The sequence below is a fragment of the Geotrypetes seraphini genome, chromosome 3, assembly GCF_902459505.1.
Source record: "Geotrypetes seraphini chromosome 3, aGeoSer1.1, whole genome shotgun sequence".
NCBI lineage: Eukaryota > Metazoa > Chordata > Amphibia > Gymnophiona > Dermophiidae > Geotrypetes > Geotrypetes seraphini.
The window spans coordinates 403,541,304-403,665,482 of record NC_047086.1 but is presented as its reverse complement, the minus strand read 5'-3'; the positions used below and the strand labels follow the sequence as shown (position 1 = coordinate 403,665,482).

The 124,179-nt window shown below is 45.3% G+C and overlaps 1 protein-coding gene across 1 annotated transcript; it reads left to right on the top strand.

The window, feature by feature from the left end:
* The first annotated feature begins 18,625 nt into the window (after positions 1–18,625).
* On the top strand, positions 18,626–112,901 carry LOC117357306. The gene is made up of 30 exons (XM_033937677.1): positions 18,626–19,063; positions 20,144–20,242; positions 25,640–25,813; positions 27,790–27,873; positions 29,307–29,425; positions 30,967–31,081; positions 31,544–31,630; positions 33,349–33,464; positions 35,573–35,735; positions 43,681–43,799; positions 47,437–47,524; positions 50,212–50,361; positions 51,847–51,984; positions 52,693–52,949; positions 54,243–54,366; positions 54,703–54,882; positions 58,135–58,290; positions 59,427–59,647; positions 62,278–62,455; positions 65,837–65,977; positions 69,237–69,659; positions 80,515–82,410; positions 83,305–83,382; positions 83,935–84,021; positions 86,864–86,955; positions 97,827–97,912; positions 104,494–104,563; positions 108,158–108,279; positions 111,786–111,926; positions 112,522–112,901. Exons 1-30 carry the CDS (start codon positions 18,626–18,628, stop codon positions 112,899–112,901), a joined length of 6,522 nt encoding a protein of 2,173 aa, XP_033793568.1.
* The last annotated feature ends 11,278 nt before the right edge of the window (positions 112,902–124,179 follow it).

Here is a 124,179-nt window from a genome sequence, read left to right as displayed (position 1 = left end):
CACAGTCCTCTGAAAATTGTTCAGGCCTCAATGCAAAACTGCATTTTTTAATTGACGGGCTCAGCCCACAAAGAAGAACCTAAGAGTCCCACGGTAAAAGCAAAAAGCCAAGAAAAACAGTGGAGATGTTCTCAAACCAGTTCTTTATTGAGTCAATTATGCGTTGCAGAAATACATCCACAGGGTGAGTTCCACATATGTATGGGATGGTGCGGATCCAACACGGTCCGTGTTTCGACTAAAACCACCTCCTTCAGGGGTCCTAAAGAAGGGAGCAAGTATGGGAGAAACTGAAACATGAAAGTTGAGATATGAGAAAAGATAAAGTTTGGTTTGGAGTGTGGTGTGAAAAATGTAACTGAGAAATTTAAAATGTAGCATAAACGAGAGGAAAGTGGTTTGTTCAAAAATTGGAGGTGATTATAATTGTGTAGCTGCTATAGTGCAGGGGTGTCAAACTCAGGCCTGCGGGCCAAATTTGGCCCCCTGTTCCTTCGCTCCCTCCATCCCGGCTTCCCAGTCTCACATTAAAGCAGCCTGCAGAGGATTGCTGGTCGGCTGTAGCGATCTTAGCAGGCTGTGGTCCCGTACGTTGGTGGAGGGGCGGGAACGTGCTGCGGAGACCAACGTCAGCTTGTCAGGATTGCTGTAGGCTGCTTTAATGTGAGACTGGGAAGCCGGGATGGAGGGAGGGAAGGAACAAAGGGGGAAAAGGAAAGATGCCAGACCTCCGGGGGAGGGAAGGGAAGGACAGAGATGGACGATGGATGGTTAGCATGGAGAAAGAAGGAAACGACAAATGGGCAGGAGACCCTGGCAAGGGAGTTATCAGAAGACAACCAGAGCCTGGGACCAACTTGATTTGAACAATGACCAGACAACAAAAGGTAGAAAAAAATTGTATTTTCTGTTTTGTGATTACAATATGTCAGATTTGAAATGTGAATCCTGCCAGAGCTGGTGTTAGACAGCAAGAGTGAACTAGGACCTAAAAGAGAGGAAAAGTCTTTTTCTTAAATTTACAGCACTCCCCCAATAGTCGTGGGGGTTCCGTTCCAGGATCCCCCCCACGAATCTCAAAAACCGCGAATACGGTTTTTCATGGGAGAGCCTGAAGAGGGCAGCGGGAGCGCTGCGAGTGCAGGAAATCACACGCGATATGCTCCGACTGCCTCTTCCTGCATTAAGTTGGGCCTTATCCAATCAAGAGCTGCGTGTTAAATCAGCTCCTGATTGGATAAGGCCCAACATAGTGCAGGAAGAGGCGGTCAGAGCGTACCGCGAGTGATTTCCTGCGCTCCGGCTGGTCTCTCCAGTCTCTCCCGCTGCCCTCTTCTTGTCGGCAGTTCGTGGTTGGAAAATACTGCAAATGACCGCGAACCGCCGACTGCGAACAACCGGGAGAACACTGTATTTTGTGGGGTTGGAGAGGCTGTAACCCTAGACTTCTACTAAGACTAAGGGGTCCTTTTCTTAAGGTGTGCATTTAACGTACTTTAATAAAAGGACCCCTAAGTACCTTAATAAAAAGTTTGGCCTGTGACAGCCTATGTTTTAGATTTCTGCCCCTTATGTGACTGAGTTTAACACCCCTGCTCTAGTGAAATAAGCAGGAGGTGCTATCGGCCAGGGTGAACTTTTTAGACTTGACACCCGTGATGCAGCTTTACACTTGTTTTGACTCTGGCAGGGAAGGGGGTAGGGGCGGTCCACCCCAGACATTGTCTTGCTAGGGGTACCTCCTCTCCACCCCACCCCCCTCGCTGTGCGCACACACATTGTCTTCCCCTATGCCTCTTTTTACTTCTCCAGTGCGAGCAACCTTGTTGCCCGCCTCGGCATCAGCGCTCTCTCTGACATAACGTCCGTGTCCCGCGCCTAGGAAGTGACGTGAAAGGGCGAGCCGACACGGGCTCTTCTGAGCAGGGACTTAGATTGTAAGCTCTTCTGAGCAGGGACTGTCTACTGTATGTTAAGGCGTACAGCGCTGCGTGCGCCTTTCAGCGCTAGAGAAATAATAGTAGCAGCATGCTGCTTGCATCGGAGAAGTTACGAGAAGAGGCGCGTGGAAGAGGGCGGGGGAGGGTCGCCTCTCACCCTTGCTATGCCACTGGACTCTGGTGCTCTGATACTGCTGTTAGCAGGAAGGCTGCTGGAGACTAACACTGGCCTTAGTGATGGAAGAAATTCCCCATTTGCAACATTGTTCCAATGGGACAACTGGGTTCCAGTTACAATGTTTCAACTTAAGACATGGACTTCAGGATCCAATAGTGTCTTAAGTCTGGAAGCTTTGTATATTGTTATTACAATTCCTGCAGAGCATATGGGCAGCGTAAACCTCAGAAAAGTAAAGATAGCCACCAGCGAGGAGGATGCACAGAACAACAGCCGGAGGAAAAGCTGATGTTGTCACTGTTTTATTCATATGCCGATAAAGTGAGGCCCAGGGGAACAAGACGATGTACCCCACGCTCCCAGCTGGGATTAGAACTGAGCTGCAAGGAGATTGGGTGTGTCACTTTAAGTCTCACAGAGAGCCAGGGACAGAGCTGGGTTTAGAACTGAGACAAGTCGTTCAGCCCAAGGTCACGCAGAGTGTCAGAGCCAAGGCAGAGCAGGGAGTGGAACTGGGCCCCAGCAAGATGAAAGAGACCTTCCCCCAAGTCACCTAGAGTTAATGACACGAGCGAGATTAAGACTGAGGTACAAGGATTCACTTCAAGGTCAGGCGGAATCAGTGACAGAGCTGGGATTAGAACTCAGGCACTGGGAAATAGTCCATCTAGGATTTCACACACTGTGAGTGGCAGAGGCACAGATTTGCGTCTTCTGTATTTTATTGAGCAGAAATGGAAACAAACAGATTATACATGAGAACTCCTGGACCAACATCTCTGGGACATCTACTCCCCTCCCCCCCCCCCTTCCCAGTGCAGTCTAGTGAGAGACCCGCGTGCCAGCCCTGCTATATCTCAGATCAGGCGGGCAGCTGTGCAGAGACTTCAGGGGCACAATACCCATATTGTAGAGCCAGACCACAGGAATCAGAGCAGCTGATGTGAGCTTAAGTCAGAGCACAGGAATCCCCCTCCCCATGAGGAGCAGAAAGCACAGGAGATTGGGGGGGGGGGGAGGAATAGAGTGTTAGGCAGAAGCTCACCATCCACGTCTTTCCTGTTCACCCCAACAAGCTCAGAACAGGTCAAAGGTTAGCATAGCCAACATGGGTTCCGTACGAGCCTTTACTATTTCATTCCCATTGGCTCCCAGTGAAATAGAGAATACGCTCTACACTGTTCCTGTGGCTGCCCCCCAGTAGCTAAAGTTGCTCACTCCTTTCTCCTCTGCATAAACTGTACATTAAATAAACATTTAGAAACTGGTACTCCCTGGACCAGCTTTAGCAAAATAGGAATCTTTCTTCCTCATGGAATAGCCTCTACATTCAGACTCATTATCATTTTCCATGACCTTGCTAAATAGGGTTTAAAAAAAAAAAAAAATCAGTAAGCCTCTGAGTAGGGTTACTAGATGTCTGGATCTACCCGGACGTCCTTTTTTTTAGAGAACTTTCCAGGCATCCGGATGGGTTTTCAAACCCATTGAGCTTCTGGTCGCATTTGGAATGCATGGACGCAACATGAGGTCATCACATGCATGCACCCATGCGCATTGTGTCATCACACAGCATGCGCCGATGCCTCCCAAATGCGGCCCCGAAGAGACTGGGTTGCATGGGGCTGGGGCTGGGGCCGTGTGTCCTCTTTTATTGAGGACAAAATCTGGCAACCCGGCCTGTGAGGGAGAGCGCAGTTAAAATGCAAGAGTTCTACACCCTGGCAAATTGGGTTTCATGCCCACTCCAGCCCCTGCGACTCTGGCCGAGCCACTTAACCCTTCATTACCCAGTAGAAAATACATAAGCCACTGATTGTAACCACAGGAAGACGGCGTACCAAACCCCGTCCTTTTCACGTTGAGGCTATGACTGAACCCTGAATGACAGAGTGAACGGATATCTCGGTTGTAAAGAGCCCCTGTGGTAAATGTAAAAATTTGTCTGGCTTTCCTATGAAAAACTGGCGTTCCTTTTCCAAATTGATTTTCATCTATACACTGCTTTAACCTTCAGCTAAGGCGGAACAGAAAGTTTTCATAAACTGTTTCCTATCCCCGGGCTCCTCATTCACCTCCTCTGCCTCGGGTTGCCAGCAAACCTCAGTGGATTGACCAAACAGAAAATAAAGTGGAGAGAGAGAGAGGATGTATCAGTGGTGTAACTATGGACGGGCCCAGGCCCACCCAAGACAATTCAGCAGTGGCTGCTTTTCTCCCCTCTCTTCCATACCTGGATATGGCATTTCCCCCCACTCGCTGGCCCTTAGCCCAGCAACTACCCCCTCTCTGTCAACGTCTCCCTTCCCAGGCAGAAGCAGTGATAGGCATTTGCTTTTTGTGCTGATCCCACAGACTTCCCTGTCTGATGTCACTTCCTGTTTTTTTCTCTGGCAGGAAGGGCAGAGGGGAAGCCTGTAGGGTCAGTGGTAGTAGTGTCTGTCTTAGAAACACAATGGCGGATAAAGGCCAAATGGCCCACCTAGTCTGCCCATCCGCAGTAACCATTATCTCTTTCTCTGAGCGATCCCAGGCCTTCTTGAATTCAGACACCGTCTTCTGCTGCTACAAATGTCTGATCCACCACTACGGTTCCCATATGGCTCCAGAAAAAGGAAGATAGATTGAGACATCCGGGTTTTGCTTTCAATGGAAGTAAAACCCAGACGGCTCTATCCATCCTATTTTTTCTGGAGCCATATGGGAACCCTACACCTGACATAGTTCTACGTTCCACAATAATGCTGCATCAGGGGAATATTCTGTAAAAATAAAACTTCCTTGAAACTCTTCTTTGTAAATACAACCTCTCTTTAAAGATAGACTCACAATAACATTAACAGTAAACTTACTTCTTCCGCAAACTCTAGATCAGCGGTTTCAAACTTGCGGCCCGCCAGGTACTATTTTGAGGTCCTCGGCATGTTTATCATAATCCCAAAAGTAAAATAAAACCGTTTCTTGATCATAAATACAATATTATTATTAAGACTTAGCCAAAAGGAAAGAATTTTACCTCATGCAAAATTGTCATTTCTTTAACAAGACATTAGCTATTTTTTCTGAGGCCCTCCAAGTACCTAGAAATCCTGCAAAGGGTTTGCGTTGGAGACCACTGCCTTAACTGTATCCATGACATCCTGTTTGTCTTTGGGAAGCAGAGCTGAGATTGTGATGTCATAATGCCTCATTCCACCAATAAGAGCCAGCCTCATCAGTGATGTCACAATGGCTGGATTGTCTTGTTCTCCCCTCCAACCCAGTCAACAGATTAACTGTTCCCCTTAACTCGGTGGTCTCAAACTTGCGGCCCGCCAGGTACTATTTGAGGCCCTCGGTCTGTTTATCATAATCACAAAAGTAAAATAAAACAGTTTCTTGATCATAAATACAATATTATTATTAAGACTTAGCCAAAAGGAAAGATTTAGAAACTATAAAGAGTTTTTACCTCATGCAAAATTGTCATTTCTTTAACAAGACATTAACTATTTTTTTCTGAGGCCCTCCAAGGACCTACAAATCCACAATGTGGCCCTGCAATGGGTTGGAGTTGGAGACCACTGCTCTAGAGGCACTCATTCAGCTTGCTTGCAGTTCTTCCAAAATGGCCATGACATTTTATTTTTCTTTTATACATAACTAGTATCACAGGAGGGACTGGAGGAGTGGCCCAGTGGTTAGAGCTATAGCCTCAGCACCCTCAGGTTGTGGGTTCAAACCTAGACTGCTCCTTGTGATCCTGGGCGAGTCACTAACTCCTCCATTGCCCTAGGGACATTGGATAGATTGTGAGCCCCCCAGGACCGACAGGGAACGATGCTTAACTATTGAATGTGGTTCCCAGTGGTTCCCAACCCTGTCCTGGAGGACCACCAGCCAGTTGGGTTTTCAGGAGAGCCCCAATGAATATGCATGGGGCAGATCTGCATGCCTGTCAACTCCATTATATGCACATCGCTTCCAGCCATATTCGCGCAGTTTGTCAATGACGAGTGGAGAGCTCCATCTTCCCCAAGACCAAACAATTTCGATGAGCTCAATCAAAAGACAAGCAAATGATGATTTTTGCTTATGATCATGAAGGCATCATCATCACAGACAAAGTTCCAGGTGGAAGAAGTGTCACAGCAGTGTATTATTGTGATTTTTTTGCAAAAAATGTGCAGAAAAATGCACACAAAACCTGACGTCAGTTGCTCTTGGCTGGGTCACTCATTCTTCACGACAACGCTCATAGGGAATGTCTTTGAAAAACTACACGAATACGGCTGGGAGGTGTTACCTCATGCGCCCTACAATCCAGACATGAGTCCACCAGACTTCGACCTTTTTCCAAAGTTGGAACAACCTATGCGTGGACATCGATTTGCATCTTTGGAAGAGCTTTTTTCCGCCAGTTCCCGAGCCGTTCAGCAACTGATCAAAAACAGTGTCTAGGATGGAATAATGAAGTTTCCCGGACGTTGGGACTCAGTCATTGCAAAGCAGGGAGACTATATTTATGAAGTGACCCTGTATGTTTGACATGTAACCCGTTGTGAACTCTTTGGGGACAACAAGATTACATTACATTAGGGACTTCTATTCTGCCTATACCTTGCAGTTCAAGGCGGATTACAAAAAAGCTAACTGGACATTTCCAGTGAAGTTACAACAGTTTTGGGGTTTTTTTTGGTTACAAGGGAGGAGAGGTACCTGGATTAATTCCGGAAGAACTTGCAAATTGGATATTAAATTGACTGTACGTTACTGTGTGATATAACAAATAGATTACAGTTAGAGTACAAATAAGATTACGTTACATTTCAGGGATCTGAATACTTGGTTGGTGTTTTGGGGAGGAAGAGATTATTTAAGTGGAGGTTTTGGGGGAGAATTTATTTAGGAGGAGGGGGAAGGTAAGAAAGAATTTAATTAAAATAATGGCAAGTGGTAGACAGGGAAGGAGATGGAGGGAAACCTGTAAAACTCAGAAGAGAAGGGGAAGGAGGGAGGTAAAGGAGAGAGTGGGAAGGGAACAATGATGCCCTGTCTTCACTCTTCCTAGATCTGCCCATCTGTGCTATGGATGACAGTCACTCAGATGTTGCTTTCTGTGTATGGCCATCCTGTTCCTAAGTAGGGAATTTCTTTTTTTTTTAAATGTCCTGTAGAAAGCATGTGTCATTTCTGAGGCCCAGCTGCCCCTGGTGCTGAGAAGGGCAGTGGGCAGCTGCCCGGACCTTTTCCTACCCAGCTGCTGTCTCTCGGTATGCAGCATTGGCCCCTTGTGCTGTAAGAGGACCCTGCTTGGCTGTCGCCCTTGCGTTATTTTCTAGCAGATGTCCTGCCTCTGCCCCTCAGCTGAGGATGAGCTTAGCTAGTGTGGCCAGAGAGGAAGGTAATGTTCCTGCTTGGGGGGTGGGGGTTGGAAGGGTGGGACCAGTGCAGTGAACGACACCAAATGCTTGTTCTTTGCTGATTACAGAAAAGGATGTCCCAGGGCTGCTGCTCAGCCATTGCCTAGGATCTGCAGGGGAAGCGGAAAGATCTGTGTCTGGGTTTACCAGGGAAGAAAAGCAGTGTCTGAGGAGAAGGAGACATACGGTAAGAGTCAGCCTGAGCTGTCTGTCTGTCCTATTGAGTGTTTCAGCAGTTCCTTATCACCCTTACCAGGAAGATACATAGGATAGGCCAGGGGTCGGCAAAGAGCCAGTTTATCCAAAATGTTTGATCTAAGATTTACAAAGAGCCACAAGGTGTAGCTTCTCTCCCCTCCAACCCCTCGCAGGACTCTGCATCTCTCATCCCTCCCTCCCCTCAACCCACAGTCAATATTCTCTCCACTCTCCAGGACCCGACTCTTTAATCTCCCTCCAAGCCACATGATTCCTACCCCCCTGGGCCTATCGAGGTACCTGGTGGTCCAGTGGGAGTCTCTGTGGCAAGAGTGCGGCCCTCATGTTCCTGCCTCCTCGCGGCTGCCTTCTAAAATGGCTGGCGTGACCTCTTGCAGCAGGTCACAGTACTACAGGAAAAGTGAGCAGCTGCGAAAGGTTGCGGTAGCTATTTTAGAAGGCAGCCATGAGGAGGTAAACTAAACTAAACTAAATCTTAAGTTTATATACCGCGTCATCTCCACAGGAGTGGAGCTCAACACGGTTTACAGGAATTAAAACAAGAAGGGAACTACAATGGAAGGAGGAAGAGAATTGGTAAACAGAAAGGAAATGGGGGACTTAGAATAATGGAGAGGGAGGGAGTTACATTTTGGAGAAAAGCCAAGTTTTCAGATGTTTTCTGAAGTGTTGTAGGGAGGACGAACTCCGAAGATGGGCAGTAAAGCTATTCCACAGCTCGGTGATCCTGAAGAGGAGGGATGTTCCAAGTTTTCCTGTTTGGGATATGCTTTTTAAGGAGGGGAAGGATAGTTTGAAATTTTGAGAGGATCTGGAGGAGTCAGGACTCGAGGAGAGCCAAGATAGTGGAAAGAGGGGAGGAAGGATGCCGTGGAGAGATTTGAAGGCTAGATAGGCGCATTTGTAGTGAACCCTGAGGATGACTGGGAGCCAATGAAGCTTAAACAGAAGCAGGGAGACATGATCGAATTTGCTTTTTGTGAAGATTAGTTTAGCTGCGGTGTTCTGAATCCGCTGAAGTCTGAGGAAACTTTTCTTTGTTAGGCTTAAGTAGATGGAGTTGCAGTAATCTAGTCTGGATAGAATAACGGATTGAACAAGGACAGCGAAATGTTGTTGGTGAAAGCAGGATCTGACTTTTCTTAGCATGTGAAGATTGAAAAAGCATTTTTTTACTAGGGAGTTGATGTGGTCGTTGAAGGACAATGAGGAATCGATGATGATTCCCAGAACTTTGCTAGAGTGCTTAAGCTGCAGATTGGTGCCAGAGGATAGAGGGATGAGGGTGGGTAACTGATCTAGTTTTGGGCCGAGCCAAAGTAGTTTTGTTTTGGTCTCCTTTAGTTTCATTTGAACGGTGTGAGCCCAGGATTGGAGATTTGTTATACAAGATGAGATGTTATCAGCGAGGTTGGTGAGGTTAGAGTCGGTCTCAAGAAGGACAATGATGTCGTCGGCATAGGTGTAAAGTGTCTCCGAGGAGGATAGTTGGAGGAGTTTCAGGGAGGACATATAAACATTGAAAAGAATCGGGGATAGGGGTGAGCCCTGGGGGACTCCGCAGATTGGTTTCCAAGGGGAGGATGAGGTTCCATTCATGTTAACGAAGTAAGAGCGGGAACGTAAGAATTTTGAGAACCAATCTAAGACTGTGGAGTTGATGCCAATTTCAGAAAGGGCCGTCCTCCTGCCACAAAGATCCCTCACTGGATCCCCGGTACTCGGGAAGCCCGGGGGGAGGGGGATGGATCATAGGGTTGCGAGGGAGATTAAAGGGTCGGGACCTGGAGAGCCACAGCCACATGCAAGAAGAGCCACATGTGAGCATTGGAGCTGTTACCACCATGTCTGGCGCTAAAAACCACACCACGGTTTTGTAAAAGGGAGGGTAAAGGAGGTACATGGCTAGCGTCCTCGTGCTTCAATATCTTTCCCAAGTGGCTAACTGTGGAGGGCCTTGCGGATGACATTGTAATTTGCACAGAGTGGACACACTGAGAGAGCAGACTCATATGGGAAATGAGCTAAGGCTGCTTGGGAGAAATGGGATGCCTGGAAGCTAAGATTCATAGTAGTCAAAAGGCAGAGTTATATATGGGGCTCCAGAAATTCCAGGGGAGCAATACAGTTTTGACGGTGAAAAGACTGTGGGATGATTGTATCCAAGGTAGGAGCTGGGGAGATGCTGGGATTCATAGGGAGATGCAGAGCTACTTACAAAGGAAGATGATCACATTAATGAAGCCTTATCTAGAACATTATTCCCCACGGATATTGGCAGATTCAAAGTTAACTTAGCAGGGTTTAAAAAAAGGTTTGGCTAGTTTCCTAAAGTAGAAGTCCATAGGCCATTATCGAGATGGCATGGGGAAATCCACTTCTTATTCCTAAGATAAACAGCATAAAATCCGTTTTACTACTTGGGACCTAGGCTGGCCACTGTTGGAAACGGGATCCGGAAGGTTCGCCCCCCACATTTCGCCCCCAGCAATTCGCCCCTCACATTTCGCCCCCGCACATTTCGCCCCCCGGATGTTTCGCCCCCACACATTTCGCCCCCGCACATTTCGCCCCCCGGATGTTTCGCCCCCCACACATTTCGCCCCCGCACATTTCGCCCCCGCACATTTCGCCCCTGAGCGTTGGATTATGTGTACTGCACATTTCGCCCCTGAGCGTTCCTCCGTTCTCTCTCTCTCCGTACCCCACCCCCAATCTCACTTACCCGAAGCAGTAGTGGCAGCCTGTGAGCAGAGGCAGTGCCGTAAACAGGCTGCTTTCGGCCAGCCCTGGCAGGGCCTTTCCTCTGCCGTGTTAGTCCTGACAACACCCACTCCCGCAGCTAAAAACGGATCGGCTGGCAAAAAATCTGACTCCTCCCGGGATGACGACTGCAAAGAGACGAAAAGCACTGATCCCGATAGCACTGGAGGCCCCGGACCCACCCCCAATCCAGTGCCCAGCTGTGGCGGCCCAAGCCCTGTGGGCAGCGGCTGGAGGCCCCGGACCCACCCCCAATCCAGTGCCCAGCTGTGGCGGCCCAAGCCCTGTGGGCAGCGGCTGGAGGCCCCGGACCCACCCCCAATCCAGTGCCCAGCTGTGGCGGCCCAAGCCCTGTGGGCATACAGGGGGCCAACGGAGGCTCAGTCGAGCAGGTCAAGGTAGCTCCGGGACCAGGCGGCTTGACGGCAGCGGCTGTGGCAGCAGTAGGAGCTGGCGGCGGTGGCAGCCAGGGTTGGGCCGGGGGCCCCGGGGCCAGCATCACATCCATCCCGGACTCGCTGGGAGGCCCCTTTGCCAGCGTGCTGTCCTCGCTGCAGAGACCCGGCATCCCCAAGACGGCACTCGTCAAGAGCAGCATGTTTTGAGGGCCGGCAGCAGGGCTTCGGTGTTGGACTATGAGGGCGCGGGGCGCCGATCAGGAGCTGTCCACGGTGCCGACCGCTGCCTCGGAGCTTGGGCGCCCACCACAGACTGTCTCGGCTCCTTCCACCTCTCTCTCCTCCTCCCCCCCCCTCCACCATGGGGCTTTTTTTTAATGCATTTGTTCTTTCATGACAAATATTAGTTGAATGCAGGGGCGAAATGTGCGGGGGCGAAATGTGCGGGGGCGAAATGTGTGGGGGCAAAACATCCGGGGGGCGAAATGTGTGGGGGCGAAATGTGTGGGGGCGAAATGTGTCTGGGGCGAAATGTGGGGGGCGAAATGTGAGGGGCGAATTGCTGGGGGCGAAATGTGGGGGGCGAAACTTCCGTGAACCGTTGGAAACAGGATACCAGTATGGCAAGTCTTATGTTCTTAAATCTTTTCTGGATAAAGAAAAATGATAAAACTAGAGGGGAAAACACAGCATCAAAGATGATGACAGGCGTATCTTGCTATGAGCTCGTATCTCCAGTACTGAAGCAAAAGGTTAGTTGCGATTAGGTTCCGATTTTAAACCTTTCCAAAAATGGCTGAAAACCCATCTATTGGTTAAAGCTTTCTATAAATAAGGAGATGTCGGTGGTTCTTTCACAAAGACCAACTTTTGAATTCAAGCCGTGATGTCTAGTTTTATTTTATTTTTTTTAGATTGTGCACAGATGTAGCATTTGTACATTTTATGTGTGTGAATTTGTAATCTTCCTAGTTGATAGGCGGAATTGAACTTTTTTACTTCTCACCTTTGTCAGTTGTAGCTACAAAAAAAAAAAAAAAATGACCGAATGACCTAACCAGTCTGCCCATTATCTCTTCTCACTGCTCACTGTACTGCTTGCCCTTTAATGAGTGAGGGAGATCAGATCTGTACTCCTGGTAGAAAACCCATTAGAATGACATGTGCGATGGCGGCAGGGAGAGACGTGCTGTAAGAGGCTCCCCTTCTCTCGGCGTCTTTTTACGATTTCTTGGAGATTTTTCACCTGACTCTACAGCGGAGAAAATGCCGAAACGCAGGGGGGGAAACAGAGGAGTGATCTCCCGGCTTCCTCTGCCTCTTCGGTCACTCGCCAGACAGCAATAACAGCTTTTGCTGTACCTTTTGGATTGGGCGAATCTGCTCTCCGAGGGGGGGGGGGGGGGCAGATCTCGGAGTTAGACAGTGACTTCTCACTGAGCCCGCTTGGCCCTGTGATCCCCACCCCGTCCCGGGATAATGTCAGGGAGTCCAGCGAGTCAACGTGAGACGTCGGGGAAAGAGTCTCCGTCGGAGCTGACGGTTCTGTCTTTGACCCCGGAAGTGGTTCGAGCTATGCCGGGTTACCAGCTAACGGCAGAGGGAGGAGGAGGCGTTCAGGGAGCGACGAGTGTGGGAAATGGAGTATTTTCTCCAATTCAGCCTCTGAATCCCCTGATTAAGCCAGAAGTGGTGGATATGGAGGCCATGGAGAGTCTTCATCAGGTATGCTCCCAATTTATTTCCTCAACTCAACAAACTGCAGTTCAAATTAAAAATTGTGTGAAGGAAAAATTCAACAACAATCAAATAGATTGGATTATATAGAGAAAACCGTCTGTGAATTAAAAGTTGCATCGAACTCTCAAATGAAAGATAAAAATTTACTAATCAGGAAACTTGAAAATTTAGAAAATGTTAATTGAAATTTGAACTTGAGACTTCTTAATTTTCCTGTATCCAGAATACTATCTCCTAGAGAACTTTTTCATTCCTTGCTGACTTCAGTTCTAAAATTTCCGGAGACTAATATGCCTCCTTTGCAAAAGTTATACTATCTTAATAAAGTGGAAGAGGAAAAGGACAAGTCAACTATACAACCCAGAGAACTGGATCTTACCAGGATGTTGGAATCCTCACGGATTGAAATTTCAGCGAGGGCTACTTTGTTAGTGACTTTTGTTTTCTTGCAAGATAAAGAAGCTCTTCTTTGTCTTTTCTATAGAACTGAAAGTGTTGAATTTTACAATCACAAAATTGCAATTTTTCCTGATGTTTCAAAGTAGACATTTCGTCAGTCAGTTTTGGCTTTGGGAGCGACCTATCAACTTAGATTTCCTTGTAAATGCTGTATTACTTACCAGGTGAATAAATATATTTTTTATGAACCAGAACAATTGCAATTTTTTGGGGAAGGAAAGGCTGCCATTAAGGCTCCAGACCCCTCTATAATTCCAACCACTCAGGCCTAAATGTAATTAACCAAAAGAACCCTGTATTTTTGAAGGACATATGTTAATATGACCATGTATGATTTCCGTTATTCAACTCCCCTTGATTGTGTATGGCTTTACTCTTTCCTAATGTGGACTATGATCATTGTATTAGGATCAAGAGTATCTTTTTATTCCTTAATTTGTGTTTTTGATGATAATTTCTTTGAGTATATTTAATTTCCTTTATCAAAGTATGTTTGATCTTTGATGTGAAAATCAATAAAGAATAAATGATTAAAAAAAAAAAAAAGAATGACATGTGCGGGTACGTGTGAAACTGTCGGGGTAGTCTATGCGATACTCTGCCCGTGTGACCTGTGCCACATAGGGCAGACAGCACGAAGTTTTAAAACTAGATTATTTGAGCATCGCTCAAATATTACCCAGAGAAGACAAGTGGATATTTTCACACGGCACTGTGCAGGAAGAAATCACTCCTTTGAGGAGTTTAAGTACTTTGTACTAGATCATATTCCACTTACGGAGCGACGGGGTGAGAGAAAGATGTTGCTATATAAAAGTGAACAAAGATCCATCTTTATGTGCTGAATTGTTTGAATGAACTTGACCGGAAATGACGTCGTGAGTTCGGAAGCTACATTCTCGGGCAACAAATTCCAGAATTTAATTACCTGTTGAGTGAAGAAATATGCCCCCTAGTCCAAGTATTTTTGGAAGAATAAACAAGCGATTCATATCTACCCTTTCAACTCCACTCAGTATTTTATTGGCCTCTGTCGTATCCCCTGAGCCGTCTCTTCTCCAAGCGGAAGAGCCCTAGTCGCTTTAGCCTTTCCTCGTAGGGAAGTTGTCCCATCTCATCATTTTTGCCACCTTTCTCTGTACCTTTTCTAATTCTGCTATATCTTTTTTGAGATGGGACAGGAATTGCACACAGTATTTCAGGTGCGGCTGCATCATGGAGAGATACAAGGGCCTTAGAACATTTTCCTCTTTGTTTTCCATTCTTATAATTCTTAGCAGCCGCTGCACACTAGAGAGTTGCACGGGGACAGAAATCCCACCCAACCCCGCTAGGATCCTCTCCATCCCCACCCGTCCCCGTCAGGATCCTCTCCGTCCCCACCCATCCCTGTCAGGATCCTCTCCGTCCCTACCCGTCCCCGTCAGGATCCTCTCCGTCCCCACCCGTCCCCATCAGGATCCTCTCTGTCCCCACCCGTCCCCGTCAGGATCCTCTCTGTCCCCACCCATCCCCATCAAGATCCTTTCCATCCCCACCCGTCCCCGTCAGGATCCTCTCCGTCCCCACCCATCCCCGCAAGGAATTACCTCCATCCCCGCCCTTCCCCATAAAAAGCAGCAATTACTTCTGACAGGATCATCAATTCCACAGTTTCTTTTGTGTTTGTGCTGCTGTTTTTCTTGTGGAATCTCTTTAGTGGAACCCTTTTTTTGTTTTCTGTTCAGGTAATTAACTTATAAACCCCTCTTTTACTAAGGCTGACGTGTCCATTATATTATATGGACGAACCCTGCTTCCAAAGCCTTCCATCCCCGTGGGAGTCCCGTTGGCCAGAGGGGGGTCCCTGTGGGTGTCCCGTGGGCCAGAGGGGGGTCCCCATGGGAGTCCCGTGGGTTAGGGGGAGATTCAACGTATCCTCAATGTTGATACCTAGACCCTTTACCTGGGTGGTGACTCCTAACGTGGAACCCTGCATCACGTAGCTACAGTTCGGGTTCCTCTTTCCCAAATGCATCACTTTCCACTTGATCACATTAAATGCTATCTCTCAGTTTCACAAGATCCTCTCACAAATGTTCACACACCTCTTGTGTGTCATCAGCAAATTCAATTATTTCACTAGTTATTCCCGTCTCTAGATGAAAATCTCAGGTGGAGGGGTGTTCCGAAGCAAAAGTTGGCTCAGGGCACCCCAGTCCCTTGAGCTGGCTCTGTCCACCGCACACATCCACTTCTCACAAGACTTCAGCAAATCCAAACTCAGCCTGCCACATATGAACAATTCTGCTATATGTTTGGGGAAAACATAGATTGGTGGTCTCTCGATTGGTGCTCGCTCTCCTACCCGCTTCCTGGTTTTCTAATTTTTAAATCTTCCGGCCCTGGAGCACTTCATTCTATTTCCGGGGGCAGGACTGCTCGCTGACGCTGCGAAGCGGCTGCCTGAAGATTTAAAAGTACAGCGCCGGGAGGAGGTAGGTGAGGAGTCGGAAGCTAGGGAGAGTCCACACCATAGGATTCCGTGGAGCTAGGATGGAGCTCCTGGGTCCCCCCCCCCCAAACCAAGCAGGGTTCCGCTGCCTATGGGGGAAAAGACGACATATTTGTTTGGCATGGATATCTGCTGACTTGGAGGCAACCAGGGTGTGCTGTAGCCTGCTTGTGCACTGCAACAGTGTCCTGGCTCTCTTGTCTGTATATAAGGAACTTGCGTAGGCTACAGCCCTGAATAAGGCTCCGAGCAAAGGCACAATAAGGGATAAGCCAGTGGTCTCCAACTCAAACCCTTTGCAGGGCCACATTGTGGATCTGTAGGTACTTGGAGGGCCTCAGAAAAAATAGTTAATGTCTTCTTAAAGAAACGACAATTTTGCATGAGGTAAAACTTTCTTTATAGTTTATAAATTTTTCCTTTTGGCTAAGTCTTAATAATAATATTGTCATTTATAGCTAAAGAGACTGTTTTATTTTACTTTTGCGATTATGATAAACATGCCGAGGGTCTCAAAATAGGACCTGGCGGGCCGCGAGTTTGAGACCACTGGGATAAACGGATGACTTCAGCCTCCAGCGTGGTCAACCTGGGAGATTTCACTGGAAATGAACCAAAACAGCACAAAAAAGAGGGATTTTAGTTTCGATCCATCCAAATGAAAGCAAACGGCCTGTCGGAATGGAAGTCTCTTGGTCAGCATGGGAACTAGACACATTTCTGGCTCTGAGGTCATTTTTGAGCACATCCTTTTGGAATTTGATTGCATCAAATGTTTTCCGAGGGCTGCCAGACACTATAGTTAAAGAGGAAGCAAACTGAGTACAATATCAGGCCAGGGGAAGAGTGGATGGAAGTAGTAGAGAGACAGGATGGATCTGGTCCCTCTGAGTAGGAGTCCTCCGTCTATAGTTCTGTCACTAGGGGGCGCTGATTCACTATTACATTTTCAAAAGCGAGGGACAGACAAGCTCTGTATGACTAGGGTTACCAGATTTTTATCTGGAGAAACCCAGACATTTTGCTCCGCCCTGTTCTGCCTCCAGTCCTACCCCATTCCACCTCTAGCCCCACCCCTGCAAAGCCTCATCTTTGTTTTCTGACCTCCAGGCCACATCTGGAGGGTGGCCGAGTATGTGCGGATACGTGTCACATCATCCGTGCATGCTCAGACACAGCTGGGAAGTCGGGGCTTTCCAAAACCCGGACAAACTACTGGGTTTTGGAAAGTCCATCTGAGCACCCAGACAGTCCTCTAAAAAGAGGACATGTCTGGGTTTTCCCGGACGTCTAGTAACCCTGTGTATGACTCGAGAGAACCTGCCTGTCTCTAGTGATTGAAAACACAACATTGAAGTACTGCTCCCTACTGGCAGTAATGCAGTTGGAGGACTCCTGCTCAGGCCTTTGCAGGGCCACATTTTGGATTTGTAAGTACTTGGAGGGCGTCAGAAAAAAATAGTTAATGTCTTATTAAAGAAATGGCAATTTTGCATGAGGTAAAACTCTCTTTATAGTTTATAAATCTTTCCTTTTGGCTAAGTCTTAATAATAATATTGTAATTTATAGCTAAAGAGACATATGTTCAAGAAACTGTTTTATTTTACTTTTGTGATTATGATAAACATACCGAGGGCCTCAAAATAGTACCTGGCAGGCCGTGTGTGGCCCCTGGGCCGTGAGTTTGAGACCACTGACTTAGAGGAACAGAGGGGAGAGAAGAACTGGCAGTGGGGGATTAGCAGGGTTGGGGTCACCGAGAGCATTAGGGGAACGAGGTGAGGGGAAATGGAAGGGTAGGACAGAAGGAGAGGTGGGGAAATGTGTTGGAATCTGAGGCTATGAATGACCTCCGTGACCCGTTTCTGGTGTGGATGGTATTCAGGGAGATACTGAGACAGATGTCACAGATATCAAAGGAGAAATTCCTGTGCAATGTGAATCCCTTTGAACATACATGCACAAACTGACACACATGTACACACGAACATATATATGCACAATGTGCATTCACACACACACATGCAAACTCCTCTGACACACACACACAAAGTTCCCCACACTAGAGGGGCTGGTGGGAAGAGGGAGGGCGTGAGATCTCCTTGCACTCTCAGCTCTGGGATGCGATCCAGCCTGTAACGGCTCTTTCATTCCTTCCTCTGTCTTTCCTCTCCGCAGAGCTGAGCGAGGGGGGTCTCTGGACAGACTGTGGAAGCAGCATGCCTGCATTCCTGCTTCTCCTCCGCACCCTCCTGATCCGGCTGCTGGGCAGCAGACTTGCTGCGTCTGGGCTACAGCTCATCTCTCGGGGGCTACGCTGGGCAGGAGCCCGATTCGCCGTCCTCCTCCAGCACGTCTGGAGACGGATCACTTCCGAAGAGTCTCGCCAAGCAGTGCTCACCTGCCTTCTCTGCATCCTGAACCTGCGCAAGAGGGTGGACTGAGCAAAGGGTGAACCCCCAAACCTGCCACACCCGCCCTTCTGACAACCGAATGACCGACATCCTTAAAGTCTTACCCAAACCATGCAGCAGCCCCCCCCCCCACCTTTATAGCAACAAGCGACACCCTGAATCCTGACCAATCAAGGAAAAAAATCCCAGAACCGACAATACCTCCACCCTGACCCCAGGAACCCCCTCCCCTTCCCCAGCATTCAACGCCTGCGCTTGAGGGTGGACAGCTTGTCAACAAACATTCCCTTCCCCCCTCTCTCTCCAGCTTACCTGCCACATCCCTCTCCCCCTTCCCCAGTACCTCCCCAATACTGGCTGCTGAAGGAAGCTCCAGGATAAGGGTGATGTGGCTCCACCCTTCAAAGCCCCTGTAACTCCTCTTCTTCTCTTTGCTGGAGGACTTTGACAAGACCCGCATCCCTCTTGGCCTCTGATTTTGTTCATTTTTTTTCTTTTCCTGCTCTTCTCGGTCTGCTGATGACCTGGGCGCAAGGAGTTCAGCATGGTTCACTCTTGGTCAGTGCAGATGGGCGTGGACCCTGTGATCTCCTGTGGATGCTGCTGACCTTACAGTAATGTCAGGAAACAAGGTCAACAAAGTGCAGCCCTTTTGCATCAGCACTAAACTCTCCCCACCGAGGAGCGGGGCTGCTGAGGAGGCCTGCACCCTGCACCAGAACCTAAGGGATCGTGTGTCTCCTTACCTAGCCCGGGCCCAGGTGGCCCCTTTCCCCCAGCGCCCCTTTCTTGTGGCCAGTCTCGGGTGCCACAGAAACCACACCGTGGAAGAAAACAGACTCAACCAGGTTTCACCAGTGCGCACCATTACAAAGATCACACTCTCCAACAGTCACTGGGAGCCCAGGGCCCAGGCGGAATTGGAGGAGCTGGAACGCAGGCCTCAGGTTCCTCATAAGAACCTGAATAACAACAACAGCTGCAGAAGTAGAGGGATGGAGCCTGCGTCCTTCACTGGCGTCACCTGTGAGACCAGACCGAAGACTCGGATCAAGGTAAGAGAGGTTAGGGCCTTACTTACGCCACTGCTTAGAGAGTCCCATAGAGAATGGATAGAAGCAAAATGGGAAACTCAGAAGAGCAGGCAGAACGGGATGTAACGCTCAGGGCTCCGAGGCATTAGGGACACACCCAGCCAGTCAGGCTTTCAGGATATCCACAATGACTATGCATGAGATACATTTGCATAGCAACGGAAGCATTTGTCTCATGTTTAGTCATTGTGGGTATCTTGAGAACTAGACTGGGTGGGGATGTCCTGAGGAATGGGTAGCGAATCCTTGCCCTACAAACAAAACACCCGCCTCTGCCTCAGCGGATTCTGATTGGATGCGGTATAAAGAGGAATTTTCTGACAGGTCACCTGGGTAGGAAGTCTGGGAGGCACCTGTGTTTGCATTATTCTGTCAAGACAACATTGAGGTTTAAGAGTCCTGGCCCCTCATTTCTTCCCCGTTCCTCATCCCCTCTCTTTGAAACCCCTTTCCCCGGTCTACTTTGAAAACAGCCGCTCCAGAGGGCCATGTCTTCCCCTTCTCTCCATCCCTGTTCAAAGTCTCCCTCATCTTCCTACTCCACTTATAAAATGTATTTTGCTGTGCAGGGTTCGCCAGTGACAGCGATTCTGATACCCCGTCTGCGGCCTTCTCGGCGTTCTCTTTCTGTTGCCGTCTGCCTTCCTCTGATGCAACTTTCTGTCATCGCCTGGACGGACCACAGCAGAGGGACAGTGCCAGGAATGCCACAGACCCACTGTACAGCAAAATATATTTTAAAATTGGAGCGGACAGGTGAGGAAGACCTCAGGGGTGGAGAGAAAGGGAAGGCATGGCAGGCCACGGGGCCCCTGGCAGTGTGAGGCTCTCTCGCCCCTACCTAAGGTTAGGCCTTATCCTTTCAGGTAGGGAGAACGAGAGGGCACTCTGTAAAGTTAAAAGGGGATAAATTCCGTACAAACGTAAAGGAGTTCTTCTTCACCCAGAGAGTGGTAGAAAACTGGAACGCTCTTCCGGAGTCTGTCATAGGGGAAAACATATGCATATGAATGCCTGCTGACCTTTTCCACCTGGCTGTAGGTGCTGGTCGGGAAGGACAGAGAAGAGGACGACAAAGAGAGAGAGACAAAGCAACCACCAGCTGCTCAAATGAATTTGGACCACTTCCCATTTCAGCGAGTGAGTTCCACAATTCTAGCTCTTCCTGCCCTATAGTGACTGGTTTGCTGAAAGACAGAGATGATTCTACCCTACTGCTAATGAGCCATGAACTCAGTATCTTATGTGTCTCTGGTATAATATAGCATACAAGAAAAAGCTGCAAGAAAATGTACAGAGTGTAGGAATTTATTAAAAGGACCAAAAATAAAAGTTTAAAAACAAAATGCATAAAATGTGTCAATGATGTATATCCAAGAAAACTGGTCCCAATGTTTCTGTGGACCGGACCCAACAAGGTCCGTGTTTCGAAGAAACACTCCATCCTCAGGGTACACAGAGTATCAGAGAGCCAGATTAGATATCGTAAAGAAAATCAGGGGAGAAGAAGAATTCAACTCTGTGTACCACCAATAGGGACCCCTGAGAAAGGAGTGTTTCTTCGATACACAGACCGCGTTGGGTCCGGTCCACAGAAACATTGCGACCAGTTGTCTTGGATACACATCATTTACGCATTGTATGCAATTTGTTTTTAAACTTTTATTTTTTGGTCCTTTTAATAAATTCCTGCCCCCTGTACATTTTCTTGCGGTTTGCTTTGCTGTTGTTTCACTGCAAGTCTCGTTGGTTTTTGTTTGTTTTGCTTCTGGTACAATATAGTCGCAGTTATCTTTTCTCGGTTAGATCTCTCATGTTGAGGAGAGAACATAACGTAACATAGTAAATGATAGCAGATAAAGACCTGAACGGTCCATCCAGTCTGCCCAATAGACACACTCATTTATACCTTCATGGTTAAATTGACTTTTCTTTAATATTTCTTGGCAATAGACCATAGAAGTTGGCCTAGAGGTTCCCACTGCCGGAGTTGCCATTGAAGCCCACTCCAGCCTATCCTAACCATCCTGTCACCGGAGCTTCTATCAAAGCCCTCCCCAGCTCATCCTAAACCAAACCACCATATATGGGACACAGACCGTGCAGAATTGCCCATTTACTGGCCATTCTATTTCTAATTAGAGATCCTCTTTGTTCATCCCACGCTTTTTTGAATTCTGTCGCCGTTTTCATCTCCATCAGCTCCTTCGGGAGGGCGTTCCAGGCATCTACCACCCTCTCAGTGGAAAAGAATTTCCTAACATTACTCCTATGTCTGCCACCACACAACCTCAATTCTTGCCCTCTAGTTTTACCATTTTCCTTTCTCTAGAAAAGATTTAAGAACATAAGAATTGCCATCAAGCCCAGCATCCTGTTTCCAACAGTGGCCAACCCAGGTCCCAAGTACCTAGCTAGATCCCAAGCAGCAAAACAGATTCTATGCTGCTTATCCTAGGAATAAGTGGTGGATGATTCAGATGTTCAAATACTTAAAAGGTATTACCGTAGAACAAAATCTTTTCCAGAGAAAGGAAAATGGTAAAACCAGAGGATAATTTGAGGTTGAGGGTGGTAGACTCAAGAGCAATGTAAGGAAATTCTTCTTTATGGAGAGGGTGGTGGATGCCTGGAATGCGCTCCAGAAGGAGGTGGTGGAAAGGAAAATGGTGACAGAGTTCAAAAAAGCGTGGGACGAACACAGAGGATCTAGAATCAGAAAATAATAATAAATATTGAAGAACTAAGGCCAGTACTGCATGGTCTGTGTCTGTATATGGCCATTTGGTTGAGGATGGGCTGGGGAGGGCTTTGGTGGCTGGGATGGTTTAGATGGGCTGGAGTGAGCTTTGACAAAGACTTCAGTAGATGAAAACTAAGCACAGTACTGGGCAGAGCTTTGGGTTCTGGCCCAGAAATAGCTAAGAAAAAGAAAAAGGAAATTTAAATGGAATCAGTAATTTAAAGAGTGGGTAAGGTTGGGCAGACTGGATGGACCATTTGGGTCTTTATCTGCTATCATCTGTTATGTTACTATGGATTTCCCCAAACCATCTCAATTATGGCCTGAGAACTTCTCTTCTAGGAAACTATCCAAGCCTTTTTTTAAACCCGCTAAGCTAACTGATTTCACCACATTCTCCGGCAATGAATTCCAGCGTTTAATTTCACATTGTGCAATGAAATATTTTCTCTAGCTTGTTTTAAATCTACCACTTAGTAGCTTCATCGCATGCCCCCTAGTCCTAGTATTTTTGGGAAGTGTAAACAAGTGATTCACAATTACCTTTTCCACTCCACTCAGTATTTGATAAACCTCTATCATATCACCCCTGAGCCGTCTCTTCTCCAAGCTGAAGAGCCCTAGCCGCTTTCACCCTTTTCTAATTCTGCCTTATCTTTTTTGAGATATGGTGACCAGAACTGCACACAGTATTCAAGGTGCGGCCGTACCGTGGAGTGATCCAAGGGCATTATAACATTTTCATCTTTCTTTTCCTGATCATTCCTAACTTTCTATTTGTTTGCCGTCGCACATTGAACTGAGGGTTACACCATATCCTCAACTATGACACTGAGATCCTTTTCCTGAGACAGAACCCAGCATCACGTAGCTTCAGTTCGGATTCCTCTTTCTCACATGCATCGCTTTGCACCAGCTCACACATTCAACGCCATCTGCCATTTTGACGCCCAGTCTCCCAAGGTCCTCTTGCAATTTTTCACAATCCTCTTGCGTTTTAACAAATTTAATTATCTCGCTAGTTATTCCCATCTCTAGATCATTGATAGTGAGGGAGTGAGGGCCTCCCCAGCACAGACCCTTGGGGAACCCCACTATTTACCCTCTCCATTCAGAATATTGACCATTTAAACCCACTCTTAATCCATAATTGGACATGACCTCCTATCCCAATTTCCTCAGAAGTCTTTCATGAGGTACTTTGTCAAGTGCCTTTCCAAAATCCAAAGACACAATATCAACCAGTTCACCTTTATCCACACGTTCATTCACCCCTTCAAAGAAATGCAGTAGGTTGGTGAGGCAAGATTTCCCTTGACTGAGTCCATGTTGGCTTTTTCTCCTTCATCCATGCTTATGTACGTATATTATCTGTCATTTTGTTCTTTATCTCTACCGGGGTTTTTTTTCTATATGAATACCTTTCAAGTAATTAAACATCTGTGTCATATCTCCCCTGTCCCTCCTCTCCTCGAGAGTAAGAATAGCCTTACTGGGTCAGACCAATGGTCCATCCAGCCCAGTTTCTTGTTTCCATGGGGGCCAATCCAGGTCAGCAGTATATAGCACAACCCCAAAGAGTAGCAACATTTCATGCTATTGATCCAGGAAAAGCAGTGGCTTCCCCTACAGCAGACTATGGACTTTTCCTCCAGGAACTTGTCCAAATCTTTTTTAAAACTAGCTTCCAGTCTCTTCTTGTACGTCTTTTGAGCATATTAGAACTGCTACCTTTTCTGTAAAAGGTCCACAACTTTGGAACTCTGACGATACCCTTGGTTCACCGATTATTGAGTACAACGGATAAGTTTAAAGTCGAGTTACAAACATGTCTCTTTTCCGATGCTTAGTTCTGCTTTTAACCTCATTTGTAAGTGATTTAATCTTTCTTTTTAGTTTGGTTTTTACCCTTGGCGCGGGATAGTAAGACATGATTAAACTTGGAAGCCCTCTAACCAATCTACCCGCCTTGTAATATTAAAGCGCTTAAGAACTAAAGTTCAACCCAGAAGAGCAGGATTTCTTTGGTCCATTCGCTTTATCCTCATCGCTCTCCTTCGAACTGTTCACAGCATCTTTCACTCTTGCAATTTCACGCCTAGCTTTTCTCCTGTCCCCAGCAGTCTTGGCCTGGCAATTGGATTCATCAAGCTATGTCATCTTATAGTTCTTTTTGGAAAATAATCAAGACAGCGCTGTTCGATAAATTTATTTCTTAACACGACTCCTTATTACTGACATTGTATTTTTAAAGTTCACAACTTGTATTTTTATTAAATGTTTGAATTTTTATGTTATTTCTGTATTTCGCTGATTGTCCAGCTCTTCTTAACTTTTGGTTATGCCAGTATAAAAGAATAAAGTTATTATTATTATTATTTAGTGGTGTGGTAAGGGGAGGGGGGCGGTCTGCCCTGGGTGCTGTCTTGCTCAGGATGCAGGCCCCCCTACTCCTATCCGTCCCCCCTTCCCACTCCTCCCCCTGCTGTGTTCCCCTTCCCCCATACATTTTTAACTTCGGTGCAAGCAGCCACCAACATGCTGCCTGCATTGGCTTTGGCATTCTCTCCGACGTCACTTCCAAGGACGGGGCGGGAATGGTGATAAATTTTTCCCCATGTCATTCTCTACTCAGCATGTCTGAGATCCAGCACCCTGAATTTTGTGCGTCTGCCCTCCACTTTTGCTCTTATATCAAACCATATAGAGTGATGATCATTTTTGCCTAGGTGAGCACCTCAGGGAGTAGTTTTGGGACTTGGGGCAGTTTAGGGGGAGTGGGCATAAATTGCAGGTTATTTTGGGGGGATGGGGCAGTTGCAGGGAGTGGTTTGCGGGGTTGGGGCAGTTTGCGGGGTGCTGGGTGCTGGGGGAAATTGTAGGGAGTAGATTTGGGGGTCGGGGAAGTTGCAGGAAGTAGTTTTTGGGGGTACAACAGTTTGAGAGGAGGTGGGGCAGTTGGGAAGGGAGGTGGTTTATAGGGGTGCAGTTTGGAAGGAGGAACTCCCTAACTGCTGCTTTTCACTATATTTAAGGTTTTAAGCTGAAAAAACTGGAAGATATTCTCCCAAAGAAATGCATTGGGACTTTCTAATTTTTTTTTGGGGGGGGGATTAATTTTTCTGGAACCCCTGGTTTGATTTGATCCATTTTGTAACTTGATATGTCTTTTAATTGGGTTTTCTTCTATGTCTAGTTTCATGTCATTCTGCTAAATTTTCAGAGAGTTATTTCAGACAGATATAAATAGACATCAACGACCCTTTTTTGTAAAATTCTTTCCCATTGAATTGAAAAGAATAACGAGGAGTGTGCCCAAGGAGTATTTAAATCAGAAGCGTGACCTATGTGCATTAGAATGGCATCTTCAAACCTGTTTATACAAGCTGAATGGAAAATAATAATCTCTTCATAAAGGCCACCCAAGGATAAAGCACACCATGATAAGGAGAAGATAGAAGATAAATCGTATTAGTGAAATGAGAAAATGGAGACAAGACCTCAGTGTCATTTGGGATATAGACTAGCTATGTGTCTTGGTTCAACATTGAATAGTTTGGGCTGTGGGATATTAGCTAATCTATATCCGTAATGACATTGAGGTCTTTTCTCCATTTTCTCGTTTGACTAGTACGACTTGACTTATCTTCTATCTTATCCTTATCGCAGTGTGCCTCATCCTTGGGTGGCCTTTATGAAGAGATCTTCAAATCTGTGACATTTGGAAGGGTGAGAGAAATGCAATGTCTTTGGTGGAATCACTGATCACATCTCCTTCTGCTTCTTGGCCATAGGTGGAGGAGCATCTGATGAGCAAACAAAACTCAGGCCCAGACTCTGTGAAGAAGGACCAAGGGCAGCTCTTGAAGCAAGGAGCCAACAGTCAAGGCAGAGCACTGGAGGGTGCCTGGAATTTGCAGGAGTTTCACAAGATGGCAGATCAGCTAGAAGCCTGGATAAGAGGGAAGGTGAGACTGGCAAATAGGGGAGCGGGTGACAGTGGTAACCCTCTGGGGCAGGGCTGCCCAAGTCCGGTGCTCAAGATCTACTGGCAGGCCAGGTTTTCAGGATATCCACAATGAATATGCATGAGAGATATTTGCCTGTACTACCTTCTTGGTATGCAAATCTCTCTCATGCATGTTCATTGTGGATATCCTGAAAACCTGGCCTGCCAGTAGATTTCAAGGACCGGACTTGGGCAGCCCTGCTCTGGGGTATTCCCTTTGCTGGAGTGAAGTTTAGTACTCCATTCCTCATACCTCCGGGGTAGTGCTTCCCATTTCTAGCCCAGTCCTGGAGGACCACCAGCCAGTCAGATTTTCAGGCTAGCCCAGGGGTAGGCAATTCATGTCCTCGAGAGCCACAGCCAGGACAGGTTTTCAGGATATCCACAATAAATATGTATGAGATAGATTTGCATCTCAAGGATGCAGTGCATGCAAATCCATCTCAAACATACCTCTCCCGTGGAAAGTGCCATTAGAATATCATAGGAACATGAGTTGCCCTATTGGGACAGACTGAAGGTCCATCAAGCCCAGTATCCTGTTTCCAAGAATGGCCAGTCCGGGTCACAAGTACCTAGCAAGATCCCAAAAGATCTCTGCCCTCTGACAAGCACCACTGGCAGAGACAACTAGATTCTGAATCCAGCATGTTTCGTAATGTGACTTTAGGCCAGGGATTCAGGTGAGACAGAGGTCTAGGGCAGTGGTTCCCAACCCTGTCCTGGACAACCACTAGGCCAGTCGGGTTTTCAGGATAGCCATAATGAATATGCATGGAGCAGATTTGCATGCCTGGCACCTCCCTTATATGCAGATCTCTCTCATGCATATTCAATAGGGCTATTCTGAAAACCCGACTAGCCTGGGGGTCCTCCAGGACAGGGTTGGGAACTACTGGTCTAGGGGGAGTAGGTGAAGGTATGTCAGAGGTGCTAATCTAGGAATTCGGGACATAGTGATAAGAGATGGTGAAGTAGGAATATGGAAGACAGTTATATGGGAGAATATGAGACACTGTGATAGGAGATAAGGTTGATGCTGAACCTGGGATATGTGATATGGGATATAAGACATGGAGAGACTGGAATAAAGGGTATAGGGAAAAATGGGATGAGGAGATGGACGATGCTGATCCCTAGATACAGGGCATGGTGATATGGGATAAGGGAGAGGCTTGATCCTGGGATTCTGCAATCTATAGGGGTCAAGCAGACTCAATAATGTCTCTATTTTATTTATCTTCTCCTCTAATCTTGTTATTACTCATTTCTTGGCATTTATTAGAAAATATTTCTCCTGTTGTATTTTATTGTAAATCCCTTTGGGTTGAATTTATTCAAGGAAAACAATCAATAAAAATAATCTAACATCTCTGCCTCCTTCACCTTCCTTTTCTGTTGTCTCTTATGCATTTCCTTTTCTTCCATCCTCAATCTCTCCTCTGCTCCCGTCTCTATTCCTTATGTGCATTCTTCTTCATCCACCTCATGTATTGTTCTCCCTCCCTTCCACTGAATTTCCTTTTTCCTTCTCTCCTCTTGCTTTTTTACTTCTTTCCCCTCTTTTTCTTGCTTTTCTTTCTCTCCTCCTTTTTCTTCTCACCTGTTTTTTGTCCATCATTCCTCATCTTCATCCTGTTTCTTTCTCTCTTCCCTCTTTTCATCATCCTTCTTTTTCTTCTTGCTCACGTCTCTGCTTTCTCTCATTTTTTTTATTCTTCACTTTAATTCTTTATTGCCTCCCCTATTCTTCATCTTTCCTTCTTTGTGCCCCTCCTTTTTCCCTTCCTTCCCCTTTGTCTTTCCGCTCTTTTCATATGTCTCCCTTCTTCCCTCCTCTTTCCTCTGTTTTGCTATCTCTTCTCTTACTCTGCTTTTCCTTTCCTTGATCTGTCTCTTCTTTCCATGTCTCCTCTTCTTCACTCTCCTTGTTAGGAAGAGAAACCCTCGCTGGCTGGTCTCTTGGCAGACAGTGGTGATAAGATGTACTTAACCCGGCGTATCCTGGATCTAAAGCAGGTAGGTGGTTACCTTTTCTAGGCAAGAGCCTGTAGGGTTGCAGTTATTAAACAAGAAAGACAGGAGATGAACTCTCACCAGCTCTGTGGGCATTCCTCATTGAATATTCCTAAGCCATAAAGTATCAAGACCCTCAGGTAGTTTACTTCCTTCAAAATTTGAACAAACTTTCAAACAGAAATCACTCAGGTGAATTTGCAGTGTACAATTTCTCAGGTTCAGCCGTTACTGAAGTGTCATGTTACTTTGGTTTCTTCTGTGGTGAGGATTATGAGGAGAAAGTGCATGCATTTCTTTAGAACTTCAGTTCTGCATGTGAAATGTGCTCCCTTGGTTCAAACACCTATGAATGCCTGCTTTAAAAGTGGTTAAATTTGTGAAACCTGCTGGGCTCTCCACACATTAACAGACCGTAGATATTCTCCATGTGCCGTTCACCCAGTGGCCGTGATGCTCCATGACTGTGGGAAGTCCCAGCGATCCTCAGCCCTATTAAGCGATCTTTGGCTCTCCACTGGTACCAAATGAAGCAACATCTCTTACGTGCTTAGTCCTCTCTCAGATCCAGCACTTCTCCGTTACTAGAAGCAATGAGGGCCATCAAGGGGCACAATGCCAGCCAGGTCCATTGGAAGGACAGAAGCACAGAAATCCAACCCAGGTTTTTCCACTTCAGGTTTTGCACTCAATGCACATGCATCCCTTCAGGATTTATTCAGTAGTTTTAGGGTCTGTACCCAAATTATCTATCTATCTATCGTGTTTCCCCGAAAATAAGACAGTGTCATATTAATTTTGGGACAAAAAAACACATTAGGGCTTATTTTCGGTGGATGTCTTATTTTTTTCATGTACAACCATCATCTTTCCCTTCCTCTCCTCCACCCCAGATCTTCCTCTTTTCTTTCACTCTCCCCCCCATGCAGCATCTTTCCTCCCCTGTCACCCATCCCCTTGTGCAGCATCTTTCTATCCCTCCCTCCCATCCCCTTGTTCAGCAGAACCCCACTGACTCTCCCACCGTGAGACTGATATACCTGCGCTCCAAGGCCTCCAAAAATAGCAGTGATGGCAGCTGATTTTGGAGGACTCAGAGTGGAGGTATGTCAGGTCTCACCGGGGTGGGGATTGCTGAATTGACGAGTCCGATTTTTCTCAGCGAATTGGGCAGCACTAGTGTCGGGGATGGAATCGGGGAGTGTTGGGGACATTCGGAGGGGAGGGGGCTTCGAGGTCGATCTTAACTAGGTCTTATTTTAGGGGGTAGGGCTTATATTAGGAGCATCTTTAAGAATCATGCTAGGGCTTATTTTCGGGATAGGTCTTATTTTTGGAGAAACATGGTACCTATTTATCTATCTATCTCGCAATAAGAAAATGCACTTGAAGGTTATTATGGAGTGGAATTCTTAAGTCCTACTTGTATCCTGCAGGAACAGCAACAGTTCAAGCACCTCCATGATGACATGAACAACCTTGCCCAGAAACTGGAGAAGCATGGAAAAAGCGATAGCAAGGGCACCTCTGCCCGCAGGAAACACATCAATAAAATGTGAGAAGGAAGGAGAGAAAATGGGACTGCAAGGAGACCTTCACCCACAAGAAGCACATTGATAAAATGTAAAGGAGGCAGGAGAGGGAACAGAGAAAGGGGGAATGCAAGAGGAGAGGATGTGAGAGGAGAGGAGAGAGGGAGTGGGACTACAAGGGCATGTTTTCCCACAGGAAGCACATCAAGAAATTGTGAGAAGGAACAGAAAGAGTAGAATTACAAGGGCATCTCTTTCTGCAGGAAGCACATTGAGGAATGTGAGAGGGGAGTGTGGTGCCCCCTTGTAGACATCCCTGGGTCTGAGGCTGACCTGACAGGAGTCCCCCTCCAGCAAACTCTATTGGTCACTACATGTGTGGCATTCTTCCTCTCCTCCGGTCCTCATTCCCTCCCCCAACCAACATCTCTCCCTTTCCCTCAATGAGTCTAAATATTTACTCTCTGCCTTCTCCCCCTTCCATTGAGTGTGACATTTCTCCTCCTCTCCTTTCTTCCCTCCCCATCCAACATATATTCCTCTCACTCCATGAGTCAAACACTTTTTGCCTTCAGCACACTTTCTCTCTCCTCACCCCCTTCTTTCAAGGGTGACATTTCTCCTGCCTTCTCCCCCCTCCCCCAGTCCACCTCTCCCTTTCTGTCTCCTTGTGTACTCTTTCTGCCCTGGCTCTTCTTTACCTTGCCCCACAATCTACCTTCATTTGTGGCCCAAAGGACGCCACAGCAGCCAATTACATATGCTACCCTGCCGCCAGCACTGGCATCTCTTCTCTGCTGCAGGCCTGACTCTGTTGAAACGGAAGTTACGTCAGAGAGAGCAGGCTGCAGTAGTGAGAAGATGCTGGTGTCGGCAGCAGGGCAGCGTTTGCAAGTTGCTGCCGCTAGCAATGTCCTTTGGGCTGCAAATGAAGGTAGGACTGCCCCTGCTCTGGACGATGATCAAATCAATTGTGGGGGGGGGGGGTTCCATGGCCCCCTGTTCCGATGCCTATGTCTCTTGTTGTGTCTATGGGAACAGAATAACTGCACTGGCCTCAGAAAGGCCTATAACCTTTGATTATTCCCCATCATATATGCAAGTATAAATATGTATGGGGGTTCCATGGAACACATACATTTACCCCCAGGGATTTGGAGATGTTTCTAGGGTTGAGATAGGTTGGGCAAGGAATAATTAAAAATTCAAACATACCTTCACCTCGTGCAAATCTGTGGTGATAATTCAAGTCAAACTACCAGAAAATCTTGTAAGGAAATACCACCCATGAGGCTGCCTTTCCCGTGAGTATTGTGATTGTGACTACTGAGTATTTCATTCTTTGTAACATCAAATAAATCCTCAAAGTGGATCACAATGGCTTTGGCAACATGTGTCACACTGAGGAAGTTTTGTGAATCGAAAGGGCAGGAGAAACAGAAATAAAATGATATAGGGGAGGGTGAAAGTGACCACTGCTCACAGAAGCAGCACATGGAGGGCGGAAGGACCTATAAGGAGGAAGCTGATGAGGGGCTTCCCTTCCCATTCTGTCTCCCTGCAGGTGGCTGAGGGTGCAGGGGACACTGAAGGAGCACCAGGAGATCTTGCAGCTGGCCCTGGAGGCCTCTTCCTTTTACCAGCAGGCAGACACCCTCCTGCAAGCCATGGACTCTCAGGTAAGAGGCATTGTGTATCCCCGTACTCACTCACTTGTGCTTATGCAGCTCTGTTTATCCTGAAAGCACTCTCGAACTTTCCAGAGTTAGTTTGTGACTATCGGAGGGGTTTACTTTGCTTATCCAAAAATTAATAGGTGTAGATATAAGACCTTCTTAGATAGGACCCGAGCGTTTCAAGCTGGTAGGCAAATGTATTCAGCATGCTTTGTTATCCTATTGCAGTTTTCGGAAATTAATTAAGACCACTTTGTTCGATAAGTTTATTAATTAGTGAGTTTTATTATTAAAATTCTATTTTACAAATATTTGTATTTTTTTACTGTATTATTGTCCAGCTCTTTTTAGTGTAAACCGCCTAGGACTTTTGGTTATGGCGGTATAAAAGAATAAAGTTATTATTATTATTCTACCCAAATTCTTCTTGAACTACTGTATCAAAGCTGCTTCTCTTTTTTATAGAGGAAAATAATCTGTAGGCTGAGAATCCAGGGAGATCCAGAGAGCTGTGGAGACCAAGACTTGAGGGACATTGCGGGTCAGGTCATGGTAAGAACAGGAGAAGAAGATGTGGGGTCAGGAATGACCAGGTCACGGCACTAGGAGGGGAGTGAGATATGCAGTCTGAATTGTCCAAAAAGACGTCAGAGAAGGGGCGGGACTGCGGCAGAGAGAAGACACTCCGAAGCCGTACAGCAGCTTGCAAAGATCGCTAGCGCCAGCGATCTTATTGCAGGCTGCTGAAGTTAGGAAGATTGATTCAGGAGGCCAGGGGGAACAGCAGCCCTTACGGAGGGGGGGTGTAGTCCTTTGGGGGGGGGTGCAGTCTTAAGGGGGAGGGGGGGACAGGCCTTCAGAGGAGATAGGCAGGCCTTCAAAGAGGGGGGGGGGACAGGCAGGAAGGCCTTCGAGGGGAGTGCAGGCCTTCAAAGGGGAGACAGGTCTTCAGGGGGGGACAGGCAGGCAGGCCTTCAGGGGGATGCACCGATGCAGGCCTTCAAAGGGGGGGGGACAGGCAGGCCTTCGAGGGGGATGCAGGCCTTCAAAGGGGGGACAGGCAGGCAGGCCTTCGGGGGGATGCAGGCCTTCAAAGGGGGGGACAGACCTTCAGGGGGGACAGGCAGTCAGGCCTTTGGAGGGGATGCAGGCCTTCAAAGGGGGGGACAGGCCTTCAGGGGGAGGTTTATGCCTTCACGGGGGACAGACTTTCAAGGGGGGGGACAGGCATGCAGGCCTTCGGGAGTATGCACTGATGCAAGCCTTCAAAGGGGGGGGGACAGGCCTTCAGGGGGGACAGGCAGGCAGGCAAGCAGGTCTTTGGGGTGATGTAGGCCTTCATGGGGGGGACAGACCAGGGGACGGGTGTCCTGGTGTAGAAGTACATGGAGGGAAGGAGGGAGGGAGGGAAGGGGGGGTTCAAAGAGACATGCATATGCCGGACTTTGGGGGGGAAGAAATAATGGGTCTGAAAATAGAGGAGAGGAAGAGAGATGATGGGCAATGGGATTTAGGGAGGGAAGGAACAGAAAGGGAGAGAAGTTGGACACAAGGGATGGTGTGGAGGGGGGGATAGAGATACTGGATAGGAGGGTAGTTGGGAAAAGAAAGGGAGAGATGGTGGACCCTGGGGTAGTGGGGAAGGAGAGAGAGATGCTGGATGAAAGGGTAGTTAAGAAAAGATGGATCTGTGGATGGAGATGAAAAAAAAGAAAGATTCCAGACCTCTGGGGGAGGGAAGGGAAACGGAAGGGGAGGACAGAGATGGCAGATGGATGGTTAGAATGGAGAAAGAAGAAAGAAGGAGACCCTGGCAAGCAAGTTATCAGAAGACAACAAGATTTGAATAATGACCAGACAACAAAAGGTAGAAAAACTAATTCTATTTTCCATTTTCTGATTACAATATGTCAGATTTGAAATGTGTATCCTGCCAGAGCTGGTGTTAGACCGCAAACTTGAGCTAGGATTTAAGAGAGAGAGGAAAAGTCTTTTTGGTTTGTTTACTTTGTTTACACCACAGCGCCAATGTGGTTAGGAGAAGGCAAAGGGGTGAAGAGGTTATAAAATAAACCCACCAGGATGTTTGAAAAAAAACACCCAATTGGGCAGGAAAATCGAATCAAAAATCCAATTCAGTAGGCTGAATCGAATCAAAATTTTTTCCCCTGTATCGGGCAGCACTAGTATTGAGTGTTCCAGACTTGGCCAGGACCAGCTCAGCTAACTTTCCTCCTCCCTCCCTCTCTCTTTCTTTCTCTCTGCTTTAGATGCTGGATGTAATGGTGTCCCAGCTCAGCAGTGTCCACCCCAGCCTAGCAACAAGAGTCATCCTCAGACACCAGCAGGTTCGGGAGAGCTGGGCCCAACTGCAGGAGGCTGCCAGGTGAACTGCAAGTACCTCCCTGTCCCATCCTTGCGCAAGACACGGAGGGACTTTTTCGATATGACATCTAAATCCGAGTTTAGTCGTTTTGCAGAAGATGCACAGAAATCCAGTACCAAACATGCCCATTTTCAAAACTGCAAAACCCCTATCTTGTTTTTCCACAAATGGATGTGTTCATGCTCTGTGCGTCTGTCTTTTGAACCCATTTTGAAAAATATACATCCAATTGAAAAATGCACAAAAGAAGCCGTTGGGATGTAGGCGGGACCAGCATTTTCGATTAGGCTGTCCACACAGACATCCCAGCAGAGCAGTGGGACACCTTAGGGGGCGCTGCAGTCAACTTCACATTAAGGGTCCCAGGTACCCATCTCGCCATAGCCCCCTTATGGTGTATGGTGAGCCCTCCAAAACCAACCCAAAACCTACTGGACCCAAGTGTTCACCACCCTAACAGCCCTTATGCCTGCAAGCTTCCAGTGCAGGTGATCGAGGCAGACAGCGTGCCAGACTTTAAGAATAAATGGGATACCCATGTGGGATCCCTACGAGGGTCAAGATAAGGAAATTGGGTCATTAGGGCATAGATGGGGGTGGGTAAGCAGAGTGGGCAGACTTGATGGGCTGTAGCCCTTTTCTGCCATCATCTTCTTCATCTTCATCTTCTATGTTTCTATGTGATACCTCACATGTGGGATTTGGGTGGAGTTTGGAAGGCTCCTAGTGGTTAGAGTGGGATATAGGTCTGAGTCCCCTCTCTATGGTTGACTACACCGCCAACTAGGCTACTGCAGGAACCTGCTTGCTGCTCTACTAGAATTGGCCATAATATCTGAAACGGTCATACAGGCAGGTGCGTACTATTTCATTTACATTTGGGAGGGGGTCAGTGACTACTGGAAGAGTGTGGAAGGGTCATTTCTTTATCCCTACAGTGGTCATCTTTATGGCACTTATTCGTTATTAAAACAGGTCTAGCCCCAGATGTCTAACTTGGGCCCTGGGCGTATTCGTAAATGTTGGATTACGGCAGAAAAACATCCAGGTTATAATCCCGCCCTAGTCCCGTCCGCACCGCGCCTCTAACAAACCCCCTTGAGATTTAAACACAGTGCTGATCAAAAGCAAAGATATCTGTCTAGAAAATAGCGAACTGGAAGGGTCTGGCAAGAAAAACGTCCTTCCGGCCCTTTGTGCCACTTTTGGGACGATTTTCTCTTTTGAAAATGAGCCCCATACACCAGTCCCAGTGCTTGTGGCAAAGATTTTCGGATGAGTGAGCCCCACACCCAAAGCCAAGTTCTTTGCACACAAGGATGCACAAAAGAGAAGCAATTTTGTATCGATGGGAGTACAAAGGAGACTCCTGCACTGCGTCAGCCTAACCTCCACCAGGGACAGTGCCAGAGCAGCTTCAGTGTAGGCCTTGAAGAAATGCAGATATGTTACTTTAATTGCTTTCTTTTTGATACGCTTTACTGCTGTTGGCTTTTTTGGCAAACTTGATACACACAGGCATCCCGTCGAGATTCTTCAATTATTTTTTTTTTGTGGCATTTTTTAGCCCCCCTATTTTACCATGGACCCCTGACGAAGGTTTGTCCGAAACACGGACCGTGTCGGGTCCCTTTATTGGTAAAAGGGTTTTATATATTGTGTTCTTTGTCATATTAAAATTTGCCTGCATCTTGTACACAGTCTGCAGTTTTGTTTTGGTTGCTCCTGGCTGATTTTTTCTGCAGATCTTTTTTGGATCCCCTTTTTTTGTTGTGTTTCTCAGCCTAACCTCCATCAGGGACAGTGCCAGAGCAGCTTCAGTGTAGGCCTTGAAGAAACGCAGATATGTTACTTTAATTGCTCTTCATGCCACAGCGCAGTGCAAGGAAGCATCAGCCCAGAGACCCATATGCAAAATCCTTGTCTCCCCATCTTACCTCTCAACAGTAAACCTTTATAATGAGCAGTGAGCGGGAAACATAGGCAGAGTTAATTTGGAGGTGGAAGTAGCGGCTATTCTGTGTTCGTTTTTCTCTCCCATCACAATTTTGACACCCATTCCCCACTCCTCTGTCTTGCACCCTGCTCCATCTCCCGGCCTTTCCTAGGAGTAAGACATTGGCGCTTACGGCACGTCGAGGTGATTTTGATGGGAGTGTAATCCACTCGCTGACCAGTGAAAGGGCAGAAGACAGTGATACAGGAATGCAGCTGCAAGGGACCGTGGAACCAGACCTGCAGAGGGCGCCAAGTCTCAGCCCAGCAAACTTGGTATGTATTGCGATCTGAGGAGATGAAGCAAATGATTAGTCTTAAAGGAAGATGGGGTCCGCTATGTTAGATCAAAAATGGCTTTTTTTTTTTTCTATCGCTGGAAAAAAAACTTTGGAACACTCTTCCTGGAGGGTTGAGAGAGTATGAAAGGAACATATGTCGTTCAAGAAACTTTTAAAAATATAACTATTCGGAGATGCTTTTTTTGTAAATTCTGTAGGATTTAATTGTCCAGTTTTGGGTGGTCTTCAATTTTAAGGGAAAAATAAGGTTAAGGAGGAATGATTTGAATCTACAGTGTGCCCACAAAAAACTTTCCTTGATTTTAAATGGTAACAAAACCAAAATTTATTGGAATATTCTTTCACCTTTGAGGCTACACTTTCATCAACTCATAAAGTTTCATATGATTACGTGCACTCAATGTACGCCCCACCTGTTACTCGGCAAACATCGATGCGATCATTGAGCTCGGATCAGACTCTCCAAAGCATATCCGATGCGATCGCGTTTATAGCTTCAGTGATGCATTCCTGCAGATCATCCATAGTTGCGGGTAGTGGAGGTACGTACCCCCAAAGGAAAAAGTCACAAACAGTAACATCCAGTGATCTTGGGGGGCGGGGGCACTTGAGGAATCCCTGGTCATTTTGTCGCGTTGCGTTGCCTGAAGGTTGTAACTTCTGCACAATTGCAGCTTATAAGGGAGAAAGTGCAAGTGATTGTGTAAATGTGCTTTTTGGGACTTGTATTTGCTGTCATCGTATTTATAAACATATTCCAATAAGTTTTGATTTTGTAACCATTTAAAATCAAGGAGTGTTTTTGTGGGGACTCTATTCTAGCATCTTAAAATGACTAATTTTTTTTTTCTATTTTTCTATTTGTTATTATATTGTTTGTTTTTACAATTGTGTATATGTGATACGCGCACAGCTTAGACTGAAGCGGTTTATAAATTTTAAAAAAGAAATAAATATTGTACCATGAGCATCTGAAACAGGGAGGAGGGGGAAGATGGGTTTTAATTCTACAGTGATTTCTTATAACTTTAGTGGCAAAGTCCATACATCATTATTATTATTGTTGCTCAATGGTAACACTCACAGTTACCCAAGACTCGTTTTTCGTTCAGCAGGAAGCCAAAATTGCAAGGACAGTAACACAGTAGCAAATCAGATGACAGCAGACAAAACGACCTGCATTGTCCACCCAGTCTGCCCAAGATAAACTCATATTGTGTGGTATGACCTTGATCTGTCCTTGCCATTTTCAGGGCACAGACTGTAGCAGTCTGCCTAGCTCTGGAGCTACTGTCCAAGCCCACTCCAGCCCATCCAGATCTGTCTACCCATAATCAGGGCACAGATGGTAGAAGACTGCCCAAGTGCTGTCTAACTACTGCTCCATATTGAATATGCATCGTGTATCCCTGTACTCACTCACTCGTGCTTATGCAGCTCTGTTTATCATGAAAGCACTCTCGAACTTTCCAGGGTTAGTTTGTGACTTTTCTGACCAACTTCTGATGGTACTCGGTGACTGTCGTTTCACTGGATTAGGTGTGTTCGTTCTGAGTTGCTCCGAACTCAAAATTTACTGTAAACTCCAAGTTGGAGGTGGTTTATTTACTCATTCATTCAATTATCTATACCGTTCTCCCAGGGGAGTGCAGATCGGTTTACATGAATTCGTTCAGGGATTCAAGAATGATTCCCTGTCTGTTGACCATTTCCTTTACCTAAACTTCCAGGGTGCCTATGTGTCTTTATAAATTAGCAGCTCAGAACCAGATTCGGTCAATTTCTAGATTCTTGGAACCAAAATCTATTACCATATTGGTTTATTCATTAATCATTGCAAAATTAGATGATTGTAACAGTCTATTTACAAGAATCACCCAGAAGGAATTGAGACGCCTTCAAATAATTCAAAATGCTGCAGTCAAATTAATAACAAAATCTAGGAAATATGACCATGTAACCCCCCTTCTTCGGAAGGCCCATTGGCTGCCAATCAATCAAAGAATCTCTTACAAAATCTCTTTAATAACGTTTAAAATGATTCATTCTAAATTTCCCCAATTTATTGATAAATATCTTATCCCATATGAGCCATCCTGCATCCTTAGATCGTCTGATCGTAAATTGCTGACGGTCCCTTCCCTTCGTATAATAGGAACCAAAAGGCATGACATTTTCTCAGTTGTGGCCCCACCACTTTGGAATACCCTACCAGCTCCCGTAAGGGAGGAGACTAACATTGAGCGTTTCAAAGACCTACTCAAGAGTCATCTTTTCAAAGAAGCTTTCAACATTTGATTTAATTGTTTATAGTATCTTTCTAATTCCCTCAAGGAACCAAGTAGCAATGTTCCCTTTCCTTCTGTTTTTCCCTTATTTGGCTTTCGTTCCTATCCAATTTGGAGCTCTAACCCAATTTCCTTTTGTCTCTCATTTGTCTGTCACATTTGTCCCCTTTTAATATGCCATGCACTAGTTGATGTTTCTTTTAAATTGTACTTCCTCTGTTTATGTTAATGGCATTGGTTTTATTTATTTTTTTTATTCTGTTTTTCTTTTTATATTTTACATTATAAACTCACTTAGAAATTGGATAAGTGATCAAATATCAAATTTTAATAAAAACTTTTTTTTTTTTTAGTTCAATAAATTTTTATTGAGTATTTTGAAAAAATACAGAGAGCAATTCAAATACATAAAAAATAATATAACATTTTGTATATATAGGGTCTATAAATATAGAATAAACTATAAAGGATCACAGTATTAAGAAAAGCTCAGAGTAATGGAGTTATTTGTGAAGACTGTATGAGAAAAAGATGAGATAGAACAGAATAAAAGTTAAGGAAAAAGGAAAGAAAGAGGAAAAGTGAAGAAAAGGAAAGGGAGACAGGAGTGTCTACAAGTCAGAGCGTACATATGAATCTAAGAATGACCAGGGTGATTTTTTGCTTTTCAAATTCTTAGAGATTCGGTGTGTAATTTTATTCTCATATGCATATGATTCAAATCTATGATACATACATAAAGAGTTCCACCAAAACGTATAATCTAATAACGAAGATGATTTCCAATTTTTCAGAATGTGCATGAGGGCAATAACCATCATGGTATCAATGAGTTTAGGAGGACAATTTGATTGCGCAAAGCAGGGATGTTGAGATCGAAGGATTATAATGTCCATAGAAATCTCTTCTGAGCAGTTAGTGATAGATTGCATGGTGTTCCAAATTTGGGTCCAAAAAGAGTGGACCAAAGTACAATGAAAAAACATGTGATCAAGAGTTCCCTCCTCTTTCAAACAATTCCAGCAAACAGAGTCTTGTTTTAATTTGGCTTTCCACATACGAAATGGGGTCCATATTGCGTTCCACATAATAAAGAACATTGATTGTGAAACTCTAGCAGATAAAAGTGGGCGGTTTGTTGAAGACCAAAAGAGTTCCCAGTCAATGTCAGAAAGCGGAGTGATGAGTATATTATCCCAGTGTTTCATAGAATGGTATGAAAAAGTGAAGAAATGATCTCTCAGAATATTATAAAAAAAAGATATAGCTTTTCCTTTTGCTAGAGACCATAAAGACCAATGGTGGATAGTATTTTTGGAAGACATGAAGTCATATCGTATGTGCACAGAAGACAGCACTTCAATGAGTGAGATCCACTGTGAATAAGCAGAAGAAGGCAACATATATGTGGAACAAAGTATATCAAAAGGAATTGACGTAGTGAGAGTAGATGGTTGATGAGCAAACCATATACCTGCCCGCTGCCACCGTTTCCATGAAAGGGATTTGCCTTGGTTTTGGATTTTGGGATTATTCCAAAGAGACATGAGTGGGCTAACATTAATTGAGATCTCAGCTATATTATCTAAATAATGGAGAGCATGCTGCGTTGAACTCAACAGAGAATACTTTCTCAAATGTCTGGGTATTGATATCGTTAGTAAGCAGGAGATGTGTAAAGGTTTGCATAAAAAACATTCCATTTCAAACCAAGTAGGAGGGTCTTGATAAAAGGAATCATTAACCCAGTAAGCTCCATATTTAGTTAATGAAGCTATATAATAATGGTAGAAATCCGGGATGTTAAGACCACCGTTAATTTTAGAGGCCTTCAGCTTGGCTAGAGCAATTCGAGGTTTTTTCTTGTTCCATATGAATTCAGATAGCTTCCTATTTAGCCAATAGAAGAATGATTTTTGGCATAGAAGAGGAAGCATAGAGAGAATGTAATTAATTTGAGATGCTAGAGTCATTTTGATGGATGCTATCCTACCCCACCAAGACAAATAAAGTGGAGACCATCTAGATGTAGTGTTAAGAACTAAATTTTTGATTTTAGATATATTAAGATCTTGAGCAAGGACCGGATCCTTGTGTATTAAAATCCCCAAGTATTTCACAGCTTCATTTGACCATGTGAATGGAAATTTAGCCAAATCTGATTGAAGAATGTTATTATTCAGAGGAAAGATTTCTGATTTCTCCCAATTGACAGAATATCCGGAAAAGCGAGAGTATTGTTTGATGATGTGTATAAGATGAGGAAGAGAAGATTGAGGGTTCCTAAGAAAAATTAAGACATCATCAGCATAGGCTGCTAATTTAAATTCTCGATCAGAGGAGGGAATACCGTTAATTAAGGGGCTTTGTCTAATAGCAGAAAGAAGAGGCTCTAACACTAAATTGAACAATAATGGTGAGAGAGGACAGCCCTGTCTAGTGCCTCTATGAAGGGGAAATTTATTGTATAGAGAATTATTAATTAGAATACGAGCGGATGGACTGTGATATAATGTTTCTATCCATTTCGTGAAAAATGAGCCAAAATTATACCCTTTCAGGACACAAAAAAGAAAAGGCCACTCCACTCGATCAAAGGCTTTTTCAGCGTCTATAGCTAGGCCTATTATTGGGTCTGTCAATGTTTTAGCGTGAGCATTAATATGGTGAAAGAGGCGCAGGTTATCTCCTATATATCTTTGTTTAATAAACCCCGTTTGATCTTTATGTATAAGATGTGGAATCACTTTGGTAAGTCTAAGTGCCAGTAGTTTTGCCATTATTTTGTAATCTAAATTAAGGAGAGAGATAGGACGGAAGTTTTTAACCAAGGTGGCGTCCCTGTCAGGTTTAGGAATTACTACAATGGTGGCTTCAGTGAAATTAAATTGTTTATCTGGAGTGGAATGAAGGAAATCATAGTATGTAAGGAGATGAGGAGCTAAGATGTTTCGGAATTGTTTAAAAAATTCGTTAGTAAAACCGTCCGGACCAGGGGCTTTTCCAGTCGGTAGAGAAGATATGGCAGCTTCTATTTCTGTTATAGTTATCGGAGAATCTAGTTCCAATTTAACAGAGTCCGATATGGTCGGAAGAGATAAGGAGGAAAGAAAGGAGTCTATATCTGAATCAGGAGCCGCAAAGTCAGATTGGTATAATGAAGCATAAAAATTTTCGAATTGAGAAGAAATTAAAGATCTGGTTTTGACTAATTGTCCTGCTGGGTTTTGGATAGATGTGATATGTAGTCTTTTGGATTTAATTTTAAGGTATCTGGCCAATGGGCGACCCATAAGATTATCTCCCATATAATGGCCAGAATTGGAGATGAAGATATCACGTCTGGCTGTGCATGAAACTAAAGTATTATATTCATATTTAAGTTTTTGGATATTTTGGAGAATAATTGGGTCTTGTAAGTGATTAGACATATGTTGTAGTTCTAATGTTTTAATAGAGTTTTCTAATTCTTTTTCTTTTATCATGGACTGTTTTTTTTTCCAAGAAGCAATTTTTATCAATTCACCTCTAAGGGTTGCTTTGTAAGCTTCCCAGACTATGGAAGGACAAATTTCAGGATCTTTAGAGTTATTTTCAAAAAATTCCACTGTGAACGAGTTGATTTTTTCAACAGTTTCTTCATCTAAGAGTAAGACATTGTTTAAGCGCCAAGAAGGAGATTCTTTACGCGGAGCCGAGATAGAAATATATAAAGAAATGGCAGCATGGTCCGTAAGAGAGATTGGATGTATAATAGCATTTGTAAGATCCTGAATGAGAGAAGAGGATATGAGAAAGAAATCAATTCTCGAGTAGGAATTATGAGGTGGTGAAAAATGTGAGTATTCTCTACCTTTCGGGTGAAGTAATCGCCAAGGATCCACAAGGGAGAAGGCATCATTTAGAGCCTGAAGAGCTGTGAATGACTTGGATTTGGAGGGTTTACAAGAAGAAGATCTATCAATATATAAGTCTTGGATTTGATTAAAGTCTCCTCCCAATATTAGAGAACAAGAACTGAATTCAATTAGCGCAAGCTGAATATCTCTAAAAAAATCCGGGTGATCTTTAACCGGGCCATATATATTTAGAAGAACGAAACTTGTAGAATGCTCAAAGGGAGGTGGTGGAGACAAAAAATGCTGACAGAATTCAGAAAGGTGTGGGATAAACACAGCGATCTCTAATTAGAAAGTGAATGATATAAAGAACACAATTTAAATGGTTGTGTGTGTCGGGCGTAGCTCAGGTGGCAACTCTGGCTGTGAAGAACGAAGGCCAGTGCTGGGCAGGGTCGTAAGTTTAAACTGGGCTGGAGAGGGACATTTCAGTACTCTGGAACGTGAGGACCGTGCCGGACAGACTTTTATGGGCTATGCCTCTCAAATGGCAAGATGGCTTGGATAGGCTGGAGTGAGTTTCAACAGCAACTCTGGTAGTTGGAACTTAAGGCGGTGCTAGGCGGCCTTCTATGGTTTATGTCCCAGAAATGCCAAAGAAAGACTATGATCAGGGATTTTCTATCACATTCATTGTTTTAATCATGAATTGATAAGTGTGTGACTGTTGGGCAGACAGGATGACTCAACACCCTTGCACCCTATCATAGGCGTTGGAACAGAGGAGGCCACAGGAACCTGGGTCTCCCTCTCGATTGCTTCCCGCCTTCCTACCTACTTCCTGCTTTTGTACTCTTAAAACAGTGACTGCCTGTATACACATTCAAAGCATCCTGGCTATGGTGGCAGAACACATTATAACATTCAAATTTCTGACCAACTGACTTTCCCGCCAAAATTCGAATTGGTGGACTGCCCTGTTCTCAATCAGGTCAGTGAACCCACTATTTCCAAAGTCACACTGCAGACTTCAGAGCTTACCCTGAAGCAAGCTACAGCATGGTGGCTGAAACGTTGGTTTCTACCTAACAAAGACACAACGAGACCCGGAAACCTGCAACAAGCACAATACCAGCTGTGAAAACCCTGAGAGAACACATTATAATATACACTTCCTCCTCTGTATTTGTGGGGGTTCGGGGCAGAGATGGCCTGCGAATATTAAAAAAACCGCAAATAATATTTGTGCCGGTTCTACCCCTAAACCCCGCTTCCCCCGGCTATTTTAAGCCCTGAAAGCCCCCCCCCCCCCTAAGCCTTACCTGGTGGTCTAGCGAGTGTTCGGGGCAGGAGTGATCTTCCCACACTCCTGCCCCGTGCAGATTGCTCATAGGAAATGGCTGTCTTGAGCTCCCGTAGTCTCTCGAGCCATTTCCTGTGAGCGATCTGCACGGGGTAGGAGTGTGGGAAGATCGCTCCTGCCCTGAAAACCCGCTAGACCACCAGGTAAGGCTTAAGGGAGGGCTTACAGGACTTAAAATAGCCTGAAAAATGAAAATGTATTTTTTCATCTAAAACCACAAATAAGCAGGGCAGGATTAATTCATCGAGGGCCCCTAGGCACACAAGTACACTGGGCCCCCTGCCCCGCCCCACCCCACCATGCGCCCAGGCGGAAACAGGAAGCTGCGTCAGAGGGAATGCAAAAGTACAGTTCCCCTTGCCTTTCTTACCCCCCCCAGCCCTGTCAGCTCTTTGGCCTATCTGCGTATTATTTTATGATGTTTTGCAGGTCCAGAGAGGCCCTGTAATTTGCTGTGAATTAATGGAGGGCAAAGAGCACTCCTTAGAACGAAAGATTCGAGAACCAGGAAATGATGTCGTATGTGAGGACCTCATAAATCTGACAAAGTAAGTGAGCGCACATGGCCCCATCACACAAAGATTGTAAGTAAACACCTCACCATTTCTTTTGGCTAAAATTAAGAACCTGTACAATATGTGTGCTTAATGCTGGGGACCCTCTGACATTCTCAACATTGAAGTGGCAGGATAAAACCTCTTTAGCGTATAATATTGCCATGAGGATAATGAAAGGTCTTAAACAATTTGATCATATAACCCCCTTTATGAGGGAATTCCACTGGCTGCTCTTAGGGGTGTCAAAGTCCCTCCTTCAGTCGGGTTTTCAGGATTTCCCCAATGAATATGTATGACATCTATTTGCATTCACTGCTTTCAATGCATATTCATTGGGGAAATCCTGAAACCTGACTGGAGGAGGGACTTTGAGATCCCTGGTCTAGAACAGACATGGGCAACTCCGGTCCTCCAGGGCCACAATCCAATCGGCTCTTTGGGATTTCCCCAATGAATATGCATGAGATCTATGTGCACACACTGCTTTCAATGCATATTCATTGGGGAAATCCTGAAAACCCGACTGGATTGCGGCCCTGAAGGAGGGACTTTGAGATCCCTGAATTAGTGGGAAGGAAGGCAGAGTCAAGCACTTAGTGTTTCCACATAACTACATGCATGTAATGAGAGGCTGAGCCAGGCCTGGTTTTATGCAGAGCTGCCAAGTTACCCAGTTCCAGGAGAGAGACTTTTTGGCCTGTCCTGGTTTTAAAATTATTTACCAAAGCATTAAGGGATTTGTCCCTGATTCTACCTATTGAAAGCAGTGCCACAAGTCCTATAATGTATTATGACAAGGGTGTCAAAGTCCCTCCTTGAGGGCCGCAATCCAGTCGGGTTTTCAGGATTTCCCCAATGAATATACATTGAAAGCAGTGCATGCAAATAGATCTCATGCATATTCATTGGGGAAATCCTGAAAAGCCAATTGGATTGCGGCCCTGAAGGAGGGACTTTGAGATCCCTGAATCAGTGGGAAGGAAGGCAGAGTCAAGCACAGTGGTTCCCAAACCTGTCCTGGGGGACCCCCAGCCAGTCAGGTTTTCAAGATATTCCTAATGAATATGCATGAGAGAGATTTGCATGCGCTGATTTCATTGTATGCTAATAGATCTCATGCATAGTCATTGGGGAAATCCTGAAAACCCGACTGGATTGCGGCCCTCGAGGAGGGATTTTGACACCCCTGATCAAGAGCAAGGTTTAAAAGTCTGACGCTGGGTTTTTACACACATGGAGGGGCTGGCCTGGAACTTCCTCTCCGACATCAGAATTGATGTCGGGAGGGTGGAGGGAGGCTGGTGGGCCCAGCGCTTCTACAGTCCTGTTTATGGTGTCTGAAAGCAAGAGAGCTCAGAACTCGACGGCAGTGGCTTGGGGCCTGTTCCCCGATGGCAATGGTGGTGGCTTGTGGGGGGGCAGGGAGAAAGAAAGACAAAGAAAGAAAGGGGGCAGGCAGACAGAAAGAAAGAAGGGAAACAGAAAGAAAGGGGGACAGGGAGACAGAAAGAAAAGAGCAGGGAGAAAGAAAGAAATGGGAGGAGGCAGGGAGAGAGGAAGAAACAGTAAAAGGAAGATCTGAATATTGAGATCTGCCCAGGACAGGTTGTTAGTTAAGAACATAAAAAGAGCCATACGGAGGCATATTTGACTCTTTGAGTCCCCTTAGTGGGAATTCCTTTAGATCCTGCTAGTCAAGAATTACAACAATTCACAAATGAGCATTTCCTTCTCTGAAAGACATAAAATGCACTGGGAAGCTTAGTAAATCTTTTACTTTTAAATTGGTGAGAATTTGGACTGGACTTCCAGATTCTCTAAGACTGGTAGATCAATTATTTCAGGTTCTAAAAAGTTTTAAAAACCTGGTTGTTTTCACAATAGTTAATTTGATTCTAGCTGTCGTATAGTAATTTTAAGTAATTCAACATACTTTTTTCTAACTTTTTCCATCCATCTAATCTAACCAATTTCTGTTTTTATCCCACAGTTTTTACTTGTTATGTTTCATTTTTTTAACGAACTGTAAACCGAGTCGAGTTCCTTAGGGAGTAGATTCAGTCTATAAAATGAAGATTAGATCAGATCGATGATCCATCTAGTCCAGTATCCTGTTTCCAACAACGGGCAATCCAGGTCACAGGTACCTGGTAGAAACCCCCAATAGTAGCAGAAGTCCCAGAGATAAGATATTAGGGACAGAAAAAAAAATGCCTGAATGCAAGATGGAATCCCACAGAATAATCATAAAAATAAAGTGTAGTCCAAAATAGCAAATAATTGCAATCCCATAGACAAAGGGGTCCTTTTACGAAGGCGCGCTTACAGATTTAGCAGGCGCTAACAAGATTTAACGCATGCTAAATGCTAATGCATCCATCGAATATAATGGGCGCGCCAGCAATTAGCGTCTGCTAAAATCAGTTAGCGCGCCTTAGGAAAAGAGGTGGAAATGTCACATATTATATTTCTTTTTTTAAAAAAATATTTACATTTTAATTGGAATTTAGCCAAAAAACCAAGGACGTACAGTCAAGAAGAATCATATCTAAACAGACCCCAGATAATAGAAATCTCCTTCTCCCCCCCTTCTGATCTACTCCCCTCCCCCGTCTCCCTCCTCTCCCCCCTACTTCTCTCCTTGCTGTTTGCAACTCTATGATCAATTTGATATGTAACCACTTGTAAACTCTGTCTAACTAATGTGAACCGCCTAGAACTCTTCGGGGTATGGCGGTATACAAAAATAAAGTTATTATTATTATTATAATAGTGAAAACCAATAATCGGAAAATGACACCCATACGTCATACAGAACTGAATAAAGAAACTCAAACTGTACAACTTCCGATCCGTACTAACACCCTCAGATCAAAACAGCCTGTGCAGCTCAGCAGAACTGCCAGAAATGCTCCCCTCCCTCCCCCGCCCCCATCCCTATTCGCTCGTGAAAAGCACAGCCAGGGAACACAGCCCTAATGAGGACCCAAGTGCCACAAGAGAGAAGCCAGCCCCGGCCCTTAAAGGGCATCCAATTTATCCGACAACAATTGCCAGGTCCCCAGATGTGACACCTAGTACCCATTCCGCTTTGCCACAGATATTTCCATTCTCCCCATCGATCGCAAGGCGATATATTAAGCATTCATTGCGTGACCATGAAATACAAGACCGAGTTGTCGACATGTTCCTTCTAATCATTGTACCCCACTTTTAAACGTTTGCTATGTCTGCATTCACCCCAGTGGTTAGAGAAAATAAGGTAAAAAAAAAAAAAGCACTTAACTTCTCCTTTCATATGAAACATTGGCCCTGACGCAGACTGCGTTTTGCAAGCGCTGCCTCGGGAAGCCGAGTAGTTAAATGGAAGCTTTGGAGAAGAAAAAACGTAAACTCAGTTGTAATCAAACTAAGCTATCCTTAAATAAAGATAAAACTGGAGATTATTTTCATGGCATTACGGAAGATACCTCTGCTCTTCAAAAGTGTTTTCAGAAAGCACGCAGGTGTTAATGTGGGGGAGAGAAACAAAACTGCAAAACTTATTCAATTAGAGATAATCAGGATTGGGGATCATTTTCCCTGCGGGGGAAGCTTACAAGGGCTTTTTTCCCCCTTTCTTTCTCAGAAAGAAGCCCGCTCTGGACACAGAAGCACAGAAGGTCAGAACGCAGCGGGAAAAACAGCTGTACAACTTCTGCCAGACTGCGGCCTCGGTAAAGCACCGTAGGAGCGGGGGCTTGGGGCCCAGGATTCTCCACCACCACTGACTCAGTAACGGACGTCACAGGGAGAGCTGCACTTAATGTAAACCAGGCAGTGACATACAGCTTAGAGAAATCCCTGCCCCAGAGAGCTTACAATCTCATTCCATTCCAGAGGCAGCTGGAGAACTGGGGGCAACTCTGTTAGTGGCCACCTCCATTTTGGTGCCTCCATGCCACGCATATATTGCCTGTATCAGAGGTCAGTGGCTTTCAAAACATGCACTTATACCAGTGTCAAATCACTGTCATTCTGAGACTTTCTTTTGCCAAAACTGAAGTATAACGATTGCTGCCAAAACAACGGCATCTTTCACAACAAAACGAGTGATTTGAGGCTGGTATAAAAGCGCAGGCTCTGAAAATTACACCCCCCCTCCCCCCCCCGATGCAAGCAATATATGCCGTCTAAGTCAGGTCAGTGCCATTCCTTCCATAAACGGTGTTCATACTAGAGAATGACATGGGACAAATTTTTCCCCGTCCCTGCAGGAACTCATATTCCCGTCCTATCCCCGCAAGTTCTTTTCCTGTCCCTGTCCCATTCCTGCCAGCTCCATCCTCATCTGCACAAGCCTCAAACACTTGAAAGTCCTAAGTAGCAACATTCTAGAGCTCAGATTGTGATGTCATAATGCCTCATTCCACCAATGCCTAAGCTCCGTCCTCATCTGCACAAGCCTCAAACACTTGAAAGTAACTAAGTAGCAACATTCTAGAGCTCAGATTGTGATGTCATAATGCCTCATTCCACCAATGCCTAAGCTCCGTCCTCATCTGCACAAGCCTCAAACACTTGAAAGTAACTAAGTAGCAACATTGTAGAGCTCAGATTGTGATGTCATAATGCCTCATTCCACCAATGCCTAAGCTCCGTCGTCATCTGCAGAAGCCTCAAACACTTTCTAGAGCTCAGATTGTGATGTCATAATGCCTCATTCCACCAATGCCTAAGCTCCGTCCTCACCTGCACAAGCCTCAAACACTTTGAAAGTCCTGAGTAGCAACATTCCAGAGCTCAGATTGTGATGTCATAATGCCTCATTCCACCAATGCCTAAGCTCCGTCCTCACCTGCGCAAGCCTCGAATGCTTTAAAATCCTAAGTGTTTGAAGTTTATGCGGTTAAGGCAGAAGTTGCAGGAATGGGGCAGGGACAGGGACAAAACTCATGGGGACAGGACAGGGAAATTGAGTCCCGTGTCATTCTCTCGACTTTTTCATCTCCTTTTGATGGTCACCACTGTCTCTTCGTTGGCTGCTTAGGTCAGCTGCACATAATCATTCACTTCAACTAGGTGCGTACTGGAACTCTGCCTTTTATATTGCGGGTCCAGAATTATGGAACACTTACCCCCTCTTTTACTAAGGTGCGCTAACCGATTTGCGCACTAAACGCTAACGCGGTCATAGACTAACATGTACACGTTAGCGTTTAGCGAGCGCTAATCGGTTAGCGCACCTTATTAAAAGAGGGCCTTTGCCTACTAATTTATGATCCATCCAAAGTCCAGCAAGCTTTTGATGCTAACGGTTGTTTTGAAGTAAAGTTCCAACGTCTTTGTTTTTTTATATTTTATTGCATTTTCTTTTATTTTTCATCACCCCATCTCCAACATGCTGACAACAACAACTGACTTCAAATCATTTCGAAAAGAAATCAAAACCCTGTTACAGTGGTGCCTCGCATAACGAACGCCTCGCACAACGAACGCTGCGCACAACGAACTTCATGTCTTGCTTCCTACAACGAACTTCGTTTCACACAACGAAGTCGCCCGAGCTGCATCCTTCCGCGCAGGCACTGCGCTTAACTGCCCTCTCTCCGCCTGGCTCCCTGTGCAGTGGCGGACCGTCGGCTCGCAGGGGCCCGGCGCCTACTGCTGATGCGTTGGGGGGGGGGGGCGGAGCTACTCTCGCCGCTTCCCCGATGCTAGAAAAAAAAAAAAATGAACAGTTAAGTCCCAGTTTTTGCCGCTGAGACTCTGCCCTCTCTCACTGTAAAATTAGACTCTACTTAGTCTGTCTTTAAATTTAAAAAATGTGTGTTGTTTTAAAAAACAATTATGTTTTTAGATGTATCTAAATAAAAATAATAACAAAAAATTTATCTTTTTTTATGTCATCTTAGCATATTTTATGCTACAGAACGAATTATTTTTTTTTACATGTATTGTTATGGGAAAACGCGTTTCACATAACAAACTTTTCGCATAACAAACTTGCTCCTGGAACCAATTAAGTTCGTTGTGTGAGGCACCACTGTATTCCAAAAATATATCAAGAAATCCTGACACATCTCCATGTCTATCTCCACTCTTGTAAATTTCCCATTAAAGTCTCAACCATGTAAACAGCAGCCTAATTTTCCTGGAAATGTCCAGCTATCTTCTTTTGTAATCCACCTAGAACTGCAAGGTCCTGGTGGAATAGACGTCGCTAATGGAATGTATTGATTGTTTAGCATTATTCTGTATGTTATTGCTTCCACCCCGCCGAAAATGTTTGAGAGAGAACAGGCTTTAAATGTTTAAAATGAATGAATTTTATTGCCCAGGACTCCAGCTACACAGAGTCAGTGGTGGAGACATTTCTGTGATGTTTTGGTGAGGGGCCCTATGTTTCTTTCCTACCCCTCAGCTGCTTTCCTGTTTGCGAGAGAACATCTGTCTGATCATACGCTGGAGCGAGACAGAGAACGCAGAAAACCTGGAAGAAGTCCGGAGACAGCATGAGGCTGTGAGGCAGGCAATCGCATGCAACCAGAGCAGGATGCAGATGGTCATGCAGGCGAGTCCAGTTTTGGGAAGAGCAAGCATTCCGATCCAATCCAATCTTTCGGTTTATATACTGGATCATCCTCCAGACAACAGAGGCTTGGCTCGGTTTACCCAATAAGACAGGCCTCCGTGATAGACTCACATTGCCTTCACATTCTTCCTGATTCCCGACTCCGTAAACAGGACATCAGAAGCGCCGGACCCACAAGCCTCCACCCCCCTGATGTCAATTCTGACGTTGGAGAGGAAGTTCCAGACCAACCAATCACTGTCAGGCTGGCCCGGAACTTCCTCTCCGACATCAGAATTGATGTCGGGAGGGTGGAGGGAGGCTGGTGGGCCCAGCGCTTCTACAGTCCTGTTTACGGTGTCAGAAAGCAGGGAGAGCTCAGAACTCGGCGGCAGTGGCTTGGGGGCCTGTTCCCCGATGGCAATGGCGGTGGCTTGTGGGGGGGGGCAGGGAAAAAGAAAGACAAAGAAAGAAAGGAGGCAGGCAGGGAGACAGAAAGAAAGAAGGGAAACAGAAAGAAAGGGGGACAGGGAGACAGAAAGAAATGGGAGGGGGCGGGGAGAGAGGAAGAAAGAAGGGGGCACCTGGAAGTGATGTCAGCGAGAGAGCCGACGGGAGCACGAGAAGTATGTGGTTGACCGCCGTGAGCAATACCTTCAACTTAAGATAAGGGGAAAGGGAACAGGGGCACGCATGTGGAAGGGAGGAAGGGGAAGAGGCGGAGGGGCCAGAGAGGAGGAGAAGTGTTGGCACCCCCACCAACATGGAACCCAGCGCAGACTGCCCCCCTCGCCCCTCCCTCACTACGCCACTGAAGAAGGGTAAAAAGATCTGAAGGTAGAATGAGATTGTCAGAAGACCAAGTCGTAAGGATACTTCATGCAAAGATAAGTGATTCGATGTTCTCGACAGACGGAGTAAAACGCTGGAATGCAAATACGCTTATGCGCCGAAAAGCTTTTAAAAAATGATTAAAGACAAACCCCCTCTCTTACTAAGGTGCGCTAATCGGTTAACGCACCTTAGTAAGAGAGGGCCATAGTTGTTGGTATGGACTTTCAAGTGAGGGAGTGAGAGGATGAGCAATAGACTGTATGTTAATATACGCATTTGTAATGTATTGGACAAGGGCAATGGATATTGTTTTGGGTTTTGGGCGGGGTATAAAATTTCAAATAAATAAATAATAAATATGAAAAAGCAAAATTCTGCTAGACCGATGGCATCTCAGCCTGAAACTCATTCTCCCCCCTCCACAAGTCATAAATAACAGTGATGGGAGGTGGTGCTGGAATGGGGCAGGAGAGGAGCAGGGAGCTTGGGGGTACATAAAAAAGAGCAGGAGCTCTGACACTAGTGTGCAGGGAGAAGGGAGTTGCAGTCATTTTATTGGGGGTGGTGGGGGGGGGGGGGAGAGCGAGTGCCCAGAAATTATTGCAGATGGAACTGTGGATATAGTCTCACCACTCGGTTGTATCCCTACAGGAGGGAAGGAATCTTCTCGGTCTGGGCTCCCCAGCATGTACAAAGGTGGAAAAGATCCTGAGAGACCTGGAAGCGCTGTGGGGGGAGCTGAAGAAGAGACATGAGGAGAGCGAGATAGCTCTGCAAGAGACTGATGAGGTAAGAACTTCAGGGTTGCCCTACTGAGACAAACCGAAGGTCCATCAAGCCCAGTCTCCTGTTTCCAACAGTGGCCAACCCAGGTCCCAAGTGCCAGGCAGAAACCCAAAGAGTAGCAACATTTCAGAGCTGAGATTGTGATGTCATAATGCCTCATTCCACCAATGCCTAAAAGCCAACCTCAGCAGTGATGTCACAATGGCTTGATTGTCCTATACTTGGCTCACATAAGAGCTGCCATATAGGGACAGACTGAAGGTCCATCAAGCCCAGTATCCTGTTTCCAACAGTGGCCAACCCAGGTCCCAAGTGCCAGGCAGAAACCCAAAGAGTAGCAACATTTCAGAGCTGAGATTGTGATGTCATAATGCCTCACTTCACCAATGCTTAAGACAGTTACAAGTACTGCAAGCTGTACTTTAATGAAGTACAAGTACTTTGTTACTACCCATCTTTGCCCGTCAGTGCGTGAATCAAACCCCACTTGCTCACTGACAAGAAAGGAGACATTTTCCTCATGATGCAGAAAACGCTAGTAATCAGCACGCCATTAGTTTACTGCATTGGAAGCAGACGTTTTCTATCACACTCGTGAGCGCTGACGCTCGTTGCACCATTTCATTGCAATGTTTACTGCATCGAGGCCTCTGTCTTTTTTCCCCTTCCCCCTTCCCCCTCTCTCTCTGACTTTGTCTATCTGCGTTTCAGGCTCAGAGGCTGCTGGAGGTGCTCACGGAGGCCGATGAGTGGTTTCAGACCACGGCAGAGTCTCTCTCCGAGACGGTGGAAATGCTGAGCCCGGAGCAGGTCCGGAATAATCTGCAGGAGACCAGCACCCTGGACACTGAGGTTCTGACTCGTGGGATCACGCTGCAGATGCTGAGGGAGCAAACAAGCAGGATTGCACATGCGGGAAACTCATTGGCTGGAACGATTCACAGGAAGCTGGAAGTGGTAGAAGAAAAGTGAGTAGGCAAACAGGAGAAGGAGAGGAAGAGCCAAAGAGGAAGGGAAGGGGCAGGCCAATAATTCAGTCACATCAGAGAGTCAAGCCGGGCCACGATATGTTGTCCGGGAGCACGTACGAGCTGTTCTAGTTCGAAGGGTTGTGATACCCGGATCCATCAGTTGCTCTAGCAACTCCCCTCCTCCTCTAGAGCTGTAGCAAGGCATGGGTGGAGAGGGAAACAAAATTACCACTGCCCCCCTGCTTGGCCAGAATCTCTCCTTCCTCTGCCTAAGCCCTCTCCTATCTTCTCCATAAGCCTCCCCAGGACTATCTGACAGGTGCCTTGGTGATCTAGGGTAGGGTAAGCAGCAGCGGGTTCAGATTAATGATGGCAGTGACCTCTAGTGGTAGTCTTGTGGACACCATTTTGAACCCAGAGCCAGCGCAGGCAGTAGTGACTGAGCATCGCTGATTCCCCCTAGAGCAGAGATCTCAAAGTCCCTCCTTGAGGGCCACAATCCAGACAGGTTTTCAGGATTTCCCCAATGAATATGCATGAGATCTATGTGCCTGCACTGCTTTCAATGCATATTCATTGGGGAAATCCTGAAAACCCGACTGGATTGCGGCCCTCGAGGAGAGACTTTGAGATCCCTGCCCTAGAGTGCCTGGGCATCTGTCAGGTAGGCCTTGGGGGGCCGTTGGGAGGGGGGTAAGTGCAGCTGGGGGGATTCTTCAGTGGGGGAGCTCGTAGGAAGGCCGTGGATGCTTGGGAGGGGGTGCAGGGTGAATTTATAGCTTGCTATGGCCCTGCCCTCTCCATCTGCATTGGCATCTTCCACGTGCCCTTCCTCCCTCCCACCCCCTAAGCTTGACCGGTGGCACCATCCTAGGTTTAAATGCAAGAAAAGGAGGTACCTGTTCTCGTGTTTAAATCTGCTGTGGTGCTGGTGGTCCTGCAGAGAAGAGAGCACAGCGGTGAAAGTAAAGTCCACTCTTGCCACGGCGAAGGCTTTTGGCCTACGAAGTGAGGTAGGCTTTTGTCGACCTGAGCCAGTGCCTCAACCGAGCTCATGCCTCAGGGCATACCTCTCTCAGGATATTCAGACTGGCCTGGCGTGTGTCTGGATCACACCTCCCTCAGGACATACCCTCTGGGGGCACCCTGCTCTTGGATAGCAGCGACTCAAGCAGGGGGAGAGTGTGCGTGACGCTGCTCTCTTGCCATCGGTTGGTGACGTGGGCTGGGGATGGGTGTGTCCGGGTCACTTTGCTCCCATGCAGTGGTGCTTGTCCTCTGTTTTGGCAGGTATCGGCTTGTGCGGGACTCTCTTCGGCACAGGACATCCGAACTCAGGGATGCTCTGGTTCTAGCTGAGTTTCTGCAGAATGTGCAGATGGAGGAAGGTCTGAAGCACAGAAACTTGGTTCCAGTGAGTCTGCCGGGGAGAAGCGGTATAGGGGTGGGAGAGATGCATGGAGTAGGCTCCCAGTGGAGGTGGTGGAGGTGAAAATGGTCTGAATTGAAGAATGCCCCATGGCTACATTTAGCTAAGCCTCAGCCCAAAGTGCTAAGGCTCTGTACAGCTGTATCATGGGACATCCACCGACACAGTGTCTGGGTGGGGGGGGTGGGGGATACCCAGTGGCAGTCGTGTCATGGGATATCGCACTGACACGGTGAGGGCGCCCCCTTCGTTCACACTGTGTCTGGGTGGGACACCTCCAGCAGATGTGATTCAGGGTGTACCTCTGTTTGATTTTCTCAGATGTGTTCTCACATTAGCCCAGGGACAGAGGGGCAGCCACGGAGGTGCCAGGAGTACGTGGACCCCAAGAGCTGCTCTCTTGATGAACTGCAGGAAGCTGTGAGGTTGCTGAATGAGGCAGTGCAGCAGCGAGAGCGAGTGGTGGCTGCAGCGAGGGAGACCGAAAACCTTCTGCATGTGGTATGCTCCGCCAGGACCAAAGCCCGCAATGATTCCAGAAACGAACCACTACATCTGCTAGCAGTATTAGGGAAAGGGACCCGATATACCACCTTTGTGTAGTCAGAATGAAAGCAAGTTTCATTAAAATTTGATTTAATCGCTTATCTAATATATATAAATATATATAATATATAAAACAAGAACATGAACATAATAAAAATGCCATTAATAATTACAAAAAGAAAGCAATTACAAAGAAACATCAACTAATAACTGCCATATTAAAATGGGATAAATGAGACAGACAGACGGAAGACAAAAGGAAATAGAGTTAGAAATACAATTTGGATAGGAACGAAAGACAAATAAGGAAAAACCAAAAGCGAATCAAAAATTAAAGGCAACTGTTACATTACGCGATAACCGTAACAGAGCTTGTGCCGGTTGGCTAGTTCGTCCACGCACAGTGCAGCGCTCGGCCTCTAATCGTGTGGTTGCCATGAGATCAGAAACAAGGACGCTGCATTGCTAGATCGCACCATCGAAGAACAGCGTGCAGAGGGAGTGAAACCTACGGAAATATGGACTTAGCGGCGTGAATCAACGAAAAGTTTATGAGTGGCTAAAAAGGTTTAAGGGGGAAGAACAGGTGCAACCGATGAAGGTCGTTCTGGTCGCCCGTCGACATCAAGAGCGCACCGATAAGGCGGATGCTTTGATTAGAGATAACGGTGGCTGCAAACGTGGATATGGGCCATGGACCTGCGTTTGTCGTAATGCACGATGACTTGGGATACAGGAAAGGCTGCGCACGTTGGGTTCCCAAACAGCTGACTGGTCTGCTCAAGCCACAGCGTGTGAAGGCTGCGACCCAGCTCCTGCGACGGTACGAAGAAGATCCCAGTATTCTGGAGAGAGTTGCCACAGGCGACGAGAACCAGGAGAGCAACAGACGAAGCCTGATGAAGTAAAGGAAGCGGAGCTCACCTGGCCTCGGCAGCAGGAAAGATAATTGAATGATACAGCAAATGCGTCGTCTGGGGGACTATGTGGAAAAGTGAGATCTTCTGTTAAAGCCATTAAATGCATTTGGCCTTTTCTTTTTACAGGTGCTTATTTTGTACCTGGGGCAGTGGAGGGTTAAGTGACCCACCCAGAAAGAACTGCAGGAAAAGCGAAGCAGTGGCACACAATGTGAACGGCAGCTGGGTCAGTCTGGCAGGCTGCAACAGTGGCAAAAATTCAGGTGCTCACCCGGTCTGATCAAATGGAGGCTGGATGTTTGCCTGCTTGCAATGTATGGGGGAGGGGATGGGGTGGGTGGACTGTGTGTTTCTGGGAGGGAAACAAAGGGAAATGAGAAACCTGTGCTGGGTAAGGAGTGGCATTGTACAGGCTGGTAACTGGCACTATCAGAAGACCCAGTTGGCCTATTTTACTAATCTCAGCTCTGAACTAGAGAATGACACAGGGGCACATTTTTCCCTGTCTTCACATAAACTAATTTTTCCTGTTCCTGCCCCTTTCCTGCAAGCTCCGTCCTCACCTGCACAAGCCTCGAACGCTTTCAAATCCTAAGTAGCAACATTCTAGAGCTGAGATTATGATGTCATAATGCCTCATTCCACCAATGCCTACGCTCCGTCCTCATCTGCAGAAGCCTCAAACACTTTCTAGAGCTCAGATTGTGATGTCATAATGCCTCATTCCACCAATGCCTAAGCTCCGTCCTCATCTGCACAAGCCTCAAACACTTTACAGTCCTAAGTGTCTGAGGCTTGTGCGGTTTAGGCAGAGCTTGCAGGACTGGGGCAGGGACAGTGAGAAAACTGACTAGCTAGGGCTACCATATGGCTCCAGGAAAAGGAGAATGGATTGAGACATTTGGGCTTGACTTAATCTAGAGCCACTCTCTTGGTGCCCTGATCTCCTCCCTTGGCTTTTATTTCTTTATTCATTCAGTTTTCAGGGGAGCTCCAAATGGTTTACATGGATTTGTTCAGGTACTGAAGCATTTTTCCCTGTCTGTCCCGGTGGGCTCACAATCTTTCTAATATACCTGGAGCAAAGGGGGACCAAGTGACCTGCCCGGGGGAACAATCTTCAACCCCTGTGCCACACCCTCAGACATGCAGAAGATATCATGGCAAACACTATCTGACTGAGAAGTTTAAAACTTTGATTGTTAACAAATCATGGTAAAACAATACGGCATGATGAGACCTAGTATGGCGAGTATAGTGCAGGAAGAACCAAAAAAAACAGGCAAGGGAGATGTCTGAACCTTTAAAAGGACCATTGAAAGTCCCAAAGAGTGGAATCCTAGGAAAGTTCCAACCAGTGTCCAGGTTTCGGCAACTGAAATTGCCTTCCTCAGGGGACAAAATGGCTGTGCTCCAGAGCTAGTAGATGGGCCTGGTGTATCGTACCACAAAAAGACTACATTCCTACAACCACCGCATTCAGAGATCCCCTTATGGCAGGGTTCAACCAAGGCCGGTTTCGGTAACTCAGCGTCCCTTCATCACTGACAAAATCAATGACCACGCAGGAGAACAATCCAAGCCGGCTGGGAGGAGGGCAAAAATGGTATGGAAGACTAGCAGTGGTAATGTCTCCGTCTGTCCTTCTTACTTCCATTGCGTTCAATGGAAGTTAAACTAGGGTTACCAGATTTTACCCGCCCCGCCTAGCCCCGCCCTCCTCAGCCTGCTCGGCTCCGTCAGGAAGGCATCTGCGCATGCACGGATGCCCCTCCTGATGTGATCCGGACGTCTGGTAACCCTAAGTAAAACCCAGATGTCTCAGTCCATATGGGACACCATATAAGGATAGGACTGACTTTTATACTGTCCTATATACACATGACCTTGGTCGCTTAAGCACTGAATATCACCATTTAACTGGCCAAGTGCTGACTCTGCCACCAGAATGCGCCCCCCCCCCCTCCCAAATATCCAGTTTTCAGTTCAGCACTAACCGGTTATTTTTGGTGACGTTAACCAGTTACATGCTGCTGATAATTAACACGGGCGACTAACTAGCACGGAGCCTTGTCTGGCTGGTTAAACTGAATTAAATATCGCCCCCCCATGTGCATATGTAGCACTATTCTGGTCATTTATGTGCAAATTTGAAATTTAAATGTTAGCGGCCAGTTTATAAAATTACCCCAGAGCGATTCATGACAGTCACTCAGAGAATGAGTGACAAAACCTGTCTTTCCTGAGCCACTCAGGTTGGCTGCATTGTGTTTTTGAATTTCCCCAGCTCCCCAACATCTCCAATCGGATCAGGTCAACACAGAGCGTTGCTGAACAACTCAGTCGGGACATAGGACGGATCCAGAGAGAGATTGCAGATGTGAAGGATAAAACCTGCCTGCGTGATCTACAAGAGCTGCAGAGACAGCAGCATGACATAGAGGTAAAATGAACAAACACTGCAGCTTGCTAGTCCTGTGCTAATGCACCACTGGATGTGATACACTGCAGTCTGGTATTCCTGTGGTAGTGCACTGGATGTGATACACTGCAGTGTGGTATTCCTGTAGTAATGCACTAGATGTGATACATTGCACTGTGGTATTCCTGTGGCAATGCTCTGGATGTGATACACTGTGGCAATACACTGGATGTGATATACTGCAGTCTGGTATTCCTGTGGTAGTGCACTGGATGTGACACACTGGAGTGTGGTATTCCTGTGGTAATGCTCTGGATGTGATATACTGCAGTGTGCTAGTCCTGTGGTAATGCACTAGATGTGACACACTGGAGTGTGGTATTCCTGTGGTAATGCACTGGATGTGATATACTGCAGTGCGGTATTCCTGTGGTAATGCTCTGGATGTGATATACTGCAGTGCGGTATTCCTGTGATAGTGCACTGGATGTTATATACTGCAGTGTGGTATTCCTGTGGTAATGCTCTGGATGTGATATACTGCAGTGCGGTATTCCTGTGGTAATGCTCTGGATGTGATATACTCCAGTGTGGTATTCCTGTGGTAATGCTCTGGATGTGATATACTCCAGTGTGGTATTCCTGTGGTAATGCTCTGGATGTGATATACTCCAGTGTGGTATTCCTGTGGTAATGCTCTGAAGTTTGCACTTTCTGTTTCTGATGCTATGACAGTACGTAGGACAGTGCCATAGTAAAGAGAGCAGGAGGAGGCGGACCGCCCTGGGCACAATCTTGGACGGGATGCTGGCACCTACCTCTCCTCCTCTCCACCCCCTCACTCCTTCCCACTCCTCTCTGCCACGTACACTCCTTCACTTCCTCCCCTTCCCCATCGTACCTCTAGCGCTTTGCCAGCACGAGCAGCAGCTTCAACTTGGGTCCCGTGACTAGAAAGAAAGTCGATGCCAGCAGCATGTCAGAGATGCTGCTCGTGCCAGGAAAGTCGAAGCAGCACCCGGGAAGAGAACGGGCGGGAGCACGTGTGTGCGGTGGGGGCAAAGAAGAGGGTGGGAGGCACCAATGCCCAGTCGTTTCCCCCCTCCCTCGGGACGCCACTGGTTTCCATTCTAAACAGATTTTGCTCTTCCCCTTAGTTTGCTGTTTCTGACGTTCTGCGTACGGAGGTGAGAGCGTTGCGTCATCGGTTCGCTGTCCTGCAGGATTTGTGTCCCAGTCGGGCCCAGGGAGTGGAAGAGTGTATGCAGGAAAGCCTCCAGGCTTGGGAAGAGTTAAAGCAGCGGGTGACGGGGAACCAGAGCCGGTTGCAGCACATCACCCAGCTCCGGGAGTTCTGTGGCACTTACCAGGCAATAATGTAAGTAAGAAGCAACATTTGTAAAGAGAAAAAGGAAAGAGATCCACTTCTATACCACAATGCCTTTCAGTTACAAGGGTCAAGCTCACCAATGAAATGCAAGAAATAAATGGGTCTTCGTCTTCTTTCAAAAAACCTGATACGACTTATTAAAGCTCTTATCCCAGGCTAAGACTCCCTGAAAATAGTGCTTATAAGTACAACCTTTGACTGTGGAGAATGGAAATGTAGCGTTTTTACGCAATGATGGTTTTCTATCTGCATATTTGAAATGATCAGTTGGTTGACACCAAGCCATATAACGTTTTAAAAGAGAAACCAGCCATTTTGAAAAGTCTCCTTCATTCAATTGGGAGCCAATGCGGAATCTGTCACATGATCAATTTTTTTTTTTTTTTAATTAAAGATCAGTCGCACTGCTGTATTCTGAATGGGCGGCAACTTTTTTAAAGTTCTTTTTAGGTAAAGCTAAGTAGATGATATCAAAATAGTCTATGAGAAAATGATTGTACCAGAAGTCTGAAGTCTGAATGCTTCGTACGCTTTTCAGCAATAGAAATGATAAATAGTTATAGCACTCAGAATTTCTGCACACTAGAAAGAGGACAAATCTGTAACAAAAAAAAAAAGTGAAAAGAACATTTAATGCCATTAAGAACAGAAGACTAGCCTCACTGGGTCAGAACAATGGTTCATCTAGTCCACTATCCCGTATTCATGGAGGCTAATCCAAGAAACAAGTACCTGGCAGAAACCCAAAGAGTAGCAACATTCCAGAGCTGAGATTGTGATGTCATAATGCCTAAGAGCCAACCTCAGCAGTGATGTCACAATGGCTTCATTGTCCTATATTTGGATCACATAAAAATCTAAGAGCTGCCAAACTGGAACAGACCAAAGGTCCATCATGCCCAAAATCCTGTTTCCAACAGTGGCCAACCCAGGTCCCAAGTATCTGACAGAAACCCAAAGAATAGCAACATTCCAGAGCTGAGATTGTGATGTCATAATGCCTCATTCCACCAATGCCTAAGAGCCAACCTCAGTAGTGATGGCACAATGGCTTGATTGTACTATACTTGGCTCACATAAGAACATAAGAATCACCTTACTGGGTCAGACCAATGGTCCATCAAGCCCAGTAGCCCGTTCTCACGGTGGCCAATCCAGGTCACTAGTACCTGGACAAAACCCAAGGAGTAACAATATTCCATGCTACCGATCCATGGCAAGCAGATGCTTCCCCATGTCATAATAAAAAACTATGGACTTTTCCTGAAGGAATTTGTCCAAACCTTTCTTAAAACCTGCTATGACTGTACCCTGCCAGTAGGTGGTGCACATTGGGAAGAATAACCCAGATTACAGTTACTGGATGCTAGGGTTAGCGCCCAAGAAAGGGATCTGGGCGTCATTGAAGACAATCCAATGAAACCTTCCGCCCAATGTGCAGTGGCGGCTGGGAATTATAAAAAAAGGGATGGTTAACTAGACTTAGTCCAGCGATTTTCCACTTTTTTCATTCCATCAAAAAAATACAGAACAAAATAAGTGGAAAATCGCTGGTCTAAGTGTTTCACCCTCGATGGAGACTGGCCCAGTTTTGTTGGCTGGGCTGAGAACTTTTCAGCAGCTGAATTTGGTATACCAGCACCTCACATACGCTTCGAGGTGATTTATAATTTCAAAACAAAAAAGTTGGAGCGACAGGACAAAACATATGCGTAACATAAACGCAACAACAGACACGTCACACAGAGGGAAAGTACTTCTCAGCAATAAATAGGTGGCTGTTGAGGAAAATCTGCAAGGCCCCATTCGGGGGGGGGGGGGTTAAATGTATTCATTTTAAGACAGGGAGCCCCATGCACTTGTCATCCTTTGGGCTATAGGCAGAATCCTGCTCAGCAGAGAGGTCAGCCAAGAATGCAGGGGGGAGAGAGTGGCACAGTGGTTAAAGCTGCAGCCTCAGCACCCTGAGGTTGTGGGTTCAATCCCACGCTGCACCTTGTGACCCTGGGCAAGTCACTTAATCCCCCTGTTGCCCCAGGTACATTAGCTAGATTGTGAGCCCACTGGGAGAGTCAGGGACAAATGCTTGAGTACCTGAATAAATTCATATAAACTGTTCTAAACTCCCCTGGGAGAATGGTAGAGAAAATTGAATAAATAGTATGAAAAGTTTCTGGTAACCAGAGCTGGTATTGTGACGTCATAATGCCTCATTCCACCAATAAGAGCCAACCTCATCAGTGATGTCACAATGGCTGGATTGTCCTATACTTGGCTGACTTTTACTACATTTTGAGAGTGGCACAGTGGTTAAAGCTACAGCCTCAGCACCCTGAGGTTGTGGGTTCAAACCCATGCTGCTCCCTGTGACCTTGAGCAAGTCACTTAATCCCCCCATTGCCCCAGGTCCATTAGATAGATTGTGAGCCCACCAGGACAGACAGGGGAAAATGCTTGAGTACCTGAATAATCTCATGTAAACCGTTCTGAGCACTCCTGGGAGAACGGTATAAAAAATTGAATGAATGAAAACCTGTAAGGAAGTGTGATGAGGAAACTGAATTATAAGGAAGGCCACCTGAATGGGTCTGAAAGGCTTTTCCCTGGTATTTTCACAGGTCCTGGGCGCAAGACGCAAGATCCGAGATTCTCACTGAGGAACAGGACTCGGAAGGACTCTCAGTGGCTCAGAGGCAAGAGATGGCGCAGGCAATCCAGAGGAAGATTCAGCGCTTTCAGGAGCTTGTAGCTGCTGGGGCGAAACTGATAACACAAGATCACTTCCTAGCAGACACAGTGAGTGGGGACCAGTCCGGAAATACGCATGGGAGGGGTGAGGATGAAAAAAGGAAGGGCTAGGTTCAGCAGAGGAGAGGAAGACAGAACATCGGAACGTGTGGCGTGTGTGTTTGGGGGGGTGGGGGGGTTGGAGGGTAGTAGAGATTTGGACTTCTCACACAGAGGCCTGATTAGGGCTGGCTTAACCTATGGACAAGGTGCCAAGGGCGCTGCTGTAGGGTTACTATATTTAAAAAAAGAAAACCCTGGACACATGACCTCCCCCCCCATTCCGCCTCCAGGCCTACCCCATTCTACCCCACCCCGCCCAGTTTTGCTTCTAGCCCCGCCCCCAGAAAGCCGCCTCTCTTTGCGACGAGCTCCGGCCACATCTGGAGGGCCTGGAGCATGAGCGAAGGCGTGTGGTGTCATCCGCGCATGCTTAGAGGCCCACATGCGGCCGAAGCCTATAGGGGCTTTCCAAAGCCCGGACAAACGCCGGGTTTTGAAAATACCATCCAGGAGTCAGGACAGTCCTCTAACAAGTGGACATGTCCGGGTTTTCCCGGACGTCTGATAACCCTATGCTGGTGTTATAGGGCATCAAACGCCTGGGAAAGTGACATCAGCAGTCCATAAATTAAACTGATATGTGGCTTGAACACTCCCCTACGCTTCTGGGTCCCAACAGGATGTGGCTTCCTAGGCCATCTGCCGCCAGGGGTCAGAGAAGAGAGGTCCCGCCTTCCTCCTGACGCTGCTGCTTGAAACTGATGCTGGCCCTCCCTCCTCACAGCAGCTGGTCTGTGAACCACATCCTGTTGAGACCAGGCAGTAGCATTAGAGGAGGGAGGTGAGATCTGGCTGAGGGCACCACAACAGAAGTAAGTCCGAATCTGGGACACAGGCACTAAAACAGAAGTGTGTCCAGGATGCCATAACATTTTGAGCTGACCCTGGACCTGATGCAATAAAAGTGCAGAGACATTGGTGTGGGGTTAACATGACCTCTACGTTTAATTTTGTCAGCTATTTTTTCTTCCATTTGTATCTTTGCTTTCCTGACGACACGACCAGCTTCTCTTAACTTTTCCAGATATTTTTGCCTGTCTTCCTCTCTGCAATCTTTTGTAGTTTATGAAAGCTAACCTCTTATTCCTTACCTTCAAAGCTACTACTTTTGAGACCCAAAGTGGCCTTCTTTTCCTCTTACTTTTCCTTACTTGCCTAACAAAAAGATTTGTCGCCCTTATAATCGCTCCTTTCAGTTTTGCCCACCGCATTTCCACTCCTTCCAGACGTTCCCACCCAGACAACAATTCCTTGACATAAACCCCCATCTGAACAAAGTTCTTTTTTTTTTTAAGTCTAGAACCTTTGCTTTTGAATGAGCCCTTTATATACCCATCTTAATATTAAACTTACCATGCAGTGATCACCAGATGCCAGATGATCACCCACTGTAACATCAGAAACTCTTTCCCCGTTTGTAAGCACTAAGTCCAGTATGACCCCCGTCCTGTGTGAGTTCCATTACCAACTGCTGGAACAATTCTCCTTGTACAGAATCCAGAATCTCCCTACTTCTAGAAGACCCTGCAATAGGGATACCCCAATCAACAATCGGCATGTTAAAATCACCTATTAGCAAGACTTCCCCTTTTTTAGATATATTCTGAATGTCTGCTATTAAATCTCTATCTACTTCTTCCATCTGTGAAAAAGACCTGTATATCACACCAATATAAATATATTCACCATTCCCTCTTTCCAAATTGATCCATAGTGCCTCTTCCTTGCCAAGCAGATCCTACATTTGTGTGGCTTTAATATAATCTTTAACATATAACACTACTCCCCCTCCTTTTCTTTCTACCCTGTCTTTCCTAAACAGATTAGAGCCCAGTATAACTACATCCCAGTCACGGTTCTCCGTGAACCCCATCTCCGTGATCGTCACTATATCCAACCCCTCTTCTTCCATCACAGCTTCTAGATCCAGAATCTTGTTTCCCATACTCCGAGCTTTAGTATATCTTGCTTTCCAGACATTTCCCCCTTTTCCCATCTGTGTAGTGCAAGCTTTCTGCATTGTCCCCTGAGTGTGGGATAGAGTGGCATTGGGTTGTGGGTGTCCACATCACAGAGAAAAGGTGGTGATTCCATAGAACAATCTTCATCAGGAAGAGGTGGAAGTAACAATAATGCGAGAATTTGAAAAAGCCTGGGATAAACACAGGGGATCTTTAGCTCTGATAGGGAGTGGTATAAAGTCTGGGATAAGCATGAAGGAGAACCTCCCTCCCCCCCTCCCATGAAGATATGAGAAATGGAAAATGAGGAACAAAAAACCCCCAAAGAGGCCTCCAGTCAGTGGTCAAAGTGTAATCACAAAAACAGTCTTCATTTCCAAGGACTCTGCATTAAGCATGTCAAAGGTTTATGTTGACTCCTGATGCAGGCTCTTATGCCAAAACACGGCCGTGTTGAGTGCTTCTTACTTGATGTTTTCGGAAATAAAGACTGTTTTTGTGATTACACTTTGATCACTGACTGGAGGTTCCTCATGTTCCTCGTCTCCTCATAAGCACAGAGGATCTTTAGATGTGGGCGAGTGAGGGGTAAAGCCTGGGATAAGCACAGAAAATCATTTGATGTTTCTCTAGGTAATGTGGAGTTGCAGCATGCAGTGTGATAACTACCCTCACAGGTAAAGAAGAACGGGAAAAGAGTGGATGGGCCTTTATTTTCAGGTAGTTTATTTCTGTTGGAGAATGCAAGAGCAGTCAAATGGTTAACATAACTTTATTTTTCTAGACCACCTTAATCAAAGGAATTCTAGGCGGTTTCGAGAAAAACTGGACAATCGGTGAAATACAAAATAATAAGAAAAGGAATACAGCCTGTTATATTAAAAAGACATTAAAAATTTAAAATTAATGGAGTAAAATTAATTATGTTACAGATAAAAGCACAGATTAAGAGATAAATTTGTCAAATAATACTTTTCTAAAAGCGCCATAGGACAGCATGGCTCCGCTGATATAATTACCCAACCAAGACTGTTGTTTGCTAAATAAGACCTAAGTTTGCAGCCTAAAATCTTCGGGTAAGCAAATAGGTTACAATTCCTGGTTATCCTCACGGGGTTATATAGCACGAAATGAGAAAGCAGGTATGTAGGTGCCAATCCCCAAACTGACTTAAAACGGACATTGAGAGAAGTGGGCTTAGAAAGAGGGAAGCCAGGGTTCAAATCACACGGTCTCTGTGCAGTACCTCAGGTAGAAACGGATTGCAAGCTCGTTGGGAGCAGAAGAAATGCTACGGAAACCGCTGAATAAGAGCATTTCCCTTTTTTTTAGAAGCAGGTAGTGATTTTCTGCTCTTTTGTACCAGATTAAGGAGAGAGTAGAGGAGGTGAGGCAGCAGCTGGGCTGGGTGCTCATGCACTGGAGGAGTCTCAGGAACCAGAGAGACCAGAAGAGGACCAAAGCAGCGCTTTCCAACTCTGCATTAAGCGTGTCTGAAGTGTTTCGGGTAAGTAGCAGAGAACATTGGCCAACTAACTGGGAGGTAACTCTACAAAGCGCGTGCCATCATTGGGACATCAAGAACACACATAAACGACCAGAATACAATTCTACACAGTACACACATAATCTAACTGCAATATTCCAGCTAAGAGACAGCAAGAGGAGAGTTTGTCATTTGGACAGAATGGTCTGGCTTGGTGAGTGCATTGGTAGACAGGAAGGATACCAGCATGCATTTAAAATGTAAGAAGTCGTATGCACGCGGGGTTTTAGACAGATGCACGCTACAGAGCAGGCACAGAAAAGTTGGGATTTGGTGTACTTATGAGAGGGGGAAGAGGAGGAGCAGAATGGGACAATTCATCCTGGCCGAGATGAAACAGCCGCGATGAATTGTCCCTTTACAGGGAGGCTGGGCTTCTGAGGAGAGCAACTGAAAGCCAGCCATCGCCGACCACTTGCTGGAAAGAGCAGCTCTGATGACAGCTTCTCCCCCCAGGGCCTTATCTGCAACATAGCTAAAGAGCAGCTCTGGCCCAAGGCCCAGGCTCCCTGCCAGCTACTGCCACATGCATCCTGCGGCCTACTGCTCCGGGCTTTGTTGCTAATTCGGGGGAGGGGGGGGATGAGGGTTATAATTTGGGGGGGCACAGGGCATCGCCCCCACATGCTTGTATAAAATTCAAAACAGCCAGTATCATACATCACATTATCTACGGCAACTCAGCAGTGCCACTCATCAATCTCTTAACCGATGCATGGTCCAGCTCACGCATAATTCTCAATGGGATCCAATTGAACCTCGACAAAAAATCTTACATACAAAAGAATCTTCCAGCCCATGTTCACCTTCCTCGGAGTTAAAATCTGGAATGATCTCACAGAAACTATAAGAACGGAAACCAACCACACCCTATTCCAAAAGAAACTGAAAACTTCACACTTCGACAACTAATTCTTCCAAGATCATCTTAAGCATCTGACCATTACTTAATTCGCCTCAGTCTTATGTATCCTGTCCCCCTTCCACTCCTTCCTCCTTTTCCTCAAGTCACCTAGAGCCTGTTTAGGTGTGCGCGACACACAAATACGAGATTAGATTAGATGCTGAATTGGAGTCATCACGGCCTTGATGGCAGATAAAGGCCAAATGGCCCATCTAGTCTGCCCATCCATAGTAACCATCATCTCTTACTCTCTCTAAGAGATCCCAGTTGCCTATCCCAGGCCCTCTTGAATTCAGACACAGTCTCTGTCTCTGCCATCTCTTCCGGGAGACTGTTCCACGCATCTACCACCCTTTCTGTACAAAAGCATTTCCTTAGATTACTCTGGAGCCAATCATTGCAGAGTTTCCTTTCAAATGAAAGAGACTTGACTCATGTGCATTTACGCCATGTAGGCATTTAAATGTCTCTATCATATCTCCCCTCTCCCGCCTTTCCTTCAAAGTATGCAGATTGAGATCTTTAAGTCTGTCCCCATACGCTTTATCACGAAGACCACACACCATTTTACTAGCCTTCCTCTGGACTGACTCCATCCTTTTTATATCTTTCTGAAGGTGTGGCTTCAAGAATTGTACACAATATTCTAAATGAGGTCTGACCAAAGTCTTATACAGGGGCATCAATACCTCCTTTTTCCTACTGGCCATACCTCTCCCTATGCACCCTAGCATCCTTCTAGCTTTTGCCATCACCTTTTCAACCTGTTTGGCCACCTTAAGATCATCACAAGTCCCACTTTTCCTTCGTGCACATAAGTTCTCCACCCCCTAAACTGTACCGTTCCCTCGGGTTTTTGCAGCCCAAATGCATGACCTTGCATTTCTTAGTATTAAATTTTAGCTGCCAAATTTCAGACCATTCTTCAAGCTTGGCAGTGCTGAACTGGCCACAATGAAACAACTGCGATAAATTGTTCTAGACTGAAGGAGGAGAGAGAATGCCCAAAGCAGAGGAGAGAATAGTGTTATGGGAAGAGTCTACCTCATTGATGGGCTCTGATTACAGATGAGCAGGGGTAGATATAGAGAGCAAGAACCAATAGCTTCAGGAGTCCTTCATGAGCTGATGGTGATCACAGGTGGGGGAGGGTAAGTTAATGTGGTAGTTATTAGATTATGTTCAGAGAGGGGAAGAATCAAGGTGCAGAATTTGAGAAAGAGCAGTTGGAGAAGAAGGCAATGTACATGCTGGCAATTAGGGGCTGTAACCAGACATTGAATGATGAGGTTAACGTAAGGAGCTTTGAGGCATAAGAGTCAGAGTGGCCATTAGCAAAAACATTAAGGTCCCCAAGAATGAAGGAAGTGGAGGAGAGTCCAAGGAAGAAAGAAACCAGAAGTCAAAGTCATTAAGAAAGGAAGAAGGAAGACTTACTAGAGGTCTCGATTTGATTTGATATAGCTCCGACATACTAAGGATAATTGGTGTTTTTATTAAAATGCATACAAGAAAGCATAAAGCATTAATAATATGAGAGTTACCCAGTGAGCGAGTAGTGGGAATAAGTGGATACAGTGGACTTCAAAGGAAGAAATGGAGTGAGACTGAGGTGGAAGAAGAGATTGAAACCTACATGAAGTGGAGAGCAGCAGCCTGACATCACCATAGCAGCCAACTAGGTGAGGTGTTGGGGAGAAAAGGGAACCTCCTTGTCAGAGGGCACTAAGTGAAGCATAGAATTCTGGGAAAAGACAAGTCTGAGCGCCAGAAGAGGCAGAGAATGAGAAAGAGAGGTCATGAATGTAGGCCAGCTTGTTGGAGGCCGAGGTGAGATTCCACAGAGTGTGCGAGAAAGGGAGAGAAAGGAATAGGAATACAATTGAAGGGGTTGTAGTTTGATCTGTACAGGGGTGGGATAAGAGTTGCTGTGGAGGACCAAAATTTGGATTGATGTTCCCAGCTAAGGGGGAAGAACTGGAGGATTTGGAGAAGAGGGAAGAACAAAGATGGCTGAATGAGAGGAAGAAAATGTTATGTTAATCATGTTTTCTATTCTGCCTTTACCTATTCAGTCAGATTACATTACAAGAGGTTGGGTCACTTACCCAGGACATTACAGTGGACAGTTTGACATGGACATTCAACAGAGTAGCTAGTACAAATGGATTTTCAAAAGGAATCTCTGTACGATTAACCTCCGTCTGTATTATATTAAAAAATGATTTTTCCAGAAAACCAGCAGTATGTGTATAACCGAAACGTACATTCAGGTGGCATTCAGTTTCTGTGCACACAATTTCTCTATTCTTTCAGGATGGCTGTGCCGAGATACCCAGGGAGCAGGAGTTCCTGATGGCAAGATCTCCAAATGTTTTCATGCTGAGTGAATCTTCTGGATGCCCTGGCGAGCCCTCTACTCTTGACACAGTCCCCAGCATGCAGTTTCCGATAACTGAGACTAAATTAGTCAGCCCCCTTCCTCCTCAGCCCCTACAAGACGGACCTGGCAGCCATGAGACACTGATGGAACAGAAGAACCGGTCAGGGAGATCTCCCTTCTTAGGACAAGAGACCTCAGGGGAGGCTCTGACCTTGACGCCCTCAGAGATTCCAGGGGTGCTAACACCTCAGTCAACCTCTGGGAGCTTGGGGAAGACAGTAAACTTGTTCCTCAGGGTCAAGAAACAACAGATGGAAATTGAGGAGAAAAGCCGAAGAGATGGCAATTCACAACAGGTAGGCACTGCAGGCAAGAGGAAAGGATTCATAGTCCATTGCAGTGGTTCTCAGGCCAGTCCGTGGGTCACACCTAGCCAGTTGGGCTTTCGAGATACCCAAAATGAATATGCATAAGATAGATGTGCACCACAATGAAGGCATTGCATGCAAATTTATCTCATGTTTATTAATTGGGGATATTCCGAAAACCTGACTGGCTGGATATGTCTTGAGGACTGAGTTGAGAACCACTGTTCTAGCTAACCTGACGCCAAGGAAAGGGTGAGGCATACCAGAAAAAGTAATTTTGCACTCTCTTTAAGGGAAAGGGGACTTGTATACTACCTTTCTGTGGCTTTGGCATTTCAAAGCTGTCATTCAAAGTGGTGGGCACTGGAGGATTAAGTGATTTGCTCATGGTCACAAAGAGCAGCACTGAGATTTGACCTCACATCCTTTGGGTGCAAAGGCAGCAGCTCAACCGGTGAGCCACAGCCCTTCCTTCCTAAGAGGGGGGTAGTGTGTGTGCCTATTAATATCGTTGAGAGACTGGACATAGTCATAACACCCTGTATTAAAAGTTATACTGATCTACCTGTTTTTAGAGTTACCATATTTTGAAAAAGAGAGCCCTGAACACATAACCCCGCCCTGTTCCACTTCCAGACCCGCTCATTCCACCTCTGGCTCCGCCCTGTTCCACCCCCAATCCCTCCCCATTCTGCCCCCAGCAAGCCTCCTCTCTTCTAGAACCACCTCCAGCCGCATCTGGAGGGCCTGGAGCAGGCGCGGTTGTGTGTGACGTCATCCGCGCATGCTCAGAGGCCCTCTAGATGCAGCCCGAACTGGTCGGGGTTTTCCAAAATCCAGACAAATGCCAGATTTTGGAAAGTTCATCCGGGAGCCTGGACAGTCCTCTGCAAAGAGGACATGTCCGGGGTTTCCCAGACTGAATGTCCGCGTCAGTCTGTCCATTGTAACTTCCTGGGTAACTGACCCAACCTCTTGTTTGTTTTTGTTTTTTTAAATTTTATTTCTTTATTGAATTTTCATATAATTCACAGGATCAACATTTATTGGCCATTCCCTCACTGAGAGTCATTAATACGAGGCGTCTTACTATGTTTTCAGTGACTGCTCCTCAGTCTTGGAATGATCTCCCACTCTATATAAGAGAAGAAAAGAATTTAGACAAATTCAAGACTAAGCTTAAAAGTTTCCTTTTAATGATGCTTTTAGTGAATAAACGATTCTTCAATCTATCTTTATCTTATATTTCTTTCTCTTCATGTTTGTCTTCCCTCCTAATGTTTTTACCTTTAAATATTAAATTTAATACAGATTGTAACCTTTAAATAACTTTCCTGTTCTATCTACATTATATTTACATTTTTTTTTTTAAAACACTGTATGTCTATGTAATATGTTACCCATGTTTTTAGATATTTTTAACTATTTTGTACATCGCCTAGAATGTAGAATAGGCGATTAATCAAACTATATAATAAACTTGGAAAACACAAGAAAAACAACCCTATAGTGCAGGGGTGTCCAATGTCGGTCCTCGAGGGCCGCAGTCCAGTTGGGTTTTCAGGATTTCCCCAATGCATATGCATTGAAAGCAGTGCATGCAAATAGATCTCATGCATATGCATTGGGGAAATCCTGAAAATACGGCTCTCAAGGACTGGAGTTCCCTACCCCTGCTATAGTGTATCAAAAATCCAAAGGTAATAAAATAAACTTTCTTAGACCACTATGAATGAGTAAGGAGGATCTGAAAAATAGTGAAGAGAAACTAATATCGATAAAAGGAAAAGGCTTAACAGAGATCCCTGTTACATAGTATATGTTCCAAACATTAAACATTAAATATCAAGAAATGCTCGCAGGTGTTCAGGCAGAAAAAGAACATATTTGACTCCAAGGTACTTTACGAAACATTTACATGGGTAGGCTAAAAGAAAAGTTGCCCCAAGTGTCAGAGTCTCGGACCTCATCATCGGGAAAAGTTTCCGCCTGTCTTGTGTTTGCCTCGTGCCATCTGGGTAAACATAGAACATAGAAACATAGAAATAGACGGCAGATAAGGGCCACGGCCCATCTAGTCTGCCCACCCCAATGACCCTCCTCTACCTTTCTCTGTGAATAGATCCCACGTGTCTATCCCATTTGGCCTTAAAATCAGGCACGCTGCTGGCCTCAATCACCTGAAGTGGAAGACTATTCCAGCGATCAACCACCCTTTCAGTGAAAAAGAATTTCCTGGTGTCCCCGTGCAGTTTCCCGCCCCTGATTTTCCACGGATGCCCCCTTGTTGCCGCGGGACCCTTGAAAAAGAAGATATCTTCTTCCACCTCGATGCGGCCCGTGAGATACTTGAATGTCTCGATCATGTCACCCCTCTCTCTGCGTTCCTCGAGTGAGTACAGCTGCAACTTATCCAGCCGTTCCTCGTACGGTAGACCCAGACTCTTTTCCCCAGAAACAGAGATTGAGAATTCCGAAAATATATTCGTAGGAAAGAATTTGCGTCTTGCTCAAAAACGAAGGAGATCAGTAGCGTTTCTTAACCTCTTGTACTGTAATCTGACTGAATAGGTAAAGGCCGAATAGAAAATCTGATTAACATAACATAATCCTCTGCAGTTAAGTGCCGTTAAATATCCCCATTTACAGTCATGTGAAAAAAATTAGGACATCCCATGAAATACTCAGGGCGCCTTTCACTAAGGTGCGCTAGCGGTTTTAGCGCGCGCTAAATAAAAAATACGCAAGCTCTATGGAGGCGTTAGCGTTTAGCGCGTGCGATATTGTAGCGTGGGCTAAAAGCGCTAGCGCACCTTAGTAAAAGTAGCCCTCCGTTCTTTCTTACGAAATGTTCACATATCGATGTCAAATCTTTTTTTTATTTATGGAATTGCAGGTAAACAACCAAATATTTTCCTCGATTTACTCCTGAAATAAAAGATATCCACAAAAATGTGTATTCTAACTGAGGAATAAATTAGGACACGCCCACATATCCTCCCACTTAAAGTGGCTCAAATCACACCCAGGTGTATCACATCCGGTGAACATGATTGGAATATCGTTACTCAGCATTTTGAAGGAGGTTTTACTGTAGGTGGTGGCAAGCAATTTAAGGGAGCAGAGGAGCTTCCGGTCTGCTTCAATCATTGGCCCTGAGAAAACTGTGAAACCTGATGGCTAATACACTTCTGAGCCAGTCCAGTGCCAGAGGCAGGGAATCTCCTACCATTTATGAAGGCCAATCTCTTAACTAGAACTTGCATGGCAGGGGTAAAAAAATTAGCTATTGGGTTGCTTATGTCAAGATGAAAGTTCAGTCCATGGGTTGACCTGGATGGGCGTCAGAAGTCTGTAGGTAGATACTGAAGGATTAATATATCCGGATGTTACTGCCAGCCATTAACAATAATTTATCCAATGAGATAAGAAATTCTATGTCTAATTACCACAGTTACTCCCCTCCTTTTATAAACCATGTATGAGGTTTTTAGCGCTGGCTGGCACGCTGAATGTTTTGCGCTGCTTTGATGCTCATAGGAACTCTACGACCGTCGGAGCAGTGCAGAGCATTCAGCTTGATGGCTGGCACTAAAAACCTCTTGCATGGTTTTGTATATGGGAGTGGGGGTGGGGGGTAACCAGCCACATAAGAACATAAGAATAGCCATACTGGATCGGACCATTATATATTAACTAGTCTTTAAGCCTGTTACATTAACGAGTGCTAGAATAAATATGTGTATGTGTCTTTCTTTCTTTCTCTCTCTCTGTGGCCACTTTCTGTCTGTCTGTCTGTCTGTCTGTCTTTCTGTCTCTCTCTTTCCTCGGCTGTCCACCACCACCCCTTCCCTGCTTCCCCTGTCCAGCAGCAGCCCTTCTCCCTTCCTTTTACCTCCCCTGTGTCCAGCAGCACCTCTTCCCTGCTCCCCCTGTCCAGCAGTAGCCCTTCTCCCTTCCTTTTACCTCCCCCCTGTCCAGCAGCACCCCTTCCCTGCTTCCCCTGTCCAGCAGCAGCCCTTCTCCCTTCCTTTTACCTCCCCTGTGTCCAGCAGCACCTCTTCCCTGCTCCACCTGTCCAGCAGTAGCCCTTTTCCCTTCCTTTTACCTCCCCCCTGTCCAGCAGCACCCTTCCCTGTTTCCCCTGTCCAGCAGCAGCCCTTCTCCCTTCCTTTTACCTCCCCCTAACCAGCAGCACCTCTTCCCTGCTCTCCCTGTCCAGCAGTAGGCCTTCTCCCTTCCTTTTACCTCCTTTTACCTTCCCCCTGTCCAGCAGCACCCCTTCCCTGCTTCCCATGTCCAGAAGTAGCCCTTCTCCCTTCCTTTTACCTCCCCCCTGTCCAGCAGCACCCCTTCCCTGCTCCCCCTGTCCAGCAGCAGCCCTTCTCCCTTCCTTTTACCTCCCTCCTGTCCAGCAGCACCTCTTCTGTGCTCTCCCTGTCCAGCAGTACGCCTTCTCCCTTCCTTTTACCTACTTTTACCTTCCCCCTGTCCAGCAGCACCTCTTCCCTGCTCCCCCTGTCCAGCAGTAGGCCTCCCTTCCTGTTACCTCCTCCCCTGTCCAGCAACACCTCTTCCCTGCTCCCCCTGTCCAGCATCCGGCTTCCGTTCCGTTCGTGTCTGCCCTCCTGTCCTGTCAACATCAGCATGACACCTTTTGCCACAGCTCAACTGCCTGCACACACTGACAGCCGCCTCAAGCTGCCGCAGCCTGCACGCACTGACAGCCACTGCGCACGCCTCAAGCTTAGAGCCATCTCAAGCTGCCGTGTGCCGTAAATAGAATACGGCCACGGAAAGACACAGCACGCTGCAGGAATCACAAAACCCTAAGTGCACATGCGCACTTAGAGTTTTATTATAGAGGATTTTAGTATTTATACACATAGTCTAAGCAGTCTATATTCAAGAACTCAAATATATCTCCCTTCCCAATCTAACAAACATAACTGGGGCAATGAAGTGTTAAATGACTTGCCCAGGGTCACAAGCAACAGTGCTGGGCTTGAACCTGCAACCTCAGAGCGCTGAGGCTAAAACCCTAACCACTAAGTCACTCATTGCCAGAGGATGTGGTAACAGTGGTTAGTATAGCTGGGGGTTTCAAAAAGGTTTGGACAAGTTCCTGGAGGAAAAGTCCATAGTCTGCTATTGAGACAGATGTGGGGGAAGCCACTGCTTGCCCTGGGATCGGTAGCATGGAATGTTGCTACTATTTGGGTTTCTGCCAGGTACTTGTGACCTGGATTAGCCACCATGAAGACGAGATATTGGTCTGACCCAATATGGCTCTGCTATTATGTTTATAATTACAAAAAATATGTATCTATAAAATGTCGATATCTGGTAAATTGCATAAAATACCGTATTTGCCGGCGTATAAGACGACCCCCCCAACTTTTACAGTTAAAATATAGAGTTTGTTATATACTCGCCGTATAAGACTACCCCTTCTTCCGCACACCTCTCCTTCTAACTCCCTTCAAGTCCAGTAACAGATCTCCCTTTTCTAGCACCTTCCCTGCCTCCTACAGTGGCTTCCTCCCCTTCCAGCAGCTCTCCGTACTTGCCTGCAGGAAGTTGCCGGTAAATCACTGCCCTGGCAAATTGGAGAGCTGGTGGGAGGGGAGACAGCCACTGTGAAGGCTCCCCAGGATCTTGTTCGCACACGCTGACCATCTCCCTCCACCTGCACCTGAATCTGCAGCTCTCTCCGGTCTAATCGCAACTTCCCCGCGGCCCTCTTCAGCAACTTGTTTCAACTTCCTGTTTCCGAACAGGCGAGACTCAGAGAGGGAAGGCCCCGACGTTGGCAGCCTATCTTGATCGCCTGAGGCTGGGAGGAACATTAATCAACAGGAACCACAGTCGGCAGGAAATTTAACTGCCGACTTGATCTCGCCTGTGCGGACCGGCAGAAATTTTCTGCGGACCGGCGGTTGAAGAACTGTGTGTTAGGGCATGTAAAGTAAGGGCATGTAAACAGTACCCGGCGTATAAGACGACCCCCGACTTTGGGGAGGATTTTAAGGTACTGAAAAGTCGTCTTATACGCTGGCAAATACGGTATATTAATTCCATTTACCAACTGGCCTCAAAATCCATAAGGATATGAATGGAGCAACCGCTCAGAAAAAAAGTCCTTTCTCTTATCATTGGCCACTATGCAGAGAGGGGCAGGAAGTAAAAAAAACTCCCAAACACAAATGGGGAGAAAAACCAGTCACATCCCTAGACTTCCATGCAATTAAATATCAAAAAGATATATACATAGAGCATATGTAATAAACCGGACAAAGAACATTAGTTGCAAGAAGGTTGAATTTAAAACAAGAGATCCTGCAGGCCTTGTTTCACATTTTTCAGAACTGGTTCTTGGCACAAGATCTCTTTGAGCCAATTAAAGGCCCATTCAGTGGCTTCATTCCACTCAAGTTTATTTGGGCGAGTCTTCCGTAATAAGTCAGTTAAGCAAGCAGCCTCATCAGCAAAGTTCGGTATAAATTTACAATAGTAGCCTATCATGTCTAGAAAGTGTCTTGTGTTTTGTTGATGGGACAAGGATTGGCCTGGATTGCCTCGGAGGAAACAGGCTTAACCCAAGCATTTTCCATACAAAATTCAAGGTACTAGATTTCTTTCTGTCCTAAGACATAACACTTCGGGTTGGCGATGAATCCTGTTTGTCACAGAGTATTGCAGACGGTGGAAAGGTGTTGTATGTGTTGGTCCCGAAGGGGAGGATGGTAAACTGGTATAGGTCTTGATCGCTTATGAACGCTGTCTTTTCTTTGGAGGACTTATCTAATGGGATCTGCCAGTATCCTTTTGTCAGGTTCAATGTAGACAAGAATTGGGCTCCCCCTAGTTCTTCGATTAGATCTTCAACCCAAGGCATAGGGTATGCATCGAACTGCAATATGGCATTCACAGCTTGAAAGTCTAAGCAGAAACGTTTGGTTCCATCCGGCTTTGGGACCAGGACCATTGGACTCACCCCTTCTCCATTAGGTTCTTCAATGACCTTGAGCATCTTTTTTGACCACAATGGTTGTAATTTTGTATTGGAACATGACCACAATAATATTCTTAAACTTTCCTTTTGATTTCTTAACGCAATGATCTTGCTAGAGGTACACAAAGGAGGCGGAAGGCCTTTTTGGCTCTTCACCCTAGCATTTTGACCCTGAGGGTGGAATTGTTTTTTTTCATTTTCCTTGTATTTGGTGATTTTTGAGGGTAATCATTTTTAATTTTTTGATCCTAAACCATCAGATTGTTTTCTTAAAGCTAGAGAGGAAATGAATGTATTTGTATAAGGACCATATCGTCGCTCTATGGCAGGGGTCTCAAAGTCCCTCCTCGAGGGCCGCAATCCAGTCGGGTTTTCAGGATTTCCTCAATGAATATGCATGAGATCTATTTGCATGCACTGCTTTCATTGTATGCTAATAGATCTCATGCATATTCATTGGGGAAATCCTGAAAACCCGACTGGATTGCGGCCCTCAAGGAGGGACTTTGAGACCCCAGCTCTATGGGATGGCTTGGGAGGGTTCGATGTGGAACATCTCTAAGGTTTAAATATTACCTATGCTTATGTGTACATCTTGGATCTATTTCCTTATTTGTGGATAATTTAATCTTGTTATTTTCTAGTTTTTTTGTCAGTTGTATTTAGGATTGCTATTAATTCTTGATTTCTTTATATCTCCAAGGGTTGGCGATATGTTAAATTGGGGGAAAAAAAAAAATGCCTCCAGCCTTGAACTGGGTAATTTGGCCTCTGTGGGACAGAGAGAGAAAGAGAAGAAAAAAAATTCAAATATACAGTATTAGGCAATATAAAACAAACTAAAAAGCCATAAAAGCATTGTAAAAAAGGACAAAAAAGCAAGAAAATTTAAAAATTAGATAAAGAAGAAGCAACTCCTCTGTCCAGCAAAACCTGAAGCAAATAAAAACAGGTGAAAAAGGTGACCAGGAAAAATAATTTTTAGCCCTCACTCCAGTAAATGTTGACTGGTGCCCAGGTTTAGGGAAAGGAATAGGGGATTTGATATTTGCCTTTCTTTGGTTACTTATTATGTGCAGCTACTGATTTTGTACCTTGGGGATATGGAGTGTAAAGGACTTGCCCAGACTCACAAAGTAACCAGGGGGAATTGAACCCACTTGCCCTGGCTCTCAAGGCACTTCACTAACCATTTAGATACTGTTATTGCTGTTGTCAGAAACCAAACTTTTAGGCAGCAGGGTGGCCCCCCCTGTAGTAAACACACACTTATGTTTCTTTCAATTTTCCCTTTTTCCCCCCTTCACCTAGCTCCCTCACTCTAAACCCTCGGGTGGTAAAACATTCTGGAAGCGATGCCAAGGATTTTTAGAGAGTACTTTTGGTAGCTTAAAGAGAAAGAAAAAGAATTTTTTTCCAGGAGAGGTAAATGTTGAAAACTGGTGCATGCTGAGACTTGTCTGCATGGTGTGGTGTGAGGGGAGGGGAAGGGTATCGAGAGAGTGGGGATTTGGGGAGGTGGGTAGTGGGGGGATGTAGGGAAGTGGCATTTTGGAGCATGGGGATGTGTGCTTGGTATTGTAGAGTTGGAATTGTGAGGTGGGGTTTAGAGAAGATTCGGCTGAAGCTTATTTTAGGAGGGGCCACCGGGCAGACTGGGCGGGCGGGCACCTGTAGTCTCCACCTGAATTCAAAACATTAAATTCCTGAGCTGATAGGGATCCCCCAAGCCCTGCCAGCCGAAAATCTTGAGCGTGTGCAGAGTGCCAGAGCCAGGTGGCACAAGAGGGCAGTGTTGAAAGGTGTCCGGGTCACATTAAAGGAGGTTTACAGATGGCAGGGTTTGGGGTTCCCCGCCAGCTGCAGTAAGAGTAAGCTGCCTCTAGGTGGGTCTGAGCTGAAAGCGGGTAGGCCCCTGCCCACCCGAATCCATCTGTGGCTATGGTGCTGTTATATACAGTGGTGCCTCGCATAACGAACGCCTCACACAACGAACGCTGCACACAACGAACTTCATGTCTTGATTCACACAACGAACTTCGTTTCACACAACGAACTTCGTTTCACACAACGAAGTCGCCCGAGCTGCCGATGTATTGCATCCTTCCGCACAGGCACTGCAGGCAGTCGTTAGTCACTGCGCTTAACTTAAGCACGTATTGCGGCAATCGTTCTTCATTACGAATTAAATCACGCACGCACGCACGTATCACGGCAGTCGTCCTTTTAAGATAAACTCAATATTTTTTATATATCATGGCTTCTAAAAAAAGCAGGAAGGTGATTTCTGTTGAAATGAAACGGGAAATAATTAGAAGGAGTGAATGTGGGGTAAAACAGTGTGACCTCGTCAAAGAGTTTGGCCTCAGCAAGACCACCATTTTCACCATTTTGACAAATGTATCTTTTTTTATGTCATCTTAGCATATTTTATGCTGCAGAACGAATAATTTTTTTTAACATGTATTGTTATGGGAAAACGCGTTTCACATAACGAACTTTTCGCATAACAAACTTGCTCCTGGAACCAATTAAGTTCATTGTGTGAGGCACCACTGTAGTTTGATTATCAGCTGTTTCAGTCGTAATAAGCCGCATCGCATCTTTCCCTACCTTTCCTCCTCCCATTAAAAGCTGCAAGGGAGGAAGAACAGTTTTTCAAAATGTATCACTTTGGCAACACACATAATATTGTCTTGCTAAGAAAGTTATCAAAATCTATCCTTTCTGCCCAAATGATTTATTTAGTGGGATTATTATTCTCTCACATAAGGGTTTAAATTAGGCTTTCACCATGTGTTGAATACTGTAAAATACAAAGAAACTCTGTACTGTATATACCACACACATTATTACATTGGGCAGTTAATAAATGCATGTCAGGGTTGGGAGTGAGATGGGCAAAGGGTTGGAAGTGTGTTCCCCTGGGTGATAATGCTTGCAACTATTCATCAGTCTGTGTGGCCATTGCTACTTGTCTTTAAAGATTTTAACAAGGCAGAATTAGTATAATTTTGAAGCCTGTAAGCAGGACCCTCCCCCTCCAATGGTGTGGAAGTGTCAGCCAAGCGCTTTTCTCCCTGGCGCTTAGGTGCAAAATATATCACCATGTGTTGCTCAGTTTACAGGAGCTGTAGCTCAGGTGGGAAGAAAAGTGTAATAAACCTGTTATAGTATGAGTTTGCTTATCGGAGCACACGTACACACACTTGCGCCCACATGCAGCTTTCAGGGAGGATTGAATGAAGGTGTGTAGATCAGAGGCATAGCCAGACCTCAAATTCTGGGTGGGCCACTGTGCAAACTGGGTGGGCACATGAGTCTCCATACCTCAGCTGGTGAGGATCCCTATGCCCCGCCGGCTCCAAGGATCCTCTGAGGAGAAGAACTGCTCACTCTCCCACTTGATTCAGCCCATGGCTCCGTCCATGCATGCACTGCTGCTGCCCCTGTCTTTCCCTTCCTGCGCATGCATGAAACTGAGCAGGGGGAGGCCAGCGCAACGCCACTAATTAGACAGTGCCGCAGGCTGAAGCAGGAGGGAGGGAGGAGTTTCTTGCCATCTGGTGGGGCTTGCGTCTGGTGGGGCTTGAGGATCCCCATCCAGGGTCCAGACCCACCCAGGTCCATTCGTGGCTACGCCACTGGTATAGATGAATATGGTGCTTTTATAAACAGGCAAAACATATGTGTCTCTAAGGCATTACATAATCTTCCCTGAAAGTTGCTGCGTCTCGTTGACAGCCTCACCCATAGCCTGATGAAGCCACAGTTCTCCTGTCAGTATCCCATGGTTTATTTTATAATTGATCCTTTTCTGTTGATCAGGTTAGCACCTATATGCACATGAAGGACATGAAGAGAGAAGGGGGAGCTGCTAGCCAGAGCCTGACCATGCCACTGCCTTCCAAGAAAGTGCAGTCAAAAGTATATCTCACTCCAGTACCCGCCGATAGCAACCGCACCCCTTTCCACACCCTCCCCAGCATCAGTTCCAACGCTATCCTCAACAGCCTGAAAAGGAAAGAGAAAGCTGAGAAAGAGGCTCAGAGACTCACAGTCCAAAGGATCAAAGGAACAAATCCAAACTGCACAAGGCCTATGCCCAGGGACACTGAACACCACACGTGGCCTTTGCAACACAACAGAAGGAAGGGGCATGGGCTACACCCAGTATCCGAAGAATTGTTAGACTATCTGAAAAATCCTCCCACCAGGGACACTGGCACTGAATTTCGATCTGTCAGGCCTGTGTTCGATTTCAGTCCATCAACGTTTAAGAGCAGAACCTTGAGTCTAGGGGATTCCAGACCAGCTCAGAAACATGTCAGCTGCAGGCATCTTTCTTTGGGGTCCATTCTGAGCATAATAGTTCCAAAGGACCTTAACCTGCTGGGTAACTGCCAAGATGCGATTAAGATCACACCACAGGAAGTAGGAGAAAAACAAGAAGCTGAGATGTGTACAGGTCTGCAGCTCAGTAGGCCTGTGCACAGAGGTAGTGATAGTTCAACGGGCAGAGCCATGTTTGAGAGTCCTCGTGTTCAGTCAAAGCGGCATTCGGTGGCAGGAGGAAGGCAAAAGATTCAAGGGGATGGGATGAGCTGTGCTCCTCAGGACAAAAGCACCTGGTCTGAAAACCTGAGCCTCAGTAGCATAGACCTGTATAAGCCTCAAAAGTTTAGCACTGGAGAAGAAGGTAGGATCACCCAGGGCCAACACCATGCAGGGGAGGATTTCCTCAACTTGGGACTATCTCGTACCAACATTCTCCATGAAGAGGTTGTCCCCGAGTGGGACAGGTTGACAGCTGTCTTAAGCACACCAACTAACAAAGATAGATCACCAACTGACAAGCCAACATGTTGTACTTCCTCAAATCAAAAGGAAATAATCCCCAAGCAATGTGCTTCCTCTCCTAAAAGGCACTCTGAACATCATACTTGCAGCACAATGGCTGGGCCAGTTGGCATCAGGGTCTGTGAAGATCCGGAGACCAGACGTGATCAATTAGAACTTATTTCCTTTATCAAGGATGAAGAACAGTGCTTAACAGGTAGTTCTCCAGAGTCCACCCTACTATTGCCACTGGTTAATGTGGGCTTCAAAGCCTCAAACCGGCTCTCAGTGTTTGACTATGAGGTTGACCACCAAGAAGATGATGAGTCTAAAGCTATTAAGTCCAATGGATGTCGCCCTCTTATAGTTTTACCAAAACCAAAGGTCATCATTCCAGCAAGTGCCATGGCATCTTCAGATGTGCTGCACCCAAACCACAGTCTCTTCCAAGAAGTTGAGGAAGAGCTAGAAGACATATGGAATAAAGTGGAGACACTCGAGCAGACCTCCTGCTCAGATAGAGCTCCCCAAATTGCAAAAACTAAGAGGGAGGAAGGGACGTACAAGCCCCAAACCCAAGTCTGTGAGCAATTGGTTGTAACTTCAGCTAATGACATGGCGGTTGTCAAATTCGTACTGCCCAGCTCGGCTCAGAATAAGAAGCGAGAAGGGGAAAGGGGCAAGAGTGTTTGCGCAGACCCGAGAGAGTGCAATATCCAGGAAGAGCCAAGAGAGACCTTTTCCTGTAAAAAGGAAATCTCCTTTCAACAAATGCTCTCAAATGACTGTGTGCCAGATGTGGTGAGGTCTCCTTGTACACCAAACCAACTGAAACACAGTTATAAATCTCAAGAAGAGGAGGTGAAGGACCCAGACAGAGCTGAGGTGAGATTTTGAGATTTGGTATTCCTCTTGAGATATCTTCTATAGATATTTATTTGCACATTGTTAAACCAGCAAAGATATCCAGAAGAAATTGTAGCTTCTCTCCAGGGACAGTGACTGAGAGGAAATTGCCACAATGAGGTATGATCATTGACCCACTGCTGGGTAATAAGTATAGGGTTACTGTATGGCTCCAGATAAAAAGAGGATGGGTTTTACTTCCATTGAAAGCAATGGAAATAAGGAGGACAGATTGAGACATCTGGGTTTTATTTCCATTGAAAGTAATAAAAGTAAAACTGGAAAATCTCAATCCATCCTCCTTTTTCTGAAGCCAAATGGCATCCCTAGGTAAGTATGATCAGTGAGGCACACAGATAGGAATACAAGTGCTTGGAGTACCTGAAAACAAGAAAATATTCATTTTTTTTTTTTAAATTCTTTATTCATTTTCAAATTTACAAAAGTGTAACAATATATCCAAACAAATTAACAATAAATATAACACTTAATAATCATCAATGGTACAAATAATATGCTCTTATCTCCCACCCTTCCCACTCTTTCTTATCATATAATCAATACCTTACACAATAAGTAACAATAAATTTACACTCCCCTCCCCCCACACACAATAAAACTTGTAAATTTAAGGGAAAAAAATAAAATAAAATGTCATCTAATCGGTACAATACTTTGTAAATGGCTCCCACACATCCTTAAATTTCCTGAAAAAACTGCGCTTTATTGCAATAAATCTTTCCATTTTATAAACATGACATAAGGAATTCCACCAGAAATTATAATTTAATCTACTCCAATTTTTTCCAATTCATATGTCAGAGGGAAGTAATGAGTACAGCTAAATGGATGTCTTTGATTTTGTGCTTCCAGAGTCCTCGTACAGCAGAATTCCTCCTGATGGAAGGAACCTTAGAAAAGAAGCACATGTTGCAGCAGGGAGGGAAAAAGGTGGGTACTGCTCAGGAACTATTTTGGCCTCGCTCAGAACTTGTTGCATTTTTGCTTCCTTCCCAATAGCATTTTAACTCCTTCTTGACCAGATTTTCTTTTTTTAAAAATTTAATGTGGTGTCTTATATACCGCTAAATCTCCCAAAGAATTCAAGACAGTTTGCAAAACCATTAAATTGACTTAAGTAATGGCCAAAAATCTAATCAGATACTTTGAATTTCCCTCTCTGTCCCATCGGGCTCACAATCTAACTACAGTGCTCTCCCGCAAATTTGCGGTCGGCAGTTCACGGTCCCAGTCATTCGTGGTATTTTCCGACTACGAATGACCGGGCAGGGGAGGCAGGAGAGGGCAGCCGGAGTACCGACGAGTGAAGGAAATCACTCGCTGTATGCTCCGACCGCCTCTTCCTGTACTAAAGTCGGGCCTTACCAGTCAGGAGCTGCGTGTCAAAGAAAAGAAGGGAATAATGGGGAATACTTTGTACTGGGGTTTCTTTGTGAAGTCAATTTCATTCACTCACTCATTTCTGTCTCTTTTAACTGTCAGGCAGCCTGTCGTACCTGGGGCACAAACCATGCCATGCTGGTCCGAAGAACCCTCTGCTTTTACCAGGACCGGAAGGATTCCACGAAGGTAGGTAAAGGTTTACAGTTCAGCACCCCACTGAAGTGTCACTCCAGAGGCCCTTCAGAAGTTCAGCTCCAATGACATAAAGCTTTGGAGTAATTTCACAGATCGTTTCTCCATTCATAACCTTGCCCTGCTTGTGGTAACCCCAGAAGGTAAGCCTTCACCTTCTAGGTGGCACTCCTGAAGGCCAGAACCTTGGATTTCATGTGACCCTTCTCTGGCATGGACCCCAATATATAGATATTCAGAGGACCACGGTGCCTAACCTAGGGTTACCAGATTTTCGGGAATGAAAATCTGGACCCATGGACCTGCCCCCAGGCCCGCCCACCACTGCCCCGTTCCACTCAAGTCATGCCCCATTCTACCCCCAGCCGTCCCAACATCACTGATAGCTGGAAGCTGGTAGCTTTTCTCTTTGGCCTCTGGGGAATTTCTCTCTTTCTTTTACTTTTCTTCTGGATAGGAGAGTTCAGTTTCTGATATATGCTATCACTTTTCTGTTTCATATACCTTCATCCATTATAATGTAAGTTTTTTTGGCCTTGAGTTTTTCCTTTTGTATTTTGATAAAAATTTTCAATACAATTTCATGGAAAAGCCGTCCGGTTCCCCGGACATGTCCTCGAAAAGGAGGACATGTCCGGTGAAATCCCTAGCCTAACCTAAGGAGTTGAGTGACCAGATCTACTGAACAGACAATCCCCCCTCCTGATCCGCACAGCCATGGCTCAAAATTCTCCAATATAGTCTGCATCACTAGATCCCGGCTGTTGTTCTTTGCTGCCTTCCTCTGGGCTCGGGTATCAGGTATCCCAAAAGCATTCCCCAAGGGAAGTGCAGGATCTTCCTCTTCCAGTTAATATCCAACGGATTAAAGTCTCCCACCAGCGATACACCCTCTCACTGACTCATTCACTGGCTCTGTTCTGCTCTCCTGCCAATGCCAGATACAGATGGGCATGCCATCCCTCCTTTTCAAGATGGTCTGTAGCGCTTTTCCCACATCGCTCACATTTCGGCTGGTCTGATATTTTTTTTAAAATATACATCCAGAGCTGTCCTTTCTGAACAGATTATAGCCTGGTATGGCCATCTGCTGGGAGGGAGAGGGTTAGAACTGGAACACAGGGAGACAAAGTGACACGCCCCAAGGTCCTACAGAGTCAGTGACATTGCTGGGATTAGAACCGAGGCACAGATAGGTAAATTGGCTCTCCCGCTGACGTCACTTCCGGGTGCCGTGCACAGGAAGTTACGTCAGAGGGAGAGCCGACAGGGTCGCGAGGAGCACATTGTTGACTGCCGCAAGCAAGAACTTCAACTGGAGGGACGGGGAAAGGGAAACATAGAAACATAGAAAAATGACGGCAGATAAGGGCCATAGCCCATCAAGTCTGCCCACTTCACAGACCCACCCCACTGAGTCTGCTCTCTTGGAGATCCCTCTCCTAATGACCCATCCTTAACTCCACCCTCTTAAGGATCCCACATGGGCATCCCGTTTACCCTTAAAATCTGGCACGCTGTTGGCCTCGATTACCTGTATTGGAAGCTTGTTCCAATGATCAACCACTCTTTCGGTGAAGAAATACTTTCTGGTGTCCCCATGAAATTTCCCGCCCCTGAGTTTAAGCGGATGCCCTCTTGTGGCTGAGGGTCCTTGGAGAAGGGGATACATGTGGCAGGTGGGAGCGGAGATAAACATAAGAACATAAGAACTGCCATCTCCGGATCAGACCCATGGTCCATTGAGTCCGGTGATCCGCACACGCGGAGGCCCAGTCAGGTATACACCTGATGTAGTTTTAGTCACCCATATCCCTCTATGCCTCTCGTAAGGAGATGTGCATCTAATTTACCTTTGAATCCTAGCACAGTGGATTCCTTAATAACCTCCTTTGGGAGAGCATTCCAGGTGTCTACCACTCGCTGTGTAAAGCAGAACTTCCTGGCATTTGTCCTGGACTTGTCCCCCCTTAGCTTCAAACCATGTCCTCTTGTCCGTGTCGCATTGGACAATGTAAATAATTTATTTTCCTGCTCTATTTTATCGATGCCTTTCAGCATTTTGAACGTCTCGATCATGTCCCCTCGCAGCCTCCTCTTCTCAAGGGAGAACAGTCCCAGTTTCTTGAGTCGTTCCTCATATTCCAAGTTCTCCATACCTCTTATTAACTTCGTTGCTCGTCTCTGCACCCTCTCCAACAGTTTTATATCCTTCTTTAGGTTGGGAGACCAATGTTGGACACAGTATTCCAAGTGTGGTCTGACCATTGCTCTATAAAGCGGCATTATGACTTTCTCCGATCTACTCGTGATTCCTTTCTTTATCATGCCCAACATTCTGTTTGCTTTCTTTGCCGCTGCCGCGCATTGTGCCGACGGCTTTAGGGTCCTATCTATCAGTACACCCAGGTCCTTTTCTTGTTCGCTCTTACCCAGAGATGAGGGTGGGGGAGGGGCACCTCTCACCTTCACTACGCCACTGATCCCAATAGCTTGTTTTCTGCGTTTTTCTTTTGGATGTGATCTTTTTTTTAAAATGGTTCAAAAAGATAGACGCATTGAGGGAAAGCGCGTCTGAGAAATGGCCATTTTTGAAACAAAACGCTAAACATTTTGAAAATGGCATGTTTTGTACTGGATTCTGTGCGTGTTCCGCCGAACATCCACACTGGGATTTGGATTTCATATTGAAAATGCCCTTCTGTATCAACTAGAATCTTTCCCTGTCATCTGTGACCCCCTAATTTTCAGAATCTAGAGGTGGAGAGGCAGAAATTTTATTCCGAAACGCCAGCGATACTGCTAAAATGTTTTTTCTCTCCCTCTTCTTGTACAGAGTTCTGTCTCGGTCATGTCCCTGACATTGACAGGAGCTATCTGTTTCCTAGAAGTGCAGTACACGAAGAAACCTAATGTCTTCCGACTGTGGTGAGTACCAACACGTTACCACCTGTCTAATGTGCCCAGGGAATGTAACACCACCCTCGCCACACTGCCACCTAGTGACACTGCCCTCAACTGCAAGGAATGATATGAGAGACTCCAGACTCCAGTCAGTCATTTGCATAATTTTCTATACAATTCTCAGGGACACTCACTTTTTAGCACATGTTACTGTCCAAACAGTATCTGGGAGAAGATCCAGCTGAGGTTGGTAATGCATGTTACCTCCTCTATAGAATATCAGAACCTGGCGCCCTCCATACAATGCCCAGGGAAGAGACCCAGCTGAAGTCTGTACTGGGCAATATCTTTGTACAGCACCTAGAGAGATGTCCAGCTTATTGCTCAGGGGAGAGACCTGGCTGAGGTCAGTACTTCCTCTGTCTAGTGTCCCTAGCATCTTCCATGCTAAAGGTCAGTGAACTAATTGAGCATTCGTAACGTAGAATTTCCGTGGTGTGTTTATAGGGTTCTTTCCATGTGTCTCATATCTTGAGTAATCTCTGTACCACTGCAGTTCAGAGACCAACAAAATCTTAGCTCTCATGAGACTTGAAGAAAAAAAAGTATCTCAAATACTTGAGAAAAATGATTTTTTAAACGTTTCAGCATTCACATCTACTATTTATAAACTTAATACTGAAATCCTTCAAAAATCTAATCTTATAAATAAAGTGCTTTATAATAAAACCCTATATGTCACATTATGATTTTGTTTTGTGCAATGTGCTCAGTACTCCTTCATACGCTAAAAGCAAGGAGCGTAAATTGAACTGAAGGGAACCATCGTCGCAGAATTGTGTTCCCACCTAAAAGCCAGCAATCAGTTGGCTTTAAACATCAAAGATCTTTACACTGTACGTATGAAATAAAAGACCATATGATGAGGCTGAAGGACTTGATTTGTATACCCTAGAGGAGAGGAGAGGCAGGTGAGACATTTGTAATCTCCTGCTTTACCCTAGTGGGATGAAGGGGGCACAAAGAATGCTTTTGTTGAGGACCAGAGCTGGAATCAGCTGCATTTATCCTGAGAGACCCGACAAACTGAGAATCAGACCATTGACTTCTTAAGAGATAAAGTAGTCCACACTAGAGAGCTGCACGGGAACGGGGACGACGGGAATCCCGCAGGACCCGCGGGGATCTCGCGGGTTCCCCCTTCAAGTCACGGGGATCCTGTGGGGATGCCTCCTAGGGTCGCCGGGATCCCGTGGGGACGCCCCTCGTGGTCTCAGGGATCCCGCGAGGTTCAATACAACTCGAGCCACGAGGCTCGTCTGATTTTCCTACCTGCCCTGCCGCGAGGCTCGTCTTCCATTTCCTGCCTGCCCTGCCGCAGCAGACATAGCCAATCGGAAGTCTTCCCCGATGTCAGCGTTGACATCGGAAGGAGGGGTTATGGAAAACTTCTGGTCGGCTATGTGTGCTGCAGCAGGGCAGGCATGAAATGGAAGATGAGCAGTGTTCTCCCTAGCTCCCCCCTGCCAGCTCAGCCAGTGCTTGAGACTTGTCCTGTCTAATGGCATGGCTTTAATTTTGAGACTCTTGAGGTTTCCCTGCTGTGGCACGTTGGTTGGAAGCCTCTGCTTTATCTGTTAATTGTCCTTGCCTGCCCATTTTGTCACTTCCTGTATTTATTGCCCCTGCTTTCCTTTATCTTTCTCCCCCCCCCCCTCCAAGTTCCTATATCTCTGTTGATTTTTCTTGTGATGGATAAACATTGAATAGAAAAGTTGTTTCAGCAAAGGCACACTCTTTCTTCAGTATGAAGATGACCTCTTTGTATGACTGGTGCTTCTGTTTGACTTCCATTTTGGTTTTGCTTTAATTTACCTTGGGGGGGAGTTAGGGAGAGTTAGGGATGGAGGAGATTCCTCGCAGGGACGGGTGGGGACGGAGGGGATTCCTCATGGGGACGGGTGGGGACGGAGGGATTTCTCGCAGGGATGGGTGGGGACAGAGGGATTCCTCGCGGGGACGGGTGGGATTTCTGTCCCCGCGCAACTCTCTGGTCCACACCAGGTTTTATCTTGAACCAAATATAACTTCAATTTATTTATTTTAAACACTTCTAGTCCACATAAAACCATTGGCACCAGGTCTCCTTCTTTTCTTCAGCACAAAAATAGAAGTTTTGCATAGGAAGCTTCCCTCTGCTGATGTTGCGCTTCTAAAGAGCATGCTAGTTCCCCCTCCTCATAGTGTTGCCGGATTTTCCAATCGGAATATCTGGACTCCTAGACCCATTCACCCATCCCTGCCCTAATCTTGCCCCCAGTCCCAACCCCCGCCGCCTGCTCTTGTCCGCCCCCGCTCTTGTCCGCAAATCGCAATTTAAGGAGGCTTTTCAAAACCCGGACAAAGCCGTCCGGACCCCCGGACAAGTCCTTGAAAGTCCAGCCATCTGGTAACCCGGCCTCCTCATATACTATGGGATTTTCTGTTTCCACACTATTTCCAATGGCTCTAAGGGGCTGACAGGTTCCTCTTCAACTTCACAAGAGGTTGTGATAGCCCAGAGCACATTGCAGGGTTTCAAGGAAGGTTTAGATAAGTTCCTAAAAGATAAGGGGATTGAGGGTTACAGATAAAAAGAAGAGGTAGGTTACAGAAATGGACAGGAACCACATCACAGGTCATAGACCTGATGGGCCGCTGCGGGAGCGGACCGCTGGGCGCGATGGACCTCTGGTCTGACCCAGTGGTGGCAACTTCTTATGTTCTTAACTAGTATATCAGGGGGACAGAAAAGCTCATATTGAAAGGGATTTTGGAAGAAATGGAACCTGCTGTGGAATATCCTAGGATTTCCCTGGACACGTTCTCCTTTTGAGGACATGTCTGGGGGTCCGGACGGCTTTTCAAATCCTGGCACTTTGTCCAGGTTTCGAAAAGCTTTCCTCCACATCGCGTTGGGCAGGAGCAGGCAGCGGGGTGGGGGGCTGGGACAGCACTGGGGCGTGATGGGGGTGGCAACCTGTGGAACTGGGCGGGCCTGTGGGCGGGTCTAGAGGTCAGGATTTTCCAAACGGAAAACCTGGTAACCCTAGAACAGGGGTGTCAAAGTCCCTCCTCGAGGGCCGCAATCCAGGCGGGTTTTCAGGATTTCCCCAATGAATATGCATGAGACCTATTAGCATACAATGAAAGTAGTGCATGCAAATAGATCTCCTGCAGATTCATTAGGGGAATCCTGAAAACCCGACTGGATTGTGGCCCTCGAGGAGGGACTTTGACACCCCTGCCCTAGAATATCCTGATGGGGCTAAGCGGAGACCGCTAGCATTTCAGATTACTTGCGGGAGCAGTTTTTCTTTTAAATTCCTTCTGTGCACACAGTCAAACCTTGGATTGCGAGGGTTTCGCAAGACAAGCACAACATTTTCTTAAATTTTAACTCAATAAACGAGTGTTGTCTTGCAATACGAGCACCTAAACGTGCATCACATCAAATACACACAATATATGCGCGTCGCACCACTGATCGCGTCTGAACATAGTACACGCACCCGCAGTTCAAGTGCGCACAACATACGCACATCTTGCGCTGAGCGCGGCTGAACGCAATAAAAGCATCACGCCCAATTCACCCGCAGTGTAGTGACTGTTCGAAGCGAGCGAGATCTCACAATACAAATACGTACAGTACTGCATTTTCTATTAAAGTTTTGGCGGTGTGGAACGAATCGTCCGAGTTTCCATTACTTCCTACGGGAATTTTTGCTTTGATATACGAACGCTTTGGATTACGAGCATGCTTCCGGAACAAATTATGCTCGCAAACCAAGGTATCACTCTATTTGGTTTCTTGAGCCTTTCTCTTGTGATCTGCTTTAATGTTTTTTCTTGTCCTTTAAGAACTGACACAGCCTACAGCAGTGGTTTCAAACTGAAACCCTTTGCAGGGCCACATTTGGGATTTGTAGGTCCTTGGAGGGCCTCAGACAAAATAGTTAATGTCTTCTTAAAGAAATGACAATTTTGCATGAGGTAAAGCTCTCTTTATAGTTTCTAAATCTTTCCTTTTGGCTAAGTCTTAATAATAATTTATAGCTAAAGAAACATATGATCAAGAAACTGTTTCATTTTACTTCTGTGATTATGATAAACATACCGAGGACCTCAAAATAGGACCTGGTAGATCATGAGTTTGAGACTACTGGCCTACAGCTAGTGAAGCAATTGAGCAGTTGCTACAATGGGGTGAAACAGGCCGAGGCCTGCATCTAACCTACCTTTCTTTTGTATTTATTTAGCATTTGATGTACAGTCATGTGTAAAAAATTAGGACACCCCATGGAATATTCAGTTCTTTCTTAAGAAATGTTCACATATTCATGTCAAATCTATTTTTTAATTTATCTCTGGAAAAGAAAGTGATGTAATTGCAGGGAAACAACAACAATTTTCCTTTAATTACTCATGAAACGATAAGTACTACTATTGGGGGGGGGGAACCACCCAGGGCTGGGGACAGGGGTGGGGGTGGGTGGGGTCATATGTTCTCTTTTTTTTTTACTTCACAAATATAGTAACCCTACTCTGGGGCTCCCCATACCGCCAGGCTCCTGTTCCGAGGAGCTCCTGAATCCTTGTTCCAAAAACAGGCGCCTTTGTTTGCCCTCCCGTGAGGGGCTAGGCTGATTTTGAAAACTGCAAAACAACGGCAGGAATAAAAATAGAGGCTCTCCCTGTGAGATGCACGGTCAGAGGCGGGAGAATACCAAAGACAATTTTGCTGAGCAAAGCAGGAGCTTAAATTACTTTGGGGGGCGTTCCTTCTGCCACCAGGAACATCACTCAAGCAGAAAACCCCTCCTTCACTTCCAAAAGCTTCTATATGGGCCCCTTTTACAAAGTCCCAGTAGCCCACAGGAACTGAATGGGTTCGGTGCATTTGCCGCAGGGGAATCGCTGCCGCGGCTTTGTGAAAGAGACCGCTAGGTTTCCCCAAACCCCCAAGAGATTCTGGTGCAAGAAGGTCCCGGCTTCCAGGAAGCGCAGGAAAAACAACAGGTTAAAAGTTTTCAAAGGGTTCACCTAGGGTTGCTTAACAAATGGGACAAGATGTAGGTGCCAAATCTAAGCAACCTGCTCTCACTGGCTGAGCACCTGTGACAGACGGAGATAGGCAAAAGAGCAAAATAGGACCAGCGGGATAATTCATGCATTTATTGTGCTGAATTTCTCTCAGTGTTACACGTTGAAATACCTGAAAACATATTAGTCATGCAGAAAAGGTACCTTTTCAGTGGCAAGGAGGAAGGAGTGGTGTAGTGGTTAAAACTCCAGCCTCAGCACCCTGAGGTTGTGGGTTCAAATCCTGTGCCTCTCTTTCTGACCCTGGGCAAGTCACTTAATCCTCAATTGCCCCAGGAATGTTAGATAGATTGTGAGCCCAGCAGAACAGAGAGGGAAAATGTTTAAGTACCTGATTGTAAACCACTTGGATAACTTTGTTAGGCAGTATATAAATACCTTAAATAAAAAAAATGAACTAAGGGATATGATAGGATTGAACAACTAACAAAAAAGGTGAACTATGTTATATAAGAAAAGTCTTTCAACCATAGTGGTGCTCAGAACCTTGAAAAGGTGGTGAAATCATAGACCGGGGACAAGCCCCGGTAGGTGTTTCAATGCTCTATCATCGCACCATCTTTGTCGGTGGAAAGAACTCTTTGAAAAAACTTGTGAGATGATATTAACTGTGATAACAAAAAAACTCTATAGTCAATATAGTCTTCAATGTCTCAAATGTTTGAAAAAATTGAACTTAGCTTGCAAGGGTGGTTAGGAAGCAGTCTCACTCCAGCGGGCTCTAACACGTTTCGCTGTTGGCTTCTTCAGAGAGCCCTCATAAGCTGGATCAATAACAGAGTAAAACTTCTCCCTGGTATATGATAGGCTTGACCATAACAGGCAACATTTTATTCACAGAAAGGACGAATACAGAGCCCTCCCAGAGGAGGTGGAGTATTCAAAAGGTTATGGTGGAAGAAGATCTTTGTGGCAGGAGACATGTGTCTCAACCTGCTTTTAATCCAAATTTACACGATTTTATATGGCGTAGCACAGGCTAGACGGACTCCTGATGAAGGTATAGGCTGCCGAAACACAGCCCGTGTTGGGCCCTTAGTACATCCATTCTTCTGGATTTTGCAGCTTCATTTTTTTATATAGTGTTTTTAATAAACTGATTGTATTTTGGACTCCTGCTCTCACCCTGATTATTGGTGGCTTTTCCACTCCTTGCATTTTCGATTTGACTTTTGTGGTTTTGCCACCCCTTTGGTTTTCTGGTCTGGAAGAAGAGAGGTTACCAGATCTGTTCCTGCAAAAGAGATCATGTGACCCCCACCCTGGGTCTGCCTCCAGCCCCACCCCATTAGGCATCTAGACCCGCCCACACACACACACCTCATCTTTTCTTTCCCAAGTTTGGGGCTACATCTGGAGTGCCTCTGAGCATGTGCAGATCCGACACAATGACATCGTAAGCATGCATGTGACATCATCGCGCTGCATTCACGCATGTTCGGTGGCTCTCCAGATGCGGCCCCAAGCTTGGGGCCTTCCAAAACCCAGGCAAACTGCTGGGTTTTGGATATATCCGGGTTTTCCCAGACATCTGGTAACCCTATATGTACAGAAAGAGATGAATTAGCAGATTTGGCACTGGCTATAACCCCAATAGCCGTAATGGAACTACAACAGGCTTCCAAAAAGGCACTGGGGCAACCTGCCTGGCGTACCGTGGTTAAAATTCAGCTCAGCAAGCATGAGTGCTTTGGACAATGCCTTTGCTAGGTCTCAGGACTGTGGGGATTGTTAGAAAACATATTAATTTTATATTTTAAACAGTTGGTGAACTCAGCCATCTCAGTTTATACAATCTGTTAGATGTAAAGTAAACTCCAGGCTCTAGCTGAAGTGTAAATGGAAACATGCAGTGTTTAGGGGAAGTCAACACCTCTTTTCAACAATAGCTGTCAGAGAATCTAATCTTATCCATCTCCTATTTGCTCCACAGGCTTTGTAGAAATGCTTTTTACAGCAGTGTTTTTCAACCTTTTTACACCTATGGACCGGCAGAAATAAAAGAATTATTCTGCGGACTGGCATCAGTCCGTGAACCGGCGGTTGAAGAACACTGGGCTAAGTTGTGGGCCAGACCCCGCCCATCTCTACCCAATCTCCACCCCAGACCCCGCCCACATAATAATACTAATTGCACCTTGCACGTCCTGTGCCTCATCTGGAAGTCTTCCCTCTGACGTTGCAACATCAGAGAGAAGGCTTCCGGTTCAGGCGCAGGATGCCCGTAGGAGCCACTGCCCATGGCTTTGTGCACTGAATCAGTTAGGAAAAGGGAGCTGGCTCGAAGATAACGCCGCATTGATCGCACCATGGACCGGCACTGTTTTGGGCCTGATGCACGTGCTGGCCTTGTGGACCGGCAGGAAATTTCTGTGGACCGGTAGTGGTCCGTGTACCGGTGGTTGAAGAACACTGTTTTACAGGATATAAAAGGACCTGGAAGTGGTTATTTTGAGATTGGTTTTCCATGGAGTTCATTACAATCACTTCTAGGTTCTCTGTGTTGTGGAAAGCATGGAGCCTTAGTTGTGGCACACAGTGGACAACCCAAGACATAAGTCAAAGATAAATTCTGTGGGCGCGTTATCCTTGGGTGCTCTACAGTCTTAAAGAAAATAAGAATAGCCAGACTGGGTTAGACCAATGGTCCTGTCTCCACAGTGACCAATCCAGTTTGCAAGTACCTGGCAGAAACCCAACTAATAGCAATATTATATGCTACCGATCCAGGGCAAACAGTGGCTTTCTCCATGTCTATTTCAAAAGCAGACTATGGGCTTTTCCTCCAGGAACTTGTCCAAACTCTTTTTTAATCCCAGTCATGTTCCTATTTGCAGAAATGTTGTCAACAGGTATCTAGACCACAGATATTATCACTTGGATCCTTGAAGAAGATTTTTGAGCGTCAGATTCTTGTTAGGTCCTTTATAGGAAGTCACAAGCGATGTTGTTCAGAATAATGGAAGGCTGGAATAATGGGGCACTTTCTGTGAAAAATGGATGTGAAACAGAATTAGATTTGACATTCTTTGAGCCAGGATAATAAAAAAAACCCAATAAATTGGAACTAGGTGAACAACATGGCCTATCGAGCCTCATGAGTTTCATCCAATTAGCAGATGTACAATAAAGTAGGTCTGGATCCATCTCACTACTTTATTCTGATATCACAAAGCCCAAGAAATGAATTCACCTTAAATACAAGGGGGTGCTGAAACGTTCTCAGCCCAACCAAGACGAGAATGACTTGGATATGGTTCAATCAATGATCTGAAACAATATTAAAACAGAGAATTTTGTTTCTGCAAATTGGTACTTAACGAAATGAGATCACTCTTTTCAGCTACAGCGACAAAAGAACGCTCAGAATTTAGGAAGTTGGTTGGGCTGAGAACCTTTCAACACCCTCTTGTATGTAAGAAAAGTGAGCCAAGTATAGGACAATCCAGCCATTGTGACATCACTGACGAGGTTGGCTCTTATTGGTGGAATGAGGTACTATGACATCACAATCTCAGCTCTGGAATGTTGGTATGAGGAGGTGCTGAAAGTTCTCAACCCAACCAAGAGAATGATGTAGATATGGTTCAATCAATACAAGGCCAAAACATAGAATATCGTTTCTACAAATAGGCATTTAGCAAAATACGATAACACTCTTTTCAGCTACATTGGCAAAATAACCCTCAGAATTTAGGAAGTTGGTTGGTTGGGCTGAGAACCTTTCAACACCCCCTTGTATGTAAGAAAAGTGAGCCAAGTATAGGACAATCAAGCCATTGTGACATCACTGCTGAGGTTGGCTCTTATTGGTGGAATGAGGCATTATGACATCATAATATCAGCTCTGGATACCAGAGACTGAAACTCTTCACACTACGAGGAAGTGCTGAAACGTTCTCAGCCCAACCACGAGAATGATGTGGATATGGTTTAATCAATGATCTGAATCAATGTCAAAACAGAGAATTTCGTTTCTGTAACGAAATAAGAGAACACTTTTCAGCTCCAGTGGCAAAATAACACTCAGAATTCAGGAAGTTGGTTGGCTGAGCTGGGAACTTTTCAGCACCCCCTCGTACTCGTTTCTCAAGCTTAGCAAAAATGTCGCATTGGTGAAGTCAAGAAAGAACCTCTGTAACATGCTGCCTATGAATGATCAGATCTAGAGCACAATAGCAGGATGTTGTCAGGGTAGATGACTAAATGCTAAAGACAGAGATTAATATCAACCCATAATCCATATAAGAGAAAATTTGAATGAATTCAACCTGAGGTGATTTATTGTTAGCGTCTTCCAGGCAACTGTTAAAGAGAATGATACCAAAATCTGCAATAGAGTAGACACCCTTGATGCTGTGGATAATATGAGGAAGGACCTAGCAAAGCTTGAGGAATGGTGTAGAATTCGGCACCTAAGATTTAATGCTAATAAATTAAAGGTCATGCATGTAGGTTGCAAAATCCCAAGGGAACGGTACAGTTTAGGGGTGAAGAACTTTTGTGCACGAAAGAGGAGCGGGACTTGGGTGTGGTAGTATGTGATGATCCATCAGGTTGAAAAGGTGATGGTGAAAGCTAGAAGGATGCTAGATTGCATAGAGAGAGGTATGGTCAGTAGGAAAAAGGAGGTATTGATGCCCCTGTATAAGACTCTGGTGAGACCTCATTTAGAATATTGTGTATAATTCTGGAGAACACACTTTCAAAAAGATATAAACAGGATGAGGTTGGTCCAGAGGAAGGCTACAAAAATGGTTGGTTGTCTTTGTCATAAGGGGACAGACCTAAAGATCTCAATATGTGTACTTTGGAGGAAAGGCGGGAGGGGGTGATATGATAGAGAAGTTTAAATGTACATGAGGTGAGTTTCAATTAAAAGGAAACTCTAGATTTCCAGAAGGCTTTTGACAAAGTTCCTCATGAGAGGCTCCTGAGAAAATTAAAGAGTCATGGGATAGGAGCCCAGAATGGGTTACATGGTAACATACACAACAGTTTTGAAGGTGGTTCTCTATAATTGCACACAGTATTTCAAATGGGGCCTCACCAGAGACTTATATGATGGTATCATCACCTCCCTTTTCCTACTGGCCATTCCTCTTCTTATGTATCCAAGCATCTTCCTGACTTCGACCATCGCCTTTTCTACCTATTTGCCACCTTGAGAACATCAGACACAATCACCCCCAATTCCCGCTTTTCTTTCGTATGCATAAGTACTTTACCTCCTATACAATACCGTTCTCCTGGATTTATGCAGCCCAAGTGCATGACCCTGTATTTTTTAGAATTAAATCTTAGTTGCCAATGACCAGACCATGCTTCAAGCTTCACCAGATCCCGCGTCATGCTATCCATATCTTCCAGGGTGCCTACCTTATAACAGATCTTGGTATCATCCGCAAAAAGACAAACTTTGCCAGACGGTCCTTCCGCAATATCACTCGCAAAGATCTGAAGAGGCAGAAGGCAAGAACACAGGATCCCAAGCAAGGCAATCACACAGAAGAGAGTGCAAAGAAATCGGTAGCAATCTGATAAGATATCAGCAAAGCTGAATCTAGCATTGAGAATAAAGGCAGAAACGGAGTTTTAGCAAGCAGAGAAATAAGATAACAAGATGGCCGCCATCAGGAAGTGGAGAGTACAGATCATAGAGGTGGGAGTTATCAGAATAGCCTTGGCTGAATTTTGGCAGGATGAAACTTCCTTCGCCATCCTTATTGTCTTTGTCTGTCTCTTATTTCCAGCCTAGCAGATGGCTCCGAGTATCTCCTGCAAGCTCCATCTACAGCCCTCACTCAAGACTGGGTCTCTAAAATCCAGCACAATGCAGGTGAGAGGTGGGAAGAGCCCCTGAAAGCAATGGAAATATGTGATCCCAAATGTAATTATTACAGTGTGTGGACTCTGTGGAATAGTTCATACAAAGGGCCGCTGCAAAGTCCTCAGCCTAACGAACAAAGTTGGGTCAGCCTCCACTGAGGGCTACACAGTAGTCCAGGGATTTTCCACTTTTTTCGTTCTGTCAGAAAAATTCGTATATAAAGGAAAAAGTGGAAAATCCCTGGACTACGTGTGTAGCCCTCAAAGGGATACATAGTCAGATGCGCGCAAGACATTTGAACGCAGGATATTCGGCCGCAGGACATTTCCTCATAGAGCAAGCAGGAAAGAGTCATAACATAGCATAACACTTTTTATTTTTATTCCGCAAAACCCTCCAGTTCTATGTGGATAACAACATACGAAAAACTGCAGAAACAGAGTGAGCTACAAAATCATTATCAATATAGCTGAGTCGGTCCAGCGGATGGCCACTAGAATGGTCGCCGGACTCAAGGGTCTCTCATACGAAGAAAGATTGGGCAAATTGCAGCTCTATACTCTAGAGGAGCGCAGGGAAAGGGGTGACATGATTGAGACATTTAAATACATCACAGGTCGTGTCGAGGTGGAAAATGACATATTCGTTCCCAAGGGACCCTCGGTCACAAGGGGGCACCCGCTTAAACTCAGAGGAGGGAAATTTAGTGGTGACGCCAGGAAGTACTTCTTCACGGAAAGGGTGGTGGATCATTGGAACAAACTTCCGAGGCAGGTGATCAAGGCCGCCAGCGTGCTCGACTTTAAGAATAGATGGGACATCCAGGTGGGATCCCTACGAAGGTCGAGCTAAGGAACTAAGTCATCAGCACTCAGACTTAATGGGGTGGGTCAGTAGAGTGGGCAGACTTGATGGGCTGTAGCCCTTTTCTGCCGTCATCTTTCTATGTTTCTATAGCCAAACGTATCTACAAGCCATCGTTACTTTCCAAGAAACGTTTGAAACAGATTCTACTATAGATAAGGTTGGCAGATTTTCCAATCGGGTAATCCGGCTCCCCCAATTCCGCCCATCCCTGCCCTGTAAACACCCGAATCCCTCCCTAGTCCTGCCTCCCGCTGCCCGGAAGGGAGGAAGTCCGCGCATGGCACCTGCACATGCGTGGACTTCCTCCCTGTCCGATGTGATTTCAGGAGGCTTTTCCAAAACCCAGACAAAATGCCAGATTTTGAAAAGCTGTCCGGACACCCGGGCATGTCCTCAAAAGGAGGACATGCCTGAGGAAATCAGGAAGTCTGATAACCCTAACTATAGACTCCCCTTTCGCCAGTGCCACTGTTTTTGGGTTCCTTAAATCACTTCGTAGGCAAGGTACTGAGCATAAAACAGATGTATGTTCTTGGCGGGTCCAGGTTGGGCCTAGTAATCACTGGGGGGCCAATGGCAGGACTTGTGTGTCCACTTCTACCCTATCTGACATTATATTCAAGCGCGTTTCTGACTTCGCCTACAACTTTTTCAGTTCCCTGAAATGTAACGTAATCTTATTTGTACTCTAACTGTAATCTATTTGTTATATCACACAGTAACGTACAGTCAATTTAATATCCAATTTGCAAGTTCTTCCGGAATTAATCCAGCTACCTCTCCTCCCTTGTAACCAAAAAAAAACAAACCCCCAAACTGTTGTAACTTCACTGGAAATGTCCAGTTAGCTCTTTTGTAATCCGCCTTGAACTGCAAGGTATAGGCGGAATAGAAGTCCCTAATGTAATGTAATGTAATGTAACTTTCTTTCTTTCTTGGGATTATTTGCCGTCTATTTAAAGGGATTTACTCAAGACACCACAATGTCAACACAGTATGTGATTAAACATTTTAATAGGCGCCTACGGTGTAAGCAAAGATGGAACACAGAGTAACAGGACTTTGATAATAAGGGGACTAATTGAACGAAAGTTTCACAGGGGGTCAGAATGGTGGTTAAATATTATTTTAGCTAGGGGTAGGAGTAGATAAACAGGATGTGTAGCCAGTTAAACTTACTTCCCTTGTTGTACTCTCCATTATCGATATGTTCCATCTTTGCGTACATCCTATGCTGTCTGTTAAAATGTTTTATTGCTTATTGCGTTGACATACTGTGTAAACTGTTGCAATGTTGTGATTGCTGCTGTAATTCTCTATCGGTTCTGTTTGACTTATTCCAAAAGATGCTTAACTAATCCTGATGAATGAACAGATCGGCACTCTCCGCTGGCACACGGTAACTCAGTCCAGGCCAGGATCTGGTGTTCTGAAGCTAAAGGATTTACTTGAAATAGATCTGTCAAGTTTCAGCCGAGGGTGGTCTGCGTTTTTTGTAAGCACTGACCATAACTGGATACCTTAGTCCTGGATTCTCAATGCTAGGGTTACCAGATGTGATTGGTAAAAAAAAGAGGATACGGGACCCCCCTCCACCCTGCCCTGTTCCACCCCCAGCCCCGCCCACCCCCCCTCCCCAAACTTGGAGGCCTTCCAAAACCTGGACAAAACTGCCAGGTTTTGGAAATCGCCCTAGGTACCAGGACAGTCCTCTACAAAGAGGACATGTTTCCCCTGACATCTGGTAACCCCATGAATAACTGGCTCTTGCTGAACATGTACTGACTAGGGGGAATTATGTGGGTCTCATAGAAATATGACGGCAGATAAAGGCCAAATGGCCCATCCAGTCTGCCCATCCACAGTAACCGTTATCTCATTCTCTCTCAGAGAGATCACACGTGCCTATCCCAGACCCTCTTGAATTCGGACACAGTCTCTGTTTCCACCACCTCTTCCGGGAGACTGTTCCATGCATCTACCACCCTTTCCGTAAAAAGTATTTCCTCGGATTACTTTGGAGCCTATCGCCCCAGCTGATATTCAGTCAGGACCCACATAACAGTTATGCAGGTCTCAGCTGAATATTGGCCAGGAACTGCATAAGGGGAGTTGACATGGTTCCCAACTCCTACCAGCAATTCTGATCCCATCTCCAGGTCCCTGCTAGCAGTCCTGATCCTCCTTCTAGCCCCCCCCCCCCCACCCAGAAGTTCCAATCCCCCCTCCTGCCCATGCCCAAGTCAAAAAAGGCAACTTTCTGACTACCGTACCTATCCTGGTGGTCTAGTGGTTAATGGGGGTAGCAGCAGCAAACCCCACTCGCTCCTACCCCTGTGGCTCTTGTGTTAAAAATGGTCGCCACGTCCTCTAGTGGTATTCTCATAGTTAAGTGCTACTGAATATTAGCTGGGTGGGTACACAATTTAAAGGATTGCCTATTTAATCATTTTGGATATCAACCAGAGAGCCTTGAATCAGAAGGGACAAAAAGTACCAAGGTAGCAAAAACTAAAAGCGGAGAGAAAAAGTACAACTAGCATCACTTGGAGTCTCTTTTCTCCCTTAGGCCTCTCCACTCTAGAAACTCCTTTGTATTTCTTATATTCAGTTAACACTTTCAGAGCTGGTTTACACCCAGATGGGAACCCTATTGTCAGACCTCTCATGCTTCTCAGGACCAGAATCCCCTGTGGTTGCTCCTTTCTCCTTCTCAAATGTGGCAGCGGCTCGTTACACCTTCTTGCTCCCACCTCCAAGCAAGTGTGGAAGCCTCAGCAACCCTGTCACTGCTCATTGCTTCTTTGCTTACTATGGTTGGGCTAGTCAAAGTCCTGGATCCCCTCCAGAACATGGTACAATGGACAGGGTATCAAAGCCAAAGACCCTTCCCCTCACTTTGTCGTACAATAGCTGGGGAAGAAGAAGCCAAAACAGAAATTCAGACAGGTTATCTGCCATTACTTTGCTGGTCAGGAGAGCCTTCCCTTTATTCTGGAAGCTGTAGGAGTATTCACAAATTGAAGTTCAATATTTTAGTAGAGCCACTAGAGGTCTCTGCTGTCCACCTAGAACAGAACCTTAGAGATATCCACACAGTATTTATTTGTCAGTCTTTATGGATTGGGATGTCATGCAGTCTCTGGGCCCTGACTAGCTCTTTGGGATGGGTACACAGACCAGGCACTTACAAATATTGATTTTATTTGTACTGAGCTGGGCATAGGCCAGGACCAGAATTATTCCAGTAGACTGTGGGATACAAGACCACCCCTATTCACTGTCCAGTCCATCTCTTTGTATATCAGTTCCAATTCAAAATGGAAAAAAAAACACGTGGAGGGGCATAATCGAAAGGAACGTCTAAGTCGCAAGTCATCCAAAGTAAAAAATAGCTTAGGACACATTTTTGAAAAATACGTCCAAATTTTTTTTCATTTCGAAAATTGTCTAACTATACGTCCTGCTGATCTGATCGTCCAAGCCACTAAATTGTCCATCTTTATACCACATTTTCGGCCAACTTTTCGTCCAAATGAAAAACGCCTAGAACAAGCCCTGTTGGACGTGGGAGGGGTCTGCAAAGTGATGGACTGAACATCCAGACATGGCACCTAAATAGTTGGGTACCTTACAGGGCACTGGTGTGAACTTCACAAAAAGGGTGCCATGTCATCATCTCACTACAGCTCCCTTATAGGTCACGGTGAGCCCCCCAAACTACCTCCAGAATCCCCTAGATCCACTTATTTACCACCCCAAAAGCCCTTATGGCTGCAGGAGCCACTTATATGCCAGTACATAAGGGTTTTGTGGGTGTATAGGGGAGTGCACATGTTTAAGTATCAATGCAGTGATTACAGGGGCTTATGGGCATGGAGCCTCCTCTCCATGAGTCCCTAACCCACCCTCAGGACGGCTTAAACCCCCTCTGTGCTGGACGACTAGGCTTTCCTATGCCAGGCGGCCAGGTGATGATGGTCTGGAGGCTGAATTTTAAAGGTGTGAGTACAATTTTTATGGGGTGGGGGCAGTGATCACAGGGGTAGTGTGTGGGGGTCTGTGTTATGTGTTTTCAGTGCTTATCTGGTGACTTTAGGTGGGTTTTTGTGACTTAGACCATGTTTTACATGTTTTAATAATAATAATTTATTTCTTATATACCGCTATACCGTGAAGTTCAAAGCGGTTTACATGGTCTAAGTTACAACGTCCAAGTTCCGTCGATCGTGGGCTATATAATTTTCGGTTATATATGCTGTACGACTAAGTCTAAGGAGACTGACTTTTTGTCATTTTCAAATACTTTTCTTTAATCATTCCCAGTGAGATTTGACCAAGAGTTTTTGGTTTCCCCAGCATTGTCTTGACTTGCCCTGGATCAGTAGCATAGAATGTTGCTACTCTTTGGGTTTTGGCCAGGTACTAAGGACCTGGATTGGCCACCGTGAGAACGGGCTATTGGGCTTGATGGACCATTGGTCTGACCCAGTAAGGCTATTCTTATAGAAACATAGAAACATGATGGCAGATAAAGGCCAAATGGCCCATCTAGTCTGCCCATTATCTCTTTCTCTTTCTGAAAGATCCCATATACCTATCCCAGGCCCTCTTAAATTCAGACACAGTCACTCTCTCCACCACCTCTTCCTGGAGACTGTTCCATGCATTTACCACACTGTCTGTAAAAAAATATTTCCTCAGATTATTACGGAGCCTATCACCTCCTAACTTCATCCTATGGCCTCTCATTGCAGAGTTTCCTTTCAAATAAAAGAGACTCGACTCATGCACATTTACATTACGTAGATATTTAAACGTCTCAATCATATTTCCCCTCTCCCGCCTTTCTTCCAAAGTATACAGATTGAGATCTTTAAGTCGGTCCCCATACGCCTTATCACGAAGACCACACGTCATTTTAGTAGCCTTCCGCTGGACCAACTCCATCCTTTTTATATCTTTTTGAAGGTCCGGCCTCTAGAATATTCTAAATGAGGTCTCACCAGGAGCATCAATTCCTCCTTTTTCATACTGGCCATACCTCTCCCTTTGCATCCTTCTAACTTTCACCGTCACCTTTTCAACCTGTTTGGCCACCTTAAAATCATCACACACAATCACACCCAAGTCCCGCTCTTCTGTCATGCACATAAGTTCTTCACATGTTATGTTCTTATGTTCTTTAGAGAGAGATAGAGAGAGAGAAGTGTTGTGTTGCTGAAGGGAAGAAAGAGAAAGTTGTGAGGGCTATGGAGGGTAAGAAAGAAAGGGAGTTGCTGGGGTTGAAGGGCAAGAGAGGGCTTACGGGTAGACAAAGCGATTCTGTTCAGAGCCATCACTGGTAGGTACTTGTATAATGGTCAGAGAGGAAGGGGTACAAGACTGATGGTTCACCTAGGATGCCTAATACCTGAGCACCCGTGACAGTAAACTATGAGCAAAGCAATGTGTTTGCTGGTTTAGTTCTCTTACAGATGTAGAAATAAGGAATGAGGAAATCGTAGGTGTTTGAGAGAGTGATGACCATACACTTATTGGACGAACTTCCTACTTGTATGTACGTGATTAGTTTTTGAGCATTTCCCTCTGACCTGATGAAGAGAGGACAGCACTCAAAAGCCTGCCAGCGATGCGTTCTAAGTCCGTTACAACATGTTACCTAAGAGGCAGAATTCCCAGTGCTACCTAACTTCTCCTTTTCTTCTGTTCTCTCCTGGAAGGTGTCGGTGAAGATGATCCCTTCCCATCGGCTCTGCAGGTACCTGAGGAGAAAAGCTGCCTGGCTGCGGGGTAAGTTCTGGAGTGGAGCTAAGGGCTTTGAATTTTAGGCTTTAACCAATAACACGCTGAGCAAAAAATTTTAATAATTGGATAAAGACTGGGAAAATACCACTTTCACCTAGTAGTCTTTCCCTCCCCTGATTTGTCTTGTACTTCCACTTAGTTCTTGTGCTTTTTCTGTGCCGATGAGTCCTAAATGGTAAACATGTATACTAGAGAAGGTACCCAGTACTTGAGTCATGGAAACACTGATTTTTGTACACAATCCCTCATTATCTGGAAAATAAATATTTAGATTTAGAAACATCTGGCATAGAAGCCCTGACTATGGGCATGGGATGTTCCATGTGACGAATCGAAGATGCACCATACAGGGTCGAAGAATTTAGCAGATCCTAATGGGAAAGTTCATTCCCTTTTGGATATTTGGCATCCCTTCCCAGTGGAGGCATGAACCACCTGGCAGGCAGCCAGAAGGACCTTGGAGATACCCCGGAGGACATATGCAGATGAGCCCTGAATAGCTTTGTGTCATCCAGATACAACCGCCTAGGCCTGCACGGCAAATTTTAATAGAGGTAAACAATCGGCAAATTTCAGGAATGTATTTCTCCCTTCTTCCCTTTTGTTTCACCACATTCGACTGTCTTGAGATTTGGTTTTACTGCTGTATGCCCGTTTCTTTTAAATTATTCATTTTTTATATTTCACTTAGAAGTTTGATAAGCGATTGAATCAAATTTTAAATAAAACTTGAAACTTACTCATTCTATTTTCCAGATTTTTTATGAATGTTGTGCCGGGGTAAAGTTAAGGAAATGTGCCGACAGAGAGACCTTTAGAAACACAATTGTTCGTCACTGCTTTTTTTTATAGGGTCCGACTCACCTTGATCAAAGATTTATTGTGAATTTAAATCCTGATATTTGTCCTTTTTGTATTGGTTTAAGAATTATGTAGGTTTGATTTATTCGTATGTAAACCGCCTAGGGATAGACGGAATAAAAATTTTAAAAAGAAATAATAATAATCATCAAATTGAACTGCTTTGTCACCTTCTGATCATCCTTCCGTCTCTCTTTTTCACCCCCCACCACTGCATAACCCTCCGAGAAGGGCATTGGTATGTTTTAGGACTCGCCAGAACCTCTCTGAGTTCCCTTAGTATCCTGGGATGGATCCCGTCTGGTCCCATCGCTTTGTCCACCTTCAGTTTTACAAGTTGCTCATAAACACCCTCCTCCGTGAACGGCGCAGAATCTACTCCATTTTCTCGCAAAGTTACACGAGAAAATGGAGTAGATTCTGCGCCGTTCACGGAGGAGGGTGTTTATGAGCAACTTGAAAAACTGAAGGTGGACAAAGCGATGGGACCAGACGGGATCCATCCCAGGATACTAAGGGAACTCAGAGAGGTTCTGGCGAGTCCTATTAAAGACTTGTTCAACAAATCTCTGGAGACGGGAGTGATTCCTGGGGATTGGAGGAGAGCGGATGTGGTCCCTATTCATAAAAGTGGTCACAGGGATGAAGCAGGAAACTACAGGCCGGTGAGCCTCACTTCAGTTGTTGGAAAAATAATGGAAGTGTTGCTGAAAGAAAGGATAGTGTATTTCCTTGAATCTAATGGGTTACAGGATCCGAGGCAACATGGCTTTACAAAAGGTAAATCGTGCCAAACGAACCTGATTGAATTTTTTGATTGGATGACCAGAGAGCTGGATCAAGGACATATGCTAGATGTAATTTACTTGGATTTCAGCAAAGCCTTTGATACAGTTCCTCATAGGAGGCTGTTGAACAAACTTGAAGGGCTGAAGTTAGGACCCAAAGTGGTGAACTGGGTCAGAAACTGGCTATCGGACAGACGCCAGAGGGTGGTGGTTAATGGAAGTCGCTCGAAGGAAGGAAAGGTGACTAGTGGAGTCCCTCAGGGTTCGGTGCTGGGGCCAATCCTGTTCAATATGTATGTAAGTGACATTGCTGAAGGGCTAGAAGGAAAAGTGTGCCTTTTTGCAGATGATACCAAGATTTGTAACAGAGTAGACACCGAAGAGGGAGTGGAAAATATGAAAAAGGATCTGCAAAAGTTAGAGGAATGGTCTAATGCCTGGCAACTAAAATTCAATGCAAAGAAATGCAGAGTAATGCATTTGGGGATTAATAATAGGAAGGAACCGTATATGCTGGGAGGAGAGCAGCTGATATGCACGGACGGAGAGAGGGACCTTGGGGTGATAGTGTCCGAAGATCTAAAGGCGAAAAAAACAGTGTGATAAGGCAGTGGCTGCTGCCAGAAGGATTCTGGGCTGTATAAAGAGAGGCGTAGTCAGTAGAAGGAAGAAGGTGTTGATGCCCCTGTACAGGTCATTGGTGAGGCCCCACTTGGAGTATTGTGTTCAGTTTTGGAGACCGTATCTGGCGAAAGACATAAGAAGACTTGAGGCGGTCCAGAGGAGGGCGACGAAAATGATAGGAGGCTTGCGCCAGAAGACGTATGAGGAGAGACTGGAAGACCTGAATATGTATACCCTAGAGGAAAGGAGAGACAGGGGAGATATGATTCAGACGTTCAAATACTTAAAGGGTATTAACGTAGAACAAAATCTTTTCCAGAGAAAGGAAAATGGTAAAACCAGAGGACATAATTTGAGGTTGAGGGGTGGTAGATTCAGGGGCAATGTTAGGAAATTCTACTTTACGGAGAGGGTGGTGGATGCCTGGAATGCGCTCCCGAGAGAGGTGGTGGAGAGTAAAACTGTGACTGAGTTCAAAGAAGCGTGGGATGAACACAGAAGATTTAGAATCAGAAAATAATATTAAATATTGAACTAGGCCAGTTACTGGGCAGACTTGCACGGTCTGTGTCTGTATATGGCCGTTTGGTGGAGGATGGGCTGGGGAGGGCTTCAATGGCTGGGAGGGTGTAGATGGGCTGGAGTAAGTCTTAACAGAGATTTTGGCAGTTGGAACTCAAGCACAGTACCGGGTAAAGCTTTGGATTCTCGCCCAGAAATAGCTAAGAAGAAAAAAAAAAAAAAAAAAAAAAAAAAAAAATTTAAATTGAATCAGGTTGGGCAGACTGGATGGACCATTCGGGTCTTTATCTGCCGTCATCTACTATGTTACTATGTTACTATGTTACTATGTTTTTGGTCCACTTATATATCCTGATGTTTGCCATTTTGGTTTGCTTATTTCTGACCTGATGAAGGTGTTGCCTTCGAAGCTAGTTGGTCCAATAAAAAGGTGTCATCATTTCTTCTTTTTCTGTTTAGTTGTATTTTCTATTTATTACCATTAAAAGTGGGTTTACATGGCTACCAGCACAATAATTTATCCTAAATTCTGTCTGAAATGGGGCTGATAGTCTCAGTTAGGGCCAGGCACGATGGACCACCGGTCTGACCCAACATCGGCAATTCTTATGTTGTGACTATTGTCTGTGTTCCGGCATCCTGCTTTGTAATTGAGTTACTGAGGGCTTCGGAGTAAGGTTGGAGAGAAAGTGACCTCAAAAGGAGCAGAGGCAGTAGGCTGAAACCCCCCACAGTACGAAGCCCCGGACTGAGTCTCAGACTTTTTCTCTCTTCTCTTATCCAGAGTGGGCCACCATCAGCCAGTCCCAACACACAGCAAAGATATTCCCAGGCTGCCACGATCCAGAGCCCGGCAACATCTGCCCCAACATCTAGAGGCAAAAGAAGACCCTGCACAGCCGAAAGGTGGGTCACAAGACAAAGAGATGATGGACAAGTCACATGACAAAACGTGAGCAGGTCAAATAGAATATATGAGGCTGTCCTGGCACTAGAACTCTGGCAGGGTTGTAGGTAAAGGACTCCTTCTCAGCTTAGAGCAACGGTCTCCAACTCAAACCCTTTGCAGGGCCACATTTTGGATTTGTGGGTACTTAGAGGCCACAGAAAAACAGTTAATGTCTTAATAAAAAAATGACAACTTTGCATGAGGTAAAACTCGTTATAGTTGGAACCCAAGCACAGTACCGGGTAGAGCTTTGGATTCTTGTCCAGAAATAGCTAAGAAGAAAAAAATTGAATCGGGTTGGGCAGACTGGATGGACCATTCGGGTCTTTATCTGCCGTCATCTACTATGTTATGCTACTCTCTAGAGATTTTCTGCCATTAGAATTTCAAAGAAAATATACTAAATAATCACTCAATTATAAGTAAATAGGGTGCTTATAACCGTACAACTGTTCATAGAGTTTTCTGCTCAGAGAAATGGAGGTGATAACAGGGAAAATCTCATAGCATGAGGAGGTAGCTCTAATGAAAAGCTTATACGAAAAATTAGTCGTTAAGTTGAGTTTCACTGCGCCCTTGCTTTGAGTATTTTTACAACTCTTTTTTGGTTCCCTGAAGCAGGAACGAAACGGGCCACGTCCGTCGGAACCCGTAAGCCAAAGATAAGTTTGCTGTTCCAGACTAAAATCACTGTGTTTATTATTTTGAAATAGAAGTAGCTTTGCGCACTTTTCAAATACTGTCAGATTTCACAACAGGCTTCTAGAGTTGAAGCAATGATTGGGCGGTGAGGTGGTAGTGTTGAGATTTTCCCTGTTATCACCTCCATTTCTCCGAGCAGAAAACTCAATGAACAGTTGTATGGTTATAAGCACCCTATTTACTTATAATTGAGTGATTATTTAGTATATTTTCTTTGACAGTTTCTCTAATCACTCCCCTCTCAATGTTTATGCTCCATTTTTGTTTATTAGAATTTCAAAGCCAACCAAGAAGACTGTTTCCTGCTCTGTCTTACAGAATATACCAGTGTCTGTGGCATCACTTTTTTCTCTGCTTGCTGTAAACGATCACATCTGAAATCTGCTGTCCTGGACTGCAATTATCAATCGCTCATCCTTAAGTTTCATTTCACCTCTCCTTAGCCACGATCCGCTCAATTTCTAAATTTCTGGAGCCCAAATCATTAAATATATTAACACACTCATTAATCATCGCAAAACTCGATTACTGTAATTTCCTACTAATAGGCATTACACAAGCAAGAAAAAAAGCGCCTTCAGATAATTCAGAACACAGCCGTCAAACTGATCCATAATGGTAAAAAATATGACCATGTAACACCCTTTCTGGTTAAATCTCATTTGCTTCCAATTAACCATCGAATCTCTTTCAAAATTTTACTTTTAACATTCAAAACCCTTTCTATAAATGAACCACAATTTATTGATAAATTACTCATCCCTTACAGTACTCCACGTTCACTTCGGTCTATTAATCAAAAGCTCCTAACAGTCCCCTCTTTGAAAGTTATTGGAACACGACGACACGATATATTCTCAGTGATGGCGCCGCAGCTTTGGAATGCTATGCCACAACATTTAAGAGAGGAAAACGATTTGGCCCTTTTTAAAAGTAATTTAAAACATTTCCTTTTTAAAGATGCTTTTAACCTTTAAATTATGTTCGGATCTTACATAAAATTATTTTTTTTTCTTGCTTTTTCTTTTCTTTCTTTTTCCCCGTCCTATTGTTTTTTTTTTGTTTTTTTTTACCATATACGTCTCTCCTCTGAACTTTAAAAACACTTCATTGTAATTCTATTCCCTCTCACCTTTTGTATTAGTTGGTCTGTATGTCCAATTGTCTACCCCATTATTTTAAATTTTAAATTGGGTGTAAAAATATATGTTTATATTTTATCAATTTTTGTATCTCGCTTAGTAAAACTAAATAAGCGATTCATCAAAGTCGAATATACTTGAAACTTACTTTGATCCTGCTGTACTAATGCATTGCCATTTCTCATCCCTCACCCGCTGATCTAGTTCCTTGAAGACTTTTTCTTGTCCTTCGTAAAATCTGTTGTTTCCTTCCCCTTTGGTGCTGGTGGAGTCTCCCTCATTCCTTCCATTTGTCAGAATGCTTGGCCAGGTTTAGTAATGGAAATTGATTCAGGAAGTTTTCTGTCACATTTCAACACCTTTTATGGTTTTGGGTCTGACAATCTTATTAAGTAGCTCGATAGGTGTAATCTATTTCTGGAGACCCATTCCTTCTTCAGCTCTGGGAATGTACACTTATTCTTATGAACAATCTCGTGGGCACGGAGTTTTCTTGTTCACAGATCCTGTTTTTTTAAGATCTTCAAGAAGCCTGCAACTTCAAAGCTGTACAGTATAAGAGTGCAGGAATTGCGAGCTGATAAATGGCCTGCATCTTATTCCATGATGTTAATGCACTCTTCAAAATCAATTTTAATCTCCTATAATATTTTTACTAACTTTTTTTCTCAGTGATTTCTGGTTGACTGTTGCTCCCTTCTTCACTGCTAGATATTTATACACATCTTCCTGTTCAAGTGTCTTTATCTCACAGCCATCAGTCAGAGAAATGTTTTCAGTTTTGCTCAACTTTCCCCTAAGGAAAGTTGCCTTAGCATATTTGTCCAGACCAAAAATCATGTTGATGTCATCTGAGAAGCTTTTCACTACTCAAAGCTGTTTCACTAATTGCTGTTCATTAGAGCTGTAGAGCTTCAGGTCATCTACAAATGGTAACCTATTGGCATCCCTTTAGAATTAAGACTAAACCCATAAATCATAACTCCAAAGAGTTAAAAAGAGTAGTTAACGGATTAAATACCAAACAAAATGGAAGCGGTGACAGGGAGTGAGAAGCATCTTAGAACCACTAACCTCACACTCCCTCTGATCAAATGCTAATCTCTTTAGTAAAAGACACTTGGGAGTAATTCTATGACAGATCACTTGTGACTTGGATTGGCCTCCACAAAGATGGGGTACTGGCTTAGATGGACCATTGGTCTGACCCAGTAAGGCTCTTCTTATGTTCTTATGAAAGTAGATGCCTACTTTTCCTTTCAGGCACAGCACCTATTCCAACCATGGAGCATCAAAACACTAGACAGACACATGTATATGTCATTATTCTAAATATATTTGGGCATAATTGGTACATAAATGTTAGTATCCCGGTTTACAGAATTACCCCCTTTGGAGCAACTCTTGTGTCAGGGTAGATTAACCTGAACCAGCTCCACGAGCAGCAACTTCCCTGGGTACCCATGGGCATGGGCAGATGTGACAAGGCATTTTATGGGCAGGCTACTTGTGTTCATGGACTGATACTCTTGGACGACTGTTGCAGGAATGCCACACTTACATAACTTTACCTTCTACGGAGCAAACATCTTTATTTTTTTCTTTTTACCCCATTTTAGACATCTTTCTCCTGCAAGCTGTGGGAAAGGAATTGCCGCGGTGGTTGCCCACCGGTTCTCAGAGGTTAAAGGCTAATGGCAGCCATGATAACGGCTCTGTACTGAGTACTGAAGAGAGGCGGTCTCGCTCGTTCAGCACCGGTATGTCTCATTGGATGGCCTCCTGACTGAATGTTGCCCACAGCTTTCTGAGCAGCTCCGGCAGTAGCACTTTGAAGCCATTCAGTAACCCATGTGACTGAAGGACTAGGATGCAGCTCTCTAAACTGCCTGGGGTAATAAAAAGAACTAGAGACGTACACATGAATTTCCTGATGAGAGCCAGATGGAAAAATGTGAGATAGTGGGCATGCACTGTGACTCCCTGGCAAGGTAGGAAGGTGGGAAATAATGAAGGTTGGGGGTGCACCATGATTCCCTGGCCAGAGTTGGATGGGAAGGTGTGATATAACGGGGGTCAGGGGAGCACAGTGACTCCCAGATGAGAGCCAGATGAGCAGGTGGGGGTGTACTGACTTCCTTGCAAGAGCCAGATGGGAAGGTGTGAGATAATGGGGGTTGGGGGTCTACAGTGACTCACAATGAGAGCTGTATAGGTAGGTGTGAGATAGTGGGGGTGCACTGTGACTCCCTGATGAGAACCATATGGGAAGGTATGAGATAACAGGGGTGCATGCTGTGTACCAAATTAGAGCCAGATGATAGATATGAAAACAAGACCCTGTTTCTGTTTCAGGCACACAGCAGAAACTGACCTCCGATTCCACATCTGAGGAAGCCACTGAGGCTGGAAACAGCACTATCCCTACCTTGTACAACAGGAATCGGTGCCATTCCTCAGGGGCAAATGAAGACCCATCCCTGCAGAAGGAGATGCAGAGCCGAATCAGCAGACGGACCAGAATGGCAGGAAACCAGCAGCAGGAGAAAGACCACAAGGTCATGCCATGGGCCAAAGAAAGTTATGAGCTCAAACCACAGGACCAGCAAAAAGTCAGGGGCCTAAAGATCAAACCATGGGACAAGCAAGCAGGAAGGAACTGGGACCAGCAGCAGATCCCAGCACAGGCCAAGAACAGATCTATCTTCAAGAAGTTCTTTCAGAAGAAGGATTAAAGAGGCTGTGCTAATCCCTTCTGAGTCTGCGATTGACACTAGCAGACGCTGGAGAGTAGGTCACTCCTGGCATTTCAACATGATAACAAGCAAGCTGAAGGCTTGGACAAGTTCCTGGAGGAAAAGTCCATAATCTGTTATTGAGAAAGACATGAGGGAAGCCACTGCTTGCCCTGGATCAGTAGCATGGAATATTGCTACTCCTTGGGTTTTGGCCAGGTACTAGTGACCTGGATTGGCCACCATGAGAACGGGCTATTAGGTTTGATGGACCATTGGTCTGACCCAGTAAGGCTATTCTTATGTTCTTACATTTTGGAAAAGGATATAGTGAGAATTCCCCTTCCCTACATTTAACTCACCTGTAACCCCAGGATCCCATGATACAGCTACACTAACTATCCCCCCCCCCACCTCCATACACATAGAAAAATGAAGGCAGATAAAGACCATATGGCCCATCTAGTCTGACTATCCATGCCATCTACTATCCCTTCCTCTCCCTTACAGATCTAATATACTTGTCCCAAGTTTCTTGAATTCAAATACCGTTTTCATCTCTACCACCTCCTCCAGGTGGCAGTTCCAAAGATTCATCACCCTGTCCATGAAAAAGTATTTTCTGGGGTTACTTCTGATCTATCCCTCTTCACCTTCATCCTATGCCCTCTCATTCCAGAGTTTCCTTTAAATTGAAAGACTCACCTCATATGCATTTATGCCATGTAGGTATTTAAACATCTCTATCATATCTCCTCTCTTCCGCCTTTCCTCCAGTGTATACATATTGAGATTTTTAAGTCTGTCCCTGTACTCCTTATGATGTAAACCAGTGGTTCCCAACCCTGTCCTAGAGGACCACCAGCCAGTCAGGTTTTCAGGTTAGCCCTAATGAATATTCATGGGGCAGATTTGCATGCCTGTCACCTCCATTATATGCAAATCACTCTTATGCATATTCATTAGGGCTATCCCGAAAGCCCGACTGGCTGATGGTCCTCCAGGACAGGGTTGGGATGGGATGGGAACCACTGAGGTAGACTATCAACCATTTTAGCAGCCTTCCTCTGGACCAACTCCATCCTACTTATATCTTTTTGAAGGTACGGTCTCCAGAATTACACGCAATATTCTAAATGAGGTCTCACCAGAGTCTTATACAGGGGCATCAATACCTCCTTTTTCCTACTGGCCATTCCCCTCCCTATACACCTAAGCATACATCTAGCTTTCGCTGTTGGCCACCTTAAGATCATCACATACAATCACACCCAAGTCCCACTCCTCTTTCGTGCACAAAAGTTCTTCACCCCCTAAACTGTACCATTTTCTTGGACTTTAAATCTTAGCCACCAAATTCCAGATTTTTATCCAGTATTCCTTAGATCCTTCCTCATGTTATCTTGGAACACACACCTCTTTCGTAAGAAATACTGGTTTCTTATTATCTATTATCTATTATTATTTTTTTCTTCCCAAGGACATGACAACTTGTCATTCACTCAGACTAGGCATGTCTCCATATTGTATGTTTTTAGCAACACCCCCCCCCTTCTTTTCAGACATATGGTCATCATACAGTTCACTTATGGATCACATTTGGTGGCAGTTTTTCTCCTTATCTTTTTTCTTTCTCTTTCTCCTATCTCAAATTGATAAGACCTCATTATGAATATTCTTATAGGACCCATACCAAGAGGAAGGCATCTTCATATGCCGAAACAAGGACCTTGTAGGGTCTCGCCTAAGGTTACCAGATTTTCCATTGGAAAATCTGGCCCCCCTAGACCCACCCCCTCAGGCCAACCAAGTTCCACCCATTCACGCCCTGGTCCTGCCCCAGTCCCGCCTCAGCTGCGCCCCCTGATGCCTGTTCTTGTTGGGCAAGAGGACATCCGCACATGCATGGATGAGGTGCAATGATGTCACATCTTTGGAATTTAAGACGGAGTAAATAATTGATCCATTTGGTCCCGTTTTTGTAATTTATGACGGAGTAAATAATTGATCCATTTGGTCCCGTTCTACACCACTCAGAATTTTGTAGACTTCACTCATATCTCCCTTCAGCCGTTTATTTTCCACGCTGAAGAGCCTTAACCTTTTTAGTCTTTCCTTGTACGAGATGAGTTCCATCTTGGTCGCTCTTCTTTGAACCTTTTCTAGTTCCGCTATAACTTTTTTGAGATAAGGAAGTTCTTCTTCACCCAGAGAGTGGTGGAAAACTGGAACGCTCTTCCGGAGGCTGTTATAGGGGAAAACACCCTCCAGGGATTCAAGACAAAGTTAGACAAGTTCCTGCTGAACAAGAGTGTACGCAGGTAAGGCTAATCTCAGTTAGGGCTCTGTTCTTTGACCTAAGGGCCGCCGTGGGAGCGGACGGCTGGGCATGATGGACCACTGGTCTGACCCAGCAGCGGCATTCTTGTGTTCAGAATTGAACACAATTCTCAAGGCAAGGTCGCACCATGGAGCGATACAGAGGCATTATAACATTGTTAGTCTTGTTTACCATTTCTTTTTTAATAATTCATAGCATCTTATTTACTTTTATGACTGCCATTGCACATTGGGTGGAAGGTTTCAGCATATTATCTACAATGACACCCAGATCTTTTTCTTGGGTGCCATCTAGTAGCTATAATTTGGGTTATTTTTCCCAAAGTGCATCATTTTGCATTCATCCACATTAAATTTCATCTGCCATTTGGATATCCAGTCTTCCAGTTGCCTAAGATCTTCCTGCAGTTTTTCACAGTCCTCAGGCGTTTTAACAACTTTGAATAGTTTAGTATCATCTGCAAATTTAATAACCTCACTCTTAGTTCCAATTTCCAGATCATGTATACATAAATTAAATAGCACTGGTCCCAGTACAGATCCTGTGGCACTCCACTGTTTACTCTCCTCCATTGAGAAAAATGGCCATTTAACCCTACCCTCTGTTTTCTATCCGACAATCAATTCCTAATCCACAATTGAACATTGCCTCCTATCCTATCCCATGACACTTTAATTTTCTCAGAAGCCTCTCATGAGGAACTTTATCAAAAGCTTTCTGAAAATCTTCTAGATACACTACACCAACCGGCTTGACTTTATCCACGTTTATTCACACCATCTAACTTTCAATTAATTCCAATTAATAGCAATTATGTTGTGTTACGTGGCAATTATTAGTGCCAATTAAGCCTATTAATTAAGTTAGTCACCTACATTGGCTAGGCGTACTTTTTAGAATTATCCTCTCCTCCCCCTATAAATCTCATTTACAATCTCAGGATCTTAGGATACATGATAATGACTTTCCTTTTCTTCCCTCAACCCCCAACCCCCAACACACACAACCTCAGGATCTCAGGACAGCAAGGCAGAGATTGCCCACCCCCAGACTCCCAGTCACAGGATTTCATTGTACATTGCAAATGACTGTGCTCAGTGCAGATAGGTCTCCTATGATATGGAAGTCTTACCTATGTATATATTATCTACCATCTGAAGATCTCAGGATCTGTAATTGAAGATCTGTAACTGTCCCTCTCCCCAGGGTCTCAAGAAACATTGACAAGAAATGCTACTTGCCCCTCACACGCAACCTCAGAGTCCCAGAAAAGAGTGGCAGACACTGCCTTCCACACCCCCTCCCCCCACCCCATACGTCTCGCTCCCTCCTGAGAATCTCAGGATCCCTTTTCCACCCTTTCACCTTTCCTACAACACTGAAGTCTTAGTTAGGATCAGTGACAGCTCCCCCTCTGTTCATATACTCACCCACAACCTGGAGGTCTCAAGATATAGAGATTGTACCCCCCCCCCCCCCGCACACTCCTTAAATTGTCCAGGTGAGGGAGTGGGTAAACTGTCCATCTTACAACCATAATCAAACATGAAAAAACATTTAGATTTCCTGGTCAATTAGTGAGATGGATGCTTTTCTACTGAAAACGTCCAAAATGAATAGCCATTTTCTAAAGTGAAAGGTCCAACTTTTGAACCACAACCTCCCCCCCCCCCCTCAGGTACATGAATGTCTGTCTGGCATCATTTCAAAAATATGGCCACACAGACCTCCTCACAGAACAGAGGAGTAGCCTAGTGGTTAATGCAGTGGATTATAAACCAAGGGACACGGGTTCAAACCCCATTGGAAATCTTTTTGTTATAAATGTGATCATCCAGGCCTTGGAAAATACCAGCTGTACCTGAATGTACATCAATAGCCTTCAAGCTTGTAGGTATCTCATATATTTAGGTACAGTAAGTATTTTTCTGTTTCTGGAAGGCGCAGAATTATTTTTAAAAAATCAAATGAGCTGAAGTGGGTCTCTTTGGGCCCAGCCCAGCCAACTAACCAGTTACTCCTCTGACTTGTTTGCTGCTGTCTTCAGAATAGCCCTAATTCCTGCTGCTGGCACAGAACCTGGTTTTCTTTTCCAGTTTCACTTTCAGGGGAGAGGGATGGGGACAACAACCACTGGGGGATTAAGGAGGGGTCATAACTTAATCCTTGCAGTGGTCAGCTGCTCAATTAGAGTAAGGTATTTATGCTAAACAAAGAAAATTATATGACAACCTAATGGCCACCAAAGCAGCTAAACTAGACAGACAAATCACCAATCTGTTGTCTTCGACCACAGACTACAAAACCTTCAAAAAAGAAACCAAAACCCTACTCTTCAAAAAAAATACATATAACCTATCTAACACGACCAGATCCTTCCCAAACTCCACCTACCACCCACTCCACCCATATCTATTCTAAAATGTTTCTAATTACCCAACATGTATCTCCTTAACTTCTCGACAATTCTTCTGTAATTCTTACGACAATTCTTCTGTAATGTTACAATTCTTGTAACCTGACAACTCTTGTGTAATCCGCCTTGAACCGCAAGGTAATGGCGGAATAGAAATCACTAATGCAATGTAATGTAATGTCCATTACCTGACTACCTGAATGAGTGCTTGACATTGTATAGTCCGAACAGATCTTGAAGATCAGAGAATGGTTTGTTATTGGACGTGTGTAAAAGGGAAGTCATTTGTAATTTATTCATTTCTATTGCGCTTTATACAAAGCGGGTCACAACAAATACTGTGTTTCCCCGAAAATAAGACAGTGTCTTATATTAATTTTGGGTCCAAAAAACGCACTAGAGCTTATTTTTGGGGATATCTTCTTTTTTTCATGTACAACAATCATCTCTTCCTTCTCCTCTACCCCAATTTTTCCTTTTTCCTTTCTCCCCCCCCCCCAATATGTGCAGCATCATTCCTCCCCCTCACCCCTCCCCTTGTGCAGCAGAACCTCACTGACCCTCCCACCGTAAGACTGACCTGCTCTGAGGCCTCCTACAGCAGCAGGGGTGGGAGTTGCTGAATCGACAAGTATGATTTTTTTTTTTTCAGCAAATCAGGCAGCATTAGTGTCAGGGATGGAGTCAGGGAGTGTCGGGGAGACTCGAGGGGGAGGGGGGCTTCAGGGATCGATCTTAACTAGGGCTTATTTTCGGGGAAACAGGGTACATACACAATATCAAAAGAAAACAAAACACTAATACATACATAACAAATTTAAGACAAAAGGACAAATCAGCGGCTAGCGTTCAAATACACAGAAAAAGCTTAAACCCCCTACTTCGGGCTCCTTTTACGAAGGTGCGTTAGGGCCATAAGACGCGGAATAGCGCACGCTAGTTGCTTCCGCCTCCTCTAGAGCAGGCGGTAGTTTTTCGGCTAGCGTGCGCTAAAAATAAGTATCTCTTCAATAATTGCTTAAAATTATGCAAATTATCCTGCTGGGGTGGTGAAATATGCTATTACCAGGAAGTCCTGTTTTTTGGTAACAGGCCCAAAATTATGGAATGCGGTTTTACATTTTTCGGAAACTACTTAAAACAGACTTTTTGGGTTCAAGCGTTTAATTGATAGCAGAAATTCCTTTGGGTTGAGAATTTTTGGAATCCGTTTTGAAGAAGAGTTTAATTGTAAGGGAGGAGGGGGCGTGGGGAAATGTTTTACCTGGTTTCGCCTTATCTGATGCTGCTGTCTGTCCATTCATTATATGTATGGTTTTGTTGCGAGTCGCTTAGGACTTAAGCGGATTATAAATATATTTTTTTAAAATAAACTCTTTTTGTAACTTGGACATAACTGAAACAGGTCGAGATAAAAAACATCCCTGTTGGACATCCTGCTTTGGAGCTCCACAACACGCCCCTTTGCTATCTGGACAAACTGCAGTATGAAACCTCCAAAGGCAGGATTTCAACGCTGTTAGCAGGTGCACATATTAAGCATTTTAAGATGCCCATTTCCTTTGAAAATGAGCCCCATAAGGTTCTAGTTCTCCCTGAAAATCAATCGTGCATCTTAATTATTCTCTAGCGCATAGCATGCCCTTCCTCCCGTGTCTGAAAGTATTTTTATACCCAAGATAATACCAAATTTGGAAGTAGTGACTGGATTATTTAAATGATACGGGTTTTTTAAAAATATATCAAACATTTGTTTTGCTGTAACTTGGTTGTTAAAGATTATTGTGCTAAGACTTGGTTTTATGAAAATAAATGAAAATATTCTTCCTGGTTTCTCTTTGTGAGTCGCTCTTGGCTGTGAGGAGACCAGTGATGCACCCACGGAGGAGCCTTGGAGGCCTGGGTCCCCCCACTTTTGGCTCAGCCCCCTCTACAATTGGTATAACCTATGATGCCCAATCCCCACCAACCAATGAGATTCATGGCTAGAACTGCCCCAGGACTGTCTCTGCAGGGAAAACATCGCCAGTCTCCTTTCCTACCACTGAAATCGGCACACCTCATGTTGGCAGCTGGAAGGGAGGCTGGTGAGGTCTTCCCTGTAGAGACAGCACTGGGACAGTTCATTTATTTTTAAAATTTCTATACCATTTAAAACTAAACGGTTTACATAATTTACATACATAAAATTGTAAAAAACATAATTAGACAAACCAACAAATAATCCTCAGAGAGCATATCCACAAAGGCTTTATACAAAGAGTCATGAATGATTCTACAAGCAACAACACTAGAACATAAGAATTACCACTGCCGGGTCAGACCAGTGGTCCATTGTGCCCACCAGTCCGCTCACGCGGCAGCCCCCAGGTCAAAGACCAATGCTCTAACTGAGATTAGCCCTACCTGCGTACGTTCTGGTTCAGCAGGAACTTGTCTAACTTTGTCTTGAATCCCTAGAGGGTGTTTTCCCCTATGTCAGACTCTGGAAGAGCGTTCCAGTTTTCTACCAATTATTGGCTAAAAAAATAATTGCATCTTGAGTAATTTCTAAAACTACCCTTTTCACGGTATTTTCGCATTTGACCCACAAGGGAGTTCCATATTTTAACTCCTGCACAGCAGAAGGTCATTGTACCAGTCTCCGCATGCTTCAGTAGAGCTAAATTCTCAGAACGTAATGATCTATGTGGTAAATAATTAGACACATTGTTCTTGACCAATTCGGGTATGGTTCGATACAAGAATTGCTGGCAAATCATCACTGCTTTATATTGTATTCTGAAAACAACTGGTAGCCAGTGCAATTGTTGGAGAAAAGGTGAAGTGGGATCATATTTCGATAATCCCATTATCAGTCAAGCTGCTGCGTTTTGAGCAACCTAGTGAGGTTTGGGCATCCCTGCCAGTAAAGGTAAGAAATGCAGCAGGGTAGGGGGAGAGGAAATGCTTGGTCCTCCGGGTCTACCCCTGCCCACCCCTAAGAAATCCAAGACTGACTAGACCCCTGTCAGGAGTAGGAGTGGAGTTGACGAGCAGCACAAAAGTTGTGAAAAAATATGGAGCAAGCTGCGATCCCTCAGTCTGTGTAGTAAGGGGTGAGGGGGGGGGGGGGGCGGACCACCCAGGGCACCGTCTAGATGGGGGCACCAGCACCTGTCCACCTCGACCTCTTTAAATCTTTGCCAGCACGAGCAACTTCTTTGGCCTGCTGCTTGTGCCGGCCTGGCTTCCCTCTGAAATCACTTCCTGGTCACAAGGCCAGGAAGTGACATCAGAGGGAAAGCTGACGCCAGCGTGAGATGCTGCTGGCGAAGATTTAAAGAGGTAAAGGAGGCGGAGGCAGGGAAGGAGTGGGGGAGTGGAGAGGAGGGTGCCACCGCCTTGAGCGCCTCCTACCCTCGCTATGCCACTAGTCTCCACCAATGGTATTTATTATACTTTGGGTAGTGTGATAACATCATTGGTAACTACAGGAAAGTGTATTTTGGAGTAAAGGACCACAGAAAGCCCTGAGGGCCACGTAAAGAAAGCCCTGAGGACCATGTAAAGATTTCAAGCTTACACCTACTACAGATTTTGTAAACTGCCTTGACCTGCTTGTTTGGACTCGGTATTAAAGATTAAAAAATTAATACTTATATTGATTCTAAAAGAGTTCAAGCAGGACATAAGTTAAAAACTTACAATAAGTGTGACATATGTTCAAACAAATTAACAATAAATACTGTACATCACTTAATAATCATCATTGGTACAAAACATAAACTCTTATCACACCCCCCCTTCCCACCCTTTCCTATCATATAATCAAATATTTAAAAACGTACTTTATTTTGGATTGTCAACAGTAGCAAATTCCATAGATGAGACGCCCGAGTAACACATTTAAGAGATGTGTTACTCTGTCAAGTGGGCAAGATTAAAAAGGACACATTTAGAGGATCTGAAGAGCATTTAAGCCGACTGTTTGAGGGCCACAATGGAGGACTTTGGGGGCCACACTTTAGAGCGCAGCCCCATCTCTCTAAGCATATTCCAGTTAAACATTAAACATTGTAAGTGGAGGAATAAGAGCGAGGACTTATCCCAGGTTCTCATATAAAAGAGGAGAGAAAGTACAAAGCTAAGGAAGGAGTTTATAACGAGGATTGTTGTAGAAACTCTGCGTTCGTATGACTTTAAGAATTTCAGCAATGGCTGAGAGCACATTCCCCAGTGCGGTCTTCATCACTGAGAGGAAGGAATGCGCAATGTGTCTGTGGGAATTGCATTTTGACCCCTGGAGCGATCCAATCCCAGGCCCTGTTCCCAAATTAATACATTTATTGTGTAATGGGAGAAAAGCTCAAACTCTGGTCTTAACTATACCCACCAAAAGTCAACTAGGAATCATTATGGCTTCCATAAGATTAATACGGTTAGTAACATAGACATTATGAATCATAGCAAGACTATAGTGAAATGAGATGCGTTTTTAGCACCTTCCTAAATTGAAGATAGGAGGTCTGATGTGAGCAGGTCGGGAGGCAGTTCCAAATTTTGGGACCTTGAAACTCAAAGGTGGATTCGAAGAGTGATTTCCTCCGATACATTGGTCCTCAATTACCGTAAACAGCTTTGTGGACTGTTGTTACTTACGGGTGAACTTGGGCAGAGGTTTTAACGTGGTCCTACTTAGTCTGCACGAAGGGCCACATATGACCCTTCAGCAGGGCCTGCCGATGGTGCAGGCCCGCCTGACGTGCATCCATTTAAAGGGCTGCTTAATCAGGCCAGAAGGTAGTAGGTGAGGCCTCAGTTCAGCTGAGAGTACAGTGGAGAAGTATATCTGAAGACGGCATTTGGGAAGTTCAACAGATATGGGTGGAGATGGTGGAGGGCTAGGAGTGGAGAAGGAAGAGTGTGTAGGCATGGAGGGGTCTGTCATTGCAAGAGAGGATGATCTGAGTCCACTTTCTCTCTGCGAGACGCCTACCTCTTGCCTTGCCATGAATAAGAAAGGGTGGGTGTAGTGGAGCTGTGGAAAGCCTGATGTGGCCTATGGTCCAGGTCTCCTCCTCCTATGCAATGGCAGTTCTTGGCCAGGCTAGACATAGACTTATTTACCTGCGGAGCTACATGGGGGAGCAGTTTTTAAGAAGGGCATTTTCAGCATGGGATTATTCCATCTTCACCCCCCCACCCCCGGATCATTGCAGAAAAATACAGACCCATTCCTGGAGCCAAGCAACTAACACACATCCCGGCTACAGCGAGAGCCTTCGCAACCAGCAGTTCACACTCTGCCCCAAACCAATTCATATGCCCTGTCTTTCCCTGGAGCAACTCTTTCTACTATAACTGCCCAACATGCTTCACACCCAACACACTCTTCCTTCTCCTTCATAGCCCTCCACCTTTTCCCTTTCCTTCCCTATCTCCCCTTTCCATATCTTTTTGATTTTAGGATTACCTCCTTTCCCTCCCCATAAACCACTACCATGTGCTCCAGGGTGTCTCTCTCCTCTCTCCCCTCCTGCCCACCTTTGCCGCCAGCTAAGTCGCTATCTTGGGATTCCAGAGAGCTGCTCTATTCCCTCCTTCCTCCCTCCAGTAGGGGGGGCCAGAGTGAGGCTGAATAGAAAATTATGGCCCTGCTTCTCTCTCTAGACCACTGGGGCACACCCAACCCTTTGGATATCCATAATGACTATGAATGAACTGTCTCCTTGCTATGCAAATTTTTCTCATGAATATTCTGAAATTTTGACTGGCTGGGTGTGTGGGAAAAAAATGTATCACTAGTATTAAGCTAGGATTCTTCTCTTTAATTACATGGACTATTCATAACCTCTTTGCTGAACATAATTACCTTACTGCATTTCTGGAAAGGAAAACAATTCAATTATATTTGAATAGTGACCAATTTAAAGCTCCAAATTCATCCTAAGGGGTGGAGGAGAGTATCCTGGAAGAGGAAATTAACCTAGGCACCCGTGATAATGAATCAGTTTTTATGTATCCATGTAATTTCTTCATGTTTAAGATGCCAAATTCCCTATATAAGGACTGGCCTCTGAGCAGAATTTAGAACATAACCTTGTCTACATTTCAGACGTGGATGTCCTCATAGATCACAAAAATTCAAAACAAAAGCACCACCCAAGCCACGAAAGCTAGCTTCTTACTTAAGCGAAAGAAAAGCCTCAAACAAACGGAGAGCCTGGATTTGGCGCTAAGGCCCTGAAGCAGTGGTTACCGGCCATGAAACGATCGTCGGCCCGGCCTGTTTGTGTTCAGTGGTTTTGCCATTAATCATTCTCGGCTATATTTTTTTGCTCCCATCTGCTAATTTTAAACTTGTGCGAAAGTTTTTTGTCCATGATGCTTGGGTGGAGGAGTGTGGGTCCACCTCTCCGTTGGTCTGAGGCTTTTCTTTCCCTTAAGTAATAAGCTAGCTTTCGTGGCTTGGGTGGTGCTTTTGTTTTGGAGTGATATTTTTGAATTTTTTGCATTATACTTCCCACCATTCCTCCCTG

Bases quoted from the DNA above. Each gene is read 5' to 3' on its own strand.
- LOC117357306 (XM_033937677.1), top strand. From the start codon at position 18,626: ATGTCAGGAAACAAGGTCAACAAAGTGCAGCCCTTTTGCATCAGCACT. The intron at 25,814-27,789 runs GTGAGACTGGCA...TCTCCTTGTTAG, and splicing joins AAGCCTGGATAAGAGGGAAG to GAAGAGAAACCCTCGCTGGC. The intron at 43,800-47,436 runs GTAAGTGAGCGC...TTTCTTTCTCAG, and splicing joins GACCTCATAAATCTGACAAA to AAAGAAGCCCGCTCTGGACA.